The sequence below is a fragment of the Schistocerca nitens genome, chromosome 6 (assembly GCF_023898315.1).
Source record: "Schistocerca nitens isolate TAMUIC-IGC-003100 chromosome 6, iqSchNite1.1, whole genome shotgun sequence".
NCBI lineage: Eukaryota > Metazoa > Arthropoda > Insecta > Orthoptera > Acrididae > Schistocerca > Schistocerca nitens.
Window position 1 is genome coordinate 355,665,929 of NC_064619.1, and position 144,179 is coordinate 355,810,107.

At 41.0% G+C, this 144,179-nt stretch overlaps 2 long non-coding RNA genes across 2 annotated transcripts in view; both read right to left on the reverse strand.

The window, feature by feature from the left end:
* Nucleotides 1–12,270, reverse strand: part of LOC126262969 (uncharacterized) — a 24,563-nt gene extending 12,293 nt beyond the window's left edge. Inside the window, exon 1 of the long non-coding RNA XR_007546793.1 lies at nt 12,173–12,270. This is a non-coding gene — a long non-coding RNA (uncharacterized LOC126262969). The remainder of the gene's footprint in view (nt 1–12,172) is intronic.
* Nucleotides 12,271–30,629: 18,359 nt separating this feature from the next.
* Nucleotides 30,630–90,620, reverse strand: LOC126262509 (uncharacterized). Its single transcript, XR_007546735.1, has 3 exons — nt 90,519–90,620; nt 90,150–90,283; nt 30,630–30,756 (listed from the first exon to the last, which is right to left on the reverse strand). It is a non-coding gene; the product is annotated as an uncharacterized LOC126262509 (long non-coding RNA).
* Between the last annotated feature and the right edge of the window lie 53,559 nt (nt 90,621–144,179).

Genomic DNA, 144,179 nt, shown 5'->3' on the forward strand with positions numbered 1-144,179 from the left:
GGTAATTTACATAGAGTACGTGACTTGGATTCCGGGCAGACACAGACAAACGGATTATCATACAATCCTGAACCAGTTCAGACATTCAGAGAAGACAATTTTGATTATGAGCACTTTCTAACCGTGAGAAAATTTAAGGTACTTAAAATGACAGAACACAGAGTCACGCTTTGGACTGGATACGATAATTTACTTTTGAATTTTCACCGCCATTGCCTGTAACGCAGAAACTAAAATTTATTTGCAGCACGTAATTGACCTCAGGGGATTCATTACGCTTTAATGAATATGTGCCGTAGCGTGCACAGGGCCCCGAGCAGTAGTAGTGCTATTTCATCTCTAGTTTTCTGCACTGCTGCCTTCTCTTCTACCATCCTTTATATCTATCTGAATAGCTCTCTATCGCTCTATCTAGGATTAAGAATGAGTAAAGAAAACCCGATAAGACAAGTTTTACCGAAAGTGACAATTTTTCCATTAGACACTCCAGAAATGACAACCACGAGAACTTTAATAACAGACAAAACAAATTTTAATCATCAGCATGTGCAAAATTATCAGCAACAGGTAAAACATTTTGGTAACAATAGAGGTTTTTCACCGCAACAGCAACAAAGCCAGCCGGTTAGCATACCTAACCAACAATGTAAGGCACAAGGTCAACCAAGCTTTAATGTTTCGCCGCATGCACGCATAGCATCAGCTCTAAGAAATAGTAACGCAGAGCAACAAGGGAATCAGTACGTACAGAAAACACACTATTTCAATTCCTATCGCAATGCACCATATAGAAATGACTATCATGACAGACGTAAAAGTAATGAGCACAATATTCAGCGTACGTTTAATAACAGTCGGTGTTATCAGCAGCAAAATCATCCGTAACAACTTATTATCATGAATGAACCAGACAGTAGATATCATCCCGAACGTAATAGGTCAGGAAGAAATAACAGAACAGTACAAATAGTGGAAATGCTACAGCATCCTCCAGAAAATAATAGCATATCAGACAGAATTTGACTAGATACAGTTCAGGTTGCATCTTCCACCAACGTAAGCAATACTTCAAATACACAGAATCTTGGTCACGAACATGTTATTACTTTTGACGACATCCTAGACACTCTTTTGCAGGAAAAACCAGTTATTCAAAAAACCATTTCACACCCTGTCATCGAAGTTAAAATTGGAATCACCGAAATTTTCAGCAGTAATCGATTCTGGATCACCTATGTCAGTTATAAATGAAGAAACTTTCAACGAGTATAACAAAGAGAATACCTATCCTACGTTACCATTAGGCAAAACGAAAGTAAAAGGAGCAGTATCTAGTAAAGGAGTAGATGTAAAATTACAGACACATTTATCATTTTGTATTGCAGGTCATAGATTTCACTAAAATTTTTGGATTGTTCCCTTATTGACAACAGACGTTATTTTAGGTACGAATTTTCTGGTACAACACGACGCAATTATTGACTTTCAGAACTCATATTTAATGTTAAAGGATGAAAATGTACAACTGGCTTTAGGATTTCAGCACTCTTTATCTGCAGAAGAACAAACAATTAATCGTAACGAGTTCATTTTCGCATCACGTAACACAGACTGTAATTCCACATTGTTCACAGATACGTACGTACACAACTATAATACTCCAGACGAAGCCGACTATGACGTTATACAGATGATTCCTGATAAAGTTAAACAGAGCAGTGCAAATACAGACGACGAACGCACGCAACTACGCAAAATTCTTTTACAGCAAGCTCCAGTTTTTGACAACGTTCCTGGTGCTATGTCCGGTTTTATGTATGAATTTCAAGTTAAACAGCACGACACATTTAAAGCCAAACATTATCCCATTCCGTATATTCACAGAGAACAAGTTAAGAAAGAATTGCAAGCTATGCTTGACCAAGGAATTATTGAACCGGCAGTTAGTCCGTACATAAACCCGTTCCATATTGTTAAGAAAAAAGATGGTTCACTTCGCCTCGTACTTGATTCGCGTCACATCAATGACATTATTATTAATGAAACAGATCGCCCACAGACACTAGAAGAACTTCTACAGAAATTTCATGGTACTGCTATCTATTCCACATTAGATTTGAAATCGGGATTTTGGCAAATTCAACTCCATCCGAACTGCAGAAAGTACACGGCTTTTCTCTGTTTTGGTGACTGTTATCAATTTTGTAAATTACCATTCGGTTTAACTATTTCTTCAGCAGCTTTTATTCGCGGTTTGAAAACAATACTTCCGACAGAACTTAAAGACAGAATCACAACGTACGTAGACGACATTCTTATTGCAGAAGCTAACTGGTCTGAACACAATCTGATTCTTGAACGACTGTTGCAAACTTTTCGTGCATGAGGACTCACATTTAATATCAGTAAATCGCACTTTGGTAAAACTTCTATAAAATTTCTTGGACATGTAATTTCCGCAGAGGGCATTACGCCTGACCCGGAAAAACTTCAAGCTTTACGTGGCATTACTGTTCCTACGACGAAGAAACAACTACGCAGTTTTTTGGGTTTAATTAACTTTTTTCGTAAATTTATTCATTACTCTGCTTTAGACACCCCTAGATTATGTCAATTGACAGGCAAAAACACTATTTGGTCCTGGGATAGGCAAGCACATTCTGAATTTGTGAACCTGAAAGAAGCCTTGTTGCATGCACCACTTTTATCGCACCCAGATCTTACCAGAAATTTTTCCATTGCCACCGACAGTTCCAACACCGCTTTAGGCGTACACGTTTTTCAGGAAATTGAAGAAGATGGTTGTACAGTAATTAAAAGCATCGCTTTTGCAAGTCGCATTCTGTCACCTGTAGAACGAAATTATTCTGTTACAGAACTTGAAACATTATGTGTTGTATGGGTTTTTACCAGATTTAGGCATTTTCGTTATGAAAGACACACTACCGTTTACACAGATCATAGAGCGATACAGTTTTTACTTTCGGCTAAATTTACATAGGACAGATTAAGTACATGGAAACTTTATTTGCAGGAATTTAATTTTACAATTGTTCACATTCCCGGCACACGAAATAATGTAGCAGACGCACTATCCCGTTCTCTTAACAACAATCAGCAAGACATCGCAACCAACTTCTGCAAAGCAAATTTCAGCGTCATGTACATTCAACAAGTTGCATTTGAGAATTTCATTTCGTCGTCATTACAAGACATAGCACAAGAGCAGAGTAAAGACAACGTGTGGAAAGAAATTAAACACCTTCGGCAAGATAGGAATAATGTTACCATTAGAAACCATTACACTGTACGCAATGACATTCTGTTTCGCCGCTCTCATCCTGACAGCAACAATTGGTTAATATGCATTCCTGACGAACTTGTTAACAAATTAATCTGGTATACTCATTTAAGTTAAGCACATTACGGAGCCAGAAAATGTTTCCTTATACTGAGACAGAACTGTTATTTTAACATGGATAAAGGTATTCGACGAATTTTAGCGTCATGTAAAATCAGCCAGAAAGCTAAATCAGACACGACTTCACATGTTCCTCCATTACATCCCATTGTACCTGTTAAATTGAGACATATGGTCGCTGTAGACATTTTTGGTCCGATTACCAGAACTAATAGAGGTTTTTGCTACATCTTCGTCGCTGTTGAACTCACTTCAAAATTTGTTACCGTCACTCCGTTCTGCAAAGCTACTGCTAAAACTGTTTCGAACGCATTTGTAAAACAATTTCTGTTTCATGTAGGGCATGTGTTGAAAGTAATTTCTGACAATGGATCACAGTTTCGATCTGCTATATGGACATGTATGTTACGAGCTAGAAACATTTCTCCGATCTATATATCCAGGTACCATGCTCCTTCGAACCCTTGTGAACGATTAATGAAAGAAATTGGTAAACTGTGTAGAATATACTGCCATAAAAGGCATATTGATTGGGACACATACATACTCTCATTCCAGGATGTAATTAATTCCATACCAAATGAATCTACTATGCTATCTCCGTCTGTTATACTGCAAAATGTTGAACCACCTAACAAAATTAAAGAATTAGTAACCTTTCCTACATCTCGTCGACTACGACACCATGAAATAATTGACATTGCGCTGAACAACATCAAACGTGCTGCAGAGCGCCGGAGAAGACAGCTAAAACAGGTTTGTACACGCCGTGACTTTCACATTGGACAGAAGATATTAGTACGTACACACTATTTATCCAACAGAGGAAAGAGTAGATGCAGTAAATTTGAGCTTCTATACGCAGGTCAATATCGAATTCGCACCATTCCTCACCCCAATGTAGTACACGTCGAAACTTTGAGAACCAGAAAAACCAAAGGGAACCACCACGTCTCCAACATCAAACCTTTTATTGAATGAACATTCTTCATGATTTATCACACTGTAATGCCATTTCCAAATTTTTTTTATTACCACTTATGCAATTACATTCACATGAACACTTACTGATGATTATCGTATTTTTTCTTGGCAAGTGCCCGGCAAGGTAAGGTTAGCAGGTCTCTCTTCTTGTCGTTACACATCAGACCGTGCCTATTTTTCCAGGTGAACTTACACATTTTTTATGACCACTTATGCAATTTTATTTAAATGAATACTTACTGATGATTGTCGTATTTTTTCTTGGCAAGTGCAAGGCAAGGTAAGGTAAGGTTAGCAGGTAGCTTTTCTTGTCCTTACACATCAGACCGTGCACATTTTTCAAGATAAACTTACGTATCTTATGAATAATGATGCAATTTTATCTAGTGACATATTAATTTTATTAAATTCTCTCTCCATTAAAGTCTTCAATTCTCGCCTCTATTAACTACACAACATACAAGCTGAACACAAAGGAGGTCACATTTCTTGTCATCATATATCAGACCATGCATATTTTCCATTTTTCATGTATGTATAATTGTTTTCCTGTTTTGTTTGTATGCACTATGAAATATTTAAGATATAACAAACACCAGTTGACTGACATTTTACCCTTATGATATCTCAACATCGTGACTATTTTACATTTTTTTTTCTGCTATATTGTGATACTCTGTGTACATTTTTGCACCTGCACACTGTCTTTTTTTGACATATTACGTTTTCTGTCATGCTATGATGTATGCTCAATGATGTTACTATAAACCAGTTTTTATTTAGTGGATATATGATTTAAATGCAAGACATTAATCTTTGTTCATCATTTTCAGAAAGCAATAACGTGTAAAAGAAATAAATTGAACAGAAATGGGAATTTCACCTTCGGAATGAACGAAAGAAGATGCAATACCTCGTGACGAAGAGTAAATGGATCAGAATTAACAAGCATTAACAAGAATATACTATACACATCGTAGAATAGCAGTCTTAACTACACATCTTAGTTTTAGTGATGAAATATGCTAGAAATAAGGAATAGTTGTATTATGAGTAATGAAGTGACTTTTTTGCAGATGATAATGAATGGTGATGAATAATATGCTACTATGGATAATGAAGTTTTTCTTTACAGGTGATGATAATAATGGAGTTATGGTGATATGGATAATGAAGTTTTTTCTTTGCAGATGAGGATAATGTAGAAGTTTATGTATTTATGCTATGTAGTTATTTAAGTATTTGTTGCAGTTCGTTTTGACAGTATGTCTTATGTTGCATGGTATGATGACTGAAGGTTTTGGAAAGGACAGCTGGAGAACATATACATTTTATACACATTTCACTACCTGTTAATTCGAAGTTCACTACTTGTCAGCATAATATGCGTTTCTTCTTTCAGTTTAATAATCCATTTTTGTAAATTTTGCAGGAGAAATTATTCATGAAATTAATGTGCTATAAGCAGTTGTTCATTAAACCTATGTCATTTATGAATGTGATCACATATACTCTACTTGTTTCATAACCTTGCTACTGCTGACTGATGACGAATGATGTTACACACCTTCATTTGCAGCAATAACTCAAAAGCAAATATTGTTATGCCGCAGTAATTAATTATCGATCTCAACGCAATGCATGGCTAGCACAAAAAAGGGAGGAGTTCTGAGTAATTCTGAGTAATGTTTCTAGTCACAGACGTTGAATAAGAGTTACTGTATGTTACATTTTCAATATGTCCTATGTCACAGGAATGATCAGTTCTGAGTAGTATGTCGTTTGAATGATGAATTCTGAGTAATTCTGAATAATGTTTTCTAGTCACAGACTTTGAATAATAGTTATAGTATGTTACATTTTCAATATGTCCTATGTCACTGGAGTGATCAGTTCTGAGTAATACTGAATGATGCTTTGTAATAATGCATAAATACTATGCGCATAATTTCTGTAAATAATATTTTTTATACTCTATAAATGCTATGCCAATAATTGACTCTCATTTTGAATGATAACTTCTGAATAATACTGAATAAGGTTTTATAAAAATATAAGAATACTTTGTAACTGGCCAATGAGTGCCAATGATTACTATAACTAAGTGAATTATGTTAATACTATGCCATTCATTAGCTCCTGTTTTGAATGATGACTTCTGATGGTTTGTAACTGGTCAATGAACGCCAATAGTTATTTTAAATATGTCGTATGTCACTTCAATGATGAAAAATGTTTTGTACTATTCAATACTTGCTACGTGTTTCGTAACTGGACAATGAGTGCCAATGATTATACTATGCCATTCATTAGCTCCTGTTTAGAATGATGACTTCTGATGGTTTGTAACTGGCCAATGAGTGCCAATGTTCTCTGTAAACAGATAATTTATGAACATTATTCTGTAATACTACATACATGGTACAGAAATGTTCAGTAACTGGGCGATGAGTGCCACCAATTACTCAAATCGGTTGTTAGACTAGTGTAATATCCGTTTGTCCTGTCTATCCTCATGATCATGGAGCACTGTATTTGGTTTTTGCACTAATTCTACGTTGGTGCACTTTACAAGAACGTGGTGTTGACACGACGTGCTGTCCACCACCTTGAGCGATGGAGATGTTATTATGGTCCCACTGTTTGGTGTACCTAGTGTACTACCAATAGGATAGCATGGAATATTATTACGACATTTCAGTGTCTTGGCTACACTGATTAATACTTCAAGGAAAAGAACTTCAGATTGTCTCACTTGGTGTTGTGCTTCTATAGAAAGATATGGACTTTCGGTGCAGCTGCGTGCAACCTAAAGTGCTACAACCATGACGCAATCCTTCCCATTCCTTTCCTAGTTCTTGCAAAATGGTAAACACTTATACAATGCGTTTAAATTCTTGTAAAATGATAAAGACATATACGGTGCATGTGTACTTCATTTCATTTGTTAACAAGATCAGTTGTCCTAAAAATGCTAAAGACTTATACAGTGCGTGTGCACTTCATTTCACTCCATGATATGTAAAAGTGCTAAAGACTTCTACAGTGCGTGTGCACTTTATTTCACTCCATGGTATGTTAGGTAAGAATGCTAAAGATTTCTACAGTGCTTGTGCACTTTATTTCACTCCATGATATATTATGTAAAAATGCTAAAGACTTCTACAGTGCGTGTGCACTTTATTTCACTCCTTGATATGTTTATTTGTTGTAAAAATGCTAAAGAGTTTTACAGTGCATGTGCACTTTATGCCATTTGTTAATATGATTTGTACTCATTACGTATACATTTTGTCATTTCCTGATATGTTCACTACTACAGTGCGTGTGCACTTTTGCCATTTGTTAATATGTTTTGTACTCATTGTGTATACATTTTGTCATTGCCTGATATGTTCTGTACTCAGTGCATGTGCACTATATTTTATTTCATGTTATGCACTTATATATATATATATATATATGTATATATTTGTGGATGTAAAGTTAGTTAATTAAGAATAATTTGTTGCTCATGGCAAGTCCAATTGACTCACCATCGCTGGCAAATTTTGCCCCCCCAGTGGAGGGTTATGTAAGACTTATGCGTTGCCGGCGATGGGCGAGGCATGACAGAGTCTCTGACCAGAGAGTAGTAAGTCGTTAGTTGTTGCTTGTCGCTAGTCTGCGCTAGTCTGCGCGAGTCGACAGTAGTCTGCGCTTGTATGCGTGAGTCGGCGGGAGTCGGCATGTGTCGGCTGTGTGCTCTGCTTGGTACTCTGGTCAGGACTCTGGAGGATGAGTATTGTTGTAGAAGGTAAAGAAGCAGCCTTGAACATATCTAATAATGTATGTTAATTGTCATTTAATTTGTTCCAAAAAATGCCACAATAATAATTTTTATAATATAAAGTAACTCTTTTAAAGAAAAGCATTCATTTCAATTTAAAGAATATTTCCAATGCATGATCATTCCTTCCAAGAACAAAAAAAAATATACGCCAGCATTGCACGAAGCTGTGTCGGAAAATTTCTACTTAAGAGCAGATATATTTGCAGTTTTTATTGAGGTAAGAAATTTTGCTTTTTTTATTCAGAATACAGGGCCGAAGGGCAGCGCTGCTGTCCTCATAAAATTTATCAGGTTCCTAGACTTTTTTATTATTTTGGTGTTTAGGAATTTTTCTGTTTCGAACTTAACATTAAATGAGAAATGAACTTTGTGGGAACATTAAATGTGAATGCATTTCTGCACACAGACTATAAATGGGAGCCAATTTAGTTCAGAGGTTACAATATTAGAAAAATTCATTTAAATATTAATTTTGTGCGGAGTTTACGCTTGGTTCACGGTCCATTTTCATATATATATATATATATATATATATATATATATATATATATATATATATATATATATATTTGGGTGGGGAGGTTACAAACTATACATTCATTTTTGAAACAACATGTAGCTCAAGTGAAGCTGTCATATCCTTTCTTCCATTAGTGCCAGTGCAGCAAAGTATGTAAGAGTTTCGAGATAAAAGTCTTTTACTTTCAACATGTGCAGCGTTAACACTTTTGTATAACGTACTGAAAAATCTCCAATAAATTGGTGTCCCTAAAGAAGAGTTTGTAACAAGGAGTATGAGAAGACTAATACATAGTGATTAATAGCCGTTATTGGTAATGTTTTGTGTTCTTTGAGATGGAGGTCACAGAGTTCCTAAGATAATTTAAACGGGCATTCTTGAGAAAATCTCATTTATTTGTATATACTGGGTGTATGGTTCGGGGGCATAATTGAAGAAAATTACATCAAACCGATTACATTTTGCATAAATGTGCTTTATATGAGGGTTAACGTGAGTTTTGCTATTTGATTCGGTTTCCTTCTGTCGAATGTCTAGAATTTTCTGAGTCTGGCCGTTGATTACTCAGGAATAAACAAGCTTTCGAAAAAAGTATTATTACTATAAAAATAAGATTATTAAGAGGTTATTGCACTAACTTCAAATACGTACCTCAGAGAGCACTGTGAAAATAGTTCAGAAGGTGCTCGTGACTTTCTTGGGTCTCATAGTCGTTTAAGATGCCTGTTGGTGATTAAGTGCATATAGAATAAGAGATTAGTCAACTTGGAAAATCCATTTTGAGCCTGTAGCTGGTACGGTGTTCTGTGGAATGATAAAAATGATTACAGCGCTTGCAACCAGAGCTAAAGTTGTGAACGGTACAGGTTTCTACGTCCCCAGCACGTGGTTCACGCTGTGGCCGAAACGGATCACGTGCTGGGTCATCGAGGTGAGTGCAGTCCGCCACACCGCAGACAGCCGGGCATTTCAATATGGCAGCGCTAAGTCTGTCGGCCCACTGCGCAGTGTCCCATGCTCATGGATTCACTGCTTCCACCCGATGCCTGTACCGTAGCGCAGATTACATCCGACTGCTCATCCTAAAAGTAAAGGGGGAAAAAGTATGGCAAGGCACCAGCCACATAGTCCGCCCCTGGTAGCTGAGTGGTCAGCGCGACTGAATGTCATACCTAACGGAGCAGGTTCGATTCCCGGCTGGGTCCGAGATTTCCTCCGCTCAGGGACTGGGTGTTGTGTGGCACTTATCATCATCATTTCATCCCCATCGACACGTAAGTCGCTGCAGTGGCGTCAACTCGAAAGACTTGCACCAGGCGAACGGACTACGCTACGGGAGGCCCTAGCCACACGGAATTTCCAGTTTACCAGCCACATAGGTCCATTACACTACTTTTAATTCCATGTACATTTTAATGTAGAGGCTTGTAGGCTTAACCCAACTCTGTTGGGAATGTTGTCATAGGAAAGCATGGATTTTACGTGTCCATTTACTTCTGAAGAATACAATTTCACAGTCGTTGTAACCAGAGTCAAGGGTTGTTGACGAATCTTTTTATCTGCAACTCATTGGCTGATTTTCTCAAATCGTTCATTCTCATTCACCACAACTGAACCACAGCTGTGTTAAAATTTTTGTAACTGACTTTGTCAAACAAGGATATATTACTACTTCCGAATTCACTTTGAAGACCATATTAATTCTTGGGCTCCAGATAAAGTTTGTAAAAGTTGTGTGGAGAGCCAAAGACAGAAGACAGATGAGAAACCGAAAATCTTCAATATTGTCGTCTCCATTATGTGGAGGGATCGAAAACAATCATAATGATGACTGTTTATTTTGTGTCGTAATATGAAAATAGTAACTGACGTAAAACTGTAATTTGAATACCCAGTCAGCAAGGCGAAATGTGCCTGTGCCTCTGTCAGTAATTAACATACTTTCTCAAACGCCATTGCATGGTGGTGGATAGTTGGGCTATGTCGCTATCAGCGGATCTGAATCTAAAGAAAATACTTTAGTGTCTCAGCAGTTCCCCTAGGGACAATTTAGTGATCTCATACCAGAGATTAATGTGTGATAAAAAGCTCCTGAACTCTTGTCACAATAGAACTGACTGAAGCCAGAACGGCAGCTTACCAGCTTACCAGAGTAGGGATAAAGATACTTATTCCATACTTCGGTCAAGATACTGATCAAATGTATCTTGACAGTGTCCCTGAACTACTCACCAGAATGCGTTACGGCACTATGAACCAAAGAACTGTAGGCTTTTGATATACAGGTCCTCCAGAAGTTTGTCTTGTATGCCAATACGGTAGCCTGAGTAATTTGCACACATCAATTTCAATTGATTTAACAATACTGCAATAAGTATATTTAAACTGCACAGATAGTCTTTCAGAAACTTTATTATGAAGAGCGCATGTCGCCTGGATATGTTAGTCTCAACATGAACTTGTGGTCCGTGCAGCACAGTGGCGATATATAATATACTCCAATTTCATATACAAATGTGACAGTAGAGCGCAACAGGATTACTGGAAAAAGGTAACATGCCTATGAGGAAAAACATCACGGCGCAGAAAATATCATAAATGGAAATTGTCTTGACTGGGAAAGAAATAATTCTGCCAACACTGTGTATAAAACTGGGCAAGAGTTAGGGATGGTCACGGATAGGAATGCAAATAATTTCAAGTATACTTCCCGATACATTCTTATCCTTGAATGAAATATTAAATGGGAACGTCGATGGTCCTCAAATTAACAAGGACATCAATGATTAGAATCTCACTACACTATGGCAGACATTGAGAAATGTGCTTTCTGCACCCATAAAGTACACGTGTATTAAGAATTTATCCCCATAATGCTTGTGTAGCATGGGAGCCAGGATGGACTTAAAGGTACACTATCAGTGCCGTCACCTACGAAGACTTCTTGAAAGACTTTGTGATTTCACTGTTGAACAAGTATAGGGAATCCCTCAGCTGGTCGGAGAAGTAGTGGAAACCTGACGGGATACATAGCACAATCACATAATGTCAAACTACTAATGGAGACGGTAGCGTCATTCTCGTCCTAGTTGCAAAGAATAAAAACAATTTTAAAATTCTATAGTTGTGAACTTTATGTTATTTAGAGAATCCAGTTTCACAGTTATGTTCACTTATTTATTTTGTAGAACTTGTTATTAGGTTTAGCAGTGAAAATTGGTCTTGTAATATATGGCGATTTCGTCTGTGTTCCTCTATAAATGTACATTATTTCTGAAACTAGAACCTACCAGGACAAACCAGAGATATTTGGATTCTGAAACGTATGCTATAAAACCACTATTTATTCACAAGTACCCTCTGGTTTCAGAACACGACTGCACGAAAACAACACAAACAGGAACGCTACACATACCATTTGTAGTCTACGGTGAATGTGGTAGACATTCATATGTTCCGCTGGGCAACGTGTTCCAGCGCTGTGATGACGAGGCGTCAGCGAGTGTAACTCGGAGACCGTTCGAGTCCAGCAGGTGGTAGCTGACCTGGAAGGCATAGTCACAACCTGCAATTGATTATTAGAAACACTTGTTAATAAAATGAGATGATGAATATCTACTCACTACTGTATCTGATACCAAGCTGTGAAAGTTAAAATTTCTCCTTCAGCTATGTGTGTAATGATGATTCCTGTTATTCAAAAAACAATATGAAGAAATATTGAGATAGCTCAGAACCTAATGGTAATTTAAAATCGTACTATACAATATTTTGGGTCTTATATTAAAAGGACGATTTATTATTCAACGCCAGCCGATGTGGCCGATCGGTTCTAGACGCTTCAGTGTGTAACCGCGCGACCGCTACGGTCGCAGGTTTGAATCCTGCTTCGGGCATGGTTGAGTGCGATGTCCTTAGGTTAGTTAGGTTTAAGTAGTTCTAAGTTCTATGGGACTGATGATCTCAGATGTTAAGTCCCATAGTGCTCAGAGCCATTTGAACCATATTATTCAACCTTAACGGATTTTCTCAAAGTTTAGATGAAGTCTCTGAAAGTTTGACACTAATGACAATGACCTTATAGGTTTTTACCATTTTATGTTAGCTGAAGTGATAGCAATGACTCTGTTAGTGAACACTAAATGAACTTGGATAATGAAATGGTACGTCAGTGTTAAAACGCTTATTGGACTTTCAGTGAAATTTTCTATATTTAGGGCAACAATGAGAGCTGTTAGAAAAGGTTTTGAATTCAATCTATGTGAGTTTTGGGCGAGCGGCATTTAACTTGTATAAAGCTTTGTAGAACCAACTGTGATTGCTTCAGGTTTACTGCAATCGGTTTAATCTCTGAGTGATAAACACAGAAATGAAACTTGTGTACGCACACTTATAATTCTTGGTAAAAGTGATATCTCTGACAGTGTTTCATACTTGGTTTGAACACTGATTATTAAAAAGGGCTCATGAAGTTCGTATGCAAATGTTAACAGAGACAGTTATTTAAGCGGTTCTGTGATCAGGAAAGGCTTACGGGAAGCAATTATCATTTTCATGTACGTGAAAGAAGAAATCGCAACCACAGATTAACGGTTTTGTTGAAACTTCATTAATTCACAACATTGCGAGCTCTTTACCCACAAATTGAATTAGGCTATTTGCGTCCAAAAAATTCCTTTTTCTACTTCTTGATAGCGTAAAGGGTCTGCTTTTGCATGAATATCTGCTGCTTGCATGAAGATTAATACGAGTGCGATTTGTTCCTGGTTAGAGTACCACTGCGCACCTGCGGTGTGGTGGCACATGCTCACGACACCAACCATATACGAAGTGAAATGTCCTTAACTATTAAAAAATCCATCGCTAAGCCTGTAGTTGACATCAGGAGTGAGTCGGAACAGTGCCATGTGTCGAGCAGGGTGCCAGCGCCACAAAGAAAGCAGACCATTTGGTAGCCGTGGGAAGACCGAAATCACAAGATTTTAGTGGATTACGAGAAGCAGCTCGCATCCGCACACATTAGCTTTGTATGGGTGCAGACTGGTAGCAGCTGCAGCCAGGTTTCCAGTATCCGGGTGTAGACTGCGAGCGTTTTGGGGAGCACTCGAGACCAGCACACTCTCACAATCAAACGCCAGTATACTTGCTCGGGTTAGCTATGCGGTCGATTGAGTACAGCCGCTACAAGTGCGGGCGTCGCGACGATTCCGGTCTACAGCTATAATAACATAAGTACATCAACAGTGTGTTGTTTTCATAGCGGCTTTTCTGAGTGATCATGTGCGACAGTACGCTTGGCAGCGGAATGTGTGGGATATATAGGAGAGGTGTTCTGTGTAATACATAATTCATTGTCGTAAATTAGGATATTAACACATTCAGTAATGAATGGAGGGCGAGACGCTACAAATGTCATGGACCTTGCCGTTGGTGGGGAGGCTTGCGTGCCTCAGCGATACAGATAGCCGTACCGTAGGTACAACCACAACGGAGGGGTATCTGTTGAGAGGCCAGACAAACGTGTGGTTCCTGAAGAGGGGCAGCAGCCTTTTCAGTAGTTGCAAGGGCAACAGTCTGGATGATTGACTGATCTGGCCTTGTAACATTAACCAAAACGGCCTTGCTGTGCTGGTACTGCGAACGGCTGAAAGCAAGGGGAAACTACGGCCGTAATTTTTCCCGAGGGCATGCAGCTTTACTATATGATTAAATGATGATGGCGTCCTCTTGGGTAAAATATTCCGGAGGTAAAATAGTCCCCCATTCGGATCTCCGGGCGGGGACTACTCAAGAGGATGTCGTTATCAGGAGAAAGAAAACTACGGATCGGAGCGTGGAATGTCAGGTCCCTTAATCGGGCAGGTACGTTAGAAAATTTGAAAAGGGAAATGGATAGGTTAAAGTTAGATATAGTGGGAATTAGTGAAGTTCGGTGGCAGGAGGAACAAGACTTCTGGTCAGGTGACTACAGGGTTATAAACACAAAGTCAAATAGGGGTAATGCAGGAGTAGGTTTAATAATGAATATGAAAATAGGAACGCGGGTAAGCTACTACAAACAGCTTACTGAACGCATTATTGTGGCCAAGATAGATACGAAGCCCACACCTACTACAGTAGTACAAGTTTATATGCCAACTAGCTCTGCAGATGACGAAGAAATTGAAGAAATGTAGGATGAAATAAAAGAAATTATTCAGATAGTGAAGGGAGACGAAAATTTAATAGTCATGGGTGACTGGAATTCGGTAGTAGGAAAAGGGAGAGAAGGAAACGTAGTAGGTGAATTTGAATTGGGGCTAAGAAATGAAAGAGGAAGCCGCCTGGTAGAATTTTGCACAGAGCACAACTTAATCATATGTAACACTTGGTTTAAGAATCATGATAGAAGGTTGTATACATGGAAGAACCCTGGAGATACTAAAAGGTATCAGATAGATTATATAATAGTAAGACAGAGATTTAGGAACCAGGTTTTAAATTGTAAGACATTTCCAGGGGCAGATGTGGACTCTGACCACAATCTATTGGTTATGACCTGTAGATTAAAACTGAAGAAACTGCAAAAAGGTGGGAATTTAAGGAGATGGGACCTGGATAAACTGAAAGAACCAGAGGTTGTACAGAGTTTCAGGGAGAGCATAAGGGAACAATTGACAGGAATGGGGGAAAGAAATACAGTAGAAGAAGAATGGGTAGCTTTGAGGGATGAAGTAGTGAAGGCAGCAGAGGATCAAGTAGGTAAAAAGACGAGGGCTAGTAGAAATCCTTGGGTAACAGAAGAAATATTGAATTTAATTGATGAAAGGAGAAAATATAAAAATGCAGTAAATGAAGCAGCCAAAAAGGAATACAAACGTCTCAAAAATGAGATCGACAGGAAGTGCAAAATGGCTAAGCAGGGATGGCTAGAGGACAAATGTAAGGATGTAGAGGCTTATCTCACTAGGGGTAAGATAGATACTGCCTACAGGAAAATTAAAGAGACCTTTGGAGATAAGAGAACCACTTGTATGAACATCAAGAGCTCAGATGGAAACCCAGTTCTAAGCAAAGAAGGGAAAGCAGAAAGGTGGAAGGAGTATATAGAGGGTCTATACAAGGGCGATGTACTTGAGGACAATATTATGGAAATGGAAGAGGATGTAGATGAAGATGAAATGGGAGATACGATACTGCGTGAAGAGTTTGACAGAGCACTGAAAGACCTGAGTCGAAACAAGGCCCCCGGAGTAGACAACATTCCATTGGAACTACTGACGGCCTTGGGAGAGCCAGTCCTGACAAAACTCTACCATCTGGTGAGCAAGATGTATAAAACAGGCGAAATACCCTCAGACTTCAAGAAGAATATAATAATTCCAATCCCAAAGAAAGCAGGTGTTGACAGATGTGAGAATTACCGAACAATCAGTTTAATAAGCCACAGCTGCAAAATACTAACAGGAATTCTTTACAGACGAATGGAAAATCTAGTAGAAGCCGACCTCGGGGAAGATCAGTTTGGATTCCGTAGAAATATTGGAACACGAGAGGCAATACTGACCTTACGACTTATCTTAGAAGAAAGATTAAGGAAAGGCAAACCTATGTTTCTAGCATTTGTAGACTTAGAGAAAGCTTTTGACAATGTTGACTGGAATACTCTCTTTCAAATTCTAAAGGTGGCTGGGGTAAAATACAGGGAGCGATATGCTATGTACAATTTGTACAGAAACCAGATGGCAGTTATGAGAGTCGAGGGACATGAAAGGGAAGCAGTGGTTGGGAAGGGAGTAAGACAGGGTTGTAGCCTCTCCCCGATGTTATTCAATCTGTATATTGAGCAAGCAGTAAAGGAAACAAAAGAAAAATTCGGAGTAGGTATTAAAATCAATGGAGAAGAAATAAAAACTTTGAGGTTCGCCGATGACATTGTAATTCTGTCAGAGACAGCAAAGGACTTGGAAGAGCAGTTGAACGGAATGGATGGTGTCTTGAAGGGAGGATATAAGATGAACATCAACAAAAGCAAAACGAGGATAATGGAATGTAGTCGAATTAAGTCGGGTGATGTTCGGGGTATTAGATTGGGAAATGAGACTCTTAAAGTAGTAAAGCAGTTTTGCTATTTGGGGAGCAAAATAACTGATGATGGTCGAAGTAGAGAGGATATAAAATGTAGACTGGCAATGGCAAGGAAAGCGTTTCTGAAGAAGAGATATTTGTTAACATCGAGTATAGATTTAAGTGTCAGGAAGTCTTTTCTGAAAGTATTTGTATGGAGTGTAGCCATGTATGGAAGTGAAACATGGACGATAAATAGTTTGGACAAGAAGAGAATAGAAGCTATCGAAATGTGGTGCTACAGAAGAATGCTGAAGACTAGATGGGTAGATCACATAACTAATGAGGAGGTACTGAATAGGATTGGGGAGAAGAGGAGTTTGTGGCACAACTTGACCAGAAGAAGGGATCGGTTGGTAGGACATGTTCTGAGGCATCAAGGGATCACCAATTTAGTATTGGAGGGCAGCGTGGAGGGTAAAAATCGTAGGGGGAGACCAAGAGATGCATACACTAAGCAGATTCAGAAGGATGTAGGTTGCAGTAGGTACTGGGAGATGAAGAAGCTTGCACAGGATAGAGTAGCATGGAGAGCTGCTTCAAACCAGTCTCAGGACTGAAGACCACAACAACAACACAGCGAAAAAACAATTGTACAAGACTAGGAGGGAATCGAGGAAAGATAATAGGGGACTTAAAAATGATAGACTATTATTAAAGCAAGGTGAAACTGAAATAAAAAATGATAGCAAGGAACTTAAAACATGATAACTGGATAATTAAAATAGAGAATAAATTGTTTAGGTACCCGATAACAGCGCAGAAGACTGAGATTGGCAAACAATTCGAAACTCACAGTCGTAAATCTTGGGAGAAAACGGCCAGTTACATCAGGAATTTAAACAATTGGCTGCAGGTCTACTTCATTTGCAGTTTACGTTGTTTGGTGATTTAGAAAATTAAGGTAAAGAAATCCGAAAGGATATGTACGATAAAATAGATTTAACCAAAAACGAATTTATTGAATCGGTTAAATTGATAAAGTTACACCTTCGGTCGAAACAGGAAGAAAAATTTTAAATGTAAAAAAGGAAGTCATTGAAGAACAAGGGGAAACTGAAGCCTTCAAGAAGCTAGTGGAATCGGATGTGAGGAGGACTGATGAGCTGCAACAAAATGAAGTTACTGAAGACTGCGGGTACAGTTGAAAGATGTGTAGCGAAACAAGCAGATAAAACGTGGAGGCAATTAGTTGAGGTCGGAGGTTTTCTAGCTAATGTAAATGTGCACGCTGTACCACCTATACATAATCGGCAACCTCACCGTGACACAGAATTGGGTAATCCTGGGAGAAATGGGCCACTGGGTAAGATGGACCAGCCCAATAGCTTATGAATAAACCGCTTGAACGCGGCACCGGCTACGTTACAGTGACGTGGCCGTTGAGATAAGAGGACTTTGCGTCTTCAAATAGATTTTTTGTAAATTTTGCATCTATAAATGGCGTAAATGTGAATTCAAGTACTTGAAAGTTTGCTCCACAGAACCAACAAACTTTTCCAAGCTAGCATCATACTACATAGACTCATTAGTGTCCAGTATTCGTTCAATCAAGTGCCTTACGATTCTAGAGATTCTAGAGATTAGAAGCGTCTCCTAGCAACAGGGCCACCATGAGAGCCTGGTCTGTCTCTCCTGGAAACTCGGTAGAGATGGACCACTTGATTGGTCTAGCTATTCAGAGATATAATGCAAAATCGTGGTTTTGTGAACCACCTTTCACTACTATAATTAAGAAAATAAAACTACAATAACAGGTCTAAAATTAGTCTTTTATGTTCTTTGTGTTTTTGACAGTTTCTATTTAACATTAGTTCTTTATTTAAATTTTTGCCTTTGCTTGAATTATATTAAATAAACCTCTATTTTTCAAATAAGGCTATTAATATAATTGTTAACTGCAGTTAGTTTGGCACGTATTAGTATTATAGCATACCTTCATCCACATGATCTTCTCATTGTAATTGCCGAAATTTAAATGCACTATCTTACTAATTTTTTGATGTTATCATTGATGCAGTCAAATTCTTTCTCGTTATGAAACAAATGCAGATTCTTAAGGGGATGTTGGAGCCAAAAATCTCTGCAGAAGACCAATAATGATGTAAAGAACCGTGAAACGGCTGCCAATGCAGTTGCCAGATATTACCAGGTACCATCAACCACATTAAAAAGAATATTAAAATTCGGCAACGGCTCGAAAGTTCCTTTTGGGCCACAACCTGTTCTTGGAGAAAATGCTGAGAAAAAGTTTGGTGCAGCACATAATAAAAATTACAGCCTAGTGTATTTGTCCTAATAGAGGGACAGTTCGAGTGATCGCTTTCAAATCAGCTGAAAGCCTCAATATTCTACATAACTTTAATAACTAACGCCATAATGCAGACTAGGACTGACTGGGAAGTTTCTTGACACGGAAATCCCAGTTACCAGTTATAAAATCTGATGGAGTGTCGATAAACAGAGCTGCAAGCATGAATAAGGAAACGGTAGAAAACTATTTCACCATGCTGGAGGAAGTCCTCCGGGACAATGATTTAGATGAGAAACCAGGTCACATAGTTAATATACACTCCTGGAAATGGAAAAAAGAACACATTGACACCGGTGTGTCAGACCCATCATACTTTCTCCGGACACTGCGAGAGGGCTGTACAAGCAATGATCACACGCACGGCACAGCGGACACACTAGGAACCGCGGTGTTGGCCGTCGAATGGCGCTAGATGCGCAGCATTTGTGCACCGCCGCCGTCAGTGTCAGCCAGTTTGCCGTGGCATACGGAGCTCCATCGCAGTCTTTAACACTGGTAGCATGCCGCGACAGCGTGGACGTGAATCGTATGTGCAGTTGACGGACCTTGAGCGAGGGCGTATAGTGGGCATGCGGGAGGCCGGGTGGACGTACCGCCGAATTGCTCAACACGTGGGGCGTGAGGTCTCCACAGTACATCGATGTTGTCACCAGTGGTCGGCGGAAGGTGCACGTGCCCGTCGACCTGGGACCGGACCGCAGCGACGCACGGATGCACGCCAAGACCGTAGGATCCTACGCAGTGCCGTAGGGAACCGCACCGCCACTTCCCAGCAAATTAGGAACACTGTTGCTCCTGGGGTATCGGCGAGGACCATTCGCAACCGTCTCCATAAAGCTGGGCTACGGTCCCGCACACCGTTAGGCCGTCTTCCGCTCACGCCCCAACATCGTGCAGCCCGCCTCCAGTGGTGTCGCGACAGGCGTGAATGGAGGGACGAATGGAGACGTGTCGTCTTCAGCGATGAGAGTCGCTTCTGCCTTGGTGCCAATGATGGTCGTATGCGTGTTTGGCGCCGTGCAGGTGAGCGCCACAATCAGGACTGCATACGACCGAGGCACACAGGGCCAACACCCGGCATCATGGTGTGGGGAGCGATCTCCTACACTGGCCGTACACCACTGGTGATCGTCGAGGGGACACTGAATAGTGCACGGTACATCCAAACCGTCATCGAACCCATCGTTCTACCATTCCTAGACCGGCAAGGGAACTTGCTGTTCCAACAGGACAATGCACGTCCGCATGTATCCCGTGCCACCCAACGTGCTCTAGAAGGTGTAAGTCAACTACCCTGGCCAGCAAGATCTCCGGATATGTCCCCCATTGAGCATGTTTGGGACTGGATGAAGCGTCGTCTCACGCGGTCTGCACGTCCAGCACGAACGCTGGTCCGACTGAGGCGCCAGGTGGAAATGGCATGGCAAGCCGTTCCACAGGACTACATCCAGCATCTCTACGATCGTCTCCATGGGAGAATAGCAGCCTGCATTGCTGCGAAAGGTGGATATACACTGTACTAGTGCCGACATTGTGCATGCTCTGTTGCCTGTGTCTATGTGCCTGTGGTTCTGTCAGTGTGATCATGTGATGTATCTGACCCCAGGAATGTGTCAATAAAGTTTCCCCTTCCTGGGACAATGAATTCACGGTGTTCTTATTTCAATTTCCAGGAGTGTAGATGACAGTGGGTTAAATCTAAGTAATAAAGCAGGGAAAATAATAGCGAAGAGTGGCTAAAGAACTGTGAGCACTACTCCTACTTATGGAAGAGGCCAAACAATTTCAGTTGTTGCTGGTTTCAGTGCTGAAGGGGCGTACATTCCTCCCTACAGCTTTTTTCCTGATGGAAGAATACGTAACAAGAGATTACTGACAGAATGCCTCCTGGACCACAAGCTGTGATGAATGGGAAGTCACCCCGTGAGACTTGTAACGTATATTATGCTTAGCTTAGACAGCATTTCATTCCTTGGAAAAGTTCTTATTTTGTAAGGACATGCCTCCCATAGCTCAATGTAGAACATATTAGAGCATAATATATTGTTAAGTCTGCCAAATCATACGATTCATGGTTGTAGCCTCTTCAAGCCATTGAAGAGGTTTTAATTCTCTGCTTGTAACAGTTTCAAGTACAATAACCCTGAGAGATAAATAACATGGCAGCAATTCAGCGAGTTGGTGGGATCTGCTTGGCCGAAAGCAGCAACAGCAGCGAACGTTGTGTCTGATTTAGGGCAACTGGGATCGTACCACTCGATACGGCAGCTATTCCTGAGAATACCTATCTCTCCACCAAAGAATCAGCACAACCAACATTGGAAGCAGCACCTCCTACCATCAGTGGAGAACCTAGCAGTGGTCCTTCAAACAGTATTCAAGGTATCCCAGAGGTGCAAGCTGATCCAGACGTAGTTCAGTTACCAACGAGAGAACTAAATTAAATCTCTCCAACCATGGAGGTGAAAAAGATATCACGCCATAAGGTGCTGCAGCGAGAGTTGCTAGAATCTTAAATTTTAGGGGAAACATTGAACTAAAAGCTACCAAAGCCAATAATCCTAAGAGAAAAATCGAGGAGGCAAAAACTGAAGAAGCCAAAAGCTCCTCCAGCGAAGAAGAAGGTAGGAGCGACACTTCTATCTCAAGATCCCTGATCGTAACCTGTATGGCAGTCAAGACAAGAAAGTTTGTGTGGGCTGTGAGGAGGCCTATTATTGTACAGCCAGCAAACATGATCGGCTGAAATGTGTTATCTGCAGCCGATGGTTACATGAAAACTGCAAAAAATTCAATAACTTTTGTGAGGTATGTAATAGATTTGACAACCGAAGAAAGAGATGAGAAACAAATTTCCAGTTGTGCTGAGTTTCATGCATCTTAAATGTTAGCAGTCTGAAAGGTAAAGGGAATTTCAAACCTTTTGTTGGTGATTAAACGTTTATTTCTTTACTTTAAATGTATTCTATGATTTATTTCACGTTGTAATCACCAAAAAATTTCATAAAGTCACAGATCATTTTGAATTTGCTACCTAGCAATCGCCGGTAATCTCAACCTAATGGTCTTTCAAATGTCTCTGAGCACTGTGGGACTTAACATCTGAGGTCATCAGTCCCCTGGATCTTAGAACTATTTTAACCTAACTACCCTAAGGACATCACACACATCCATGCCCGAGGCAGGCCAAATGGCTTTTTACCTGGCCGCGTAATTGATAATTTTGACGACGTTTTCCTATTAGCATCACAAATATATTTGGTATTGGTTAACGGTATGTGTTTTTACTTATTATAAAATGGCTGGGATGTCTTGGAATCACATTACAAGAAAGGTGGTCGATCTCTCCCGGAACTACCCTACAGCTAGCCCATAAGGTAAATGGTTTAGAAAGGACAGCTGGTAATTGTTCAAATGTGGGAGAGAGTAGAATAAGGAACTTCCATCTGTACCATCGGCCACAGTTTTGTGGGAAGAGTTTTGAATGGAAAGTGTCACGTAGCAAATCGATTCCCAATTTGTAGACCTGAGGGCGATATATTTCGTATTATTTTTCTGAGAGTAATTAAGAGTACATTACCAATCTCATCGGATTATAGGAGGGCACTTGAATTGTTAGTGGAGCATTTGGAAAAAGATGCCTTCGAATGGTGAATTTTCAATACAAGTTAGTTTACTTGTTCGGAAAATCTCTTCAGACAGTTCAAAGGAGAGTGTCGGTCGGAGGATAAGAAGTAAATGTTGTCTTCGGAATTACTTGATCGACGTCCTTGTAACCGAAGATGGGCAGATTCAGGAAATATTTGTAATGGTATGTAAATCGTGAAATTTCTATATGTACCGATAACTGATAGACATAGTAGTTAAACCGTTAGTTACCAGCATATCCGTTAACATGAGGTAAAAAATAACAAATGGAGAATGGAGTCACTTTAACGTTATGCTGAACTTCCTGAGACTGTTACATGTTCTTAATAAGACCAAGGAGGAATATGTTCGTGACTTAATCGGGAAGATTACGGAATAGTCCTAGGGTATAATGGAGGAGAAGGGGTAGTACCAAGTGGACAGTAATGTCAAGTAAAAAGACCAATTTGTGGATGTTATCAATAGGAACGAAGAACGAATTGGAACGTACTGTACATACATTACAAGGTAACCAAAGAACAGAAGACAGTGTGTCTACTATAGGGACTGTGGTTTTCGAGAATGACCGAAACCGAGGAGGTCTCCCAGGAAGTGCGTCACCGATGGACCATTACAATTAAAGAGAGGGTTCAAATTACTGAGCATAATTAATTAGAAGAAGAGTATTCGTCGAGAGAATGACAACGGGAAACGAGTCATTTCCCAGGAACAAATTATAATAATGCCTATAATCCACGGCGTTTTTTATGTGGAAATGGTTAATATTACCTTAGACTCGGGGAATGACATTTCGGTGATTGAAGAGGTTCATCTGTGAAATTTACCAGGGAGAAGACTGTATCCAGTGTTACACTAGATTGCAGTGGCTGTGATGTTCTAATGTACATTGTACCGTTTCTTCCGATATGCTTGCATATCTGAAGGACAATGTAATGTACCTTGGAACAACACAGGTACTGCAGTTTAGTATTTCATGCCTAATAACTGGGCTTCGACTTCAATCACATGTCTCTTCCTGTACGGGACTCAAAGGATATAGACGAAAGTGGTGACACGTAAAGGTATGGGTCGGTGCGGAGTGCGTGCTTCGGTGGCCAAAACAGTCAAGGCAACTATACCGTCAAACGGAAGATCAAGGTTTGAGTTCCGGGCCAGCTCAGATTTTCAGAGTGCGAATATGACTGTCGTATCCAGTGTTACCAATAACAGAACGGCAAATTGTGGATACTGCAGGCTGTAAAGGAAAGGTTACTAATGAAGTAGTACTCTTTAACCATTACCTTGGATAACGTACTTGTAAAGAGTAGTTTCGTGGTAGTGATTCACATGAATATAACACTATCATTAGGGTTTGGCTGGCGCACTAAACATAAGGTTGTAATCAATTTTCAAACTCATAGCTGTCTTGTCTGAAACAACATTGCATGATTCTTAACAAAACAGGGACTTTAATATCATATTCGATTAAAATGTCCTCCCCTCCATAGTAATTACATAATTTGTGTACGAGTACAGGTTGTGACGCAGCAACGACGACATGCGGAAGTTTGTATGAGTATATGAAGCTGGTATCTGTACACGTACCATTTGTGATCTTGCAACTATCGAAGAATGAAATTCTACTTAAATCCAGATCTTTAGCTGGTTAGAGGGGTTGATAAATATCTAAATTTAATTATAATTTCATACGGAAGTTTGTGTCTGGCTGTGAGCCATTCACGGCTAACGAAATCAGTTAAGGTGACTGCTCACGCAAAGCGGGAAATCCGGGTACGTATCTCGTTCCGGGACAGTTTCTTTTTCATCATTCCCTCACACAGCTGATAGTTGATTGCAACTGGGTGTACATTCAAAGTACCGAAGTGTGGATTTTGCCCATATAACGTCAAATAAACATGATCAAATTTATTCAATGACAGAAAACGAAGTATTGACAGTTGTGTGGAGTTTTAAAAGTTTCGATATTTATTAGCTGTAAATAAAACCATACTATATATAGGTCACCAAGAACTAAAGTAAACTCTTGCATCACCGCGTACAAGGCGATACTTATTTTAACAAGAATATACTTTTGAAAAAGAACTTCAGTTTGGTGCATGAATTAGTAGCGTTCTTCCATAAATTCAATACACACAACAGATAATGGCGATTGTGCGAATCAAAAATGTATTCTCCTTCACTGTTTACAAAGTTGTGGAAACGCTGGTGTAACTTTTCGATTCCGCGTGGTTTTGAGGCGAACAACTGGTCGAGCCAGTTCGGAGAGCGTATCCATCTTGAAAGCAACTTCCCTGAAGATTGCTCGATAGGCAGCGGAAAGATGTAAGATCAGATCAAAAAGGTGGGTGCGGAATGACTTCCCAACCCAGTTCCTTTATGGTGTACTTTTTGTCAGCCTGTCAGATTGTGGACGGGCGTTATTGCGGTGTAGCATCACTTCACGTAGTCTTTGTGGTACTTGTTTTCGCATTGCGTCTGGAACACTCCTAAGTTGTTGAGAGTAAATGTCAGTAGTGGTTGTTATACATCAGGGAAGTATTTCGTAGCACGCCACACTGCGCTCTTCTGCCAGATGAATAACATTATCTTTTGTGGATGCAGGCCGGTCTTTGTACAGGCAGTTGCTGCTTTGTTTGGGCTTGATCACTTCTTTCTATACCTTATGTGAGTATATAGACACCGTTTTTCGTCACCAGTAACGATACAGGACAGAAATTGTCGTTGTTCACAAGCCAATTGATGACGGGAAAACATAGATACATATACGGGCTGGTTTTGTGATTTGGAGTGTGTGTTGCCCATACCCCCGATTTTTGAACCTTCAGCATTTCATGAAAATTTTGAACAATGGTAACTTGATCACTAACATGAAAACGACCCTCTTTAAAACGAGAAAATCGTGTTCTTGTCGTGCGCTCTCTAATAGCCTTATCCCCATACGCTGAGCAAATGTTTCTGGCTGTCTCCGCTGCTGTCAGCCTGTACTGAACTCAAACAGAACTGACTTCTCCACTTGGCACTCCATCTTCTAGCATCCACAGCTTCATCTCCAGATGAAAAAATGACAATACGTAGGCTCAAATGGCTACAATGAACTAAAAATAAGACACTCGATAAATAAACTCATGGCAACAGGAATGCCAACATTCAAAACAAAAACGCTATCAACTTATACATAGAACGACTTAAAAATATACCACTGGATGCTCTGTCCTAATTACCAATAGGCTATGATCATGAATACACTTCTCTAGTAACAAGAACTAAATTTATGTTATACTTCACGTGGACTGAAATACATAATGAAGGTGTTCAGAAATTAGCACAGACGATCCTGAAGGAGCTTATGCTCGATCCTGTTTCAGATAAGACTAGTACATATCATCAAATATCAGAGAGTCTGAAGCATGAGAAAGGTAACTGGTTGTTGCACAGCAAATTTTTTAAACTGGAGATATATTGCGTATAGTACAGATTGGAGAATATGTGTACCTAATCATGCTATGGTTGAACTAATAGAATATATTCAACAATGTAATGGGCATTATGGCATTCAGAAATTTCTCCAAGATAGTGAAATATTTTCTTTCAAGGACTCGAGTAAATTAGTACAAAAAGTACTAGGCGATGACGAGGCTTCCATCTAGTAAATTAAACGGTGTTTCCAATATGGTATGAAATATATCCTGTCAAAGACAAGGGTCCGTGGGACTTGGATTTCTATGGACCGTTGCTAAATGACAAAATAAGGTTATTGTACATATCTGCAATGAAACTGATCAAAATATATATAACTATGTAGATTAAAATAGACACCAAAAAAAGTGTTGTAGGGTGTATAGAAAATGTTTACTTTGTGTATGTAGAAGTTCTCAAGATATTGGTAGCCAATTAATTAGTAACTACCCAAGGGAATTGTTGGAGGTATGTGATATCAGTCACCTCACATTTTATAAATATTACCTCAAATGTAGCCTGTCTACCCATATTATATGAGAGCTGGGAAAGGTTTGTGGTCTTCGTCCCTGAATTTGAGATTTCACTGAATGATATGACTCGCATCCATACAAGTTTAATGCCTATGGACTTTATATGGAAACAATAGCTAGAAGAGCAATTGTTTTGTGGGAATGCCATGGCGGGACAAAAAGCCAAAAGCCAATGTAACTGTTGTGATACTAGAAAATTGAGGTCTAGTGCTGTTTGGAGATTAGGGAAACGTAATAAAATGGCTACAATGCCCAGTTTCAGAGTAGGGGCTAAAGTAATGACACATGGAAAAAATTCCAAGTAGATGCAATCAGTAAAATAATTAAAGGCCTGTATAATGCATCATAGATCAAAAGTATCGCTATGAGCAACAATTAATATTGGCTTAAAACAGACATGTAATCTAAGACAACTGCCTTTGAAATTATAGTAGTAGTGTTCTAAGGAACACAGAAAAAGAAAAACCTGTGGGGTGAAGTCGGTTGAGTTTATAGATAACTCGCTGAGTTGAAGAGTTATGGATTTACTGATATACAAATATTGTAAAAATCCCGATTAAACTATATTTAAGTAGCCAAAAAGAAACAGAAAATGTAAACAGAAAGTAAAAAAAAAACATATGGGACTGGGAATATGGAGGAAAGTAATTACTGGACATCATCACTAATGGGAGAATGTAATGTTGGAAGTACCCACAGTAGTGTTGATGAAGGAATTAAAATTGGTAATATTAAATTAGTTGTGGTCTACGGTAGCTTCTGTATACCTGTGCAATTAAGAGGTACAGGAGAGAGTGACTGTAAAAAGGTATTCTACTTATCCAGTAGGTGGCATAGTATTACTAACCTACCAGAGCTGTAGCCTCTAAGTGACAGGTACCTAGTACGCAGGGTTGCATGCTAAGCAGATCCTGAACTGACGCCTGTGCATAGGTAGTGTCAATTGAGTTTATAGCACACACTTAGAGGTGTAAAACCTAACATTAGACATGCTTAACGTAGGATGAAAACGGAGCTTTACTAATATTGGGAAAAATAGAAAATAAACCATTTTCAACTACATTATATAGCGAGAATCAATAATATCTGTATGCACTCAGGAAAAGTCAAAGTTTGACTAAAGCAGCTAGGGGATAGCAGTCACGTATGCGTGAGGTATTCCTGCTTGTGTAAACGTGTGTGATAGTTCTGTTCTTTTCTGGAGAAGGCTTTGGCCAAAAGCTTAGTGTGGAGCAGTCTTATATTGTGCCTGTCTGCACCACAATATGTTATCATTACGGTGAGTGACAATCTGTGATTTTCATAATTTTTGCTCTCAGGAAAAGGTAGATGAGGTAACAGTAGTGTTACTGAAGGAAAAATTAATATGACTGGTTGTGAAAGGTTATGAAAGTTCAAGTGATAGCATACAGTGGTCCTCAACGGTAAACAGCGAGTACACCCTTGATATATAAGAAAAGAGGAAAGTTAAGCTTTAGTCCCTCAGATAAATGAGGTTTAACTAAACTCTCATCAAACCTGTTATAAGTTGTTTAATCCATGCACTCTAAAACAGCATCAGAGGTTGCCAATGTAATTAACAGTATGAGCAAATGTGTTAGTTAAGTTATTCAGGGAAAAATACTAGAGATTCAACCATTTAGAAAAAAAGGAAGATTTTTCACTGGATAAAATTACACAGCCACTTAATGTACACACATTTGTAAGGTAGATAGTTTTAAAGGAATGTCATTTGGCAGAGAGACCGACAAAATTTGGAAACTCCTATGTACCTGTGATTAATACATTACAAGTTACTGTTTTATTGAAGAATGTAGGAATTAAGAATGTAAACTTATTATCGTCATTTGCTAACGTTTACCACTGATCAGCCAGAACATTATGACCATCTACTTAAGAACCGGTATGTCCACCATTGGGACGGATAAAAGCGGCGACGGGTCAAGAAACAAAAGAAATGAGGCTTCAGTAGGTCGCTGGATGGAGTTGTCACCAAATCTGCACACGTACGTCACCTGATTTCTATAAATTGGCAGGTGGGAGGGGGCATAGGTGGGTGGGGGGAGGTGACAGTTAGGTCTGATGTCACATTCAATCACATCCAAATGTGTTCTATAGGATTCAGTTCTGGCGAGATGGGGAAGGGGGGTGGGGGTTAGCACATCAATGGGAACTCGCCACTGTGTTCCTCGAGCTACTTCACCCAACACTCCTAGAATTGTGACAGAGTCCATTATCTTCCTGAAAAATGCTGCTACCCTCACAAACATGATCGTCATGAAGTGGTGTGTATAGTCTGCAACCAGCGTATGATACTTCTGGCCGTCGTGATGCGTTGCATGAGCTGCATTGGACCCACGTGCGTAAATGAATGTAGCCCAGGTCATAATGGAGCACCCGCCAGTTTTTCTCTGTCCCGATGCCAAGGAGCTATTCCTCTGGCAGACGACGGTTCACGCCCTCCCATCGGCAAGATGAAGGAGGTATCATGATTCATCAGACGATGCAATACTCAGCCACAGCGCCAACGTCCAGGGCCGATAGTCACGTCCCCATTTAATTCGTAGTTGCTGATGTCGTACTGTTAACACTGGCACATACATGGATTGTTGGCCGTCGAGGCCTATCGTCCAGAGTGTTCGGTGAACTGCATGTTCAGACACATTTGCGCTCTGCCCAGTATTAATGTCTGGTGATAGTTCCGCGACAATTCGCCAACTGTCCTGTTTTACTAGGCTGCCTAGCCTATTACGTCCGACATCTGCAATGAGGAGTGGCCACCCACCCCACGACATCTGGACGTGGTTTTACCTTGATTTCACCACGTGTTGATGACACTCAACACAGCATTCCTCGGTCTCTCGACAAGTCGTGCAGTTTCCAAAATGCTCGTGCCAAGAATCTGTGCCATCAAAATTTGCCCTCGGTCAAACTCAGATAAATCGCGCGTCATTCTCGTTCTACGCACGGACAGCACGCTCACTGATATTACCTGCACCGTGTGTGTGTCTGATTAGCAGTCCTTCCTCTCCAGGTTACGCTACTGTTGCCTGGACGGGTTTATATCGACAGTTGGTTGGTGGTCATCATGTTATGGCTGATCAATGTACGTAACTAGAATGTTTCTATCGCAAAAGGAATCAAAGCAAGTGCTAATACAGCTCTAAGTCGTAAACTGCCTTCGTAATAATAAGAGAGCTCATGTAAATAAAAGGAACGTCGTCAGACGAACTAGAAAAACAAAGGTTTACCGGTAAACTCTATAACAGTATCAATATAAAACGACAATGAAGCAAATACGTAATGACAAAATCTTTATTGGAGTTTTAGTACGTAAGAAAGTGTTTCAGTTAACATAACAATGAAGTGACTGACATATTGAAACAAATGTCACAGAAACGAATGGTGTAGCTTACATAAACAGAATAGTTAAATGACAGTCATTACTTGAAGTGAAATGATTAAGAAATGTTAAAGCAAATGGACGTAATACGCAGTACCATGTGACCTTTGGTGCTTATAAGACTTGAGGTATTATGTTATGGTCGTAGTAAGAAAGGCTACGTCGTCAAGTAATTTATCTACTGCCAAGTCCAATCGTAAAATGAAACAAAGTTGCTTGGGCATCGGACACTACTTTTTAATTGTTATTAAATTATTCCTTGAGTCTCTCACCCAGCTTCGAGGGTGTATAGTGTTTACCATAATCGTACTTCATACTGGTATGTTCTGCTGAGCGACTCCAGTCAAGTATTAACATATGCCATAGTTTCGTATGATAAACTGTAAATGAATAATTGTATTAAAATTACCATGTTTGTTTTTTCTTTCATGTCCTACAATCGAGTGCAGACAAGACGTTCCAGTGCTACGCTGTCTACACGGCAGCATGCGTATCGGCGCTATTCCAATCCCACCGATGGCCAGCGGTCGGCAGCCGAACTGGAAAACAATGTCGACATCTGTATACTGATTATTAAAATATTTTTAATAAAATGAGATGATGAATTTCCGCTCACTATTGTAACTGCTAGCAGGCTGTGAACATTAAAATTTGTGTTGTCAGATATTCGTGCAATGGTGTTTCTGGTTATTCAAGAAACAATGTGAGGAGGTATCGCGGTGGCTCAGAAGCAACTAATAATACGAAGTTGTATACTGTTTTGGGATATATTCAAAAGACGGTTTATTATCCAACTTCAGTGGAATTTCTTGCTGATCACATGAAGATTACCAAATTTTTAAATTAATAAAAAGAACGTCAAACGTTTTGTGCATCGCGTGTGATCTGAAGTGATAGAAATTACAGTTAGTCACCTATTGGATACTCAGTGAAGTATTAATAACAGTACAGCTCAATAGTCAATTATTAATTTAGGGGCAACAACGAGAATCATTACAAAAGAGTTTTCTCTCAGTATACGTTTATTTTGGGCCGAGCAATCTGAACTATTAATGGCATTTAACTTGGATACTATTTTTCAGTGAGCTTATAAAAGTCAAATTTGTGTCTGTACACTTATGAATCTTGGTGGGCGTGATAACTCTTACTGCGTTTCGTACTTGGTTTGAACATTGATCATTAACCTACATTAACAGAGTTCTCAGAGTGAAAGACATTTAAACCCTTCTGTTCCCTGGAAACGCTTATCAGAGGAAATTATCACTTTATTGTGCATGAAAGGAGAAATTGCAGTCACAGGTTAATGAAATATTTGAATACGTGTTTATTTAGACCGGCTTGACAAAATTGCGCAACTTTTTGCCCAAGAATGAATTCCCGCATACTACATGCAAATTATTCCTGCATCTGCACTTGTTACCGGAAAGGGTGTGCTACTGAAGAATTGGATTTAACGGAAGGATAATGTAATTTGGTTTCGCAGGACAGAGCGGATCCGGTTGTGGAAAGGGGCCAATGTCAATTACCGTTAGTTATACAAGAACACACACGCCTCTATTCCTCAAACCAATGCACAGTTTTCTCTTTAAAACAACAAAGATCAATTCACAGCTGAGGGCCCAAGTAACTTCTCCACAATAAGTTCAGATGATTGCTTTTAATACACCAGGTTTTAGAGTAACGGCTAAAGGCCCTACTTAAGTAAAATTACAATTTATTCTATGCTAAAGGCCGAAATAATATTTCAGGTCAGCTAAGGATGTTCTTTAAAAGCTAAGCAATACAAATTCCGGCTAAAGGCTTATTAAGGAAAATTTAAGTTAATTCTTCGGCTAAAAGCCCAATTTAAAAATATCTTATTCACATAATAAAACAAAGAATTTAAAGATAAGCCTATAGACAGCAGAACAGAAAACACCTTAAGAAAATTTCAAGTATGTCGTCTGGTAAAGGTCCAAACAATTACTCAAAAATAATTAAAGACAAACTTAAGATAAACATTTACAGAACACGGCTGAAGGTCGCTTCAATAATTCAAGATAATTAAAGAGAAACCATACAGACAAGGATTTACATATTAAAGCCACAGATTCCGAAATAAACGCGGATGAAGGCCTAAATGCAGAGCAACAAGAATTTTAAATGAAACATGGCTGAAGGTTCAAATGGTTCAAATGGCTCTGAGCACTATGGGACTTAACATCTGTGGTCATCAGTCCCCTAGAACTTAGAACTACTTAAACCTAACTAACCTAAGGACATCACACACATCACGCAGGATTCGAACCTGCGACCGTTGTGGTCGCGCGGTTCCGGACAAGGGCCTAGAACCGCCTAATCAATTCCCTTCCACTCGACCAACATCACGATAACGAAAAGTACCTGTGAAGACGAGGATCGCAGCAGGATTATGTCTTATTAATTGGCGTATAAACACAGTCAAGGCACAATAAAATCTCAAAGAGAAAAGGAGAACAACACCAAGCTGTCGAACAACATGCCGTGCCGGACAGCAGCAACACGGTGAGGAAAACACACTGCCGCAAAACTACGCTAACAACCAGGGCAGGTAACCGGAACGTTAACGGCCACAAGGCAGAAGATACTGCAGGTGAACTTTACTAATAAATTATAATCATTTCGAAAGTTAAACACCATACAGAGAGCCCAGCTGCAAAATTTTGCCGCCTCCAACACACCATGACGTTGCTGCTTGCGGGGACAGCCCAGGATGCAACAACCAGCAATCAACGAAGAGATGTCACAACGGTTGAGCTTAAATGACAGGTTCACTGATTACTCAACTCTAGTACGCAGGTACAATGGGCGACGAACTTAGAAGCTCTCGCAGCTCGTGCCACACAACACCGACCACGCGTGGATGCCGCCAGCGACCCCGGCCTGATCGTACACTTCCTTGCTGCTCCGCCGCAACCGTCCAACTGCCCACACCCGGAAACGGTCAAAAGATGAACTACACGTCGGCCGATGAGACGACCGACCGAACGAGTAACCAACGGTCGTCTCCGCTCCAGTCTTCTTCAGTCTGACAGTCCATGTGTGTCGCCAGCGGTTGGGAAGTACTGGCTGTCCGCACCTCACTGGCAATCCGTGCATGATGCTCCTTCGTTCCCGACTGCTGCTATGTGCCCGACTGACTTCCAGGCACACGACGAGCCGGAAATAGTATAGGTAGCTCCAGAGATAGTACGACAGAGCACTTATCGACAAACGCTGCTGCTGCCACTCACGGGCAGGTAAGGCAGGAAGTTAGTGACGCCAGTAAATGGAATAAGAAAACGAGGCGGCAGTACGGTAGGAGAAGATGACAAACAAAACGGAAGAACACTAGTCGCGCACGGTCACACAAATATCAGCATGAAGATTATTGCAGATTCGTTTTATACCAAGTAAGACCACAACGGTCACCTGCGACGTGCTGACACACGGTATACGAAATAAAAGGCCCTTATCCATTAAACAGTTTGTCGTAGGAAGCCTGTAACTGACATTAGGAGCGAGTCAAAATTGCACACAATGGATGGGGGAAAACTTTGAATTTCGATTGCGAATGTTCATGGTGGTTTAACAGCTGATTGTAACTTTAGGAGGCAGGCGTGTCGGAACATGTAAAACACAGCTTTCGGAACTGGGTATCCCGATACCTTAGTGTGTCGAAAATAGCATTAAGGGTGTCCTGAGACTAGTCAATCCAGAAAACATAAAACAAATGAAACACTTGTGATAAAATAGTACAAAACATCCCGTTCTTCGTTCATTCTAACCATAGATCACGGAATGAATGACTAATAGGTATGCTGAATTTTACTTCCAATAATTGCTCTAGACATTACTCTTCTGCTGCTGTACATCGACGCTCTGTATCGGTCCCTGTAATAACTAACTCCTCGAGTAGTGAGAGTCGAAGACTGTACACAATTGTTTTATTCGGTTTCTTTGTTTGTTTCGTGATAGTTATCATTATTTTATATCTTACAAAGTGATATAAGTTACAGTAGTAATCATAAATTGATAATTCATTGCCAGAAACAGACCTATGGCAGTTTATGAAACATCAGAGACAGAGCAACCGTGACACACCATGTCTGATTCTGTAGATACTCAAGATGAATCATTTATCACGTCTGAAACCTCTGTTCGTTCCATGCAGTCACACAGCAACACGAACACAAAGTGAGGCTGTCTAATGAAGAATACTTAAAATGCTGTTCCGGAGTGTGTGATACCTAGACGAAAACATTCCAATGGAAGAGTGGTACCGAATAAGTTTCGGCACAATATGTCAAGAAAACATAAGTAGTTAAACGGAAAAAGATTTTCTTATTTCAAAGAAATTCCATAACAGAAGAGTTATCAGGGTTCTTTATTTATTAAAAATTCTGGCGTCTGATAAAACTCTACAAGTCATTTAGTTTGTAGCTGCGAATATTGCCAAAAATTCGTGATGTCGTTTAGTTACAGAGAAAGCCATCTATCCAGCCTGCTGTGCTATGTTAAAAACATTGTTTGCTCCTGAGTGTGAACGCGTTGCACAAAGCAATTGCCATGTCTGATAATACAGTGCAACATGGAACATTTTGTGAAAACTAGAATTGGTCAAACAAATTTAATGTCTGCAATTGAACTGGATGAACCTGTAATTGTTCTAAATCATTTAGCTGATTTTATTCGTTCCACTGATGAACAAAACATAGTTGAACAGTATGTCTGCTGTCAGTTTATTCAGTAACTTCTTCACAGGAAGATATTTTCGAATTAATTAAGGGATAAATAGAGATAATGTATTTTTCGTGAAAGCACTGTGTCGGCATATGCGCCAATGGCTCCTGACAATGGTAGGTTCCATAAAAGGATTCCTTAGACAACCAAAATAACGAAAAGGAAACTTGGTTACCACGCACTGCTTTTTACATAGCGGAGCACTCACAGTAAAAATCATGGAAAAGAGTTGGAAATCAGACTGCGACAAAACTTCGAACTTCTACCAGGAGGGTTAAATTGACGAAAGATCTATTAAGTGATATTTTCTGATATATAAAATAACTAGTTTGGCTTCTTACTTTCGGGGCAGTGATATATTGGAATATTTCAAATGCTCCAATTACATTTCCACAGTGCTGTCCGGGTTTCTAATTAAATGAGATGCCGGTTCTAAGCAAGTGCTACTGTTCCTAGATATCTCGGCGATATGGCCACAATAGCAGCTAGAAAGCTATCACCGAAGCCGCTCATTTACGTTCATCAGCACGACTCACCCACATCTCCACTTGGGAGACTATCAATAACGTGTTAGAAGGTTAGTAGTAATGAATAATAAGACATGAGTTGTACTTGAACGAAAACATGTAAATGTTCTCACTAATATAAACATACAATGATACATACATCCTAACAGGCTAAGGCCAGGAGGAGGAAGCGTTACGAAAGAAGTAACAAAAGAAGAGTGTCAAACTTATGATACAAATTACCTCAAAAAGCTATCGTATTTTCACTTATTCTCCTAAATTTGAAATACTGTGGTTTCATGTTTTACATGTAAGACCCTTCTCTTTATTATAAATGGCTCAGTGCACAGTTAGTTCATTATGTTTATGAAAAGTTAGTTTGCTAACATAGCAAAAACAAGAAAAAATACGTGTACACTATGTGATCAAAAGAATCCGGAAACCTGGCTGAAAATTGCTTAAAGGTTCGTGGCGCCCTCCATCGATAATGCTGGAATTCAGTTTGATGTTGACCCACCATTAGCCATGATGACAGCTTCCAACCCCGCAGGCATACGTTCAATTAGTTGCTGGAAGGTTTCTTGGGAGATGACAGCCCATTCTTCACGGAGTGCTGCCCTGTGGAGAGGTATCGATGTCGGTCGGTGAGGCCTCGTACGAAGTCAGCATTCCAAAACATCCCAAGGATGTTCTATACGATTCAGGTCAGGACTCTGTGCAGGGCAGTTCATTACAGGGATGTTATTGTAGTGTAACCACTCCGCCACATGTCGTGCATTATCAACAGGTGCTCGAACATGTTGAAAAATGCAATCGCCATTCCCGACTTGCTCTGCAATAGTGAGAAGCAAGAAGGTGCTTACAACATCATTGTAGGCCTGTTCTGTGACAGTGCCATGCAAAACAACAAGGGGTGGTAGTCCCCTCCATGAAAAACACAACCACACCATAAAACACCGCCTCCGGCTTTTACTGTCGGCACTTCAAAGGCTGGCAGATATTCACCGGGCATTCGCCATACCCACACCCTGCCATCCATCGGATCACCACATTGTGTACCGTGATTCGTCACTCTGCACAACGTATTTCCACTGCTCAATCGTCCAATGTTTACGCTCCTTACACTAAGCGAGCGTTTTTTGGCATTTACCGACGTGATGTGTGGCTTATGAGCTGGACCAGGAAATCCTAGTTTTCTCACCTCCCACCTAACTGTCACAGTACTTACAGTGGATCCTGATGCAGTTTGGAATTCTTGTGTGATGGTCTGGATAGATGTGTGCCTATTACACATTACGATCCCCTTCAACTTTCGGCGGTCTCCGTCAGTCAACAGACGAGGTCGGCCTGTACGTTTTTGTGCTGTACGTGTCCCTTCACGTTTCCTCTTCACTATCACATCGGAAACAGTGGACCTAGAGCTGTTTGGGAGTGTGGAAGTCTAGCGTACAGACGTATGACACAAGTGACACCGAGTCACCTAACCACATTCGAAGTCCGTGAGCTCCACTAAGCGCCACATTCTGCTCTCTCACGATGTCTAATGACTACTGAGGTCGCTGATACGGAGTTCCTGGCAGTAGGTGACAGCACAATGCACCTAATATGAAAAACGTATGTTTTAGGGGGTATCCCGATACTTTTGATCACATAGTGTATGTTGTGAATGACTGTTACAATGATTACGTTACGAGCAGGTCACTCAACAATTTTCGTTCAAATAAGTGACGAGTTGGGAACACACATTGTAACCTCCTCCTTCACACAGAAATCCGTTTAGGGAGAACACTTAGTCGTGCGTATGAACGTAAGGATGCAGTTCTTCAGTTATGTGAGCAAGAAACCAAAATCAACTTTTTGGATGCCTTACCCAAACGAGCTCTTGAGCACAAAACGAACTCTGCCTTCACATTCATTTGAAATAATCAGGAAGACAACTTCTAGAATGAGATTTTCACTCTGCAGCGGAATGTGCGCTGAAATGAAACTTCCTGGCAGATTAAAACTGTGTTCCCGACCGAGACTTGAACTCGGGACCTTTGGTTTTCGCGGGCAAGTGCTCTACCATCTGAGCTACTGTAAAGTTTGGAAGGTAGGAGACGAGACACTGGCAGAAGTAAGGCTGTGAGGACCGGTCGTGAGTTGTGCTTCAGTAGCTCAGATGGTAGAGCACTTGCCCGCGAAAGGCAAAGGTCCCGAGTTCGAGTCTCGGTCGGGCACACAGATTTAATCTCCCAGAAGGTTTCAAGACAACTTCTAGTTTACAACATTAGGGTGCAGATTTCTTTACTCCCAGAGACAACATTACCACCTTAAGAGATAACGTCGTGGGATGGCTGAGAAAAACACTACAAAGAAATTCAGATACGTTTCCATTAAATTTGAAATTTTAGTTTTGAACTTCAAGTTGTTGAAGGCCATAAAATGACACAATTGAAGAATAACAGTACTTGAAAACTTGAAACAAGACTCAGACTGCAGCAAATTCTGAATATACCAAACTGGGTGTGACAGAAAGGGTAGATACTGGCTGAAATGAAACAGCACTGATCTTTCAATGTGCCCTAGGAATGTACATTTTATTGTGTTGTCTGGAAAAAGTTAATCTCGATAACATCGTTAACTACAAAGGTATTAAATATGATACACATTCCTCGTAACACCAAATGTTTTGGAAATGATTTGAAATCATGAAACTATACAAACGACCAAAAGTTATGTTAATAGGAACGAAGTGTTCAGCAGTGCAAAGATATATATCAAAACTTAACATCATTCCATACATCATACACTTATTATCACAATAACACTTTAGTTTTAGCGGTTCAGCAGGAGTGGAATATGACATTTGTCCCACGTTCGGCCCCAAAATGTAGCGGCTCAGGGGTGCAATGACCATTATGGTCTGGGCGGCAATGGCTCTCCCATCTAGGCATCGTGGGTTCAGTGCGTCAGCAAGGTTTACAGGGGTCCGTCTGACAGAACTTGACTGCAGCTAGATAGACGGCGTACATGGAAACTCTTTAGTACTCCAACAAGCTAGGGTGGTTATGAGTGCTCGCTAATGTCTACTGAGGTGGCCCAGCGTCCACATCAATCAGGCTTCGATCTCGCAAACCACAGCGGTGGGAACTGGTGTCAAAGTAATGGTGGCATCTGCTGCGGCGTAGTGATCAGGTCATACCTCGACAGTGCTGCGTCATATGCGGTGACCTTACTCTCCTGTTGCACTGCTGGCGCGGCGCCAGTGTTCCGCCCACATGAGGTGAGCGGCGGCCGCTGGCTGGTGCCGGTAGCTTGGTAACTGAGGAGGCATCGGTCCGACCTTCGGTCGTAGAAGCAAGAACGTAGGTGACTCTGCATCACCAATTTCCAGCCCAGCTGTGGCGGTGGGTCCAGCCTGGTCGCACGGCCTGTTTGTATACACGCCTAGGCAGATGTTATAGTTGATGTTACATACGCGGACTGCCAAACACGAAAGTCTCCAAACGCCGATTTTTGCCCGAGCGTTCGAGTAGGGCCGGTCCATGATGTAGATTCTGAGCTTGCGGCGTTGGGGGAGTTCCGATTGCAGCATCGCGTCCTGGCTCGTGCCCACACCACTTCAAAGTAGACTAACCCATGAGTATTAAATGATTTTACGAAAAATTTAAATTAACGTGGAGAAATAGGTGCTTCAGTGTCCCGAAGACTTCTGTCAGTGCATCTACATCCAACGAATCATGAGGTGGACGAAATTGAGAATACACATAACTGTTCATAACTGGTATGGGAACTTCCAATGCAACTACTTAGCCTGCATCCGGTAACATCGTTCTTCCGGTAGTGGTGGTAGCCCCTTAATGAAAGTGTGTCAAGGACTTTAAAAAGAGTTTCATGTAAGCAGATGCAGAACGGTTTCCCATGGGCCAGGAACTGTAATTCCTCCATATGCCATTGGTATCAATTTAAGCTCCACTAAAACACAAAAGATACAGTGGGAGCCATTGACTTGCGATAGTTGTCCTCGCACTTTTCCCTCGATGGCGGTGATTTACCCGAGAAGTCAGAGGTAACTTTAGGCAGTGCCTAGTCCCTCATTTCCTCCATGAATATTCCAGACAGTTAAATCACTATTGGAACAGGAGGATGCTTACCAGTCCAAAGGTTAAGCTGCCACTTTCTTTCTTCTTCTTCAAACGACCTTTTGTGTGACATTTTTACGTATTTATGAGAGGAGTTGCCGTCTTAGTTGGAGAAGACGGCTCAGTAGGCTTTCGGTGGTGTACAGCAGTACGTGGCTGAGGTTTGAAGTCCATCATCGACAGCTTTCGAATGATGTCAGTTTCATGCGTAGTTCCCCCCCCCCCCCCCCCACACAAGTTCACTGTCAAGTGCATATACTCGAACTTGAATCAGTAGTCTGGGATCATGCAGAGACATCACTCTTGGCCAGTAGCTTCTTGAGGGTTAATGTGAATGAAGTAGGGAACTCTGGAGGTTAGATAGCTTTGAAAGCTTTTTATCTTCAACATATGGTGTGCAACTTATAACTTTCGACTCATGGATTTTCACTTCCTTGCTATAAACCCCACACATCCTACTTCATACTGTCTGATCCTAGAAGCAGTTTAAACACTCCAGAGGAGGTGTGAAAGAATCACCTCTTTATGAACTCAGCCTGCATCATTTCCACATGTAGAACTCCCATTACATGCCATAGTGCTATGAACAAATCTCTGACATTTGGAATGTTTCGTTGTGCTGAAAAATATGGTGAAACCTTAAGACAGATGTAGCCTGCAAGAATATGTTGTAGTTCTTTCAACTTTGCCACTGAGTCTCTGTGATAACCATATTTTACATTCTTTGCCAAACACTATATGGTCCATCTCCATTACAGTAGAGCAGGTAACTGTTCTTTTAAAGAACCTAGGCATGTTGTACAATTCAGCCACAAGAGGATAGTCACTTCAGGTCTTGAATCCCATAGATACTTGGTTCGATGTGGCTGTTTCGACGAGAAGTGTCCCGTCACGAAGTCATCTGACATTTAGGAAGGACTCAGCCATAACGTCCAGTGCCTTGTGACTATACAATGTGAAGACCTTCTCAAATTGTCCCTCTGCACTCTTCACCATAACGTTACTGTTGTGGGAGACAAAAGCCCTGTTACTAAATTTCTGAGACAACTTCTGATGCAGATTGAACAACTGAGCTCTCTTTTTCGTTTGATGTAGGTATTACCTAAGGTACACCCATCCTCTCAGGAGTAGACCTGAATTTAGATTACTTCACAGGGATCCCACAAGTCGACCCACAAAGAGCACTGTTTGCCTGGGATTCTTATAAAGGAATTCACCTTACTCACAGTTCAGGCAGTGAAGTCAAGGACTCTTTTCTCTGAAACACAGAATGTCGAAACACCATACCTAATGATGGTCCCTGAAACATGCCCAGACTTTATGGCAGAAGAGGAATGGTGGCATAGGTCAGTCTCCAGCTGAGGAAACTCAGGCCGCCAATCCTGCTGATAGGGCACCCTCAGAGAACACAGCGCTACCTTCCTTAAGGTTTGGGACACTCATAGCGATGCCCTCTTGCAGACGCCAGTGCGGATGGGGTTACCTGCCACTAGCTGTGCTATCACTAGCATAGCCTTCAGCGTCTTTGACATATACAAACCGTCCTGCCTGATACTAAAGCTGCCTGAGATAATATGATGTACCCATCAAGGGCATAATTGGAATAGACATAAGTGTTAATTTCCTTCTATTTATGTTCCAACTAACACTTTTTCTAACACATACCATTATCATAGATAAGATGGCAGCCACAGTGTAACACGTCTTAAGTTCGGCTCGCGAAATTTAGCTGAATTCGAAGGTGTTCTCGCAGGTGGTGTTGTCTAGTACCAGTGGAAATTGTGTAAACAACAGTGTTCTGTGCAATAGTGCTATTTTTTTCTGTGCTCCGCCAATATCTTCGAGAAAATGGTAAACAGAAGAGTCAACAGCAGCGCGTCCAGCAGCGGGGAAGCAGTAGGTGCGGCGGGCCTGCTCTTGGGGGAAGGTGTAGTCGCGGCTCCCGGTATAGCGGAGCTGGTCCGCTCTGAGGTAAATGCTGCGCTTCGCGATAGAGACAATCTCGATCCGATAGCAGGAGCCACATCAGATACAGTAACGGCAGCAGTATTGGCCAAAATGCGTGAAACTGTTGAGGCCAATAGTGCCGATATTACAGCACTAAAAAAGTCTGTGTCTGAATACAAGAAAAGGGCACGAGAGTTAGAAGTGAAACTGTCAACAGACGAGCTAGAACAGCAACAAAGGCGAAATTGTCGACGACTGTTTGGAGTAGCAGAAAATAAGGAAGGAGACACAGACAACCAGCTCATACAAGTTGCACGTGAAAAATTAGGCGCTGAAGTGACTAAGGCAGACATTGACAGGAGCCATCGGGTGAGACGAAAACTACCAGGTGCTACCAAACCTCGTCCATTAATAATTAAATTTGTCTCATACCGAAAAAGGGCAGAGATCATTACCCAGCAAGGACAGGGTTTACAATAAGGGAAGATCTGACACACGAACGGCTAAAGGTTTTAAACAGTGCCATATCCCATTTCGGTCTTCAGAATGTGTGGACTCAGAATGGCAGAGTAATCATTAAGATAGAAGCTGGAAAGAAGACAGTCACAAACATGACAGAATTGAATAGTATTAAGTGAAGCTGCTCGAGCCAAAAGTGCAAACTTAACACCATTTGGAAATTGTAACAACCCTGTACTCAGATATACTGTCTGTTAATTGTATAAACTTTTTAATTATACCCATATTTGTACATTGAACTAATTGTTTTTGTAACTGTATTAACTTTTTACTATTTTTGGTACCTGTAGCTCTAACGTTTACTTAATTTTAGTTACTGCTAATACTTTTTTCATTTTCTCAGTTTATTCTCTTCCATTCTGTAATAGTACCATTGCAATTATTAGTCTCTCCTTTAGTTCATTAATCACCCATCTCTTCGGATTAAATTGTTCATAACAAAAATCACTATCAGTATCACTTTAGCAAATTTCAATCTAATTGTGGCTTCCCACGATAATCACTACCAGTTCACTTTAGTAAATTTCAATTTAATTCTAGCTTCCTACGATAATCTGTTAGTTATTGGGCTTACTTCTCTCTGCTGGCAGCATCGGCCTCTTAAATCACTCCACTTCCCTTATTTCTACCATAAACTGTTTCAAATACGCTAATTAAATTTCTCTTCTTACGACACAGGATACACAGCGACACACAGCCGTCACTATTTTGGTCATATTCTCCTTGCACCGAATACCACCAATCCATGTTCTATACTCCTGCAACCTCAGGAAATCTCTGGCAGTCGCCTTTCTTTCGGCACTCGCGGAGTCACAAACAGGGCGCGCAAAATCTCTGACACCCCTGTGTTATGTCACTTGGCGGAAGCACCGGCCAGTGCCCCTCGCGGCTGGTAGTGCCTAACAAAGGGACAAACAAGTCTGCCACCCTACTCCAGGCTGCTCAGCGGAACGCGTCACTGCAACATCCAGCCTTTACCTGCACACTACGAAGAACTTAGCCTCCTCTTCAACCAACTAAACAACCACGTAATCCTCTTATCCGAAACGTGGTTAAAACCACGCATATCCTCTTCATCTATTGACCTCCCAGGTTAGACATTTCTTTGGTCAGACAGATCAAAAAAGCGAGGTGGCGGGGTCGGCGCATATATACGAACAGATCTCAAAGCGAAAGTCTCATGTACGTCAAACCCTACTGAAGAAAAAGAGGCTGAATTCATGTTCATTGAAATAAATGTACGAAGTCGGAAGCTCTTGACTGGCGTCGTGTCCAAGCCGCCAAAAATAAGCTCAGTGAGTTCCTTTCAGTCGGAATTACATTCACTTCAGTGTCAATACGAACATGTCATTGTAATGGGAGACTTGAACATTGACCTGCTAAGAGACACTCCCTCCGCAATAAACCTAAAAAGATTGGTTATTTGCAATAGCATGAACATTCCTCCATTACAACCTACACACCATACGGCGCACAGTCATACTCTTATAGACGTAATCGCAACGAAAGAGACTGACAAAGTAAGAGATGTTGGTCAGAAATCGGCCCCTATCCTCTCAGCACATGATGTAATATTCCTGGCCTACTCTGTGCAGCCCCCAAGGATCAAATCACATTACATAACTTGTAGGAACATGAAACGTATTGACCTGGACGCTGTAACAGCCGATTGCTCAGAAATATCATTGCATCAAATAATCAGAGAACCTACAACCGACGGCAAAATAAATGAACTTGATTATAAACTCACTGCCCTCTATAACAAACATGCACCTGTACGCACAATCCGTGTAAGAAAATCTCCTGTTCCATGGCTGACAGCTGAATTACGTCAAATGATCAATAATAGTGATGCTGCCCACAGGCGTTTCAAGGCAGATCCGAAACCCGAGCGTTTCGAAGAATATAGAAAGCTACGGAAGAGAGTGAAACAATGCATTCGCAATGCTAAAATCAGGCACGCTCGCTCCCTTGCATGCAGCGATCTGACGTAGCTTGGGGGTCGGAAAGGCAAAATCGGAAACGACTTTTCATGTGTCAGCTAACAAATTAAATGAATTCTTCTCTGCACCTCTGAACACCCACACGGCTGATAATTACCGTCCACAAGAATCCCCAAACAGGATAACTAACAACGATACCTTCCATCTAAAACATGTAACAATAAATACGGCAAGAAAAGCAATAATGAGAATCTCTTATGATGCAATAGGCAATGACAGTATCAGATGGTGTTGTTGTTGTCTTCAGTCCTGAGACTGGTTTGATGCAACTCTCTATGCTACTCTATCCTGTGCAAGGTTCTTCATCTCCCAGTACCTACTGCAACCTACATTCTTCAGAATATCCTTAGTGTATTAATCTCTTGGTCTCCCTCTACGATTTTTACCATCCACACTGCCCTCCAGTACTAAATTGGTGGCCCCTTGATGCCTCAGAACATGTCCTACCAACATACCTTCTTCTAGTCAAGTTGTGCCACAAACTCCTCTTCTCCCCAACCCTATTCAATACTTCCTCATTAGTTATGTGATCTACCCATCAAATCTTCAGCATTCTTCTGTAGCACCACATTTCGAAAGCTTCTATTCTCTTCTTATCCAAACTGGTTATTGTCTATGTTTCACTTCCATACAAATACTTTCAGAAACGACTTCCTCACACATAAATCTATACTAGATGTTAACAAATTTCTCTTCTTCAGAAATGCTTTCCTTGCCATTGCCAGTCTACATTTTATATCCTCTTTACTTCGACCATCATCAGTTATTTTGCTCCCCAAATAGCAAGATTCCTTTACTACTTTAAGTGCTCATTTCCTAATCTAATTCCCTCAGAATAACCCGACTTAATTCGACTACATTCCATTATCCTCATTTGCTTTTGTTGATGTTCATCTTATATCCTCCTTTCAAGACACTATCCATTCCGTTCAACTGATCTTCCAAGTCCTTTGCTGTCTCTGACAGAATTACAATGTCATCGGTGAATCTCAAAGTTTCTATTTCTTCTCCATGGATTTGAATACCTACTCCTAATTTTTCTTTTGTTTCCTTCACTGGTTGCTCAATATACAGATTGAATAACGTTGGGGAGAGGCTACAACCCTGTCTCACTCCGTTCCCAACCACTGCTTCCCTTTGATGTACTTCGACTCTAATAACTGCCATCTGACTTCTGTACAAATTGTAAATAGCCTTTCGCTCCCTGTATTTTACCCCTGCCACCTTCAGATTCTGAAAGATAGTATTCCAGTCAACCTTTTCAAAAGCTTTCTCTAAGTCTACAAATGCTCAAAAGTAGGTTTGCCTTTCCTTAATCTAGCTTCTAAGATAAGTCGTAGGGTCAGTATTGCCTCACGTGTTCCAATACTTCTACAGAGCTGATCTTCCCCGAGGTCGGCTTCTAGTAGTTTTCCATTCGTCTGTAAAGAATTCGTGTTAGTATGTTGCAGCCGTGACTTATTAAACTGATAGTCCGGTAATTTTCACATCTGTTAACGCCTGCTTTCTGTGGGATTGGAATTATTATATTCTTCTTGAGGTCTGAGGGTATTTCACTTGTCTCATACATCTTGCTCACCAGATGGTAGAGTTTTGTCAGGACTGGCACTCCCAAGGCCGTCAGTAGTTCTAATGGAATGTTGTCTACTCTTGGGGCCTTGTTTCGACTCTGGTCTTTCAGTGCTATGCGAAACTCTTCACGCAGTATCATATCTCCCATTTCATCCTCATCTACATCCTCTTCCATTTCCATAATATTGTCCTCAAGTACATCGCCCTTGTATAGACCCTCTGTATACTCCTTCCAACTTTCTGCTTTCCCTTCTTTGCTTAGAACTGGGTTTCCATCTGAGCTCTTGATATTCATACAAAGGTCTCTTTAATTTTCCTGTAGGCAGTTTCTATCTTACCCCCACTGAGATAAGCCTCTACATCCTTACATTTGTCCTCTAGCCATCCCTGCTTAGCCATTTTGCACTTCCTGTCGATCTCATTTTTGTGACGTTTGTATTCCTTTTTGCCTACTTCATTTACTGCGTTTTTATATTTTCTCCTTTCATCAATTAAATTCAATATTTCTTCTGTTACACAAGGGTTTCTACTAGCCCTCTTCCTTTTACCTACTTGATCCTCTGATGCCCTCACTACTTCATCCCTCAAAGCTACCCATTCTTGTCAATTGTTCCCGTATGTTCTCCCTAAAACTCTGTACAACATCTGGTTCTTTCAGTTTATCCAGGTCCCATCTCCTTTAATTACCAACTTTTTGTAGTTTCTTCAGTTTAAATCTACAGTTCATGACCAATAGATTGTGGTCAGAGTCCACATCTGTCCCTGGAAATGTCCTACAATTTAAAACCTGGTTCCTAAATCTCTGTCTTAGCATTATCTAATCCACCTGAAACCTGTCAGTATCTCCAGGCTTCTTCCACGTATACAACCTTCTCTTATGATTCTTGAACCAAGTGTTAGCTATGATTAAGTCGTGCCCTGTGCAAAATTCTACCAGGCGCCTTCCTCTTTCATTTCTTACCACCAATCCGTATTCACCTACTACGTTTCCTTCTCACCCTTTTCCTACTGACGAATTCCAGTCTCCCATGACTATTAAGTTTTCGTCTCCCTTCACCACCTGAATGATTTCTTTTATCTCATCATACATTTCATCAATTTCTTCATCCTCTGCAGAACTAGTTGGCATATAAACTTGTACCACTGTAGTAGGTGTGGGCTCCGTGACTATCTTGGCCACAATAATGCGTTCACTATGCTGTTTGTAGTAGCTTACCCGCACTTCTGTTTTCGTATTCATTATTAAAGCTACTCCAGAATTAGCCCTATTTGATTTTGTATCTATAACCGTGTATTCACCTGACGAAAAGTCTTGTTGCTACTGCCACCGAACTTCACTAATTCCCATTATATCTAACTTGAACCTACCCATTTCCCTTTTTAAATTTTCTAACCTACCTGCCCGATTAAGGGATCTGACATTCCACGCTCCGACCCGTAGAACGCCAGTTTTCTTTCTCCTGATAACGACATCCTCCTGAGTAGTCTCTGCCCAGAGATCCGAGTGGGGGACTATTTTACCTCCAGAATATTTTACTCTAGAGGACACCATCATCATTTAATCATACAGTAAAGCTGCATGCCCTTGGGAAATGTTAGGGCTGTAGTTTCCCCTTGCTTTCAGCTGTTCACAGTACCAGAACAGCAAGACCGTTTTGGTTAGTGTTACAAGGCCAGATCAGTCAATCATCCAGACAGTATCAGTATAACCATGATTAAGAATGTTGCCGATTTCTTAGTACCTGTCTTAACTGACATATTTAATTTTTCCCTCGTGAACAGAATATACCCCACTGCATGGAAAAGAAGCATAATTCGACCCAACCCTAAGATCGAAAACCCGCAACTGCCTAGTGATTACCGACCAATTAGCTTACTGCCTGCTGTTTCCATAGCACTTTAATATATTGTTCATGATCAAATCACTAAACACCTGCATGGATTCAGCCTATATGACAAATTTAAATCCCGTTTCCGCAAACATCATAGCACAAACACTGCTCTAATTAAAGTAACTGATGACCTGAAATATGCCATTGACAACCGAAAGGCAACAATATTGACGCTACTGGACTTCAGCAAAGCTTCTGAGACTGTTAACACTGACACATTGCTCAGAAAAATGCAACAGCTTATTTTCTCTGATAGTGCAAGGAGGTGGTTTGAAAGCTACTTAAAGACAGACAGCAATGTGATGTCTGCGTAAATGAAAAATCTTCCTGGAAACATGTTTCCTCGGGAGTGCCACAAGGATCAGTCTTAGGACCACTTTTGTTTTCTTTACATGTCAACGATATTTCGTCGGTTCTGTCCTCCTGTAAATATCATTTCTATGCCGACGACCTCCAGCTCTACCTAAGAGTCAGACTTGAAGATATAAACACTGCAATCGCTCAGAAGAATGATGATCTGTCTTCAGTAGTGACATGGGCGAAAATCCTGGGGCTTAAACTAAATGCTTAAAGACACAAGTAATCTTAATAGTCCATCAGACATTAATAAGTCCAGATTTCCGCGAATGGTTGCCTCCTATTCTGCTCGACGGTACTCCAATACCATATCAGAAAAAAGTTAAGAACTGGGGTGTAACTTTGGATGAGCATCTCAACTGGGCGGAGAATACAGTCGCAGTGTGCTGGAAGACGTCTGCTTGTCTCTATGCTCTCAAAATGTTTCGGAACATATTTCCACAGGACTTGAAAAGCCAGCTCGTGCAAGCACTCGTTCTACCGAACCTTCACTATTGTGATGTAATTCATCAAGGCATGAGTAGTGAAAACAAAAGATGGCTAGAACTAACCATGAATGCCTGTGTGCGTTACACCTGCAACATTCGCTGATGTGATCATGTTAGTGCTTCATACTCCCAGCTAGGGTGGCTGCGGCTGGACAAATTGCGTGATTACTACACTCTATGTCTACTTCACCGACTCCTCGTCGTGCAAGCACCCCAGTACCTTGCTTCAGAGATTAAACACCTGCCGTGCCATCATAATCGAAACACGAGGTCACTCTTATTTGGTAGCCTAACTGTGCCCACTGACAAAACAAAAAGTTTTGCAAACTCCTTCTCAGTTGCCGCTGTCCGCCTTTGGAACAAACTGCCCCTTACCTTGTGCAAAATTCAATCCACTGCTGCTCTTAAGAAGAAGTTGAAACATTTCCTACTATCATCCTCATTACGTTCTCCACAAAATTAATGTACAAGACCAATCCTCTCCTCTGTCAAATAGCAAAGCTAGCGTCTCCTATCTTCTCCTGAGATGCCTTCCCCTTCATCTATGTCTATTAGCTACGCAGTCTTCTTTTCCTTTATATTTCCTTAATTATGTTTGATCATGTCTCTACTCTACTCCTCCCTTCACCATCAGTCTCCCTCATACTCCCTACTGGTAGCACTCCTATCCAAAATCTGTCTCTTCAGTAATGTCTAATTATAACAGTATCTATGATCTATGTATATAAACTCTATATGTATGAATTTTTCCAGGTGTGCCTTTGTAATTGTTTATTTCACTTGTTGTACTAGATGTAGTTTTAACATGCCTACTAAAACATATGAATGTAAGATAAGTAGAATGCCTGGTTAGATGTAAGAGAGGGCCTGATGGCCCTAATCTTGCCAGGTTAAATAAATAAATAAATATCATACATAACTTATTCCTAGGAATAACCAAGAAAAACAAATGCCTTCAGTTAATAAAGTAATTGTAAGAGTTAGTGTCCATTGCAACAATAATATAATGTAGAGCATATACATTCACCCCACAATCATACACAGAGTGTATTTACACCAGAATATTTATGAAGGAAATACAGACTTTAAAAACCCTCCTAATTTATTTTTACCTCCTCCTTCATTAATAGAATCATAGTTATCTAAAATTTAATAATAAAATAAGATACAACTACATTGAGTACAACAGATCTTTAACACTGTTTCCCCACCCTTGGTCAGATGTATAAGTGATATACTGACAATTTGAATATCATTTATTATGTGAGTAAACATTTATTTGTGTACCTAATATGAGTACTTAAAATTAGCTTTCGAAAAAAGCCACACACAAAATCTTGAAATACATGTAAGATCATGAATGCAGGGGCAGTTGAATTTATTGAAACTAAACTTCTAATTGATGATGTTCGTAGGTTCCATAACTCTGACTTTGGAGCATATCACGTTATAGTAAGTACCAGGAATTAGTTATATGTGGTTACTTCAGTATTAATTATGTGTATGACTGTGCAAGGAAAAGGGAGTTAATATATCTCCTAAGCTCATATTATCTGATGCAGATCATGTTTTTCCCAACTAGGTTGCACGGGAACAGTAGCACAGCTATAGGCAATTGTTTTTATTCGTTCTTCATTACTAGATGGACATTCTATTTGTAAAAGGATAAATGGTCTTTCAGACCATGATGCACAAATTTTAACACTAAAAGGATGTTGTACTCAAACAAATGTCCTGTATAATTACAAACTATGTAAAAAAAATAGCCCAATCCCAATAGAGAATGTTTAAAACTCGTCAAGGAACAAGAGTGGCAGGACGTTTGTAGTACTGGTAATGTAGATGACAAATGTAATGGTTTCCTTAACACATTTCTCATCCTTTCCACTAGAACTTTCTAAACGGGGTACCACCAGTAAAAGACAGCCTGGGTGGCTGACTAGACGGATAAGAAAATCATGTAGAACAAAGTGAGAATTATATCAAAATGTTAGAAGTAGTCACAATCGAGTTACAGTAGACCTTTACAAACAGAATGGAGAGGTGGTTAAAAATTAATTGGGAAGGCAAAGAGTACAAGGTACGCAAATAGAATAGATAATTCACAGGATAATGTTAAAGACATATGGTCAGTTGTGAAGGAAGTGTCTGGTCAGCAGCACACGGTCGACGATATAAAGTCAATTCGTAGTGAAAATATTTCTGTTATTGATTAATTAGATATATGTACAGTATTTAAAATCATTTTCGGAGTATTACTGGCGAATTAAACAATTTAATTTCTATTGGGAATCATATAACTCTCTCAGCAAATGTCTGAAAACTCCTCTGCGATACTGACAAAGGGAGATTGAGTCAATAATTAGATCACTGGAAACTAAGGGCTCTCGTGGATATGATGGAGTGCCTAGCAGAATATTGCAGTACTTTGTTGCACATGTCGGCCCCGTATTTATCCATATTCGTAATTTTTCCTTCAGGCATGGCCAGCTTCCTGAACGATTAACGGACTCATTAAAAAAACTTCTTTATAAAGAAGGGAGAAAGGATTAATGTAGAAAATATTAAACCGATTTCTACGCCTTCAGTGTTTGCTGAAGTTATTGAAAAGGTTCTGTATGTGAGGATAATAGATCATTTTATATCACATAATTTGGTATCAAATATACAGTTCGCTTTAGAAGTCATTTAACAACTGAAAGTGCTATATTCTCTTTTCTATGTGAGGTACTGGATGGGCTAAACAATAGGTTTCGTAAGCCAGGCATAGCTTTTTGTTTAAATAAGGCGTTAGATTGTGGTGATCACAAAATATTGCTCCAGAAGTTGGACCATCACAGAATAAGGGGAGTTGGCCACAATTGGTTCATCCTCTTACTTTAACAACAGACAGCAACGGTCATTATTCACAGTGTTGAGAATGGCTGTGATGTGGGGTGTGAGTGAGGTATGGTCAATTGGGGGTGGGGGGATGGGGCAGGTATCATTGTTTGGGCCACTCCCGTTCCTTATTTATATAAATGATATGCCCTCTAGCATTACAGGTAAGTCTAAAAGTATTTCTGTTTGCTTGGTAGTAAAGGATGTTGTGTGCAACGTTGACTCGGTTTAAAGTAGTGCAGTTCATGGCATAAGTTCATTGCTTGTAGAAAGGGAACTAACGCTAAATCACAGTAAGCCTCAGTTTTTACAGTTTCTAACAGACAAATCAACAAAACCCGATCTTTTACTTTCTCAGAATGAACTGAGCAGTTCAAATTTCCAGGTGTTCAAATGGATAGTAAACTCCAGTGGAAAGCCCCCTGTAAGATCTTCTTCAAAGACTTAATGATGCCATTTTTACGAATCGAACGGTATCTCAAGTGTGTGACCGTTCGACACGAAAATTAGTCTGCCTATTTTCATTCGCTTATGTCGTATATTATATTTTGGGGAAAATCTTCCTATTCTAAAAAAAAAGTGTCTCAGAAATGGGCGGTTTGGGCAATGAGTGTTGTAACTTCACGAGCCTCTTGTCAACCCCTGTTCACTAGCTTGGGTATTTTGACATTGGCCTCTTCTTTACTGTCATTTCTCGTTAACAAATTCAGCCTATTCGCAAGAACAACCAGCTTTCATTCTGTTAATACTCGGCAGAAATTCAACCTGCATTAGGATCGAACTTCCTTAACTCTTGTGCAGAAAGGTGCTCAGAATACCGCTGCATACATTTTCAATAAGCTACCACAAGAATTCAAAACTTTTAGCAGTAATTACACCCTTTCAATTCGAAATGAAGAGTTTCCTCATGGATCACTCCTATTTTGTAGAGGAGCTGCTTGAAGAATTAAGCTGTTTCTTATGTTATATTGTTGGCTGCGTTTACTTAAATTCATGGTGTGACATTTTTTAGTTCATAGATATTTTATTTTTATCTGTTATTACTCCTATAGTGTAATATCATGTACTGTCACGTTCCATGACCTTTGAGATTTGCTCCTGAATTTGACGTGCAATTAAGTAATTAAAAAGTAAATAAGTGAAAACTTGTTCCCTTGTTCCAGACCAGGACTCAAAGCTGGTTTTCCCATTTGTGAGAGCAGTCACCTTAACTACTAAGGCTATATGAGCCCACTTTCCGTTGACCCAAAGTCACAACTTGTCACACACTATGCAGCGCTCAATGTCCACTATTTTTATTACTAGCTGTTTCACTGCCTTTCCTGGACACATGAAGGGGATCAACACAGTGCTGTGGGCAGCGAGCATGGTTGACAGGGGGTGCTACCTACTGCTTCACGTCTCCCAATTTCAAATGTCAATACACTTGTCCTTTTATCGCTTTACTCAATTTCCCTAGTGCACTTCCCTTCCTCTATATGTGTCTCTCCAATAACACTACTTTACTTTATGTCTCCATAATTTGTCTGATAATGTTGTGATTTCACTTCCAGTGCCCAGCAAAATCCTTTGCTTTAACCCGTAAATGTCAATTATAAGAATGGGTTGCCCACTGTCAAAAATTCGACTTTGATTTCTGTCTTAACACGTCGTGTTCTATTACCCCTTACTGTCCAATTAGATTTCATCGAACTATTAATTTTAATATTGATAATTGCACTCCCCTGTATAACATATTTTGTTCCTCTACATCTACATGAGTACTCTGCAAATCAAATTCAAGTGCCTGGCAGAGGGTTCATCAAACCACCTTCACAATTATCCTTTATTCCAATCTCATATAGCGCGGGGAAAGAACGAAAACCTATATCTTCCCGTACATGCTCTGATTTCCCATATTTTATAATGGTGATCGTTTCTCCCTATGTAGATTGGTGTCAACAACATTTTCGCGTTAGGAGGAGGAAGTTGGTGATTGGAATTTCGTGAGAAGATTTCGTCGCAATGAAAAAGGCCTTTGTTTTAATGATGTCCAACCCAAATCCAGTATCATTTCAAGGACACTCTCTCCCATATTTGGCGATAATGCAAATGGCTCTGAGCAAAAAATGGTTCTAATGGCTCTGAGCACTACGAGACTTAACTTCTGAGGTCATCAGTCGCCTAGAACTTAGAACTAATTAAACCTAACTAACCTAAGGACATCACACACATCCATGCCAGAGGTAGGATTCGAACCTGCGACCGTAGCGGTCGCGCGGTTCCAGACTGTAGGGCCTAGAACCACTCGCCCACTCCGGCCGGCTGGGCACGATGAGCTTCCACTATTGCTATAAGTGTTGTGGAGGCCTGTGTAACCTGCCTTCATCCACAAGTATTTCCAACAAGTTTCCACAGATAATGCCGATCGCAAACGGCTTAACTGGCATGCCCTGCACACAGCGCAGCCTTTTACTAGTCACTGATTATGATGTCGAGGAAATATTCTAATATAATTATTAGAAGTTAACTACAGCAGTGAAAACAATGAAACCTACAAAAATATTATTAGATGCTAAAATTATAGTGGTGGCTATGTGATGTAGTTAGAGCAACAGTACGACATGTGTAGCAAAATATTATTTGTAAATGTTGTAAAAATGTATTAATGAATTATACGTATTTGTTTCATTGGTCCTATACTATGGGTCGAGAACATGGGCAAGGACAGCAAAACTGGACGGCTACATTGCTGAAAATTAGTACCGAGTAAAATATATCTTACTTATTCCCTCTCAATCTGCTTGTACGAAAGGTGGACAAATTCTTCACAATACAGCTTAGATTTGGCACTCTTCAATTTTTTTAATCTAAAAGCAGTTATGAACAACTAACAACCAAGAATTCTGCGAATGACTTGTTCTGGTAGAAGCACCGTTATAATAATTCTTATTCAGTTGTACAGAGATAGCCTAACGAAGGCAATATTGAGCCCATATCAGCGTGTGTGAATGTTGTTGTTGCTGCGGAAATTAATATTATTTTGTCCTAAGCTTACCTAAGCTTCACTAAGGTAAAGACCCTTTATCAGATTAAAATGGAAACTCCTGGACAAGTTCACGTACAGCTGATCATTGAGGATATACATCCAGCCGTTCATGACCAAACTTTTGCGGATCCGCTTTCGGAATTACTCCACAGAATCAACAAATTAGGAGGCTTCCTAACTGCATTCTTTGCTCAGATCGATCTATTGTAGGGAAAACAGGAGGAAGAATTGGCAAATAAATCCGATTTAGCCGATGCTCAAATTGCTATAGGCAAAGAGATTTCTGAGTCCCATGTGAAATTGACATTCGAAGATTCAGAGCCTCAAACTGTATTGGACGAGGAAATCTCTGAGCTCTTCCACATTAGTTAATAAGATATCAGAGTTTTACACAGTACCAAGTAAATTTTGCAATTTAGGTAAATGTTTCATATTTGGAAATTCTGATAAACACTTTTTTTTTGTTTTTTATTATTACCTGCACCAGGTTTTACAGATACGTACTTTGTTTCATCTAAACTTAATCCATTAAGTCTATTGGCGGTCGTCATGAAGTCTACCTCCTTCGTGGTACATATGACTTTGCAATGAATGTATTACTCCCTAAATTACAACATTTAGGCACGGTAGATACGTTGTGCGTTGAATTCCTCAGAGTGGCTAGCAATGATGATCTCAAAAATTATTCACTACTCTTTGCCTTCTGATCTATGTTGTTCCTTTTTGTTGAGTGTCATTTTGTCCATTATTAGAGACAACTGTAACTGAAAATGTACTATTGCACTCTTACCGACAGAGAAATGTTCGACATTTTAGAAGAATACAGAATCTGAAATTGAATTTGATGGAACTGAAGAACTGGTGAGTGAAACTGGAGAGGCATGTGTTGTGCGCGAGGATGTGGCAGTGATGGTGAACAAACATACTCTGAAGACGAACTCTGCACACCTGTAGCGTACGATGACGCAGCCGGTGAGGTCAATGAGAAGTATTCTACAGCCAGAGGAAAAGAAGACGAGGAAAGGAAGACGATAATCTGTCACCTATTCCGATTTATGGTCCAACGCTTCAGGAAGGTTTGTTTACACTGTTACTATGTGAAGAACTAAATTCCACCAGCTTACTAAAATAATTAGATTTTACAGAGAGATATTAAATAACCACACAGATCGTGACACGTTTGAGGTAACACAAGAAGTATGTGATTAAATGAATGAATTACTGCCAAGGTATTATTGTGTTAAGAATGCTCACAGACTCTAAAACCACATACGTTCTCAGTGTGGTGCTGAATTGAGGGAAGGAAAATAATGGTCCACAACAATCAAATTCACCTACAGCTGTAGTGAAACGCCTAGTTGTTCATATACATAAATCAATGCCCAGTGTCACCGCAGACAGATATTACACTTATTCCTCAGTCGATTTGGCCGAAGATTTGCGGAGGAATCACAAGCTAACTCTCATTACAAGCCAATAGGAAGGATAAAGCTCAAGAGCTGAAGACATGAAATAAGAACTATATTCCAGTAAATTTACTTTGAGTGATTCTAGTAGTGGGAATATCCCCATCTCAACTGTCTGGTATCCCCAACGAAAAACCCATAAAAAACTTCTATTGCAGTCGACTCAACATTATAACGCAGGAAATGTGTCACCTACTGACAAGGAGAAAACAGTTATAAATTTTTACTGTAATACAACCAACGGCGGTGATGATGCAGTCGATCAAATGATGTGGAAATTTTCTTCTAAGTGGGCTACAAGAATGTGGCCGCTATCTGTTTTCTACACTCTTGTGGACATAGCAGCGTTAAATGGCTACACATTGTTTCTGCTCCATTTCCCGGAGTGCAATAAGACAAAATCTAATAAGCGACGGCTTTTCCGTCAAGAATTGTGACTACAACTCATGAAACCTTACATTGAACAAAAGGGTTACGAATATTAGAGGACTCCTAAAGTGTGTGGTTTCAGCATCGGACGTATTTGTGGAACGATTACTAAGGAGAAGTAGACAGAAAAAGAAAGTGAAAGAGTAAGGGGAAGATGTCATTTGTGTTGTCGTAAAAGCCAGTTAAAAGCCGTAAAGTACAATAAAGTGAACAAAACAACAGTGATCTTTAGCAACTGTCATTCAGCATTAAAACTGTTGCATGCACCAAGTGTGAAGATGTTTCCGAAAAATGTGATGATAAGTAATATCCGAAACTGTGTAATGGAAACTACGGTATCAGTAATATTTTTTAATTGCAAATGAAGTGTTCTTCAATAGCTCTGTAAGGACATTTGCTACCAATGAAAAGAGATACTGCTCAAGACTGCTGATGTCACTAGCTTGGTAGTAAAGGATGTTGTGTGAAACGTTGGCTCTGTTTCAAATAGTGCAGTTCATGACAGAGGTTTATGGCTTTTAGAAAATAAGCCGTAGCTAAATCACAATAAGACTCAGTTTTTATTGTTTCTGACACAAAATTCAACAAAACATGGCGTTTTAATTTCTCAGAAGGGGGTTATGATTAGTGAAACTGAACAATTCAAATTTCTAAGTGTTTAGATAGATGGTGAGATGTCGTGGAAAGCCCACGTTCAGGATCTTGCTGAAAGCCTCAATGCTGTCATTTTTACTATTCAAACGGTATCTGAAGTGAGTGATCGTTCGACAGAAAAATTAGTCTACTTTGGTTACTTTCATTCGCTTATGTCGTACGGAATTATATTTTTGGGTAACTCTTCACATTCTAAAAGGATATTTTTGGCTTTTTCCCAAGACTAAGCTGAAATCAAACCTACATTTGGATCGGACTTCCTTAACTCTTGTGCCGAAAGGTGTGTAGTATACCGCTGCATCCATTTTCAGTAAGCTACCATTAGAAATCAGAAGTATTAGCAGTAATCCACGTGCTTTCAAATCTGGACTGAAGAGTTTCCTCAAGGGTCACTCCTTCTATTCTGTGGTGGACATCTTTGAAAATTTAAGCATGGAGCTTTAGGAGAGGAAAGAAGCATTCCAAAATAACCGGACAATGGTTTATACATGTGAAGAGATATAACCAAGGGCTGTGATATCTGACCACATCACCTGTCAGAACTTGAACTGAGCCCATCATCTCATATTCAACGTATGTTACGGAGTGATGGGGGACTGTGCTGTTGTAACGTAAGCAGAAGAAATTATTACACATAAACAATTTCAAGTTTTCAGCTGAAATAGAATGTACCACTCATTAACATTTTATTTTTATCTGATGTTAATTTTATGTTGTAATTTCATGTACTGACACGTTCTATTACCTTGCAGATTTGCTCCTCAATTTTGTCCTATGGAACTTGAAACGTAAATAAAATTAAAAAAAAAAACAACTATACATACCTGAATGATGAAAAAAGTGAAAAGTAACAAATACGTTTTTGTAGAGATGCTAAAGGGAATTTACAGTATCTGGACTTCTATTACAAATCAACACTCTTTACGTAATATTTTGTTGGTAAAGGTCAATAAAAATTGAAGAAATTTGAATTATAAATTTATTCGGTAATGGTTACAAAGTGCCCTCACCTTGGTACTGCACATAATGAAAAATACGTAGGAACCGTAAGGATTAAGAAGACACATCTGTCCTTACTAGGAGGAATTTCATGTTTAACCATGGATATGACTGATATCGCTAGAACCAGGAATCTTTTCTGGCAGAGTCCAGGAATTTTCGCACTGTGTTACAAATATCTCTGGAATATTACAAAATGATGAATGACTACTTTTAGTTACATAATAATCAATTCTTTACCATATTCCAGTTTTCAACATATGCTAACGACACCGACATCGGGAATAAGATACAAATAGGAGCGCAAGGTGCAGTAGAGACACCCCTATCAAACAAAGGCAGCATTACTGGAGACATGGCGAAACCTAGTTAGGGGATAGTTTTGTTCAGTGGCGACCTACAGTTAATGACCAAGATGTATCTGTAAGCATGGAGCTTTATGAGAGGAAAGAAGCATTCCAAAATAACCAGACAATTGTTTATACATGTGAAGAGATACAACCAAGGGCTGTGATATCCGACCACATTACCCGTCAGAACTTGAACTGAGCCCATCATCTCATATTCAACGTATGTTACGGAGTGATGGGGGATTGTGCTGTTGTAACGTAAGCAGAAGAAATTATTACACATAAAAGATTTCAAGTTTTCAGTTGAGATAAAATTAGAACCCGTACATATTCTTACTACCTCATTTGTGAAGCACTGAAGATAGGCCACCTACGTGGACAGGGTTCTCTGTGCACAGCTGAGCCCGCTGTGTCTTTTACCACACACCGTGTAAAGAATCTGAAACGCATTTTTGGAAAAATACTGGCCCAGCTGGGTCCAAGAGAAATAATGAAACGAGGTCTTTAATATTGAAATCATCGACTTGACACGAGGTAATCTGTAAATATTAAGGAAAATACATTGACGAGACAAGGTACTGGGACAAGCGTAACTCACGCTGAGGTATCTTACGAATTTTAAATGACAAGTTGCCAAATGAAATCGAGGATAAGTTGTTCATGCACTTATTTCATGTCAATACTAGATAGTATAAGAGCTATATCAAACAGTCTGATGTATTGGGTGGATCAAGTAATCTAGGATTCAATGAATTTGGAAACTGCAGAGGAAAATGAAATGTTAGCTAATCAGAACATCGCATCAACAGTATGCAAGCAATGATGGTAGTAACAACCAAGATGGGAACAATTGTGACAATAGTAATTGATGCGGAAACCAGAGATATAAGCCATAGTACAATCCAGGCTATGAAATTCCGAGTGCTTACAACCAGTGACACAATAGCCAACAATCTCCATCAAATAACCATGACTGGAGAAAACAAACCCCATAAATTACAGAAGTGAAAGACGATATTTATCATGGTTCACCTCTATCTTCGGTAAATCAGGTGCGACCACCTATTACTCCAGAGGGTTAGTAATGGAGAGAACTATTGGCAGTGGCATTTACATAAAAATGCTAAGTTACAATAATGGTACAGATATCAAAGAAGAGGTAGCACAAGATCTTAATCGAAGCAAGTTATTAATTGGTTTGGGCCTCATTCTCCTGTAGACAATTAAATTGAAGGAAAAGTTATGATGATTATGGAAAAAGATACATATCTTAATTCTGTTTCAATGTAAAACTTCTAAAGAATTTCAGACAGAGCATGGGGGCAACGTTTTCTATAAGAAAGTGTATTAGCAGAAAGATAGGAGAAGGATCACGCAATTTAAGATGGTAGACTTGGGTCCATGTCAAGCAAAGTAATGTAGCATCTGGAAGCACCATCTTGTGGTTCCAAATTTCGTCAACAAGTATTCAAAAATGGCTCTGAGCACTATGGAACTTAACATCTATGGTCATCAGTCCCCTAGAACTTAGAACTACTTAAACCTAACTAACCTAAGGACAGCACACAACACCCAGCCATCACGAGGCAGAGAAAATCCCTGACCCCGCCGGGAATCGAACCCGGGAACCCGGGCGCGGGAAGCGAGAACGCTACCGCACGACCACGAGATGCGGGCTCAACAAGTATTCCATAGTCGACTTTTCTTCAGGCAAAGTGCACCTTACAAATTTATTGAGCATGCAGAAAGCTAATTGCAAATTCTGTCAGAGAATTACAATTAAGTGGATAGAGAAAGGTACCAAAGTATTCTGAAGACTACCTGTAACAGTAAACATACTTGTCTATATGGTCAAATTGAATCTATGGACTTAGACTCAAATACATTGTTACAGGCATAGTGGGCTGGGCTACTGAACACACGATTGTAATATGCTCAGGTTTTGTAATGAAACCAGAACTGATATAAGGATAATTATGGCAGTTGGATGTTGAGCCCCATCATACATAGTGTCTTCTACTTTATGCTCTTCTGCTGTCAACCAAGAAATTAAATGAATCCTCCAATGGGATTCCCATGAACCATCCAATAGACCATACTGCAGTTCTACGTCAGCTGTACCTGTGTCACTGGGATGCATGAGACTGTTACTCAACATGAAAGAGGTAAATGAGATAATTACTTCCACCTAAACTAGACCGTATACATTAATGAGCTACCTTTACTTATGTCAAATATCTAACTCCTCATACTCGCAAGTGTCCTTGAACCAATAACACAGCAAATATGTCTCCTTCATTTATGCAGGGAGAAGCTATCATTTCAATGTGTTACCCTTTGGCGCTAAGGTAACCTTAGGTATCTATGCCTCAGCTTTAATCCTTGAACCTACATTAAGATATCAAAAGAAACTGTAGGTGATCTACTTATCGCATCAAAAAGGTCACATGATAACCTGGAGCTGTTACAAAGTATTAGGCAAGGTTAAAAAGCAATAGTGACAGCTATCTAAAGAAATCGTAGTTCGAATTACAATAGATCAACTCCCATGGTAATTTAACAACCTTGACTGGAATCCTAACTGTCAACGAGAAAATTAACATGATGAGTAACTCGCCAGCACTGAGAACTAAACATCAGTTAAAGGAATTTCCTGGGTTAGCTCTATTCTATATGTGTTCTGTTCCAGTCGTAGTAACAGACGGAAAGTCATCGAGAAAATCAAAAGTGATTTCTGGGGTTCCCCGAGGTAGTGATGTAGACCCTCTGCTGCTCCTTATCTATATAAACAATTTGGGAGACAATATGAGCAGCCATCCTAGGTTGTTTGCAGATGATGCTGTCGTTTATCGACTAATAAAGTCATCAGAAGATCAAAACAAATGGCAAAACGATTTAGAAAAGGTATCTGGATGGTGCGAAAACTGGCAGTTGACCCTAAATAACGAAAAGTGTGAGGTCATCCACGAATTCGTTAATCGTCGGCTACACGATAAATTAGTCAAATCTAACGGCCATAAGTTCAACTTAATATCTAGGAATTAAAAAACGAACAGCTTAAATTGAAAGGAACACATACAAAATGTTGAGGGGGGAGGCTAACCAAAAACTTCATTTTATTAGCAGAACATTTTGAAAATGTAACAGATCTACTAAGAAGACTGCCTACACTACGCTTGTCCGTCCTCTTTTAGAACACTGCTGCGTGGTGTGGAATCCTTACCAGGTAGGACTGACGGAGTACATCGAAAAAGGTCAAAGAAGGGCAACAGGGCAGCACGTTTTGTATATTCGCGAGATATGGGAGAGAGTGTCACTGAAATTATACAGGATCTGTGCTGTACATCATTAAATGAAGGACTTTTTTCGTTGCGACAGAATCTTCTCGTGAAATTCCAACCACCAACTTTCTCCTTCCAATGCGAAAATATTTTGTTGACACCAAACTACATAGAGAGAAACGATAACCGCTATAAAATAAGGGGAATCAGAACTCGCACGGAACGATATAGGTGTTCGTTCTTTCTGCGCGCTATACGAGATTGGAATAATAGAGAACTGTGACGGTGGTTCAATGAACCCTCTGCCAGGCACTTAAATGTGATTTGCGGAGTATCCATGTAGACGTAGATGTAGAAATCGGCTTGAAATGATGAAGCTTTTTTCAGTCTTAAAAATACAGACCAATATCATCGACATCAGTTTGCTGCAGAAGTCATGAACACATTCTAAGTTCAAATATATTAAATTGCTTTGTGACCAATAAGCTTCTGTTTACGATCAGCATGGATCTAGAAAGCATTACTCAAGCTAAATTCAGTTGCCTGCATAACTCAGCCTGCCCTTTTCTCACGTGATATCCTACCCATAATGACCCATGCTGTTTCTGTAGCCATCCGTAACTACGAAAGTGTTGCTGGTGAAGGGTTTTGGGCATGAACTGACCTCTTGATTACGACGCATTAAAGTTCAAAGGGATTCATGTCGGGAAATCTGGGTGGCCAAATCTGAAACGGTAGAAGCGAGAGTGGAGTGGTAATGTGCCAAACCACTTGAAGAACATATCTTAAGAACGGATTTATTGTTAGTCTCTTGGTAAAAAATAAACAAACTATTAAAACCAGGCATGAATAATATGATTAACTTCAAAATTCTGATTCGTAACGGTAAAATAACATTGACAATAAACAACAGGTACAAAGAATTCCAAGAATCTTCAAGTATGACCTTTCCTCAATAAAACAATTAATTATAACTCATAATTTCAGAAGCAGCTGACTCGAGAAATCTCTCGAGACAATCAATTAAGCAAGAGATACAACACTTGCAAATCCATTTGACAACCAAGGGACAAACGACGATACTGGTGGGGGAGGGTTTATGCACCACAATATTAGTATTAAATTTACAAATGGGAGGTACTTCAGCTCACTTGCTTGCTTTCTCTTTATAATATTGCACGTCTGGTCCCTTCTGGTAAGAATAAGTTGTGATATCTGTGACGCAAACCTGTTAACACCAGGCATAGACAGGATGTGACAGCGCATAGTTAAAATGTTTAATGAGGGGAAGAGACATACGTAGCCCCACGTAGTAGCCCCACGCACGCGTGGGCACACACACACACAAACACACACACACACACACACACACACACACACGAAATTTTGAATGAAAAGCAGTTAAAGGTACTAGACCTAACCCTTGGCAGTAAAAGCCACAAACCAATTCAATTTTGAACTTATAATTTATCCATCTGTGAATTAAACCAATGGATGATTGCTCCCTCTCATACCAAATTAAACAATCAATAATATTAGTGAATTCGAGATAGTTCAGGTAAGGTCTAGCTACCTGACCAATCAAAACAAGAGCACTAGATTTTATGAATCAATTTCAGATCAACAGTTGTGCAAACACTTTAAGTCACTTACTGATATTCCACACACACTCAGTAAGTCAGCAGCTAGTTCACAAACACCTCCTCACTTTTCGAGATGCAACAGGGTCAGCGCACTTATTCGTACTAGAATCATAAAGAATTCAGTGATCATCCATCCAGGTAATCTTTACATATAAGTTGAATAAAAGGAACTCTCTTTAAGGCACAAAATATCGAAAGTACGATGAGACAACAAAAACAGCACATAATTGTTCTTTAAATATGCACACCATACTTAATTAGAGCCACCTGAACGAAAGACAATTCTTAACGAACGGAGGAACCTTGAACAGTACAACGTGGGCAAATTACCAACTTCAAATCACTTACACCAACCAGCTTTTTCATGACATATACTCTCAGCGGTGTAATTCAATGACAGAATAGTATGTAATGGTGTAAATGAAACCTTACTTCTACTGTAACCAGGCTGTGGGACACACTAATACTTTAGACAGTCTTTACCTACCAAACCAACCCCACCACCAAATGCCACCTCTTTTTGTGAACATCAGTGCAGACTGGTACCTCAGCTGGATTACAGCACTCTAGTTGGAATCTACTCAGCGACCATGCCGCTACGCACAGTCACAGCAGACTACACGTCCCACACTGCATCGCCCGCTGGCTCTCTCACTCTGCCAGCAGCCTCGTGACCCGCCACCTCATGGAGTAGCCTCGCACTACGGCGGAACCAAACTTGAAGGACAAGAGAGATACCTACACGCCGCTAGCGCTTAAATGGTCTTCCAGCCAAAGGCCCTCATATCAGCGTCTATAATCGGAAGACTAATCACCGGACGACAATCGATAATTAGCGCGGCTCAAAATCTCTCTTTAGAATTGTTCAGAATGTTCTTAAAACCAATCACTAACAGTTGTGGAATGATGCATCGTTCTTTGGAAACGTGAAATCTATGAATTGGCGCAAGTGGTCTCCAAGTAGCCAAACATAACCATTTCTAGTCAATGATCGGTTCAGTTGGACCAGGGGACCCTGTCCATTCTATGTAATCACAGACCACACCAATATGGAGCCACCACCAGCTTACGTAGTGATTTGCTGACATCTTGCATTCATGGGTTTGTGAGGTCTATGCCACATTCGAAGCTCACCATCAATCTTACCACTGATATTTGGACTCCCCATTTTCCAGACGTGTAGGGTCCAACCGATGCGGTCATGACTCCAGGACAGGCGCTGCAGACTATATCGTGGTGTTAGCAAGAGCACACGCGTCACTCGTCTGCTGTCATTGCCCAGTAATGCCAAAATTCTCCGCATTGTTCTAACGGATCCGTTCGTCGTATGTCCCACATTGATTCCTGTACTTCATGCAGTGTTGTTTGTCTGTCAAAGCTGATAAATCCGTTGTTACGTGAAGCCCATTGTCCACTGCGTTTTCTGTGGTGAGAGGTGATGCCTGAACTTAGGTGTTCTCCACACGCTGTTGACACTGTGGATCTCGGAATACTGAATTCCCAAACGATTTTGGAAGTGGAGTGTCCGATGTGTCTAGCTGTAACCACCATTCCACATTCAAAATCCTTTAAATCCAATCATGGGGCCAAAATAACAACTAAAGCTTTTTCATGACAATCACCTGAGTACAAATGACAGCTCTCCCCATTGTACTGCTCTTTTTTATGTAGTAGTTACGGTACTACCACTGTCTGTATTTGTGCATATCACTATCTAATGACATGTCACCTCAATGCATAGGAAGTAGCAGGACTCAAGGTGAGCATTTGTAGCACTTGGTACAATTGCCATGTTAATAAACACATTAACTCTAGCTATGTTACGTGATTCCTTGTATTTGATGTAATAGGCCAGGCAGTTGTGGAATCTTTTTTTCTGACAGTAGACAGGGGTTCACAGCATTGTTTTCTTGATACATAGCATTTGATGAAGTTTTAACGTCATATGTGTTTAGATTTCTTCTTGCATGAATGGCTATGTAGTACCTCATGTTTCAGTTCGCAAACCTGAGTTGTTAGAGTTGGCGCAGTAGCGATCTCTTGTTTTGCGTGAAACTGTTCATGTAGCTGTCACCTTTGAGTAGTGTTGCTTACCATACATAGAGAGATTGCTTACAGAATCTGTAAAAGAACCGACATAGCATACCAATGTGAGAACGATTCAGTGTTGAGTATGGGAGTGTTAATTAATTGTGGATCATTATGATTTAAGAATAACAAATGTCTCAGTTGGCATAAATGGTGGGACTTAAATTCACACTGACTTACTTGTTCTGATTAATAACGGGGTTTAATTTGGATTTTTATTCTTCTTGTAAGTGTTCGCATATCATATTACTGCTTGCGGGGAGGTTACATAAAAAATTACGCTGATCATAAACTGCACAACTGTCGCCCTTGCACAAAATGCATTCTATAACCAGCCATCGACTCTGACGTTAGTAGTAGGGCAACAAAAGAATCAGAACAGATTGGGGGTTGCCTACATCAGGGGCAAGTATACAGTCAGGGGTAAACATATTGTAGTCTTTTGATTGACATGTCTTCTTCAACCTATTGTTCAGTTAAGTAGCTTTCCAACATACCTCCAACCCTCCTAATCCCCCTCTTTCTCCACCTCCCCCTTCTCCCCCCCCCACCATCCTGGGAACTCCCCTCACCCGTACATGCATACTTTTCATATCAATTCGAGGTACTAATTAGTTAAATCGATAAATTAACCCCTCCCCCTCTGGCCATCCCTAGTACTTCCCTAGCCTCCCCCACCCGGAAATTGCCTGGGAAGAGACTCAGCTAATAGACAATTTGGCAAGATATCGTTTATTGTGTGTGGAATATTGTTTAAACAATTTAGACAATTTGTAGAACATTAATCATTTAAGCAGTTCATGGAATACAAGGAAGTGTTTGGCATATAGTTTCTATATATTTAATTAAAGAATTTATTTTGACATTGGCTGCTGTGTATGGAATACTGTTTGTTTATGCAATTCACAAGATACTAGGTGATGTATGGAATATAGTTTATTCAAAGTATTTGTCAGGAAATCGATTGGAGTATGGAATATTTTAGCAAGTAAGCGCTTCTTTATTATGATCTTGCATGGAAAGGATGAGTGTGTTTACTTTATATTTTCTACCGGAGACAGGGATGTTTTTTTTTTCTTTCTTCACTTTTGGAAGCACACTGCTGTCTCAGCACAGATGGAAAAACTAGAAAAATTGCATATCTAGAAATTCATAACATATTCTGAAACCCATCGCCAATTTCTGCAGACGGGCAAATTACTAGTACGTCAGTGGCAAACTGTTTTGTACAGATCGAGAAACATATAGCAGTCATATTGCGCTGACAGTTTAACTCTGTAAATGGGGTCTACACATCATGAATGGAATATAGTGCGGTATAGGCGCCACCATTTGGGGTCTTCCATTAATGTGACTATCGTTAGGGCGCCCCCACGAAGATCAGAATCGCCCAATGTCTTACTTGCAAATCACGTTACTAAATACTACCGATCACGGACCGGACATCGGGCTCCTTTGACCTCACGGCCCCCAAACAAAGCATCAGTTGGTGGCATTCTGTTGAATGGGAAATTCCAGACTCACTTCCTGTCTCTGTCTTTCTCAAGTGACCACTCCCCCGTGGTCAGAGGCACCTTGCGACATTTCGTGCATTTCCCTCGTCGGAGGTTCGAGTCCTCCCTTGGGCATTGGTGTTTTTGTGTTGTCCTTAGCGTAAGTTAATTTAAGTTAGATTAAGTAATGTGTAAGCCTAGGAACCGACGACCTCAGCAGTTTGGTCCCACTGGAATTTCCTGTTGGTTAATGCTGGAGACAAAGGCAGAACTGACGCAATTTCCATGTAAAGAATAAAGTGAAATAAGCCATTAGGAGTACCCTATCTCTTGAAATGTTTAATCATTTACAGCACTCAAATACATCGCTTACAACAGTCACCTCCACTTACGATGATCCTGCTTCATAGTAAAAACAAATTTTCCATGTTTGAGGATCGCACACGTGCATTATGCAAATCAAGTAATGAAATTTGCGCCGCAAGTAGATCGAAGCGCTAAATATAACTGAGGTCTTGTACTCACTAACGTGCAGAAACACCCCCCTCCACCACAACGTTCCACTAAACATATCTGGTGATAATATCCTACCGATTGCTCAAACTAGCCCGCCCATACGTCTACTACACGGTGGCACCGGTTCGCTCCAGTAAGAAGAGAGAATCACACCCGCACAAGCCATGGCTGCTCACACAGAATGCATGTATGCTCGCAGTACAACTATCGGAAACAATAAATTGATCAGTCGGGAATTTGACCTTGAGATTGGGTTTTTAAAAGAACTATAGAATTCGTAAAATGTTTCTCATCTCTACATTCAGAAGGAGTAGGGATCTACTGCGTGATAGGATAGAGAAAAACATCTTACGCCACTGCAAGACAGAGTGAAATGTGTTGTACTGAAAAGCACTACATACGACACATTTCAACCGTGACCAAGCCCTTAGCAGTAGATGCCATGCCATTATGTCAGAGATCGCTGAAACAGTAGCAGATCCCGACCATTCATGTACAGAGGTCCACACACAGGGCAACGTTAGACAGGTCGGCGCATTCTTTGTACCTGTCACAGGCTGAGCTAATCCGTTATTTCTGGTTGCCAACTCCTCGTGACCGCCGCTTCATCCAGCTGCAGTATACTGCAAAACAAGGTTTTTTAAATGGGAATAACTGGAGGAAAGACAATGTTCTTTCCGGGGAACACAACTAAGAACCGACATTTGAAGCAGACCACAGAAGTATTCCTCTACCGGCAATATCCATTTCGTGAAGGACGGCGCTATTAAAAGCACTATCACAACAAGTCACGTGCGTAAGAAAACGGTTTTGGTTCTACAGGCACGCATACAAGGCGCTGATACTGTTATGCTTTGTGATAGAAATTCTGTCTGCAATTTGGAATCAAGTGCCGGCCGCGGTGGTCTCGTGGTTCTAGGCGCGCAGTCCGGAGCCGTGCGACTGCTGCGGTCGCAGGTTCGAATCCTGCCTCGGGCATGGATGTGTGTGATGTCCTTAGGTTAGTTAGGTTTAAGTAGTTCAAAGTTCTAGGGGACTGATGACCACAGCTGTTAAGTCCCATAGTGCTCATAGTCATTTGAACCATTTGAAACATTTGGAATCAAGTCCCTTCATTCAAGTACATACCTCCTATGGAGATGTCTTTTAATGATTACAGCCACTACTGAATCGTATTCATGTCACTCTCACATCTCGAAACAAGTCAGCTTTCTCAAACCTGATTCATTAGCTCCATACTTAACAATCATTTACAACCGTTCGCTCGACGAAAGATCCGTACCCAAAGATTGGAAAGTTGCACAGGTCACACTAATATTCAAGAACGGTAGTACGAGTAATCCACTAAATTACAGGCCCATATCGCTAATGTCGATATGCAGCAGAATTTTAGAACATATACTGTATTCGAACATTATGTATTACCTCGAAGGACACGGTCTATTGACACACAGTCAACATGGGTTTAGAAAACATCGTTTATATGAAACACAACTATATCTTTGTTCACATGAAGTGCTGAGTGCTATTGACAAGAGATTTCAGATCTATTCCGTACTCCTGGATGTCCGGAACGCTTCTGACACTGTACCACACAAGTGACTCGTAGTGAAATTGCGTACTTATGGTTTATCGTCTCAATTATGTCACTGAATTTGCGATTTTCTATCAGAGAGGTCACAGTTCGTAGTAACTGATGGAAAGTCATTGAGTAAAACAGAAGTGATTTGAGGCGTTCCCCAAGGTAGTGTTATAGGACCTTTTCTGTTCCTTATATATATATAAACGATTTGGGATACAATCTGAACAGCCGTCTTCGGTAGTTTGCAGATGACGCTGTCGTTTATCGACTAATAAAGTCATCAGAAGATCAAAACGAACTGCAAAACGATTTAGAAAAAAATATCTGAATGGTGCGAAAAGTGGCAGTTGACCCTAAATAACAGAAAGTGTGAGGTCATCCACAAGAGTGCTAAAAGGAACTCGTTAAACTTCGGTTACACGATAAATAAGTCTAAACTAAAAGCAGTAAATTCAACTAAATACCTAGGTATTACAATTACGAACAACGTAAGTTGGAAAGAACACATAGAAAATGTTGTGGGGAAGGCTAACCAAAGACTGGCAGGACACTTAGATAATGTAACACAACTACTAAGGAGACTGCCTACACTACGATTGTCCGTGTTCTTTTCGAATACTGCTGCATGGTGTGGGATCCTTACCAGATGGGATTGAAGGAGTACATCGAAAAAGCTGAAAGAAAGTCAGCACGTTTTGTATTATCGCGAAATATGGGAGAGAGCGTCACAGAAATGATACAGGATTTGGGCTGGAAATCTTTAAAAGAAAGGCGTTTTTCGTTGCGACAGAATCTTTTCACGAAATTCCAATGACCAGCTTTCTCCTTAGAATGCGCAAATATTTTATTGACACCGACGTACATAGGGAGGAACCATCACCATAATAAAATAAGGGAAATAAGAGCTCGTACGGAAAGATATAGGTGCTCACTCTTTCCGCGCGCTATACGAGATTGGTTGATAGAGAATTGTGAAGGTGGTTCGATGAACCCCCTGCCAGGCATTTAAATGTGATTTGCAGAGTATCCATGAAGATGGAGATGTACCTGCTACAGTAAAATTCCGACGTGGTTTTAGCCAGCTCCGAAGCATATCTTGTAACTGTTCCTCGGTGTCTGCAGCTTTGTCCAGATGATCTTTCCAATCTGAGACCTTCTGCAACATTTGGAGAAACAGGTTGAGCTGAATTAATACTACTGGATCATCTCGTTTGACAGCTCTGTGGAAATAGGAACATGTTGTCGTAGGTCTGTCAAATGTGCACGATGTGTAAGGCCAGCACCAAACGCATCCTTCTCCTGCAACAAGAGATAGTAGAAAAAAGCAATACAAGCAGATACAGGAACTGGGGTAAGGATGAGGATTTTGCTACTGCATTTCAGCGTGTCTCGACGTACATACAGGTACTGCAGTCTGAAGGATATCTGCATCTCCCAGGTTGCATTCATGTCTCGACGTACATAGGGAGGAACGATCACCATAATAAAATAAGGGAAATAAGAGCTCGTACGGAAAGATATAGGTGCTAGAAATGGACGTGAAAATAGCTTATAGAGTTCATACTGTTCTATTCTGAATGTTGTTAGTCGAGCACCCTATCTTGTGACTGATGGTCTGTGTGTTGTGGTCCTGCTACACTGCAAGTGATGTAACAGTTGACACTGATTTGTGCAGGCAACTTGGATCATGAGCTACCTGCTACAATGAACTGTTACCTGTGTATTTAATAGGGTCACCATAAATGGTCAATGCCAGCACATAGACAGTATGTGTTTTCTGTATACATATTAAATATACAAATAATGGTTCATAGGATATATATCACACTGTCTATATGCTGGCATTGACCATTTATGGCGATCCTATTAAAGATACAGGCACTAGTTCATTGGAGAAGGTGGCTCATGGTCCAAGTTGCCTGCACAAATCAGTGTAAAGTTTCATCACTTGTAGTGTAGGAGTACCACAACCCACAGACCGTCAGTCACAAGACAGGGTGCTGTTATTTGATGGGTTGTTTTTCTCTTCTGTGACATATCCAAGTAATGTACGTCTATGGCTACATACTCCACCTTCATTCTGTTTCTTCAACAACAACATCCACTTCTGATTCAGGTGCTATATCACCATTAACCTGTTTCAATCCATTCGCTTCCACAGAAAACTGGACATTGCATGGTGTAAATATTGCTGCTGCTGCTGCTTCAACAGACACAGGATGACTGAAATAAAAGAGAGAGGCAGTGTTTCTTATCGACAGAAAAGTATCGAATACGTTGTGACACATGGAAACTCCAAGAGTTTTGTGGCATTGTGAGGCGTTTCCAAACAGGTGTCCAAGGGTGACTGATTACCTCTGCATTTCAAGCGATTTTTCACAGTGACGTCGTAGCAGATGTCTAGGTGTTCTGTTTCGATTGATCCCCCATATTGCAGTCATGTACATGATCACTGTTTCGGTGCAGGCTATCCCCGGATGGTGTTGTTCCCACTAGCACTCCCTCTCCTTCTGAAACAAGCGACAACAGTCAATGATTGTGCGGTAATCAAGAGCATGCTAGTGGACGGAGGAAAGGACAACACGCCGCCGACATATTGTAAAAACCACCACAGTTAAAAGTGTAATTAATTTTAAAAATTTTACCATTTTTCCCGTAATTTCAACAACGACCAATAACGTGGCAGCAGGCTTCCCAATTTCTGTATCACTTCTAAACAACCCCTCCACTACTTTGCGAGTACCATATAGTAGATTACGAATGTAGATAGATAACTGTGCTGTATATCCATTTATTGTTGATTCTGGAGCCTATATGTACCAAATTATACCTGACAGCTTCCTATACTGACCTACATATTTCAAGCACATATGATCATAGAGCGTAATTTACAATTAGGAATCCCCGTTAATCCTCACGTGGATGGGAGTTACTGAGCATTCTCACATTCTTAGGATAAAGTTGGAGATTGAAAGATCCCCGTGCATTGTCTCTTGACAACCTTCCCTGTGCCACTGTCAGCGATTTAATTTGCAGCTGCTATACACGCTACATTCCACGACTTGTGAAGTAACAGAGCGAGCCGAGTCCGTTACTGCAGTCCGAGGAAAACCGTTCTGCACCAGTCTTACTCATGGCCCCCATCCAAGCGCACAACAGGTTTCCAGATGCACGCATGTCGACGCTGTTAGCACCTCTTATCGGTGTATAGTAGATATCAGAGTGCTGTGATGATATAAAGACGGTTAGGTAGAAGAAACGTGTGTTTGGCGAATTATAGAGTGGACGTATGTTACGTAAACAAACTGCTCCAACAATTCAGAAGTATTGTTCTAGTGTCTGAGATCGGTAGCGGAAAGGTGTGGAGAGAGAAAAATGATGATGGAACGTAAACTGATGTTTTCCTAAGCCCTCATGATTCTGCCCTTAAAACACACTATGATGCTAGAGCGGTGTGGCCTCCAATCTATTAGCCATGTGGAATGGAACGCTGTTAATATTCCAATGTAAGAAATATATTCCCAGCGCATGACATTCCCCTCCAAGTTTCTCCACGATGACCTTAATGTTCCAATGGAAGAAATATATTCCCAGTGCATGACAATATCCCTCCCAATTTCTCTACGATAACCAAGTCCTCCCGCTGGGGATCCAACTTAACGTCTGGGATAGGGTGCTGAGGTGGACAGGGTTCTGAGGTGGATTCAACACACATTAAGTCCACAGATGTGTTCTGTGTCGGAAGTTGGATCCCCAGCAGGAGGACTTGGTGATCGTAGAGAAACTTGGAGGCAGAATGTCATGCGATGGGAATATATTTCTGACATTGAAATATTAACAGGATTGCATTCTTCATATCTAATAGATTGAAAGCCACACCGCTCTAGCATAAAAGCGTGTTTTAAGTGCAGAAATGTGTAGCTTTAGGAAAGTATGTGTTTACGTTTCATGACCATTTCTCTCTTACCATACCTTTCTGCTACTGACCTCAGATACTAGAACAATACCTCAGTAATAAAGGCGCAGTTGATTTACGTAAAATGCTACAAGTACGTCTGTCTCGAGCTGCATCATGCATAAACCACATGTTTCTGCTTCATAACCATCTATTATATAGTCACAACACTCTCAAAAATACTTTACATTGTTGAAGTGTAATAATAGCGACGACATCGCGCATGCAAAAATCATGTGCACTTGGATCGTAGCTGCGTGTGAGATGGATGCGGAACAGTCTTCTCCGAACAGCAGTTATGGACTCAGCTCGCTCTGTTCCTTTATGAGACGTGGAATGGAGAATGTATAGTAGCCTCCTACATCTGGTCGGCAGCAAATTAAATCGGTGGTGGTGGTGCAGGGACGGTTGGTTAAAGACACTGTGGTGGTCTCCTTCACTCTCTAGCTTTATCCTAAGAATGCAAGATAGGTCTGTGACTCCCATCTGCATAGGGAAAGATGGGCAATCGTTATAGTAAATTTCGCATTATGATCGAAGTTCTTGAATTATGAAAGACACAGCCTGATAGACATTATATATATATATATATATATATATATATATATATATATATATATATATATATATATATATATGTATGTATATGTGTGTGTGTGTGTGTGTGTGTGTGTGTGTGTGTGTGTGTTGGAGGATTAATAATGAAGGGATGTACTGCTCAGTCATCTGTCTACATTGGCAACCTAGTACATGGTACTCGCAAAGTAGTGGAGGGATCGTTTAGCGGTGACGCAGAAACTGGGAAGCCTGCTGCCACACTTTTGATCGGTGTTGAATTATGGAAAACCAGGTAGAATTTTTTAAATTGATAGCACTATCAACTGTGCTGATTTTTACAGTACATCGATGCTGTGTTTTCCATTCAATCCATCGATGCTGTGTTTTCTATTCAATCCAGCCACTAATTTGCTCTTGATTACCAAATAATGACTGCCTGATGTCACTTGTCTAAGATGGAGAGTCTTAGTGGGAGCAACACCCTCCAGTTATAGCCTGCTGCAAAACAGTGATCGTGTACGTGGCTACAATCGATTCAGAAAACCTAGACATCTGCTACCACGTCACTGTGAAAGATAAGGTTACATGCAGACATCATCAGTTACCCTTGGACAGCCATTAGGAGTTCGCTCCCAGTAGCTGAGTGGCCACCGCGACAGAATGTCAATCCTAAGGACCCGGGTTTGCTTCCCGGCTGGGGTGGAGATTTTCTCCGCTCAGGGACTGGGTGCTGTGTTGTCTTAATCATCATCATTTCATCCCAATTGACGCGCAAGTCCCCGAAGTGGCGTCAAATCGATAGACTTGCACACGGCGGACGGCTTACCCGACGGGAGGCCTTCGTCACACGACACTTTTTTAGCTGTTTGGAAACGCCACAATGCCACAAAGCTGTTCCAGTTTCCTTATTTCAATAATCCTGCCTTTCGAAAGTCTACAAATGTAGCATTAACTTGGGGGCCGGTATCTACAGCCTGTTGTATATCATGAACAAAGAGGGTCCACTGTGTCTCGCATGACCACTGTTTCCAAACACCGTGCTGGTTTCTGCAGATGAGCTTCTCAGAGTCTAGAAAGGTCATTGTGTCTGACACACTAAATATGTTCCATGATTCTACAACAAATCGATGTCAATGAAATCGACCGCTAACTGTGTGCATCCGATTTTCTACCCTTTTTATAGATTGCTATGACCTGTGCTTTCTTCCAGTCCCGTGGAACTCTCCGCTGTTCCAATGATCTCTGACAGATGATGGATAAGAATGGTGCTATATTTGTAGCATAGTCAACATAAAATCTTACGAGGATACCATCTGGGCCAGATGCCTTCCTGGCGTCTAAGGATCTTAACTGTTAACGATCCCAGATACACTAAACACTATATCTGCCGTCCTTTCGTTTGTTCGGTAATTGAAAGGGGGAATGGTGCTGCAGTCCTCTACCGTAAACGAGTTTTTGAAAGCAACGTTTAGAATTTCGGCCTTCTGTTTATCATCATCAGTTATATTACCCGTACTATCAGCAAGAGAAGGTATTGAGTTATTTGTAGCATTCATAGATTTTACGTACGACCAATATATTTTGGGGTTATTTTTAGAATCTGCATATAAAATATTACTTTCAAATTCGTTAAAGGAATCTCTCATTGTGCTTCTGACAGCTGCTTTCATTTCGCATAATTTCTGTTTGTCAGCGACGCACTGACTGCTTTAAAACGACTGTGCAAAATTCTCTGCTTTCTCAGCAACTTCCTAATATGTTTGTTGTAGCAAGATGGATCCTTTCCCTCCCTATACTTTTGATAGGCACATACTTCTCTATCACATGGTGGACAATACCTTTAAATTCCGTCCAAAGATGCTGAATACCTTAGTGTCTCGCGGTGAATGCTAGGAGCTGACTATGAAGATATTCATTAATGCCACTTTTATTTGCTTTCCCATTCTAGGTTAACTTCCTCAAAAAGGTCAGGTCTGTTTGTCGCCGAGATATCTAATATGTTCCCATCTCGAGTTGGTTTTCTAACCAATTGCTCAAGGTTGTACGTTGAGAGCGCTCCTAGAATAACTTCACACGAATCTTTGCTTCTGCCCCCTGCGATAAAAGTGTGATTTTCCCAGTAAATGGATGATAGATTAAAGTCTTCACCTATAACTAATGGATAATTTGAATATTTACTTCCTATGTACTCAAGAATTTCCATGAGACTTTCTGCGACGTTTGTTGCCGATGCTGGTGGTCTAGAAAAACATCATAATACAATGGTCAATCCTTGTCTGACAAGGACAGCTTTATCCAGACTATTTCACAGTCCGACCCAGTATCGATCTCAACTCCGTTTAAACAGCTTTTAACTTTAATGAACACACCACCTCCCATAGCATCAGTCCTATCCTTCTAAACATTGTCCAATCCGAGTTCAAAATTTCACTGCTTTTTTATGTCTGGTTTCAACCAGCTTTCGGTACCTAATACAATATTGGCATTGCTACTGTTTATTTCCGAGATTAACTCGGGGATCTTGGTACAGACACTTCGACAATTTAGTAACATGAAATTAAGCACATTTAAATCCTTTGGAATGACCTGTTTAGGCGAACTAACAATTTTTATATGTGGCACACCCACATTAGAGGCATGAACTGGTAATTTTTTAGGCCACCGGTTTGTTTCACGTGCGGAGGAACTTAATCTAAAAAACCTCCATGTGCACGACACAAGTACTACCCATGTAGTTGCTTCCTGTGTGTGGTGCACCCCTGACCTATCGATGGGCGTTCTACAACCTTCCACCTCATAGCAAAAGTCGAGGAATCTACAACCATTTTCGTTACGGAGTCGACGTAGCCTCTGGTTTAGATTCTCCACTCGACTCCAAACCAGAGGACCCCAGTCCATCCTGGGTACGATGCTGCAGATCGTCAGCTTGGCTTCCACTCCTCGAGAGATGGAGGCCGCCTTCACCAATCTAGCCAGCCGTCGAAAGAACCCAAGGAGTTCCTCGGAACCCCGACGACAGGCATCGTTGGTGCCGATATGTGCAACAATCTGCAGCTGGCTGCACCCCGCACGCTCGATAGCCGCTGTGACCTAACCTAACCTAACCTAACCTAACCTAACCTAACAGAACCTCTTCCACACCCCGAGTGAACGTTGGACTTCTTCCCACCCCAGCCGCTATGTTCCTGAGGGGCTCCATGACCCGCCTAACATTGGAGCCCCCAATAACTAAGAAACCCCTACCCACACGTGCCTGTCCGGACCTTGCTGAAGGAGCGGCCACTGTCCTGGCAGAAGGTGCATTCTGATCCGGCTAAGTCTCCGCCCCCCCCCCCCCACCAAGCATCAGATAGCAAACATTAGCAAAGTGCATTGTATTTGAGCCTGCGTCCCCCATGCAACCTTCGCCTTGATGCTCGATATCTCGACACAGTCTGCCACCCACACTGTTGTGAGAGTGGACCGGCCGGCTCAGTGCTAGGGGCTATTTAGTGAATACTAAAGAATAAGAGAATGACCTACAGTAAACTGCTAGGGGCTATCTAGTGAATATTATAAACGAATTAAACAGTGACCTACGGTAAGCTGCTCAGTAACAGAGTTGTGACACCCCCCACTGCACATCTAGTACAGCAGAGGCTGCCCCAGACACCCCATCCCCACCGCATCTCATGGTGGAACTCTGGAGCTTGTTGACAGTGGCCAACAAAGCTTCTAGCTGCGGTTGGACTGTAGCCAACTCCTCCTGCATCCGCACACAACAAACACAGTCCCTATCCATCTAGCTAATAACTGATTTACTATAAAAAAACTTCACTAAACCTACTGACACACGAGGGTAACAGCTACACTCTAGTTGGCAGAAAGGACACTCAACAATGAAAAGAAAAATTTATGGTAGAAGCGAGATCTGGTGCTTATTTTCGTGCTAGGGGCTATTTAGTGAATACTAAAGAATAAGAGAATGACCTACAGTAAACTGCTAGGGGCTATCTAGTGAATATTATAAACGAAATAAACAGTGACCTACGGTAAGCTGCACCGACTGATTATCCCTTGTATCTGTAATTTAAACAAGCGTTTACGTACACGCGAAAGTGACCTAATAAAACTATAAAAACTGTTACCTTAAATGCACCGAGTCTAGATGACACTAATAAACTTAACACTGGGTATTGTACACAGACAGATGCAGCTACAAAACAAAACCTTTAGCTAACAGCAAGAGTTCACAATGTAAAGCACAAACACGTATTCTACTTCGTAGGAACCGATGGGCTTACGGTACACGATCACTAAAGCCCACAACAAACTAAGGAATTTAAGAAGACGGCAGATCCTGTATCTGTTATAGAAGCAGCAACACCATAAATTACATTGTCCAATGTATAGTTTTCTGTGAGAGCCAATGGATCGAGCCATGTCATTGTCGGTTTAGCGTGCGTGTATGTAGCTGTAGTCATATATTGCTTGTATGAGTGACAACAACGAGAAACAACGTAGCAAAAACCACAAAGATATCCTCTCTTGAGGCAATACCTGTTAATTTCATAGGATCGCAACGTATGGTCATTGCAGGAATGCACACATTATTCATAAGCGGTAATATCTCATCACGTTCTCTATCGGCAAACGTTAGCGAAGTTCTTATGGTTTGCAGATTTTCTCTTTTGGATGGTACAAAATCATGAGAAGGAAGAGAATGGTTGAGTGACAAGCATCAGTGTACCCTTGGAGATGCAGATATCCTTCAGACTGCAGTACCTGTATATAACTTTGAGAAACAGTGTAAATCAGTAGCAAACTCCTCGTTCTTCTCCCAGTTCCTGTAACTGCCTGTACTGTCTTTTTCTACTACTTCGTTTTGCAGGAAAAAGCTTCATATGTTGATAGCCTTACAAATCATACCCAGTTAGCAGAGGTATGACAACATGTTCATATTTCCAACGAGTGTTCAAAAAAGACGCTCCTGTCGAATTAACTTGGATCACCCTGTTCCTCCACAGGTTGCAGAAAGACTTAGACTGGAAATATCACATGGACAAAGCTGCAGCCACGAAGAAAGAGTTAAAAGATGAGAGTAGGAGCGATCTAAAACCTCTATGGAGTCTTACTATAGCAGAGAGGTTCGAAAAAGGTGACTCATTCCGAGATGTGAGTGAGCCATGAATATGATTCACTAGTGGCTGCAATCATTAAAAGATGTCTCCAAAGGACCAATCACAGGTACGTGGTTGAGTAGAGAGTCTTGATTCCAAATCGCACTTCTACCTGAAAGCGTAACAGGTGACAGTAACACAGACGTTGTGATCATGTGTTTAACAGTGCGGTCCTTGAAGAAATGGATGTTGCCAGTGGTGGAATACTTCTGCGGTCAGTTTCAAATGTCGGTCCCCAGTAATTGTGTTCCTAGGAAAGAATATCGTCTTCCCAAAAGGGATTCCCGTATGAACAACGTGGTGAGTGTAACCCAACTGCTGGAAAAAATTACTCGCCATGCAAAGTGACTCTCACGAGAGATATAGTTAATTATCCTATCAATTTGACACCAACAACGCTCTGCCTGGCGGGTGGACGCAATGGCTTGGTTGCAAGTGATATAATTCTCGATTTGGAGTCATAAACAGGCGTCTTTTTTCATTGTGGCACTATCTTTTAACACAGTTTCAATTTCCCGCCCACATGGGGTGAGGCTACCATCGTAATAAAATCAGATGAACTACCAAATTTATAAACTGATACCTAGTACAAACCTGATAGTTACTACTTCTCTGGGCTGTTAACTTTAGAGACTCTATATGTGGTGAGGCATTTGGTTTCCTTAAGAGAGATTTCGAAAGTGAAGAGGCGTCCTGTGACAGTTCTAGCACTCCATCATGAGAACAAAAAATTCTTTTATATTCTAGTCCTGTGATGCTTAGCATAACACATAAGAAAAGATTTTTTTCTTACACGATGAGAAAATGCATAGAGGAATTGTAGGCTAAGACATATTGTCACATGACTTTTAAAACAAGTAACTATACTTCAGCGATGTGAAAAGCACATATGTCTCGATTTCATCTCTCTGCGCAAAATACCATGTATAAAAGACAGAAAAATCGAGATGTATGGTCAACAACATCGCTGTCTCGTGTTGTGTAGAGTGGGTCTTTTAAGCTGGGTCTAAGATGCGGTGGAATTTTCGAAGCTGCAGTTGCCTGTTTAGCAAGACACTGCGGCTGGCTGCATCGGCAGTCACAAGGAGTCGGCAACTGGAAGTAACGGATTAGGTCAGCCTGTGACATGGACAAAGAAGGTGCTGACTTGTCTGATCTTGCTCATGGCAGCAACAGCTGCCAAAGGGAGGAGTGTGTTGCGTGAGCGTGACAGAAGCGGGTGTGTGTCTTGCACGAGAGAAGATTCAAAATGACGGGTCCTTGCACTGGAAGTAATAATAACTCCTGATTCATACCAGTCCAATCATTCCTGGACGCCCTCCATGACCGAGGGTGGTGTACTCTGACATAAATGTGCGTCCATAAATGCAGCTATCATCAACGCGGTAGTTTTCAATGACCTCTGACGTTGGCGTCACAGGCATGTGAGGGTTTGGCAGGTTGTGTGTGGACCTCAGGACACGAGCTCACTGGCGATCGCTGACCTCTAGCCATGGCATCTACTGCTACGGAATCGATCATGGTTTTAAGTGTGTCGTGTTTAGTGATTCTCAATAGACCACAGTGGACCCTGTCCATGAAGACGAATGCCTCGCCAATATGCTGCCGTTATGTTTGCACTATCGGTCGGAGGATTGCATTCACGTAATGTACAGCCGTTACGGCGCCTTTCTTGACCACCAGCAGCGTACGTCGGCCCCACATAATGCAACCCCTAAACAGCAGGGTACTTCCACCTGGCTGCACTCGCTGGACAGTGTGCCTAAGACGTTCAGCCTGACCGCTTTGCCTCCAAACACGTCTCCGACGATTGTCAGGTTCAAGGCATATGCAACAGTCATCGGTGAAGAGAACGTGATGCCAATCTTGGGCGGTCCATTCGGCATGTTATTGGCCCCCATCTGCACCGCACTGAATGGTGTCGTGGTTGCAAAAATGGAACCCGCCATGGACGTTTGGAGTAAAGATGCGCATCATGCAGCCTATTACGCACAGTTTGAGTCGTAACATGACGTTCTGTGGTTGCACGAAAAGCATTATTCAACATGGTGGCGTTGCTGTCAGGTTCCTCCGGGCCATAATCCGTAGGTAGCGGTCACCCACTGCAGTAGTAGCCCTTGGTCGGCGTCTCTGTACCTCCTCCATTTCCGAACAACATCGCTTTGGTTCACTCCGAGACGCCTGGATATTTCCCTTGTTGCGGGCCCTTCCTAGCACAAAGTAACAATGCGGACGCGATCGAACCGCAGTACTGACCCTATCGGCATGGTTGAACTGCAGGCAACACGAGACATGTACCTCCTTGCTAGTGGAATAACTGGATGTGATCGCCTGTCGGACCCCATCTGTCTAATAAGCGCTGCTCATCTATGGTTGCTTACATTTTTGGATGAGTTTAGTGACATGTCTGAACTGTCAAAGGGACTGTGAGATACAATGTCCACAGTGAACGTCTATCTTCAGGAGTTCTGGGAACCGGGATGATGCAATACTTTTTTTGATGTTTCCTAACAGATCTATCTGCCCTGGAAGCTTTGAAGTAATGATTTTTAGATTTACACTCCTTTGAAGCCTCAATTCTGAAAGCTGAAGATTGATGGAAGCCTCCATTGATTAACTGCTTCAGTTAACGTCTGCTTTAACGTCAGAAACCTATTTGTTCCCCTTTTCGTTAACTTGCATCCTAAATCCTGAATATTTTCATAAGAATTCTGCTCCAATAACGCAATATGGTTTTCTCAAGTTTATTTACTGACTAAGAAAGCAGTGTCCGACCATCGATTTTTTAATGCTTGAATTGTTTATCTTCAGATTTTATTTGGTCATCTCCTTGATCATCTAATTACTCTTCACTTTCGTTTTCAATTTTCATATTACTATTTAGCTAACACCCCATGGAAAACGGCCATCGTTTTTACGTATTTAATAATGTACCTACCCCCATGAACCATGGACCTTGCCGTTGGTGGGTAGGCTTGCGTGCCTCAACAATACAGATGGCCGTACCGTAGGTGCAACCACAACGGAGGGGTATCTGTTGAGAGGCCAGAAAAACGTGTGGTTTCTATAGAGGGGCAACAGCCTTCTCAGTAGTTGGAGGGGCAACAGTCTGGATGATTGACTGATATGGCCTTGTAACACTAACCAAAACGGCCTTGCTGTGCTGGTACTGCGAACGGCTGAAAGCAAGGGGAAAATACAGCAGTAATTTTTCCCGAGGGCATGCAGCTTTACTCTATGGTTAAATAATGATGACGTCCTCTTGGATAAAATATTCCGGAGGTAAAATAGTCCCCCATTCGGAACTCGGGGCGGGGACTGCTCAAGAGGACGTCGTTATCAGGAGTAAGAAAACTGGCGTTCTACGGATCGGAGCGTGGAATATCAGATCCCTTATTCGGGCAGGTAGGTTAGAATATTTAAAAAGGGAAATGGATCGGTTAAAGTTAGATATAGTGGGAATTAGTGAATTTCGGTGGCAGGAGGAACAAGACTTTTGGTCAGGTGAATGCACTCCGTAGTCAGGCCACAAGTGGCCCATCGGGACCATCTGACCGCTGTGTCATCCTCAGAGCAGGATGCGGTTAGGAAAGACGTGTGGTCAGCACACCGCTCTTCCGGTTGTTATGATGGTTTTCTCTGACAGGAGCCGCTACTGTTCAGTCGAGTAGCTCCTCAGATAGCATCACGAGGCTGAGTGCACCCCAAAAAATGGCAAAAGTGCATGGCGGCCTGGATGGTCACCCACCCAAGGGCTAGCCACCCCCGACAGTGCTTAACTTCGGTAACCTGACGTGAACCGGTGCATCCACTGCGGCAAGGCCGTTACCGGTCGGGTGAATACAAGGTTACAAATACAAAATCAAATAGGGGTAATGCAGGAGTAGGTTTAATATATGAATAAAGAAATAGGAGTGCGGGTAAGCTACTGCGAACAGCATAGTGAATGCATTATTGTGGTCAAGATAGACACGAAGCCCATGCCTACTGCGGTAGTTCAAGTTTATATGCCAACTGGCTCTGCAGATGATGAAGAAATTGATGAAATGTATGATGAGATAAAAGAAATTATTCAGGTAGTGAAGGGAGACGAAAATTTAATAGTCATGGGTGACTGGAATTCGAGAGTAGGAAAAGGGAGAGAAGGAAACATAGTGGGTGAATATAGATTGGGGGAGCGAAATGAAAGAGGAAAGCGTCCGGTAGAATTTTGTACAGAGCATAACTTAATCATAGCTAACACTTGGTTCAAGAATCATAAAAGAAGGATGTATACATGGAAGAATCCTGGAGATACTAGAAGGTATCAGATAGATTATATAATGGTAAGACAGTTATTTAGGATCCAGGTTTTAAATTGTAAGAAAGTTCCAGGGGCAGATGTGGACTCTGATCACAATATGTTGGTTATGAACTGTAGATTAAAACTGAAGAAACTGCAAAACCATGGGAACTTAAGGAGATGGGGCCTGAATAAACTGAAAGAACCAGAGGTTGTGCAGAGTTCCAGTGAACAATTGACAGGACTGGGGGAAAAACTACAGTAGAAGAAGAATAGGTAACTCTGAGAGATGAAGTAGTGAAGGCAGCAGAAGATCAAGTAGGAAAAAAGACAAGGACTAGTAGAAATCCTTGGGATCAGAAGAAATATTTAATTAAATTGATGAAAGGGGAAAATATAAAAACGCAGAAAATAAAGCAGGCAAAAAGGAATACAAACGTCTCAAAAATGAGATCGATAGGAAGTAAAAAATGGGTAACGGGGATGGCTAGAAGACAAATGTAAGGATGTAGAGGCTTATCTCACTAGGGGTAGGATAGATACTACCTACAGGAAAATTAAAGAGATCTTTGGAGAAAAGAGAACCACTTGCATGAAATCAAGAGCTCAGATGGAAACCCAGTTCTAAGCAAAGAAGGGAAAGCAGAGAGGTGGAAGGAGTATATAGAGGGTCTATACAAGGGCGATGTACTTGAGGACAATATTATGGAAATGGAAGAGGATGTAGATGAGGATGAAATGGGAGATATGATACTGCGTGAAGAGTTTGACAGAGCACTAAAAGAGCTGAGTAGAAACAAGGCCCTGGGTGTAGACAACATTCCATTAGAACTACTGACGGCCTTGGGAGAGCCAGTCCTGACAAAACTCTACCATCTGGTGAGAAAGATGTATGAGACAGGCGAAATACCCTCAGAATTCAAGAAGAATATAATAATTCCAATCCCAAAGAAAGCAAGTGTTGACAGACTGAAAATTACCGAACTATCAGTTTAATAAGTCACAGCTGCAAAATACTAACGCGAATTCTTTACAGACGAATAGAAAGACTGGTAGAAGAGACCACGGGGAAGATCAGTTCGGATTCCACAGAAATGATGGAACACGTGAGGCAATACTGACCCCACGACTTATCTTAGAAAATAGATTAAGGAAAGGCAAGCCTACGTTTCTAGCATTTGTAGAGATAGAGAAAGCTTTTGACAATGTTGACTGGATTACTCTCTTTCAAATTCTAAAGATGGCTGGGGTAAAATACAGTGAGTGAAAGGCTATTTACAATTTGTACGGAAACCAGATGGCAGTTATAAGAGTCGAGGGGCATGAAAGGGGAGCAGCGTTTGGGAAGGGAGTGATACAGGGTTGTAGCCTCTCCCCGATGTTATTCAATCTGAATATTGAGCAAGCAGTAAAGGAAACAAAAGAAAAGTTCGGAGTAGATATTAAAATCCATGGAGAGGAAATAAAAACCTTGAGCTTCGCCGATGACGTTGTAATACTGTCAGAGACAGCAAAGGACTTGGAAGAGCAGTTGAACGGAATTGACAGTGTCTTGAAAGGAGGATATAAGATGAACATCAACAAAAGCAAAACGAGGATAATGGAATGTAGTCGAATTAAGTCGGGTGATGCTGAGTGAATTAGATTAGGAAATGAGACACTTATAGTAGTAAAGGAGTTTTGCTATTTGGGGAGCAAAATAACTGATGATGGTCGAAGTAGAGAGGATATAAAATGTAGACTGGCAATGTCACGGAAAGCATTTCTGAAGGAGAGAAATTTGTTAACATCGAATATAGATTTATGTGTCAGGAAGTCGTTTCAGAAAGTATTTGTATGGAGTGTAGCCATGTATGGAAGTGAAACATGGACGATAAATAATTTGGACAAGAAGAGAATAGAAGCTTTTGAAATGTGGTGCTACAGAAGAATGCTGAAGATTAGATGGGTAGATCACATAACTAATGAGGCGGTTTTGAATAGAATTGGGGAGAAGAGGAGTTTGTGGCACAACTTGACAAAAAGAAGGGACCGGTTGGTAGGACATGTTCTGAAGCATGAAGGGATCACAAATTTAGGATTGGAGGGTAAAAATCGTAGAGGGATACCAAGAGATGAATACACTAAGCAGATTCAGAAGGATGTAGGTTGCAGTAAGTACCGGGAGATAAAGAAGATCACAGGATAGAGTAGCGTGGAGAGCTGCATCAGGCCAGTCTCAGGTCTGAAGACAACAACAAAAACACTAAATCACTCTTCGATGACTGAAGCTGAAATCTCAGTGCGTCTACTTTACCTTTTATTTCACATCTCAATACTAACATATTGGCATTAGTTAACTGATGTCTTTGTCTTGACTCCCTTCAGTTTCTATCCTTGTATTAATTTCACGCTTTCGATCCATTACTGGAAACTTTACTTCCTCTTCTTCAAAATATTTACTCTCCGTTTTTTTTTTCTTTTACGCATGTAACCGCTCCCACTTTGTAACTAATGTCCTTAAAATTTTCTATCTAGCCGTATGCCGCTAGTTATTAATTTTGTTGTCTTCACCTATAAGTCCAGTTACCACTATGCCATTCCGCCACGGCGATCGCATTGTCACGCGCTAGGCACTTTTGTCGCGGTCGGCTCACATTTTCTGGCTCTCGCCAAGAGATTAAATTTAACGATGTCTGAATGAAAGCCTGAGAGCGAAGATAACTATTTTCCTGTCCCCTACGGTCGCGACGTGTAACGGGGTATTCTGAATTTATGAACGTATTTAATTATCCTGATTAATTAAGAGATGCGAGCGTGAGTGCGTTGGACAATCCAACGCATGGTACAACGATAATGCTGCAAGCACATGCGGTTACTGAGTCTCATTTTTGCGTTTTGGCAGCATTTTGAAACACTGATTGCTAGGTACATTATAAATGGAAGGATGACGCAGGCAATATCTCCAATACACTTTCAGCCACAAATCATAACGGTGTGACAAAATACATTCAGAAGGAAAGGAATAATAATAATAATAGTAATAATATTGATAATGATAATAATAATAACGCTCATGCCACTATGTCTTCAGTCTATATTACAAATTATGCATAGATATCCATAGGTAATGCTGTTTCTGGAGTAAAACATATTGTGGAGCTAATGGAATATGTTGTTACTGCAGTGGCGGAGAGATTACAATAAAAAGACTTTATACGACTTTAAGTACAAATTTACCTCTGCTTTATAGTGACGGGCAGTAAAGTAAAAGAAAGCAAATTCATTTCACGTCTTCTATTTATGTCGAAGTAAATACGGAAATATTCATCGATGAGCTGCACTTGTGCAAAAGTGTTCTAACTTTGCTTACTTGCTGTGGATATTTTGCATATTTTAGTGACATCTCTGTGGCATATTTACAGCTCGTCACATAGTACGATACTTTTCTTACTCAACGCTTAAAATATCGCCACTGCAACTGTGACAAGCTTCCTTATTCTTCCTGATATCACATTTTTATACTACTGCATATCGCCACTTTGTCAGTTAACGACATATAGACTACTCCATCCTTTTACTATAAATCAAATCTAAGCCTTACTGTTGCGGTTCGCTTACAATCTGGATAAAACTGTCCACTTACTTTTGTGCCTTGGTATACACATTTCTGTTTCTGTATTGTTGAAGTTTTGAGAGAACGTAACACGAAAATAATAATATTTGCAGTTTAAACAAAAATTAAAACGTTTACACAATACTGTTTCCACCAACACTAACAGACTGTTTATCAGTGCCGTGTTTTCGTGTCTACAGAAAACTGTCCTCTCACCTTTCCGTGGTCTGCTGCTGGACATAGGCCTACTCTGCTAAAAATCGTATAATGTCTCTTCAGTTGGAGAAACTATAGCAGAACTTGAAGCACTAAACGTATCTAAATTGTGCATCAATTGCTTTTCTAGTTTCAGATATCACAACCTACTAAATGAGAAAGAGTATTCGAATGAAAAGTCCAACATAATCAGTGTTAGGATACAAATTGAGTGCCAAATTGCGTCTGATAGATTTATGACATTCAGACGTAAGATCAGTCACTCTCAAGAGTCAGTTCATGTTATGTACCCTGCCAATGGAAAATTTACATCTGGATTGCCAGTGAAATAGAACGCTCCCTCAATATTCCACAAATCGTTCGCTCCCAACGATCAGGTCCCGGTCACGACTGGTATAATACGCCAGGGGCGGATTTTAGTTATTCAAAAAGGTCACGGTCCACACAAAAGAACGGAGTTTGCCAATTTGTGTTTAGCGATCGCCCTTTAACACTTCGAGGCACTCTATGATCTTTCTGAAATCACAATTCCATAAAATTGAACCTTCATTTCATAACCCAGTGCAAACGGATCCAGTCGTCTTGATGGTTGTGGGTCGAATTCGACCTAGACTCCACAGAGCAATTCTTTTGCCCACTAGATGTGCGTGAATGCTCTCCGTTCTGTTGCGCGGAGATTCACCATAGCCATTCAACCTGAATGATTAAATCTTGTTGTCCTGCATCTTCTGATTTGCACCAATCATAACATTAATATGCTTTCTGAGCTATTTGTGAACAACTTCGTTCACAAATAGGTAACCAGCTCTTCGGGTAACTGAGGTACTGAAGGATGTTTCTCGTTTCAGTACCATAACCGGCGAAATACCGATAATAAATATGCCATGATGTGATCCACTCACACTATCCAGACCCTGATTTCCATAGTATCTTATATTCAGTTAATAAACATAGTGGTACTACATGACACGTCGGAAAAGCGTAAAGGGAAAGACAATCTTAAGAATTTTGCATAGAGCACAATTCAGTCTTTTAAACATTTGGTTAAGGAATCATGCATCCGTGGAAAAGACCGTAAGGTACGGAAACCTTTGAGATAGATTATTTAACATTAAGAAAGGTTTAGAAATCAGTTTTAAAGCAGTAATAACTTTTCACGAGAAGAAGTGGACTCTGACCATAATTGTTGCTTTAAGGACTATACTTTAAAGCTGAATCAATTTAAGAAAAATACGAAATTCAAAAAATTCTATATCTATAAACTGGAGAAGGTTGAAATTTTCAAAGAATGCATTATGCAGTTATTGACATGGTAAACGTATAGAACACCAGAGGAATCGCTAGCCTTAAGAAATGAAATACTTAGGCACGAGAGGATCAAACAGGAAATGTAACAATATGCAGAAAAAAACCTTGGAAGAACACGATTACTGATATTAATTGATTGATTAATTGATTAATTAATTAAGCAAGAAAGGCAATAAGGGAGAGAATGAAACAACTAGTTGTATATATTGGTGACTGAAATATTAATTTGACATCCAGTGTAAAACAGGCGACGTGGGGATTGATAGGGGAAATACGCTAAGCTGTAGTAGCATTCATTACTATGGGAAAGATAGATACCACTTACAGGAAAATTAACGAAAACTGTGGGGAAAAGGTTACAGTTGTGTGCATACGAAGAGTTCAGAGAGCAAGCTAGTACTAAATAAGACACTGAAGGCTTAATCTGGAAGGCTACACAAAGGAAACCTACACGAAGACAATATTAACGGGACTGGCGGAGAAAGAAGTTGAAGATGAGATAGGAGATGTGATATTGCAACAACAATATGACAACACACTGACATACCTAAGCTGAAACGAGGCAAAGAATTTTTGCGGACTTGGGGAAAACAAGCACGACTGATATGCTCCTACTTGTAAGTAGGATACACGAGACAGACGACATAACCGCGTTAGTCAAGTAATGGTAATAAGCCCACCGCCTAAAAAGACACTTGCTCAGTGGAGAATAACATCGCCGTACTACCAGTTCATTTCGTACTGGCTGAACAATGTCAAGCTCGACAGACGCCGACCTTGGGAGAGTCAGATCTGATTCTGGAAAAAATGTAGGAACGGGTGACGCAATGCTTAGACTACGACTTATAACATAAACCAAAAGAAGGTAAACCGATAATTATCCGTGGATTGGGAGGAGTCTTTAGACAAAATTGACAACAATACACACTTTGAAATTCAAAAGGTAGCGAGAATAAAATATGGGGGCAATAAACTATCTATAGCTTGTACAGGAACCCAACAGCAGTTTAAATAGTCCGAAACACGAAAGCGAAGCAGTAGTTAAAAAAGGAATCAACAACGGTATTTTTTCTTGTTTATATTAAATGACATCATGGCCGCAGTTTACTGTAAAATTATTAATTTAAAATATTTACTGCTTCAGTTTCGATCTTGTGGCCACAACCGAGAGGAATTCTAAAAGACGCAAAAACAGACCACACGATTAGAATGGTACTCACAGCATGCTATGCATATAACACTTACATAATGAAATAAAAGACGAGAAAGAATGTGCTGCTCACACTCTGATTCAGCCCACGTCAACACCTAAGTAATACCTAACACGTACACATGAAGTCTCCAAAGTAAAGAAATTTGGCCAGGAAGCATGATCTTTCAACACCCGTAAAATGCAAAGTAATCATCATTTGAGATGGAAAAGTATGTCAGATGAGAGTAAATCATGAAAGGGATAGTTCTCTGTAGTGAGACAGCACGTAAAAAGGGATCATTGCTACGTAATTGAGAAACGCTCTTGTTTTTGCCATATTTGCCTTCAGCTAATCTGCTTCACCTGTAATACCTGAAGTATTTCCTCACAATACAATCCTAGCTAACTGAAAGACCAAATTTTGACAGAAAACTACGTAAGTGCTATCGCAGAAAGCAGAATAGTAGAATACTGAAAATGAACAAAAACATACTGGAGCATGCCGAAGTCACTGAGTAGCTTCTCATCTTTGGGGTTCTCAGTTATAGGGAATTTTGTGTTGGACATCATATTGGCCGTTGACCGCAGAAAATATTTATTTCACTATTGCCATTTCGCTCTTCTGGTCATTTTCAATTGGTACTGCAAAAGATTTCGATCAGCACAGTCAGACTTAAAAATCATCTGACATGTATACATGTCATCGTAAAAAATAAGTCTTTTCACTGTAGAAATACAGTAAAGTCAGACTGTTGCGTAGCTCTGTGCTTCGTGAAAAGGGTGAAATGCCTCAATTTCACGCCGTACAGAGCTTCACACTCAGCTAAGGTTGTGGTAATTCTACAGCAAAAGGAGTGGTTTTGAGGATGACATGTATACATGTCGGAGGAATTTAAAGTCTAACACATGCTGAAGCGAAATCTTTTGGTGCACCGCTTGAAAATGGCCCGAAGGTCGAAACTGCAACAGTGAAATAAATATTGTCTACAGTCAACGGTAAATATGATGTCGATTAGAAAAGTTAATTAGGTTAGACCAATCTGAAGCTGTGAAGATATGGACGGATTTCAAATATAGCACAATTTTCTCGAATTGAGAAAAAATTCTTACCTTTAGATACGGCTAGTGTTGAGATATACCTCGAATTTCGATGGGAATCAATGGACAAGTAGCTGGAAGATTTTCTGCTAAATCCATCTAATCATTCCTGTATACTGAACATTAACAGAATAGCTCAACGGCATCTGAAATTAAATGAAAACGATATTAGGAGCACTGCGTTCTGTCATGTACAAGTCTAACCGCGACGGATAATTTTGACAATTCCGATTAACTGTAAACACACACAGGATCAGAACTAGTGATACTCTTAAGGCTACCGAATTCCGTATTATTCTAGTGCACATTCGAATCCAAATAAGATCAAAGGCTCGCTCTCTTACTGCTTACAGAATTACAATGACTGAACGAACGACTTACCATGCAAACCTAAAGGGGAGACCGGGTTCACTCATGAAATGTTCTCGTCTCAAAAATTATATTACTCACAGAAAATAGTTTTCAACAAACACTGAACTGCTGAGCAAAGCGACTGACAGTGGTATGAGCTCAGTACGCGAGTGCTGTGCAGCCGGAACTGAGGTGGAGCGCCGAGTGCACCCGCAGCGCCCTGCCGTCTTACCCCCCACCAGTTCCTTCCGCAGGCTGTTTGCGAACGGAGACGTCGTGAGCTAGGGCATGCCATCAAGAAAATCATCTGCACCAGCAATGAGGTGCTTAAATAACCAGCATTGAGGTGTTTAAATAAGATAGTTACACCATATGTAGGTATATACTGAAACAAGATTCTACTTACAAGATTTTAGAAAAAATTTTATCTTTGTGGTGCGTAAAGTTCTGAATTGAAACACAAATTTTCCAAAGCAGTTCGATACAACTCTCAAAAATTCGCGAGGAAATCGATTCAAAAATACCGGAGTGCCTTTAATATCCTAAAGTAATGTCTCTAATTCGACATTCAGCGTAGCACTAGTGTGGAATTCTCAGTTGCTACATGCAGGGGGTCGGGTTAGAATCACGGTCGATTTAATTTTCAAAGATGTATGTTTCACGTGACTTTTCCATGAAGGGGAAAATACATAAAGACAGAAAAAATGAACGGTAGTGCACGGGTGCTGTAATCGCCGGGAGGTGTCACCTCTCTATAAATATTTTTTTCGTTTTTTAAGCTTTCAGATACAATACCTACGTCATTGAAATATAAAACTCATCATATATACGGTAATAAAAACGTGTGAGTCATTATGTATAATGCATGTCGTATTTCTGATTGCATATGGCATTAAAATCTAGATATCATTTATAATTCTTAATTACCGATCGTCTATGAAATATTATAAGCACAGATTACTGAAATGAAGAAAACTATGAAGTAAACTTGACTTTCAGCATTATGTGTGTCACGTCTCGCGGAAATGCTCGTGGAGCAAGCACTTTTATTTGAAGTTGTACCACAGCCGTAAGAGTACGAGGGGATGGAGATCTCTTCTGAACAGTACGCTGCAAGGCATCCCAGATATACTCAATAATGTTCATGTCTTGGGACACTGGTGGCCAGCGGAAGTGTCTAAACTCAGAAGAGTTTTGCTGGAGCCACTCTGTAGCAATTCTAGAATTGTGGTACGTCGCATTGTTCTACTGGAATTGGCCAAGTCTGTCAGAATGCACAATGGACATAAATGGATGCAGGTGATCAGACAGGATGATTACTTGTCACCTGTCAGAGACGTATCTAGACTATCAGGGGCCCCATATCACTCTAACTGCACAAGCCCCACCTCATTACACAACCTCCACCAGCTTGAACAGTCCACTGTGGACAAGTACGGTGCATGGATTCATGAGTTTGTCTCCATACCATCCGCTCGATACAACTTGAGACGAGACTCGTCCTACTAGGGAACGTGCTTACAGTCATCAACAGTCCCATGTCCATGATGACGGACCCAGGCGAGGCATAATGCTTTCTGGTGTGCAGTCATCAAGGGTACAGGAGTGGGCCCTCGGCTTCGAAAGTCTATACGGATGATGTTTCGTTTAATAGTTGCACGCCGACACCTGTTGATGGCCCAGCATTGAAATCTCGGCATTTCTCGGAAGTGTTGCGCTTCTGTCACGTTGAGCGATTATCTTCACTCGTCACTGGTCCGGTTTTTGCAGGATCTTTTTCCGCCAGCAGCGTTGTCGGAGATTTGAAGTTTTACCGGATTCCTGATGTTCACGGTACACTCGCCGTATTCTGCCTGTCTACATATCTCTGTATTAATATACGCAACCCTATACCAGTTTACTTGCGCTTCAGTGTATAAACTTAAGTACGTTATATCCTTACCTCTAAGTTAATTGACAATAATTATGCTAATATTAGGTGAAAATGAGTTATTATTGAAATTGCTCCATCAGCTTACTACCACACGCATATTTGCGTCCTTCCAATTAGAACCAACAGTCTAATCAGTTTATGTACGAAGTCCGATGATTCTAGTAGTGTGCAAAAAGAATAATGGCACTTCGTGCATAAAGTAATTTAGATTGCAGCTTCTAATATAAAGGATGCGGTCATGCAAGTGGTATCACTCTGATAGCGTGTAATTGACGCATCACCTAACTTTCCCTTCCCAGCGTAATTATGCTGCTGCGACATAAAAAAACTATTACAGATAATTAATGATGGGTAAGGTACATTTTCAATAACTCATTTTAACCCAGTATTATCATTACTACTCACTATTAACTTAGAGGTACAGAAATGGCGTTCTTAAGAAATTGCCATCTGTCTTTGGTAGAGATAGATGAAGAAGTGGGTACAGAGGAGGATTTCAAGAGAGACCCGCTTAGTTTTATAGAAAAGAACAACGTAATATTGACTCTAACATAATGTGTTTAAGGATACGAACACCATGTGATGTAATGTATCCGGACAGCTCCCAAAACATACGTTTTTCATATTAGGTACATTGTGCTGCCACCTACTGCCAGGTACTCCCTTTGAGCGACCGCAATAGTCATTAGATGTCGTGAGAGAGCAGAATGGGGCGCTCCGCGGAACTCACAACCTTCAAATATAGTCAAGTGATTGGGTGTCGTTTGTGTCATACGTCTGTATGCGAGATTTCAACACTCCTAAACATCCCTAGGCCCACTGTTTCCGAAGTGATAGTGAAGTGGAAACTTGAAGGGACACGTACAGCACCAAAACCTACAGGCCAACCTCGTCTGTTGACTGACAGAGACCGCCGACAGTTGAAGAGGGTCTTAATGTATAATAAGCACACATCTACCTATACCAGCTCACAGGAATTCCAAACTGCTTCCTGATCCAGTGCCAGTACTATGACATTTAGGAAGGAGGTGAGAAAACGTAGATTTCATAGTCGAGCGGCTACTCATAAGCCACACATGACGCCGGTAAATGCAAAACGACGCCTCGCTTGGTGTAAGCAGCGTAAACATTGGACGATTGAACAGCGGAAAAATGTTATGTGTGGAGACCAATCACTGTGCACAATGTGGCGATCCTATGGGAGGCTGTGGGTATGGCGAATACCCGGTGATCGTCATCTGTCAGCCTGTGTAGTGCCAGCAGTAAAATTCGGAGGCGCTGGTGTTATGGTGTGGTCGCGTTTTTCGTGGCGGGGGCTTGCAACCTTTGTCGTTTTGCGTGGCACTATCACAGTGCAGGCCTACAATGATGTTTTAAGCACTTTTTTACTTCTCACTACTGAAGAGCAATTCGGGGATGGCGACTGCATCTTTCAACACGATCGAGCACCTGTATATAATGCACGGCCTGGGGCGGAGTGGTTACACGACAATAACAACCCTGTAGTGGACTGTCCTGATCAGAGTCCTGACCTGGATCCTGTAGAACATCTTTGGGATGTTTTGAACGCCGACTTCATGCAAGGCCTGACCGACCGACATCGATACCTCTCCTCAGGGCTGCCATTCCCTTAGAAACCTTCCAGCACTTGACTGAACGTATGCCTGCGGGAGTGGAAGCTGTCATAAAGGCTAAGGGTGGACGAACACCATACTGAATTCCAGCATTACCGATGGAGGGCGCCACGAACTTTTAAATCATTTTCGGCGAGGTGTTCGGATACTTTTGATCACATAGTGTATTTATCACCTTGCTGCTTAATTACACACTGAAGTTTAATTTGTGTATTGCTACTCGAATGGCTTGGACAGTGGTGGGAACAACTTGGAACAACCATTGAAGTAACTCTCAGCGGTTGATTAGTACAACGTACAACGGTAATTTATTGGTTACAGTATCATAGTTCCAGTTGGTTTCAATGTAGTTGCTCATTTCAAGAAGTATCTATTAATAGGTTGTATCAAGTTTCCACCTTTATATTACTGTTTTAAAAAACTGCTGTGCATAAGGTTGTTTTCAACGATAGTTGGTAAAACAGATAAGGCTGTCATTACACTATGGTTTAAAAACCTTTCAAATCTGGCTTTTGCAAAAAAGGAGAGTGACTATTTATTTTGAAGTATGAAAAAAATTTAAGCACTGATCGATCAGTGAGGGCATTTTATGATCGATGTCATCATACAATTCTTCCCATGAGTATTTTGTTTACTATAAATATAATGTTTCATTATTTCTTTTGGTGTTTTCTGTTTTGACAAAATTGTGAATAACATTAAGTCTTAGTGACACGACAAAAAGTGATCACAATTCGTAGTTGACTAATATTCGTTTGCGACACTGACAATACGTGTTCCAGTTCTTAGGGTACAAGATTTCAGGAGTTTATAGACGTTGCGGCATATGATGATCAGGAGTGTTGGAACCTAGGGAATTACACATCAGACTACATAATTCGGCTGTGTTAAGACCCATAAAGCTACTCTATCAAGAGGCTTGAACGACAGGCAGGAAGCATCCGTTCAGTCAGCATGGAATCTCTAAATTACCCCAGTCAGTTTAAAGTTTGCCATTTGTCTGAAAAAACTTTGCAACATAACTGTCAATACATAGTGTATAACTAATGCAAGACATACTAAAACTGAATCTTTCTTAGTGCACAAATAACATTTTACATACAAAGAAAAATTGTTTATACATATATAATGGATTAAATGAATTGGTGTTTAGCGTGGGAACTATTCGAATGTTTAAGAGCATGGCTTTTTGGTCATTAGTCGTCGTTTTGTATGATTGCACGTCGTTATAATACCAGTTATTTCACTTGCGTTTTCGTTTTTATTGGTGTCTTAGTATGCTCAAAGAGAGTGACTCTCCTAAATACGTTAATCGAGTTTTTAAATTGATTCAAGTAAATAATGACGGTGCATCATATAGATGCAGTACCAGTGACCTTCTCAAGCACACAAAGTGGCTCAAACAGGCTAGTGTGTCGTTCGCTATTACATGTTGGCGAGGCGTAATTTCTTGGTGAGTGCTTGAGACGTGTTTTAACTCAGACGGATACAAATTTACATTTTTACACATGACACCAGAGGCAGTTAACGATTTGCTTAATTGGTCTTATTACTACTTCCACTGGGCTGTATTTACTAACACAGTAACTTCATGAAGTTTTATTCATTTTAACACCGTTCATTATCACGCTATTTATAGCACATGCTCTCATGATTCTCTCACTAATCCGAAGATATTTCAGTGAATGTAAGTAGGTAACTTAATCACAGAATTATTATATAGATATTCCTCCTTGCAGGAAGACTTGCCTATTGGCTAACACACATATATATTTACAGTTTTTTTTCAATTACCTATTTGCTTTTGTGACCTGACTTCATCCACTATTGGTTTGTGAAGATAATAAGATAATCCAACATAGGACAACAATGTCTTTTACTGGGAAAAGTTCAACTTTTGTATGGAATGTCGACCAAATCAGAGCCGAAAGTAGAACAAACAAGAAATGGAATAAAGCAGACGCTCATAGCTGACTAGACTGTATATTCGTTTTTGTAACGTGCGAAAAGCTTGGGGTAGAACACTCATTCAAAACCATCTTACTCTCTTATCTTAAAATCTACATAGCTTTGATATGAGTGATACTAACGATATTTTGGTATACCATACTAAAATTGAGATAGATAAAGGAAGTCCCTTTTCTTTAATGAGCCCTAAATTAATTGTCTCAAACGTTGTAAAAAAATATTATCATAAGTGTGTGCTATCCAGCTAATTACTCAGCATTCCATGATTGGCTACAATGCGCTTGCACTGCAAAAGGTCACGTCATACATACATGGTAGTGTATGTTATCAGCTTTGTTCATAGATATAAGAAAATTCCATGAGGTACGGTCCCCCCTTCTAATCAAACCTAAAAATTTTAAACAGTGGATATTCTCATTGGCTTTTAACTCAGTGATTTATCCTTCAGAGCATCACACCATGTGCGTTTACTTCTTGATGGTGCATTTTTCCATGCAGTACTCGGGCCAGTGATATAGTGTCTCTTAATTGGAAATATTTATAACTATTATCTACATACATATACTGAGAAGTATCCAAATGATTAATTAGGCTGTGAGCCTAGCAAATTAATCTCTCTAGATATTCAGAAAGTGAGAACAATCTCCTGGACAGCGTTTACCATTACATGTATGGATTTGCGTGCAAAAAAAAAACGATTTTTCAGAAATATTATTTTCTTAATCTACACACTTTAATCTATGTTCTGTTTAAATTTTATCGTGACAGCGGCATTAGGCTTTCAAATATTTTTGTTGTTGTGGTCTTCGGTCCTGAGACTGGTTTGATGCAGCTCTCCATGCTACTCTATCCTGTGCAAGCTTCTTCATCTCCCAGTACCTACTGCAACCTACATCCTTCTGAATCTGCTTAGTGTATTCATCTCTTGGTCTCCCTCTACGATTTTTACCCTCCACGCTGCCCTCCAATGCTAAATTTGTGATCCCTTTTGCCTCAAAACATGTCCTACCAACCTATCCCTTCTTCTAGTCAAGTTGTGCAACAAACTTCTCTTATCCCCAATCCTATTCAATACCTCCTCATTAGTTACGTTATCTACCCACCTTATCCTCAGCATTCTTCTGTAGCACCACATTTCGAAAGCTTCTATTCTCTTCTTGTCCAAACTGGTTATCGTCCATGTTTCACTTCCTTACATGGCTACACTCCATACAAATACTTTCAGAAACGACTTCCTGACACTTAAATCTATACTAGATGTTAACAAATTTCTCTTCTTCAGAAACGATTTCCTTGCCATTGCCAGTCTACATTTTATATCCTCTCTACTTCGATCATCATCAGTTATTTTGCTCCCTAAATAGCAAAACTCCTTTACTACTTTAAGTGTCTCATTTGCTAATCTAATCCCCTCAGCATCACCCGATTTAATTTGACTACATTCCATTATCCTCGTTTTGCTTTTGTTGATGTTCATCTTATATCCTCCTTTCAAGACACTGTCCATTCCGTTCAACTGCTCTTCCTAGTCCTTTGCTGTCTCTGACAGAATTACAAAGTCATCGGCGAACCTCAAAGTTTTTACTTCATCTCCATGAATTTTAATACCTACTCCGAATTTTTCTTTTGTTTCCTTTACTGCTTGCTCAATATACATATTGAATAACATCGGGGAGAGGCTACAACCCTGTCTCACTCCTTTCCAAACCACTGCTTCCCTTTCATGCCCCTCGACTCTTATAACTGCCATCTGGTTTCTGTACAAATTGTAATTAGCCTTTCGCTCCTTGTATTTTACCCCTGCCACCTTCAGAATTTGAAAGAGAGTATTCCAGTTAACGTTGTCAAAACTTTCTCTAAGTCTACAAATGCTAGAAACGTAGGTTTGCCTTTTCTTAATCTTTCTTCTAAGATAAGTCGTAAGGTTAGTATACCCTCACGTGTTCCAACATTTCTACGTAATCCAAACTGATCGTCCCCGAGGTCCGCTTCTACCAGTTTTTCCATTCGTCTGTAAAGAATTCGCGTTAGTATTTCGCAGCTGTGACTTATTAAACAGATAGTTCGGTAATTTTCACATCTGTCAACACCTGCTTTCTTTGGGATCGGAATTATTATATTCTTCTTGAAGTCTGTGGGTATTTCGCCTGTCTCATACATCTTGCTCACCAGATGGTAGAGTTTTGTCATGACTGGCTCTCCCAAGGCCATCAGTAGTTCTAATGGAATGTTGTCTACTCCCGGGGCCTTGTTTCGACTCAGGTCTTTCAGTGCTCTGTCAAACTCTTCACGCAGTATCTTATTTCATCTTCATCTACATCCTCTTCCATTTCCATAATATTGTCCTCAAGTACATCGCCCTTGTATAAACCCTCTATATACTCCTTCCACCTTCCTGCCTTCCCTTCTTTGCTTAGAACTGGGTTGCCATCTAAGCTCTTGATATTCATTCAAGTGGTTCTCTTCTCCCCTAGTGAGACAAGCCTCTACATCCTTACATTTGTCCTCTAGCCATCCCTGCTTAGCCATTTTGCACTTCCTGTAGATCTCATTTTTGAGACGTTTGTATTCCTTTTTGCCTGCTTCATTTACTGCATTTTTATATTTTCTGCTTTCATCAATTAAATTCAATATTTCTTCTGTTACCCAAGGATTTCTATTAGCCCTCGTCTTTTTACCTACTTGATCCTCTGCTGCCTTCACTACTTCATCCCTCAGAGCTACCCATTCTTCTTCTACTGTATTTCTTTCCCCCATTCCTGTCAATTGTTCCCTTATGCTCTCCCTGAAACTCTCTACAACCTCTGGTACTTTCAGTTTATCCAGGTCCCATCTCCTTAAATTCCCACCTTTTTGCAGTTTCTTCAGTTTCAATCTGCAGTTCATAACCAATAGATGGGGGTCAGAATCCACATCTGCCCCTGGAAATGTCTTACAATTTAAAACCTGGTTCCTAAATCTCTGTCTTACCATTATTTAATCTATCTGATACCTGTTAGTATCTCCAGGATTCTTCCAGGTATACAACCTTCTTTTATGATTCTTGTACCAAGTGTTAGCTATGATTAAGTTATGCTCTGTGCAAAATTCTACAAGGCGGCTTCCTCTTTCATTTCTTCCCCCCAATCCATATTCACCTACTATGTTTCCTTCTCTTCCTTTTTCCTACTGACGAATTCCAGTCACCCATGACTATTAAATTTTCGTCTCTCTTCACTACCTGAATAATTTCTTTTATCTCGTCATACATTTCATCAATTTCTTCATCATCTGCAGAGCTAGTTGGCATATAAACTTGTACTACTGTATTAGGCATGGGCTTTGTGTCTATCTTGGCCACAATAATGCGTTCACTACGCTGTTTGTAGTAGCTAACCCGCACTCCTATTTTTTTTATTCATTATTAAACCTACTCCTGCATTACCCCTATTTGATTTTGTATTTATAACCCTGTAATCACCTGACCAAAAGTCTTGTTCCTCCTGCCACCGAACTTCACTAATTCCCACTATATCTAACTTTAACCTATCCATTTCCGTTTTTAAATTTTCTAACCTACCTGCCCGATTAAGGGATCTGACATTCCACGCTCCGATCCGTAGAATGCCAGTTTTCTTTCTCGTGATAACGACTTCCTCTTGAGTAGTCCCCGCCCGGAGATCCGAATGGGGGGCTATTTTACCTCCGGAATATTTTACCGAAGAGGACGCCATCATCATTTAATCATACAGTAAAGCTGCATGTCCTCGGGAAAAATTACGTCTGTAGTTTCCCCTTGCTTTCAGCCGTTCGCAGTACCAACACAGCAAGGCCGTTTTGGTTAATGTTACAAGGCCAGATCAGTCAATAATCCAGACTGTTGCCCCTGCAACTACTGAAAAGGCTGTTGCCCCTCTTCCGGAACCACATGTTTGTCTGGCCTCTTAACAGATACCCCTCCGTTGTGGTTGCACCTACGATACGGCCATCTGTATCGCTGAGGCACGCAAGCCTCCCCACCACCGGCAACGTCCATGGTTCATGGGGGAAGCTTTCAAATATTAAACCGTTAAATTCTGCACTTGTAGCCACTCCCACTTTTTCTGACACTTTAGAAACTGCGTGCTTCAGCTGAATTTTTGTGAGTCTAAGTGCTATTTTCTTTCGATATCCCTGCCTGACTTCCAATTTACAGAGGAAGTGTTCCTGGGAAGATACAGAGTTCAAAGGAAAGTCTCAATTATGTAATTCGGATTAGATGTTCAAAAAGGACATTATGTGAACTTTACGTACTCAGAATAGGTTTTTATGATGCAATTTTATGTTTTCATGACGAAAATAGTCGCAGAATTGAATTGCTGAAGAGAGCTATTATAATTCCGGGTATGTTTAGAACAAAAGCATTTTACACCATCGAGAGCAGGGTAATGAAAGCTGATAGGCAGATTAGAATGGGACAGACGAGAAGCCTGGAGGACGTGAAAATCGGTATGAAGGATTTTAAAACTGATGTAAGCTTATTACATGTAGATGAATGAGAAGAAAATCCTTAAACACCACTTCTCGGCTTTACATTTTTTTTTGCATTATTAGAAGGCTTTTCTCAAAGTTTGTAGTTCAATGTTCTTATAACTTCTTAGGGCACTACAATAACATTTTCATATGCTTTACATGATTGTAATCTGAGTTGTGTTTTTATAAGAAAAGACAATAAAGGACATCAAAATTAAAGTATCTGGCAAAACAGTAACCCTGCGTCTTTTACAGTATTTCCCTGTTAAAATACAGCTCTTTTTCTCTACACTCGCAAAGTTTTAGATCTCTACGTTAATAACCACAGCTGCAATAATTATCTTAACTAAATTTTCACATTTCCGGTTACATCACCCGTTAATAGTATTTCTCCTTAACTCTGTTGGGACATCTCATTTTCTTGTTAGAATTTTACCGTCTGTAGACATTATTGATTAGCCAGCTATAAACCATATGCAATAAGTAAACTTAAACATAAATATTACATATATGAAAAAACATCAATTACTTGCCAAAATACTTCTTCAGAATCTGATGGGAATATAATACCTCTGTCTTATCGCTCTTACGTTAAGCTATAAAAACATCCTTCATGGAATGTCCTGACATTGTTTTAAAGACCAGTTTATGAATGTTGCCACTTATAATTACTCTTACACAGAACTAATGATTTCACTGTTATTTTTGTACTTGTCGTAGCTTCCTACCATAATGCAGTTTATGGAAGTGTGCCTTTTGTGTAAGTGGAACTAATACTTTTCTTATCTTCTCCTCCCAGGAATACTCTCCTCAGCATAATTGTAGAAGTGGAATTAAGTATACATTCTTCCTTTTGGACTTACATATGAGATCAGGTGGAGTGAACTATATGTTCTACAGCGGAAGGTTATTTAACACATGTTAAATGAATTCAAAATACTCTAACAGTTTCGTTTCATGACTGATACATTAGTCTCCAGAGATATATGCGAATCGATTTCCTTCTGGATGAAAGAATGAGATTAATATCTGTTTACTGTTATATTCATACACTAATATTTTGAAAGTTCGACATGTCAAGTTAGATGGATTGTTGGATGGTAGCACAGTAGGTTGACCAACTCATGGGTTGTAATTGTTTACTGTTCTCTCATTAATCTCAAAAGCTGCTTTAGAATTTGTAGCGCATGCCTTACCATTTTTTTTGGGTCATCAGTTTCCTGACTGGTTTGATGAACCCCTCCCATGAACTCCTCTCCTGTGGCAACCTTTTCATCTCAGAGTAGTAATTGCAATTTATACCATAAATTGTCTGCTGGATGTATTCTAATCTCTGTCTTCCTCTATATTGTTTACCCTCTACAGCTCCCTGTAGTACCATAGAAATTATTCCTTGATGACTTAACAGATGTCGTTTCACCTCGTCCCTTTTTCTTTTCAGTGTTTTCCATACTTCGTCTCCTCACCAGTCTGTGGTGAACCTCCTCGTTTCTTACTTTATCAGTATACCTAATTTTCAACATTCTTGTGTAACACTACAGCTCAAAGTCTTAGAGTCTCTTCTTTTTCGGTTGTCCGACAGCCAATGTCTCACTGCCATACAATACTGTGCTCTAAACGCACCTTCTGAGAAATTTTTTCCGCATATTAAGACCTTTGATATTAGTGGACTACTCTTGGGCAGGAATGCTCTTCTTTCCAATGCTAGTCCGCTTTTTATGTGCTCCATGCTCTGTCCATAATAAGTTACGTTGTTACTCAGATAGCGTTATGCCATAACTTTGTGTACTTTACGATCCTCACTTCTGATGTAAAGTTCCTGGCTGTTTTCACTTCTGCTGTCTATCATTACTTCCGTCTTTCCTTGATTTACTTTCATTCCATATTCTGCACTCAGTAGACTGTTCATTCCATCCAGCACCTCCAGTAATTCGTCTTCGCTTTCATTAATGATAGCAATGCTATCAGCGAATCTTATCTTTGATTTCATTTCATCCTGATTCTTAATTCCTCTCTTCAAGCTACTGTGTATGTCCTTCATCGCTTCTTCGGTGTACAGACAGAAAAATTAGGAGCGAAATACTACATCATTGCGTCACACACTTTTTAATCCTAGCACTTCGTCCTTTGTTTCCCACCTTTATCGTTCCCTCTTGCCCTTGGTTCTTGGTTCTTGACGTATCTTACGTTACCCGTCTTGCACTATACATTTTCCTGAGGATTTCAATCACCTTGCACCATTTGGCATTTCGAACGCATTTTCCAGGTCCACAAATCCTTGATTTTTCTACAGTCTTGCTTCGTTTATCAATCGCAACGATAGAACTGCCTCTCTGGTGGCTTTACCTTTACTAAAGCCACACTGATCGTCATCTAACACATCGGCAATTTTCTTTTCTATTCTTCTGTATATTATTCTTGTCAGCAGCTTGGATGCATGACCTGCAAAGCTGATGGTGTGATAATTCTCGCACTTGTCGACTCTTGCCATCTACGCAGTGTTGTGGACAATGTTCTTTCCGAAAATCTTATGGTATATCATCAGACTCACACATTCTACACACCAACATGAGTAGTCGGTTTTTGCCATTTCTCCCAATTATTTTAGAAATTAAAATGAAATGTAGTCCCTCCTTTACATCTTATTTGATTTTAAGTTGTTCAAAACTCCTTTAAATTCAGCTTCTAGTACTCAATCCTCTGCCTCTTCCCTGTCGGTCTTCGTTTCTACTTCTGTCACGCCACCAGACAAGTCTCCCCTATCTACTCAAGCCTTTGCATTTAATAATGTAATTACGATTTCACTCTTAATGTTACCATATTTACTTTTAATTTTATTTTAACTTTTCTGTATGTGGAGTCCGTCCTTCCGACAATCACTTTTTGTCGATTTCTTCACATTTTTCATTCAGCCATTTAGATTTAGCTTTTCTGTTATTTCGTTCCAAAAGGGCTTGAGTGACTGGTATTCCTGCACCGCTGAATTCCTCTGGACTCTTTTGTAATTTCTTCTTTCGTGGACCAGCTGAAGTATTCCTTCTGCTATCCATGGCTTCTTCGCAGTACCTTTCTTGTACCTACGGTTTTATTTAAAACGTTTGTGACTGCCCATTTTAGAGACGTCTATTCCTCCTCATCTGAACTGCCAATCAGCTGTTCAGTATCGCTCATTCTATAGCGTCAAGGCACATCAAGCCTATCTCTTCATTCCTTCGTACTTCCGCATCCCACTGCCTCTCTCATTGATTCTTCCTAACTAATTCAATATCTGAATTCAAGCTCTCTACCTGGCCATGTTGTAATCTAACTGCAATCTTATGCCATATCTTCCGACCTTCTTTTCGAAGTGTACTACATCCTATTTGGATTCTTGAAGAGAGTATTGGCTGTTACTTGTTGAAATTTATTGCAAACCGTAACTAGTCGTTCTCCTCTCTCATTCGTAGTACCAAACCCATATTGTCCCGTAACCCTTACTTCTGGTCCTTCCCATTCAACTGCCTTTAAATCCCTCATTACTATTAGATTTTCATCCCTCTTTATGTACTTAATTACCCGTTCTATATCCTCACATGCTTTTCTATCTCTTCATCTTCGGATTGCGACCTCGGCATGTATACCTGAACAATTATTGTCTTTGTTGGTTTTCTGTCGATTCTGATGAAAAAACACTGTCACTGAACTGCTCACAGTAACTCACTTTCTGCCCTACTTTCTAATTCACAACGAATCTACTCTCTTTATACAATTTTCTGCTGTTGTTGATATAACTCTATATTCCTCTGACCAGAAATCCCTGTCGTCCTTCCATTTCACTTGACTGACTTCCACCACATCTATGTCGAGCCTCTGCATTTCCCGTTTCAGATATTCTAGCTTCCCTATGACGTTGAAACTTCTGTCATTCCACACCCCAACATCTAGAACTATATACTCTCGTTTGTTATTGACTGTTTCTCTCATGGTCACCTCCCCTTGGCAGATCCTTCCTAGATCCGAATCGGGGACTAGTCCGGAATCTTTTTCCAATGGAGAGAACATGGTGACAATATTTCAGTTACAGGCCACATGAACTGTGGATACGTATTATGTGTCTGTAATGCAATAGATTCCGTTTCCCTCTGCATCCTAATGCCGTTCATCATTACTGATTCTTCCGTCGTTTTGGGAGCAGTTTGTCACGCCAGATGTAAGAGAGTGGCCTGATCGTCTTCCGTTCCGCCTCCTTCTTTAACTAGGCCGAAGGAAGCGGTTGACTTTTTATTCTGGAAGTCTGTGACCCTCCATTGTTGCTAAATTTTATTCAAAATTTATGATAATTAAGAGCGCTTCCCCTAGACCATAGCAACTTAACATCGTTGGTGAATACGTCCTATGAGGTTTTGACGTATTTAGCTCCACCTCCCACAGTAGGGAGCAATCTGTGTGAAGTAGTTGCATCCCAATGACGGAATGCAAGTCTTTGTCACAGGATTTACAGATGGGTTTATATTTTTCACAAATAGGGAACTTTTTTAACAGCTGTGATCGATTTATCATGTTTCGAAAGTAACTTTATAAATGAACTGTCTGTATTCACTTAGATGCACCATAATGCCCCTACAGCATTACGTGTGCACCAAGAATAATGCATATTCATTTGTACTACGAATGCTGACTTAACCAGCGCAGGAATAAGGCTACCGTCAATAGAATAGCATATTATTCTGTATCATGTACTGCTGTTTCAGTATACGTAACGTATTTTATGAAAACAATGCTTCCACTTTCTGGCAACGATTGTCTCCATTCGGTAAATCAGACATGTCCTGCACGTTTCTAAGTAATACTGTCGATAATTACAATTGTGCATTAACAGTACTCAATAACCTGATGTCTGTTCAATTAGTTTCATGTAAAGTGAGAAGTCTTGTACTGTTGACAGTTCAGGCACGTTTTCAATAAAATAATATCTCATCTTAACCCAGTAATAACATTCTAATTCACAATTAACTTAGACGTACTGAAATGGCGATCTTACGGTTATAATAAAGAAGAAGTGTGTAGCAAGAAGGACTCCAGGAGAACAGGAGAACCTCCCTTGCTTTACACAAAAGAAAAACGTAATAATTCCATCAACATGTACATATTTCTCAGAAGGCTACATAATTATATGACAAAATTTAATCCGTTATACCAAGTAGGCTAAAGTTTAGACACAATGAGTGCGTAAAGAAGTGGGATACGCAAGTACTAAAGAATGGAAAGATACACTAGATGCAGTAAGAGGCTGTAGATACTGCCATAAGGACTAACTCAGCAGACAGTTCAGCTGAAGAGACATGGTTATCTCTGATAGGTGCAGTCACAGAAGTTGAAAAGAAAAACGTAAGAACAAAGAAGGTAACTGCGAAGAAACAATGGGTAACACAGGAAATACTTCAGTTAATCGATGAAAGAAGGAAGTACGAAAATGTTGGAGGAAATTCAGGAATATGGATATACAAGTCAGCTAGAAATGAAATAAATAGGACGCATAGAAAAGCTAGGGCAAAGTGGCATAGTTTAAAAAATGTGAGAAAACTGAAAAAGGTATGATAGTCGGAAGGACTGACTCAGCTTACAGATGAGTAAAAACGATACTTCGGTGAAACTAAAAGCAAGGTCGGTATCATTAAAAGTGCAATGAAAATTGCACTGTTCAATGCAGAGGAGAGGGCGGATGGGTGGAAAGAGTACATTGAAGACTTCCATAAGATCGAGGACTGTCTCGTGAAGTGACACAAGAGGAAACAGGAGTCGAAATAGAAAAAAAATAGAGTATTCAATATTATAGTTAGAATTTAAAAGACTTTTCGAAGTAATAAAGTAAAATAAGGCAAAAGGGATGGGTAACATTCCATCAGAATATCTAAAATCTTTGGGGAAAGTGAAAACAAAATGACAATTCGCGTTAGTGTTTAGAATGTAGGAGTCTGGCACCATACCATTAGACTTTCTGAAAAACATTATCCACAAAATTCCAAAGACATCAAGAGCCGGCAAGTCCGATGATTGTCGCAGAATCCGCTTAACAGCTATTGCATCCAAGTTGCTAACAAAAATAATATAGAGAAGAATTGAGAAGTAAATTGAGGCTGTCTTAGAGGACGTTCAGTTTGGCTTTAGGAAAAATAGAGGCATCAGCAGACTGTTCTGACGTTACGGTTGATAATGGAAGCAAGATTGAAGAATAATCAAGACACGTTCACAGAATGTGTCCACCTGCCAAAAGCGTTCGACAATGTCAAATGGTGCAGATGTCCGAACGTTTGAGGGAAATAGGGGTAAGGTATAGTGGCAGATGAGTAATATGAAATTTCTGCAGGAATCAAAAGGGAACAATAAGAGTTGTTGCGGGGTGCCGGCTGCTGTGGCCGAGCGGTTGTAGGCGCTTCAGTCTGGAACCGCGCTGCTGCTACAGTCGCTCGTTCGAATCCGGTCTCGGGCATGGATGTGTGTGATGTCCTTAGATTAGTTAGGTATGAGTAGTTTTAAGTCTAGGGGACTGATGACCTCAGATGTAAAGTCCCGTAGTGCTTAGAGCCAATTGAACCATTTGTTGCGGGGTCGGGGGTAAAACCCAGGACTCCAGATGGCCGAGCTTCTTTCGTCAGGCGGCCGAGCAAGTTCAAGAGCGTGGAGGAGCAGTGCAGATTGAAACAGCGGTATTCGGTAACATTGCCTTATTCAGCTAATTTACAGTACTCGATGGGTGAAGTGTAGTGTAGGCGTACCACCCGCGCTATGTGCCGTGAGTCCAGCCGGCTCAGCAGACTCCTGCTATGCCGACGCCACTGCTCCGTCATCAAGGCCGCTCTGCCTGGAGTCCGCCGTGCTCTCCCCGGTCATACCCTTCGGAGCGTTGCGACTTTCGCCGCGCTGCTGCCCGCGATTCCGGAGACTGCTACAGTCCCTGGTCTTCGCCGCCCTCCGCCCGTCCATTGATATTTAACCCCTTCCTTTAAAAGCTTTGTTAACGGCTAAGCTATTTTAGCAAAGACTTTTATACAGGTTTACGATAATATGAACATACCCCAATATGTGATTGTAATTGCTTCGTTATACGTGGTGTCGGAAAATTTTGAACTGCCTCTATTAATCGAGGATCGGATTGAACCCCTTGTTCACTGATTACATGACCCAAATATTTGACCTGCGTCTGCGCAAAATTACATTTTCTAAACTTAATGTTAACCGTGCCGACCGCAGTCTTCTAAAGACTTCTCTGAAAGGCGATACATGTTCTGGTATATCCTTCGAAAATTATATAATGTCATGCATGTCATTGGTTTCAATCCCCGTAAAATCCCATCTAATAATCGCTGAAAAGTGACCGGTGCATTCTTCAACCAGAACGGCATACGTTTATACTGATAGTGCCCCCCAGAAACAGGGAAAGCTGTCTTTGCCCTATCCTCTCGTACTACTTACAAATGATGGTATCCACTCCATAAATCCATCGTCGTAAGATACTTACATTGTCCCAAATTGCCCAATATGTCCGTGATATTCGGAATCGCATATGCGTCCGAAATGGTTTTCGCTTCCAGAAACCTATAATCACAACAAAACCACCGACTTCTTAAGTACGAGAACTACATTGCTTGAATATGGACTATCACTATGTTATATGATTCCATTCTGTAGTTGTTGTTCCATAAACTCCTCTAGTAGCGGTTGCATTTGACGTGGCATCCTATACGTTTTCCTAAACACTGGAGTATTATCCTTTGTTGATACGCTTCGTAATCGGTGTTGCCGGTAACCTACCCTCCGTTCCGAATAGATCGCAAAATGCCAATAACAATTCCTTCAACGCGTCATCTCCCTGCAAATGCTGTAATTTTCCCCGTAATTGCGCTGCATCGACGTTTTCCTTATGGCTCGCCTCTAAATCCTCCCTATTGAGGTCATCTTCATCAGAAAACCGCAATGCGGCCGATAACAACCGTTTCGCTTAGCACAGTTATCTATACTTAACAGGAACTCTTATAATCTCCTTCCACAAAACATACGTGAGATAAACTCCTCCGCACAAAACAGTGTGCATTATCCAACTCCTCATTACTCGAATGTGGCCCCACCATGTACAATGTCTCCTTCGGTAAGTAAGTTGAGACGCCCTGCTTAACCCGCAGGACAGGACAGATACAATAAATTGTGCAAAGGGGCCAAAATAAGGGGCTGTCAGTTTACAACTTTATTATTTGATCAAACATTACAAGAGCCCAAAAACATTTTAAACACACAGCTTCAATCTTTGGGACTTAATTACCGGCTGAAAGTCACTTTAATTTAAAAACGGCTGAAGGTCAACAACTTAAAACGGAAGCGTAATGAGAAATTTAAAACGCAAGCGTTATCTTAAAACAGTTCTTTAGTTAGGCTGAAGTAAACAAGTTAAATTCAAATTGGCTTAAGGCCCAACGCTTAAAATTCCAAAACATTAATTTTACTTTAAATACCAAAGTTCTTACGTGAAACTGTTCTTTAATTTAGGCTGAAGGCCTTAAGAACAAACAACTGAAACGCAAACTGGCTGAAGGCCGAAGACTTAAAAATTCAGGAGGTTCAAGTAAACACGTTAAATTCAAATTGGCTGAAGGCCGACGACTTAAAACCTCAAAAAAAATGTTTAAAATGCCAAAGGGCTTACATGAAACAGTACTTTAACTAGGCTGAAGTCTTAAGAATAAAACAAGTCTAATTAAAAATACAAAACCGGCTAGAAGCCCTAGAAGTACCAATAACAAGACCAAATTTAAAACATAAGGCAGTGCACACAGGGGCTCCCAAATGTTTGAGGGTTGGCCTGTAATTCAAACACTAACGCTCGCTTAGGTGAGACAGGCAGTCGGGCCAACCATTCACGATCTGACGACAACCCAACCAACCAAAAGTCAGCGGACCCACAGAAAAGATAACTTCCACTTCACCCGACCAGGGCACAACAGGGAGTTCAACAGAAAAACGTAGAAGATATTGGCGCCCACAACCATTCATACACAGAGCTGTGATTCTTCAGTTTCTCCTGGCGTATTTGTTGCTCGAACAGTCCACGGGTATACTGCCGGTTCTTAGTGTCCAACGGGCACAATATTTCGGCGATGAGACATGTCGCCATCGTCAGATGCGATGACGAACTGAGGTCCTGAGCGCGGGTGGCCGATTTAAATCCCCTCCCCCGCGGGCCGCTCTCTTCGCCGTGCGCGCCGGCGCGCCGGCGGTCGCGAAGACGTGGGCGTCGGAATCTGTCGTAGCGTTGATGTGCTTGCTACGTCCGCCCTGGTCGCCAGTTCGTACTTCTTGCTGAGAGTTTTCTAAATTACATTCAGTTCCGGGTCCCAAGCCTTGCTGAGATTGTAGCCGCAGTCTCGGTTGATAAGATCTTCCATGGTGCGAATTTGACAGCCTCCCTTATAACGCTGTCCCAACATTTAGAGATCTGAGCCAGGATCTTGGTACGCTCATAATCCATCTCGTGTTTCTCGGACAAACAGTGCTCTGCTACCGCCGACGTATTTGGATATTTCAGTCGAGTGTGCCTTTGATGTTCTCGGTAACGATCTTCGATGGTGCGTACTGTTTGTCCGATACAAGGCTTCCCACACTCCCAGGGAATTTGGTATATAACGGCCTTCCTCAAACCGAGGTCATCTTTCAGACTTCCCAGTAATGCCCGTGTTTTATTGGGCGGCCAAAAGACGGTTTTAACTCGGTGTTTCTTTAATATATGGCCGATTTTCCCCGATAGTGCGCCATTGTACGGAATAAAGGCAGTCGCTACCTCTTCTTCCGTGACTTCATCCGTCTCCACAGGTTGTGCTGTGGTGGTGGGACGAAGAGCGCGTCTAATCTGCCATCCCGAGTACCCGTTTTTTCGTAACACGCTTTTGAGGTGTTCCAATTTCTCGGGCAGATTCTCTGAGTCTGAGATGCTGCTCGCCCTGTGTACTATTTTTTTAGTACTCCATTCCTCTGATAAGGTTGATGGCAGCTGTCTGCATGCAGGTACAGGTCAGTGTGCGTTTTCGTCCTGTGCACACCGTTGCTCAGGGTAGCATCAGCTCTTCGCTTGACCATGACGTCCAGGAATGGTTATCTTCCTTCTGCTTCGGTCTCCAAAGTGAATTTGATGTTTGGATGTATGGCGTTTAGGTGTATAAGGAAATCAAAGAGCTTGTCCCCACCATGGGGCCAGACGACGAACGAGTCATCGACATAACGGAAGAAACAAGTAGGTTTCCAATTGGATGACGCCAAGGCTTTCTCCTCGAAGTACTTCATGTACAAATTCGCGACCACCGGCGAGAGCGGGCTGCCCATTGCGACTCCATCCGATTGCTCATAGTATTCCCCATTGCCTAAAGAGTTCGGTGGTCTTCTCGTCAAATTTTTGCCAATAAGCTCGACTGACTCTCACAGATGAACCCTGGTGAATAGTGAAACCACGTAGAAGCTCACTAGGATATCAGTGTCTTTCAGTCTGAAGTTGTCGAGACGTTTCACGAAATCCACGGAATTACGGATATGGTGAGGGCATTTACCTACATAGGGGCTAAGTAATTCCGCCAGATATTTTTCGAGCAAGTACGTAGGTGCCGTAATGTTGCTGACAATCGGGCTCATAGGTACCCCCTCTTTGTGGACCTTAGGGAGTCCATAGAGTCTTGGTGGTACAGGTCCTTGAGGTGACAATTTCTTGGCGTCACCCTCTGGTAGAGCCGCGTCCTTGAGTTGCGCCCTGGTCTTGTTCTCCACCTTCTTCGTGGGGTCAGCGTTGATCTTCCTATAGGAGTCATCATCTAGCAGGCGCTGCATCTTCTTAATGTAGTGCTTACGGGAAAGAATAACAGTGGCTTTGCCTCTATCAGCAGGTAAGATAACAATCTCAGAGCGCTCTCTTAGGTCCCGAATGGCCGCCATCTCTCTACTGGTAACGTTAGTCTTCGTAGGTGTGGTTCTGGTGAGAGCCCGACAGGTTTCCCGACGCACTTCTTCTGCTGCTTCAGTTGGTATTCGCACTGCAACCTGTTCCACTGCACTGACGATGTCCGTAACCGGCGTGAACCTAGGGGTGGGAGCAAAGTTGAGTCCCTTCTCCAGAACCGAAACCGCCTCATGAGGCAGCTCCGTGTCAGTGAGATTGATGATCGTCTTGCATGGTGCCTCCAGCGATGGCTTATCCGAGAGACGTGAGAATTTAGAAATCTGACTTCCAATGGCATGTCCAGTGGCCTTAAACTGGCCGATTAGTTTAATTCGTAGACCTGGGACTGGGTGGATGGTGTTACCTGGACGACAGCCGATTCTGAACATAAAAAGGCCGCTGCCGCAGCCTCCGCTGTTTGCCGTGTTTCCACCGTTCTTGCTTGTAGCTCCACTGTTGGCATTAATTTCACTTAGCTACTCCTTAAACTTAGTTCTTAGGCGAATCATCGCCCATCTACATGCTGAACAATTGCGCGTCAAATGACCAAATCTCTTACAAATAAAACAATTCTTTGGCACCCACTTTGTTCACGGTAATCCGTGGACTGACAGGTTACAAAAATTACATCGCTTATGTGCTGTGTTACCATGTCCCTGATTTCCCCCGAATCCAGATAAGTCAACAGGCTCCTCCAGCATCACAAAAGACACCTTTAAACAGGGCAACCTAATTAACAAAAGAATGACACATAAACCATAAATCAATCATAACTCACCCCTCCACATCGTGCTCATGTGCAGGTGAACAGTCCTGCTTTCCTCCCTATACTGGTATGGAGGAATACCTCCTGAACGACAAGATGCAACAAGAAGTGCACCACCACACCTCAGCTACCCCTCTAAAGAAGCACACCCCTTAACGCTACTTGCTCGACATAAGATGTGGGAGTGGAAATCCGGTACCAACGATGTAACCGGCACCACTCCTGACACCACTGTTGCGGGGTTAGGGGTCAAAACCGGGACTCCAGATGGTCAAGATGAAGCCAGGACCCACCGCGCCGTATTTCGTCAGGAGGCCGAGCAACTCCAAGAGCGTTGAGGGGCAGTGCAGAGTGACACATCTGTATTCGGTAACATTTCTTTATTAAGCTAATTCACAGTACTCGATAGGTGAAGCGTAGTGTCGGCGTACTGCGCGCGTGCAGTGCCGCGAGTCCAGCCGGCTCAGCAGATTCCGGGTATGCCGATGCATCTGATCCGTCATCAAGGCCACTTTGCTGGAAGTCGGCCGCGCTCTCCCCAGTCGCCGCCGCCGGGGCGTTGCGACCTGCGCCGAGCTGCTGCCCGCGATTTCGGAGACGGCTACAGTCCCTGGTCCTCGCCGCCCTCCAGCCCGTTTGGCCTTCTCTGTCCGACCATGAGACAAAGGTGGATGTACTGCTCCCAGTACAGGACCGGACTGGAACCCGCTCCGTCCTGGACGCTGTGCCGCAACTTTCCGCTAGTGGTGATTGCCGGATGGCAACACTCGTCGCCATCTCTGGCGCTGTTGCAGAGCTGCTGCGCTTTCCGCAGCATATGCCTCCCTCGGTCCCCGGTACGCCAGGTGGGAAGCGAACGTGGCTCATAGACTGGAGTGGGACCGAGCCCCTCATGGTCCCGCTGCAGACTGCTGTCACTGCCCTCTTTTAGGCAGACCTTGCGATCTCCAAGTTCCAGGCTACCGTTCCATACTGCCTCGGTGTTTTGTCCACAGAGGCGGAATATAGCCTGAACAAGTACACAGAAGTAAAATTCAAGTTTATGCCGGATATTTATAACAGTGCTGCCAGACTGCCCTCTATAAGCGTAGACCAGCACAGGTCCGTCCCGACGCTCGACTGATCTGGCACACTCCCTGTCAAGCTAAAATTGCCCATCTTTCCACATAGGTTTCTCCCACGCCTCTGACGTAGTGTCAGAGAGAGACAGAAACTACGGCGGGGATAAATTCCCACACGTCAGCCATTTATAAATCGCCGCTCCTGGCTCTGGCCTCGTGCCCCTCCTCATACATCGCAATAACTTAAAGCAACGCTGCAGTTTCCTGCCTAGTTGTTGCTCGGCTCAAAACAAATCGTGCGTGCAATATCGCCGTCGCAGCTCCGCGCCCACGAGTGCCCTGTTTACCTTGTCTGGCCTGATGGCTGTCGTCTGTTACCACTCTATGCCAGCGGCCATCCCCCAACCGCGCCTTCATGGAATTTTGATAAAATTTCCCTTTTCCTCGACCAGGACTGACGCTAGAGCAGCAGAGTTAAATACCAAGAACGAAGTTATCCGATTAAAATGTGTGTAATATAGGAGTGTAGTCTTTCCCCCTACGGTTATATCTATACATTGAAAAAGAAATAACAGAAATAAAAGAAAAGTTAAAGAGTGGAATTAAGATTCAAGAGGATATGACTGATAAGATTCGCTGATGGCATTGCTATAATCTGCGAAAGCGATGAATAACTTCAGGGTGTCTTGAATGGAATGAACAGTACAATGAGTGCCAAATATGGATTGAGAGTAAATCGAAGAAAGACAAAAGTAATGAGAAGTAGCAGAAATCAGAACAGCGAGATATTTTACATCAGAAATGAGAATCATGAAGTAGACAATGTAAAGGAATTCCGCTAGCTACGCAGTAAAGCATCTTATTATGGACAGAGCAAGGAGGACATAAAAAGCAGACTACCACTGGCCAAAAGGGCATCCTGGCCCAGAGTAGTCCTCTACTATCAAACACACGAATTAATTTGAGGAAGAAATTTCTGAGGATGTGCGTTTAGAGCACAGCATTGTATGGTAGCCAGTCATAGACTGTGGAGGAAACGAAAAAGGAATCGAAGCCTTTGGGATGTGGTGCTACACAAGAATGTAGAAAATTAGGTGGGCTGATAATATAAGAAATGTGAAGGTTCTCCGCAGGATCGGCGAGGAATGAATTTATGGAAAACTGTGACAAGAAGAAGGGACGGGACGGTAGTACGTCTACTATAACGTCAGCGAATAAGTTCCGTGGTTCTACAGAGAGATGTAGAGAGTAAAAGCTCTAAAGGAAGACAGAGATGGGAATGCATATTGCAAATAATTGAGGACGTAGGTTGCAAGTGGTACTTCGAGATGAAGATGTTGGCACATGAGAGGAATTCGCGTTGGGTCACATCAAACCAATAAGAAGAGTGTAAAAGAAAAGAATATCTCGTTCGACCATCGAAAAACTATAGATGGCCTATGTATGCTCATTAGTATACTAGTGATATACTTATTTATTTACTTAAGCAGTTATTTGATCTTTAATGTAAGTCTCCATAGTTTAGATATCTAAAATATCGGTCCCGGTACCAAATATTCACAAATTTCGCAATATCGCAGAAAATTTCAGATGAACGAAGTATCGAATAGTCCTAGGGAAACTAAAAGCCTTCCACCACTAGCAAAGTGAGACTTCAGTAAAGTACTAACCACGAGGAAGCGTCTAATGATATTACACACAAGTACGTAGTTCACTGAATGAGTGTGTGGCTAGACTAATAAAATGACAAAGAATGGTTTTTTTGGCATGACAGGGCATTTCCTTTAATGTATTATCATAATGTCCTCTGACATGAAACAGCTGATGTGAGTCACAGTGTCGATTTGTAGCAAAGAACATGGATGAGCGTTGTGAATTATTGGGACACCAAGCAATGTAATACCGTTGATATTGTTCAGTTAGTGGGGTAAAACTGTTGCAGTTGATACTAACTCACAAGAAAATCATCCCGTGAATTCCTTCGTGCGCTCTTTAAACTTGGCTACAAGTGCTGAGGTGCCTCAAGCCTTAGTTGTGATAATTATACAATAATTCAGCAAAGTTCCAAGTACGCTGAACTAGTGTCAGAATGTCGTAGAAAGCAGATAAAGGTGAAGCTGAGAATCATATTCACGAACGGAATGTGAGGAAAGAAATTACGAGAATCTTTAACTCCGAAGAGTTCTAATATCTACGCTATAAAGAACACTTTGAAGTTGTTCTAGAAATCGAAGCAGCGGAAGATCAATAAGAGGCAGTTGTACAATGCATGAGAAGACAAAAAATAATATAAGACTTGTAGTTCACATTTTTATCTATTGACAGAGAAGGTAATTACCTAACCACAACACTTTCAGTCAGCTTTGTTATTGAGATACCTTCCTAGGTCAACTATAGCTCATAAGCCTAAATGTTAATTTTGATGTGAATGACGATATACTGCTAGTACCTAAATGTTGAAATCTGATGAAAATTAGACTATGGAAGACAAACCTCCGATCTAGAACCCAAAACACGCTGGGGTAAATGAGAAATACGGAAAATGTTAACATATTCGAAAAACTTCATCACCCAGTTTTCACTCTGTATATCTCGTCCGATTTCCTGTTTGTGGGGCTTGTTCGCCATTTCAGCGTTAGACAACTGGAATTTCTTGCAGAGCCTGCTGTATGGATCGATGGATGTGTCTAGTGGTGTAGTTAGCGTTGTCGAACTCACTGTCCCAGCCCAAAATCTGAGATTATCTCTCTGAAAAGTGGTTTAACTGCCTTGATTTTATCGCTGTTGATTCTACTTGACCTAAACTAAAGTTCAGTAACAAGTGACTGGAATATTTGAGATCGTAGTGAAAGACAGCAAGACGCCAAGTGTACTCGAAAATATACATTAACTTTTACATTTTACTTGACAGTATACTTCAACAAAATGTGTAATAGAAACAAATGACACAAAAACGACCATCTGCCATATGGAGGATCCAGGTTCATTTCCAAGTAACGCTTGGAATTTTTCTTTTGTGGGGATTTTGGGAACGAGGTCGACTCAGCCAACTGGGGATCTTCTTACATGAGAAATTCCACTTGAAAGGTATATAAAGCCCACAAAGGTCAAAAGAGCGATACGATGACCCCATGGCACGTACCACATCTGAATGAAGCTAAATGGGAGACGCTGACATGACAGTTGCTCAAGTAAATGGTTTAATAACAACACTAAAATGGATGTTCCGAATAGAAAGTATCTGTTTGGAACGAATAGTATAACACTTTTGAAAACGATCACTACAGGACATTACAAGACAATACTGAGGATCAATGCAAACAGTCCGTATAACCTATTACTGTCATGAACATAGGTGCTAACAAACCATAATGAATACTTCAGTTTCCATAGGGTCTTCACTGCTTGAAACTTCCTTGGAGTTTTAAATTGTATGTTACACCAGGATATGAACATCAGTTCTTACCATTCAAGGGTAATGTTCTGGCTATTCAGCCACCCAGTGCTTTACTGTCGCCCACACCAATTATGCAGGAAGGCCACTTGTACTTCCAGAATAACGTTTATGAAATGCTTTAGGATTGGTAGTAGAAACCTTCACTTCCAAACAGTATTTACTGGGGCCACTTGCCCACGTGAACCTGGTATGGGGTTGTGAACTCCAGTGCATTGTGTGCAGAAGTACGTCAAATGGCTGATGGTATGGCTAGATCAGTATAGTGGCGAGGAGACCTTGTTTAATATGGACACCCAGGAAGCCGGTGGCGCTTGCTCAGCTGCGGGGTGAGATGGTATAGCCAGGCTAAGACGTAGGTGAGGCTGGTTGACGGATGGACCAGTGTGAGGCGATAGAGGCCTCTGGGTACAGAACCCGAACCTGCATCTCGCCAGTGGCGTTCCGTACTGGCAGCTCATTTGCTCGGTATGTGAGAGAGCCGTACTTCCATCTTTCGACAGTCATTGTTGTGGTTGGACTCTTTGGCAGGCTCCTGTCGAGACGATGGTTGAATGGTGGCATCTTGGTGGTGCAATCGAAACTATAATAGAGGCAGATTCGATGTTTCTATATACTAGTACACGTTTGCTTTTGTGTGGCCACCGAAAATGTCACGTTCACCACAAGTTGAAGATTCAGTGGTTTCGGCAGCTCACAAGTCACCGCAACGAATGGTGGACTGTGGCTACCGTATAATGGGGCGTCGGCGTATTATAGAACCACTACATAATGATGGTAGACGTTTGTAACACCAAAAATACGGATAGAGTACCTGTTGCACCATAAAAAATTCTCGACGCTTAATGTCCGCTGATTTCTTGTACTGTACTGCTAATTCTGAATTTGTAAGCGTTATTACACAAACTATATTTAATACATAATGGATGTAACACTGTATTTATTTGTGAATGTATGTAATTGATTGCAATTATATTATAAATATTGTAAATTGATAGGTAATATCCAAAGGAGCTTAATTTGAATCTCTGGATAGATACGACAAAATGGCAGTAGCGATGCCGTTGTTTATCTTTGCGTATGGAGAGTCTGCATCGAGCTGCGAGCGGAGAGGAATCAGCGCAGCTTCAGTCATGAAAGAGTGGGAAAGTGGTTGTTGAGTGCTTCCGCAGACGCGGTGTGTAGCCCTGATCGCGCCAGTGTAGCCGCTCTTACTTCGTTAACCGCCAGTATTGACAGCAGAGCAGGAGTGAACAGGCGGAGGATGCTGCAGTTTCAATTATTGCCTGCCCGATAACTATTCGTGGTTGTGGAGGCGACTTGCGGTACTCAACCAGCAGTAGCAACAGTACTAGCTCAGCACTGTCGTCGGCTGCATTATTAGTCGCCCGCATAGCTATATCGTGAGACTGTTAAGTGACAATATATAACTAATATTGTAGAGGCATTTCCCATTGACATTTCTTTCACGAAATTTAATAATTTTCGTCAACAATAACCTGCAATAATTAAAACTTGTAGGGAACCTGTGTTGTCATTGTCCTTGGACATTATTGCCAAGCAGGGTCCCGTCCGTTTCCATGCAATCACCGAGTGTCATAAAAGTATGAAAATTTATTAACTACTTACTGTTAACAGACGAAGCTAATAACGTAACATACAGCACAGATTAAGAGTGCGCAGTTTCACCTATTCTATATTTAGCGAACGACTTCTGGTGGCTTGGTACGTAACTTACTGTTATGTTAAAACTAGCTAATTTGCTTAACCCTGGAATGCTACCCAACAATTTTTGACCATCGCTGCTACCCATTCGTCGATTCGCCGAACACCACCACTTTTCATATGTATAATCAATAATAACAGCAGTTTATGTAGATTTGGACCTCGGAATGTATGTAATACTCGTTTACAATCAATAACATACCAAAATTTCAAATTAAGTAGGGTTCAAACGACGACTAGTATGGGGATATAGTTAAAGAACTATTTCAGAAGTAGGTTTGGTTCGATGTTTATTAATGTAAGAGCAAACAATTAAATTCCTTCTTTCTTTTGGGCAACAATCACTTGAGAATCTGTAAGAAAAGAACAATATAACTATGTAACAATAAGTATTACAATAGATTCCACTGTAACAATCAGAGTAATACTGTAAGATTAAAAGTAACACATTTCTATATAGAGACTCAGAAACACCTATTCTTCAGGGGCTCCTCATCATGCATGTTCGTGGATTGAAGACTAGTAAATAAATGCTTTTGAACGTGTACTTTACATACTACTACAGTCAATCAGTCTCGGTAAATTACGAGTACATCAGAGCTCACAAAGAAGCCAAACAATCTCCACAAAGCATGTGTTTATGATCCCCAGAAATATTTTTATTGCACTTTTCGCATACTGATTTTGTCATTCTTAGTTTTTTGTAAGGACAGATTGCACATATTTTTCTATCGTCATGAAGACGACTAAGTTGTTTGATAGGTTGTTGGTGTCTACTATCTGCTGTTTGCATCACATTCAGGCATGTGAATATCATACAGTTGAGCAATCGAGGGATTGGTTGTGGCTGGCCGCTGGTGGCCGAGCGGTTCTGTCGCTACAGACTGGAACCGCGCGACCGCTACGGTCGCAGGTTCGAATCCTGCCTCGGGCATGGATGTGTGTGGTGTCCTTAGGTTAGTTAGGTTTAAGTAGTTATAAGTTCTAGGGGACTTATGACCTCAGCAGTTGAGTCCCATAGTGCTCAGAGCCATTTGAACGATTTTTTTTTTTTTTTTTTTTGATTGGTTGTGTGAGTCGAATGTGCATCCTAGGCCACATCAATTCGTCAGGCAATGTCATGGCGAATGCTAATTTTGTAGGTGCTCTTTGGTTATTCGAAATATTGGCAACATAGGTGACTTAGGAGTTGCGAATAAGTATGTTCACCGTGTTATAGAAGAGGGAGAGGGGCCAACGTCTAGTTTTTCTACCACAATTCATATTACTGTACACTTGGTCCAAGGTATCCACTGTTCGTTTTGTAGAATTATAATGCATTACAATTTGTGGTTCACCAGATTCTTTATTTATGCTGTTGTCGTAATGCACCGCAGAAATAAGAATAACCATTTTATTTTTCCTGTTTGGTTTGAACGAAACTGTGGTGCTGTCCTCGGAAAACAAGAAGAAGCTTGAGCCATGGCCCCTACTCATAAAGTTGGGATCTGTAAAATCCTTCGGTAGTTCTTTATTGTCCCAAGCATAGTTATTCCATGGCTGGTGGGTAAGGTCTTTGCAAGAGGTATGTTACTGAACCAGTTGTCACACGTCAACATACGGTTAGAATTGCTCAAAGGCTCCACAAGTTCAGTAGTGATGAATTCGCTAAAGGACATTTTTATTTGGAGCGTTGTTTTGCCGGTGTATATTTCATCATTGAATGTGTAGCTTGTTAAATGATCGCATATCATGAAAATTTTAACTCCGTGCTTATTGGGTTTCGATGGAAGGTACATCTTGAAAGGACAACGGCCTCGAAATCCCACCAGCTGCTCGTCAATAGTAATATAAGGGCTTGGTCTGTAATTGCTTGTTCAATTTATGACGAAGGAGTCCCATATAGCAGACAAGAGGTCCAGTCTGTCTATCTTTCGCCTTTCTGCTCTAGTTTCTTTGTCATCGAATCGCAAGCAATTTATGAGAAACTTGAATCTTGATGATGACAATGTGGCTCGATATCTTTCTCCGGACCACGTTCTATCAAACAGAACGTGAACTGACATCTGATTGTCCTTTTTAGCAGCACTCATAACAAGCAATCCAAACGGGGATTCGAATTCAGCATTTGTTTCTTCTTTTGTGAAGCTAGGCGAATCTTTGTATTGAGAACGTTGTGTTTTTATTTCATCGTAGGTGTAAGTAATCATTGCGTCCAACATATTTGAAGTAAACAATAAATGAAAGCACTGACGTGGACTTTGTGCATTTTTCACATGACCTGCAGGGCTTGGAGTGAAGTGAATCACATTCCTCTTCGGCATTTTTCCCGGTTGCTTGATAGTGTTGTCTTCGAGCTGTAGCTACCACCTTTCCAGGTTCAAAATGGTTCAAATGGCTCTGAGCACTATGGGACTCAACTACTGAGGTCATTAGTCCCCTAGAACTTAGAACTAGTTAAACCTAACTAACCTGAGGACATCACAAACATCCATGCCCAAGGCAGGATTCGAACCTGCGACCGTAGCGGTCTTGCGGTTCCAGACTGCAGCGCCTTTAACCGCACGGCCACTTCGGCCGGCCCACCTTTCCAGGTACTAATAATTTCACTCTTCTTAGGTGACAGAAGAGCTGATGTAATGGCTGAGCTGTTAGTTTCAGATACTCTTTTTTATGACGCCCTGTTCGTTTGTTTTTCTACATGGATTCAGAAGTTGAGGTTGAGGCTTGAATGATATGGTTTGCAACTTCTTGTTCCACGTCGTCGATGGGTCGACGATTGGTCTCATCTCCATCTGACTCTGAACTCGAGAAAGGATCATAATTAGGGTCAGCCTCTTCTGATATGTTCAAGAACTCATCTTCAGAGTCCTCTTCCTCCGACGTCAGCGCGTCGCCCAAATCTTCTTCTAAAAGTGCTCTAATTTCGTCATCATCCAAGCGTCTTCTACTCGAAGCCATGTTCTACAGACTAAATGAAGAGTGTTGTTGTTACTACCAAAATGTGTGACGAATTTAGTAATGTAACTACACTACATCTAGTAAATGTGCACTGTTACTGCTACCCCTTCGTCATATGAACGAAGGAATTTTATTATGTAACACTACCCATTATTCACTCTGACGAATATAGTTTCTTCATTTACTGCTACTCATTCGTCGTATCGACGAACCGACATCTAAACTATTGAAGGAAACTCACCAGGGGCTGCGTGCCACCGACTGCTGGTGCCATGGCCACGTAGACTACTAATCACTCGAAGCATAGCTGAGCACACACGACGCTAGGCAGCGTACTGTGGCTCAGTTCAGTAAACATCCTTGCACGTTCGTCGCATCGACAAACGGTACCATTCCAGCGTTAAAGTAAATTCTGTTCAATCTTTCAGTAATTAAAATTCAATAATTAAAAATAAAGTACTTGCCTTTCCCAAATTTTGCATTACGTTCAGCTGAAGTCACTAAAAGTATTTTTTTACGAAACGTAGTTACAGTTACAGTTACAGTCGGACATTTATTTAACCAGGAACTTCATTTAACTTTACATTCAAAACTTAGTATTTCAGGTTAGATAAATGCAAAGTCAGTGCTTCCTGATTAATTTATGTTCTCGTTAACTGTTGTGTTGTGAAAATGCGTGACAACCTCCAGTTTCCACGCCAGTGATTATTTGCTTAATTTTCTTTACCATTATATTTCTTAGGACTGGTAGGGTTGATTGAAGAGATAGAGAAGATCCAACGGAGTGCAGCGCGCTTCGTTACAGGATCATTTAGTAATCGCGAAAGTGTTACGGAGATGATAGTTTGTTGAAGTTTCGAGAACATACTTCCAGCGAGGAGTCAAGCATTATATTGCTCCCTCCTACGTATATCTCGCAAAGAGACCATGTGGAGAAAATCAGAGAGATTAGAGCCCACACAGAGGCATACCGACCATCTTTCTTTCCACGAACAATACGAGACTGGAATGGAAGTGAGAACTGATAGTGGTACTCAAGGTACCCTCCGCCACACACCGTCTGGGGGCTTGCGGAGTATGACTGTAGATGTATACGTAGATTTTGGGTATACATTGCCCTAGTAGGATGGCAACCGTTTCATTATCTTGTTTTGGGTAATCAGTATTTTTTTGTTATTAGTATTATTTGTATTATCAGTGTTTTTTGTATTAAAAATATTACGTGGTACCCTTTTCCCCCCTGAGTGGTTCGTGGGCGATTGCACTAAATTCCACCCATTTCTAAATTATTTCCAGTATTTGGATCACATTCTTCCTTTAGAAGGGTCTGTTGTACGTTTTCCTCCAACTAACCGCCATTATTTGCCTTCGATAACGATTGCCTTATTCACTGTAAAATTTCATTAAGCATATGCGATCATGGTCATTTATATTGCAGTCCAGTAGGCCGATTCGGAAGGAGGAGGTTACACGTGGCGACGCTAGTGACAGGATGGTATCAAGTTTGGTATTGTTCTTGGCACGAATTTTTAGATTATGCAGATTCTTTGCGATAGTAAGTGGCAATAGTAAGTGGTGGAAATAAGCCACAAAATTTCTGAACTTGCAGTAATCGGTATAACAAGCAAGAGTTAGAACAGATGCAACTGATCATTTGATTGTACCTAATGGGGAATAATCGGTACAACAAAAGGGTACGCCGACAGCGAAACCCATTGTTGAGGAACCAGCGGATAGCATCAATGACGCTACATTTGAAACACTAGAACGGAAACAAAGGGAATTCCTGGTATTTGCCGGTGCTACGGAATTCGGAAGAAAAACGAAAACCGAATCCACTGACAGTGGGCACGAGGAAGCCATTAAGAAAGAACCGGAGACGGAGTGAAAACAGTAATATTTGCAAATATAAACGATTTGTTAAGCTTGTTAAAAAGTCCAAATAATTCTTAGTCTGAATCAATTAATGTTAAAGTTAACACTCTGTCCAAATCTGTTAAAACTAAACTTAACGCTCAGTCTGAATCAATTAATACTAAAATTAATGCTCAGATCGAAACAATTAATTGTCAATCCAAATCAATTAACAGAAAAATTGATACACAGTTAAGTGAAATGGATGATCAGGACAAAGCAGTCAAGACCATGAACAGTAATGTGGAAGTTGTCAGCACGAATGTAGATGGAATCAAGAAAGAAATAATTGTAATGAATACCGAAATTAGTAATCTTCAGCAGAACATGACAGAGGTGCAGTAAAAAGTAGAAAGCATAAACAGTCGTTTTCAGATGGTAGTAGAGACGATCGTACAGGAACTGAAACAGGCTGTTGATCTCGTTATTGAAAGTAAAGTAATTGAAAACGCAGAATTAGCACGAAAGGCGATAGGGAACAGGTTACCATTTTGGAAACTTTACTATCGGATCTCGATACGAGAGTTAAGAAACAATCGACTATGTGTGAAGAGGGAATGGAGACGTTAGCGACGACCCCTTGCCAAGTAGTTACAAAAGTAACCGTACTAGAAAACAGATTAGACGAAAAGCTGCTCTATGTGTCATGCCTCGATCATATTATTGAAATCTTAGCGACAGACGAGCTTTCCAATCCTCATTAAAAGCAGGATGGTTTGTACGCTGCCGACTCCATTAAAAACTGCGGAAGGGTACTGCCAGAATCGTGGACGGATAACGGAAAAATTAGCGCTGTAATAGGCGTGCTGGCAGGCGAGGCTAGGCGATGGGGCTTAAAACTCGATATTGTGAACTTGAGCTTTCAGGAATTTCAGAATGTGTTCTTGAACGAGTATTGGTCAGAGAAGAAGCAGGAGAGTATATGGCGCGATTTCTTAATGTCAAAATACAACGGCGCAAACTCGCCCAGCTCGATGAAAGAAGTCTGCGAAAATGGGATACACAAATCAGAATATTTGGTTGATCGACGGTCGGAATCGGAGAATGTCTGGGATCTGTGGAAGAAGCTTCCAGATGATTCCAACAGGTACGTAGGCAGTAGTTACAGAACAATTACTGCATTCTTAGAAAAGGTCAAAGATTAAGATAATTGGCGGAATAGCCGGCCAGAGTGCCCGAGCGGTTCTAGGCGCTACAGTCTGGAACCGCGTGACCGCTACGGTAGCACGTTCGAATCCTGCCTCGGGCATGGATGTGTGTGATGTCCTTAGGTTAGTTAGGATTAAGTAGTTTTAAGTTCTAGAGGACTGATGACCACAGCAGTTAAGTCCCATACTACTTGGAGCCATTTGAACCAATTGGCGGAATAACTTTAAAAGTCGTGGTAATAGCTACCATTACAACAGCAACAGCCATAATAACAATAACCATGGCAGGAATAGTAACCACCACCAAAGTAATAATAACTCACACCTCTATAACAGTAACAGTCATAGTGGGACCAACAATAGCAGAAATGACAGAGACCAATTGATGAGTGGTGCTTACTGGAAATAATATAACTGTCTTTTCCCACAACCTGTTTATTTACCAATATTTAAACCGTGTTTTACAGATAATCGAAGCATTTAACCATAACATTTTCTTTAACAAAAAGAACAAATTAGCAAAATTCCTTTGACCTGAAACCTTAATCTGATTAAGGCTTTAATCTTTGCAAGAGAAATCTGAAGTGCTGTACAGCAAACAATATGACAACGATTACCTGACGGCCGGACCCGGAGCCCGCCCGTTATTGGGTGGAACAGCGGTGTTTACTCCCGCGCTGGACACAGTCTACCTTATCAAATGACCCTCTGCAACACACGAAACTACGAGTATATATGCATCACTGATGACAAGAGTGATTCAATTACTCAAAACAGATGACAACTTTTAATTTGATAGCTGTATGTAGAAAGGTTCGGGGTTAAGATGCGCACCTGTGCATAAACATTATACAGTTCAGCAAACAGTATGACAATGAAGCGGCTTACTTCAAAGCAACCAACCTCTTAATTTCAATCAGCAACCAAGGTGGGACTGGATCCCAACCCCTCCCTTCTCACCATTTGATTTTGACTAGAGTCCTGGTGACAGTTGGTGGTTAATATTTTCTAAGTTAACCTTGTTGTCAGTTATTAAGACCACTCTGGAGGAACGTCTTAAAACATTACTTGTGAACACTTAATACCAGATAACTCACTCGGCGGATCCACAAGATCCAACTAAAATACATCAATAATGACCTTGTCGCTCGAACTCTGAACCGAACAGCTTAGTACCATAGGTTGTTCAGATTATAACTAATGATTGAGAAATGCAATTACAATCAAAGAATTGAACCGCCAGCTAAACCTAGCTACAAGGTCCATATATTTTTAATGACAACCTGTGCCTTAGTACAATTATTCCGGCTGTATTTAGGACTAAGAGCTGATTAATTAAAACACTAATGATCAGGTACAAACGATAAAGGAAAGGCAATATAATAGTGGGACAAATTTTCAAACGACAACTAGTGTCTTAGTACAATCCTACTGCCTATGTTTAAGACCAATGAGCTGACCGAGTAAAATTCTGAGGCCTGGGTGCAAACCAGAAAATTATAAGGAGGGCAGGTAGACAATGAAACAATTCACCACTTGGATTACAGAATGTTACACCCCTTTATCAGCAAGCAGTTCCATGGATCCACGGTGCGTCGCAGCTATCACTGTGAGGTGCCAATGGAAGACAGGTAGAAGAGCGCAGCCAGGACACGTGCGCTCGTCTGACAGGAATGTAGCCAACCAACCGACCGTATGTCAGCGTGCTACTAGTAGTCGACGCTGACCCCGGTGAAGTACTCAAATATCTTTGCTGTACGTAGGCCCTCCTCACACATCTCCTGGCTTCTGCTACTTGGACCTCGTGACCATCTCTTGTTGCGACCCTACCGCCAATCCCCAAACCTCTTGCTTACCTCTCAGCGAACCCCGTATATACACTACTGGCAATTAAAATTGCTACACGACCAAGATGACGTGCAACAGACACGAAATTTAACCGACAAGAAGAAGATGCTGTGAAATGCAAATGATTAGCTTTTCAGAGCATTCACACAAGGTTGGCGCCGGTGGCGACACCTACAACGTGCTCACATGAGGAAAGTTTCCAGGTGATTTCTCATACTCAAACAGCAGTTGACCGGCGTTGCCTGGTGAAACATTGTTGTGATGCCACGTCTAAGGAGGAGAAATGAGTACCATCACGTTTCCGACTTTGATAAAGGTCGGATTGTAGCCTATCGCGATTGCGGTTTATCGTATCGCGACATTACTGCTCGCGTTCGTCGAAATCCAATGACTGTTAGCAGAATATGCATTTGGTGGGTTCAGGAGGGTAGTACGGAGCGCCGTGCTGGATCTCAACGGCCTCGTATCACTAGCAATCGAGACGACAGGCATCTTATCCTCAAGGCTGTAACGGATCGCGCAGCCACGTCTCGATCCATGAGTCAACAGATGGGGACGTTTGCAACACAACAACCATCTGCACGAGCAGTTCGACGACGTTTACAGCAGCATGGACTCTCAGCTCGGGGACCACGGCTGCGGTTACCCTAGACGCTGCATCACAGACAGGAGCGCCTGCGATGATGTACCCAACGACGAACCTGGGTGCACGAATGGCAAAACGTCATTTTTTCGGATGAATCCAGGTTCTGTTTTCAGCATCATGATAGTTGCATCCGTGTTTGGCGACATCGAGGGGAACGCACATTGGAAGCGTGTATTCGTCAACGACATACTGGCGTCTCGGTCACCTCTTGTTCGCAATGGCGGCACTTTGAACAGTGGACGTTACATTTCAGATGTGTTACGACCGGTGGCTCTAACCTTTATTAGATGCCTGCAAAACCCTACATTTCATCAGGATAATGCACGACCGAATGTTGCAGGTCCTGTGTGGGCAATTCTGGATACAGAAAATGTTCGACTGCTACCCTGGCCAGCAGATTCTCCAGATCTCTCACCAATTGGAAACGTCTGGTCAGTGGTGGCCATGCAACTGGCTCGTCACAATACGCCAGACACGGCTCTTGAAGAACTATGGCATCGTGTTGAAGCTGCATGGCCAGCTGTACCTGTACACTCCATCCAAGCTCTGTTTGACTCAATGCCCAGGCGTATCAAGGCCGTTATTACGGCCGGAGGTGGTTGTTCGGGGCACTGATTGCTCAGGATCCATGCACCCAAATTGCGTGAAAATGTAATCGCACGTCAGTTGTAGTATAATTTATTTGTCCAATGAATGCCCGTTTATCATCTACATTTCTTCTTGGTGTAGCAATTTTAATGGCCAGTAGTGTATATCGGCAAGCAAAGACCGTCTCAGGACACAACCCACAGATATCAACTCTTTGTTATAGATATTGTCAATGGGGCCAGAAGAGGGCTAGTCGATACTATACCTGAGCCAGTTGCGCCAGACGGGACAGTGTACTAAGTCAATGGCACCACGGCTCACCAATATCAAATGAATATGGTATATGGTTCTCAGCAAAATCATAGTAGGGACAAGAAAAATCAGCAGGTGCGACAGACGAATAGAAAAGGGCCTGTCGTACTTATTCAGGGAGGTCAGTAGCTGCGCCCGTTTGAGGCCCACCGTTCGTGGGAAGACCTTGGTGGCCAAGAACAAAGTTTTAGGTAACGTTGTTATGACAGAGCCGACTTGATAAATTGGAGATGGGAGCGTGTGCAAGAAGGCAGAGCGAGTAACCCATCCGCGGGAACAATATTTGAATTTGAAAAGGCCGTCGACTAAGCGATCACTGTCCGTAATAACAATGAAAACAGTGTACCAGTCATTAAGGAAGAGGCGGCCACTGTTACAGCAACAACGGTACCGCAATCTCCAACACAGCGTGATTTGTCGGCGGAATGAAAGAAGACGATATTGGATAAAACTTCCGTAAACGCGCAGGGAAACGCGGAATGCGAGATGTTGCTAGATCAGTTCGATCGAACATACGAGGAACTGAAGAATTACGGAGGGCTGTATGGAAGGTGTTCTAATGGGGAAAGCGGACAATATTTGACACTTCTCAACCCACCTGAAATTAGCGTTTATGAATAAATGGAAAACTGTACCGAAGAAGCAGGCTTTTCCAAATGCCTCAGTAAATGAATTAGCCAACCCCAACGACGCTGTTCCTAAAGGAAACCGAGGCGAAATTTCTGAAGAGGGGCAAGACGAGTTTGCCGATGATGACTGAGTACGACTAATTGAACAACCACGAGGTTAAGGCTGACGTCATACAGTCAGGTGAGAGTGGTATGTGTTGCGTGAGCTCGGGAGGAGGATTAGAAATTGGTTCAAATGGCTCTGAGCACTATAGGACTTAACATCTGAGGTCATCAGTCCCCTAGAACTTAGAACTACTTAAACCTAACTAACGTAAGGACATCACACACATCCATGCCCGAGGCAGGATTGGAACCTGCGGCCGTAGCGGTTCGCGGTTCCAGACTGTAGCGCCTAGAACCGCTCGGCTACCGCGGCCGGCGAGGAGGATTAGAAGCAGAAGCAGTTTCTCCAAGCAATTCGGAAGATGACAGCCATTATTCCAAAGAAATTTACCTGATTTGACATTTAGCTAATTGTTGGTAGTACAAGGTTCGTTAATAGAAAAAAAAAAAAAAAAACGATGAAAGGGCTACAGTGTTGGGGTCAAAAGGGATTCATCAACCACAGAAGGTGTACATAGAAATTGTGAATGTGCAAGAACAGAAAATGAAAAAACCGCCAGATAAACTGCTATCAGTGTCAGAGCAGTACGGATATTTCAGGATTAACTGATGTGGATGTGAACTTGTTATGGGAAAACTAAGAACTAGACACAGATAACTGTGGACGAATAGTAGTGCCTATCGAAATGCACGGCATGCAAATGCATGTGCTATGTCTGGAAAAATTTTCGATTTATTAAAAGAAATAACAGGAGTAGCAGTAATGCCTCTATTCGGAGATACCAGAGAGAGTGGTAAATCTGTATCCCGTAAAATATTTGTCTGTTTCGTAATTCGAGGGGAACAATTAAGACAAGAATTTATCTGCGTGCCAGATCTGAACACTGAGATAGAAATTATCTTAAATTGGTTACTGAAATACCACGCAGTAATAGACTGCAACAGCAAAAACAGTTATGTGCAATTTAAAAGATAAGTCTGAAATTATTGTAAGTTGTAATGAGCAGTGAGTACCAACCTATTCACATTTTTACTAGGCATGGTGAGATTGGTTTAGGCAGAAATATGGAATACTAGAGTAAGGGGAATCTAAATGTTGGCAATAGCTTGGAAGAAGAGTTAGATAGTATTCTGGACAGTGTACCAAATGCTACACCTGAAGAGAAACAAGATTTGTATAATGGAATTATGAGAAATTGAGAGAGGACCGGTTACTCTCTCACCTATTTTTCGTATACGAAAAATTATTAAAGATTTTATTAAATCCTGACGCACCTTGAGCGAGACTAGAAAATTAATGGCTTGTGCAGACTTTGTTGGGGCCTGATAGAGTGCTAAAAGCATAAGGTATTTTTACGGTTCCTAGCTCGTAGATATGGCATGTTGGGAGTTGGAAGCAATTGGCGGCGAGCCCATCCCTCAGTAAATCTTGCCGGACAGGCCCACAGCCGTACACTGCAGACAGAGCGGCCTCTTGTCGAGACAGGTCTCCAGCAGAACAATGCCGCTATGTCTGCATTGGTGCCAGCCAAAAGCTGGGTTGGGGGCGACGGACTGAAGGGACAGATCTACACAGTGGAGTCATAAACCGGGCACTGTGTGGAGCGTGACACATAGTAAAAATTAACGAGTTTTGTGTTTGCTGATACTGCAAGTAGGCCTGTGACCTACTTCTATCGGTCACCTTAATTGTATAACAAACGCAAGCATCTGAGAAACGTTTAGAGATAGAATAAGATTGCATCTGTTTGCTTGTTGCCGCAGGAAGTGACACGACTTAGGAGGAAACCATCTTCCCCCTATGAAGAAACATAAAAAATCCAGTAATCGCTGGTTTCCTTTTTTTCAGAGACGAAGGTTTCTTAACACTTGCCCTTGTTCGACATGAGATTGTACTGTCGTGTGGGAGGGGAGATTTAGCTCTTATAGAGCGCTGTGATGGCTCAAAACGCCGTGAAGGCTGTGTCATTCGTGCACTTTGCGGGAAATGAATTTTTTTGTGAAGCGGTGTGAAACTCTCGGGTGCTGGACTTTGGTCTGGTAATTACTACAGCAGGAATCGCCAAATATCTACAGAAGGTGGGGGCAATAAACAATAGTCCACCTCCGAAGACTAGAAACCAATTCGAAAGTTTTCTATCATTAATCGGATTTTATCGCAAGTTCGTGCAGGGGCGAGCGTTCAATGATAGAAACTTAAACAAATTGTTGCCCAAGAATACCCAGTTTGAGTGGCCTCACGAGTGTAAAGCCGCATTTGAGAGACTGACAAGGTAGCTGTTTCAGAGTAACGAACTGTACCATCCTTACCTTGTTTTACCATTTCACATGAGGACTGATTCCTCAAATTACGATTTCTGAGAAAGAATGTTTCGCAGTCTTGTGGGGCTTTAGAAAATTTAAAGGTTACTTGTGGAACAGAAAAGTGATAATTCACACGGACCATGAATGTCTCACATATCTCAAAGATTGTCATTAACTAAAAATGTTCAAATGTGTGTAAAATCTTATGGGACTTAACGGCTAAGGTCATCAGTGCCCAAGCTTACACACAACTTAACCTAATTATCCCAAGGACAATCACACACACCCATGCCCGGGAGAGGACTTGAACCTCCGTCGGGACCAGCCGCACAGTCCATGACTGCAGCGCCTGAGACCGCTTGACTAATCCCGCGCAGCTGTCATTAACTGCAGGGAAGACTGACAAAACGGTCTTTCCATTTACAGCAGTTTATTTATGATATATGTTACATAAAAGGCACAGACAACTATAGAGAGGATTCGCTGTTGCGTTTACCTGAAACTGATCAGCGAATAGTGGCAGACGAATCCGAGGGAGTACCATGTCACTTTTCATGAAATATTTTAGAAAATCGGGCTCCACGTACAAGTGGGGCCCTCACAACTGCATTTACGTTCTCTGACTGTAACAGTCTCTAAGGGTATGGAAAAGTTTCCCTGGGTCGTTTAGTGTGAACGGCCTACAGAGAAGCAAGATGTACAAATAAAAGAAAATAAGCTTTCTTGGAATTTCTCGATTTTACTATACAGAAAAATAAACGTAACATACAAAAATTATAAGAATGAAAAGGGAGAAGTAAGACAATAAATTACTCTGATTTGAAAGAGCCTGCCGTAGAGAAGCCGACCTTTTTCCCTGCGCTTCATCTCTTTTGCTTCATCTCTTTTGTCGAAGATCCATTAAAAAATAACAGACAAATATCGATAAATGCGTTTAACATTTGGAATGAAATAATATCACAGAAAAATTTGCTTATGGTATTGCTATCCTCTGCGAAAGTGATGAAAATTTACAGTAACCTGAAATGTGCCATCTCGATAGGAAATGTTCTACAATGGAACAGTGCTCCAGCTGAACGACATTAAAAAATGAGAATGATTCAAGAATGACTTGCGCTAATATTCCTGTCATGTCAAGAATACATATTACAATTTCGATAGCTTTATACAATCCTGGAAATTGAAAAAAGAACACATTGACACCGGTGTGTCAGACCCACCATACTTGCTCCGGACACTGCGAGAGGGCTGTACAAGCAATGATCACACGCACGGCACAGCGGACACACCAGGAACCGCGGTGTTGGCCGTCGAATGGCGCTAGCTGCGCAGCATTTGTGCACCGCCGCCGTCAGTGTCAGCCAGTTTGCCGTGGCATACGGAGCTCCATCGCAGTCTTTAACACTGGTAGCATGCCGCGACGGCGTGGACGTGAACCGCATGTGCAGTTGACGGACTTTGAGCGAGGGCGTATAGTGGGCATGCGGGAGGCCGGGTGGACGTACCGCCGAATTGCTCAACACGTGGGGCGTGAGGTCTCCACAGTACATCGATGTTGTCGCCAGTGGTCGGCGGAAGGTGCACGTGCCCGTCGACCTGGGACCAGACCGCAGCGGCGCACGGATGCACGCCAAGACCGTAGGATCCTACGCAGTGCCGTAGGGGACCGCACCGCCACTACCCAGCAAATTAGGGACACTGTTGCTCCTGGGGTTTCAGCGAGGACCATTCGCAACCGTCTCCATGAAGCTGGGCTACGGTCACGCACCCCGTTAGGCCGTCTTCCGCTCACGCCCCAACATCGTGCAGCCCGCCTCCAGTGGTGTCGCGACAGGCGTGAATGGAGGGACGAATGGAGACGTGTCGTCTTCAGCGATGAGAGTCGCTTCTGCCTTGGTGCCAATGATGGTCGTATGCGTGTTTGGCGCCGTGCAGGTGAGCGCCACAATCAGGACTGCATACGACCGAGGCACACAGGGCCAACACCCGGCATCATGGTGTGGGGAGCGATCTCCTACACTGGCCGTACACCACTGGTAATCGTCGAGGGGACACTGAATAGTGCACGGTACATCCAAACCGTCATCGAACCCATCGTTCTACCATTCCTAGACCGGCAAGGGAACTTGCTGTTCCAACAGGACAATGCACGTCCGCATGTATCCCGTGCCACCCAACGTGCTCTAGAAGGTGTAAGTCAACTACCCTGGCCAGCAAGATCTCCGGATCTGTGCCCCATTGTGCATGTTTGGGACTGGATGAAGCGTCGCATCACGCGGTCTGCACGTCCAGCACGAACGCTGGTCCAACTGAGGCGCCAGGTGGAAATGGCATGGCAAGCCGTTCCACAGGACTACATCCAGCATCTCTCCGATCGTCTCCATGGGAGAATAGCAGCCTGCATTGCTGCGAAAGGTGGATATACACTGTACTAGTGCCGATATTGTGCATGTTCTGTTGCCTGTGTCTATGTGCCTGTGGTTCTGTCAGTGTGATCATGTGATGTATCTGACCCCAGGAATGTGTCAATAAAGTTTCCCCTTCCTGGGACATTGAATTCACGGTGTTCTTATTTCAATTTCCAGGAGTGTATTTTATATCTATTATCGGCATTAATATCTTCTGAAAGCAACACTTCGTGACCCAAAGAAAATAAGATACATCATTAAGAAATTATGATTACGTCTCAACCCAACGTGCCTGGGTTGTCTGCAGCTAGTATTATTCAGTGACACTCGATCGTGAACGTTTAATATAATTCTTGCTATAATAATATCTTAATTGGCATGAATGCGACAGTTAAGTAGGTAGACTCTTTTTTACTGCATTAACAGCATGATCGACGAAATACCAAAAACTAATCGAAACGTTTGAACGGTAAAAAATCAGTCTCCAACCTTTCCAAGGTGGCCTATAAAAACCATGAATAATACATGTAGTCTAGAAAACATTGTATCAAATAAGGTATACGTATTATCTGATCTTAGGAAATGAAGCACTCTTAAATTATTAATATTTAACTTACCGTACTGTAAGCACGCAGTACAAAGGAATTACACGTCGCTTCGGCTACGATCAGACAGAGAGAGATAATTGAGTAGTGAAAAGAAAACTGAAGCTTAAAACATCAGCTTTTGTAAAAAAATTAAAAAAAAACGAAACGAAAACGAATTATAACATAGCAGATTGGAAGCCTCACAAGCTAGTCTTATTAATATACACTAGAACTCGGAGATCGTTGGACTGGATATTTTTTTGCGGTTTTGATTTTCAAAATCGTGTCTGCAGAAAAAGAACATTTTGTCACATAGTGTCGTGTTCTCATTAAAAAAAAATTTACGTTAGTAACTGTTCCATGGAATGAACAATACTATAAAGAAAATAAGGATTGGGCATGTACCAGACAAAGACTGATCAGTAAAGAGCAACACGTACCATTAGAGATTCATTTACTAAGCGTGAAAGTATAATTGAATAAGGATTGGGAATGTACCAGACAAAGACTGATCAGTAAAGAGCAACACGTACCATTACAGATTCATTTACTAAGCGTGAAAGTTTAATTGAGATGCTTCGCCAATTCCAGTGACAGACGCTGAAAGACAGGTGTTTTAAATCATGGTGTCGTTCACTGTTAAGGGTCAGAAGGCTTAGGATCTTCGAAGAGAGAACCAATATATTGCTTCCTTCTAAGTACATCTCGCGAGAATAACACGAATACAAAATCAGATAGGTCTACCATCAGTCGTTCTTCCGGCGAACCGTTCGTGACCGGAACAGGAAAAGGAGGAAGTGACTCGGGTGCACTAAGTATTTCCCTCCACGCACTACACGATTGGTTTGCGGGCTATAGACGATATGTAAAATGTTCTCTGGAAAAGTAAACTGCGCATGACGGACAAAGCAAGAATGGAGCAAGAGGCAAAGTAGCACTGGCAAAGGAGAAACTGAATACTAGTGTGAAACATGAACTTTCATTTGAGTAAGTAATATATGAAAATGTACGTCTGGAGAACACTACCGTATGATAAATCGCAGACTGTTAGAAAACCAGAGGAAAACAGAGTAAAAGTTTTATCTACAGATTCAGCGAGGTTATATGCGAGTATATGTGGAAAACAACAAGAAGAGACTGCATGATACAATTTGCGTAAGACAAGAAATAGAACCTTTTGTGGTTATAGAAGCCGTAGAAAGCGAATATTGTTGGGCAGTTTGTAAATGGACTGTAAGCTGCAAATGATAGAGGACTTTCGGTGCAATGCTACTCCTTGACGAATAGACGAGACAGTGTAGTAGGACCGGGAAAAAAAAAAACATATGGCTCTGTAGTTTTGTTCAAGTGAACAAAAGCGCAAAATTTTTAGTTCTTCAGTTTTCAAAATATTTGTCTGGATCCATGTAGTTACTTTCACTTGCATTCTGTAAACTACAAGCGGGTTACTCATTCCTCTTTGCAATTTGCTGGGAGACTGAAGTACTGTCTGGCAAACTTGCCTTCATTTAATACCACATCAGCACACTGGTAGGGTTGCAGAAGTCAGTCAGTGTAGCTTCGTAACATGTTCCTCAATGTGTGAAACGCGAACTTACGTTCAGTATATCCAGATACGGAATTTCTCTATAGAACATTAACATAATTATAAATGTTGGTCAGTCCAAGATTAAAAAAAAAAATGTAACGTGATGATCCCACGGCTCTCCACATATTAACGTATGTTAATTTTTAATCCAGAAACTAAATTTCATTCTACAGGAATGGTGAAACCTAATTCCATTCTGTAGGAATTTTAAATTTCGCTGACATACCGGTGTCACTCTTCAAACTTCGGCGGCAATTTAGTTATAGACTATGTTGTAGGTGTAGCTACTGGAATTCACTTTGTACATATTTTCCTGCTGGAATTTTATACTTTATAGGTCGTGTATTAATGACCTCTTATATAACAACCACTTGTTTGACGGGTAATGGCAGAACCTGTTTTGTGGCGTCTGTGTAACGCGCTTACCTCGAATGAAGGCCGTTTTATATTAAGGGAATCTACAACAATAACACGATAGTATGATCACAGTCCTGTACGTACTTAAAAAGCAGTCACATAATATTATCATAAAAATACTTGATAGACCAGCAGACAACACAGCGATACGCGTCACACGTACACACAACGTCGGGAAACGGAAGATGTCACAGTTCCAAGGAACTTTGACGGTAAGACTGGTCTTGTAAGTAGGCTGTTTAGGTTTTTTTATTGGTAACGCCACCTCTGTATAAAAATCACTGGCTGTGCTGTGTGCAGTATGTAGCTGCTTTGCATTGTTGTAATACTCGCCATTGTAGTGTTAGGCAGCTGGCTGTGAACAGCGCGTAGCATTGCGCAGTTGGAGGTGAGGCGCCAGCAGTGGTGGAATGTGGGGAGAGAGATGGCGGAGTTTTGAATTTTTTGTCATGAACTGCTATATATATATTGACTATTAAGGTAAATACATTGTTTGTTCTCTATTAAAATCTTTCATTTGCTAACTAAGCCTATCAGTAGTTAGTACCTTCAGTAGTTTGAATCTTTTATTTAGTTGGCAGTAGTGTCGCTCGTTTTATTGCAGTAGCTCGAGTAACCAAGATTTTTGTGAGGTAAGTGATTTGTGAAACGTATAGGTTAATGTTAGTCAGGGCCATTCTTTTGTATGGATTTTTGAAAGTCAGATTGCGTTGCGCTAAAAATATTGTGTTTCAGCTTAGCACAGTCATGTATAAATTTTTCTAAGGGGACGTTTCATATGTCGACCCTTAGCCTAGGATACCTCACTGGAATCTTCTGATTTTTCCTTGTAGTTTGTGTGATTAGTGTAGATTTTGTTTATTGCTAGCTCGTAATTGTAGAGAGAATCTCCTTTGTAGTTGCAATCTTTCATTGTTGTACAGTAAAACAGGTGTGGCACGCATGTAAATTTGCACCAAGTATTTCGCAGCTGCAATTAACTAGATATTATTTACAGTGCTATGTTAATGTGTTCCCCTATTTTTGCTCTTCAAATTGTGTTTTTCTGTGTTGTCGTGTGAAATATTGTGACAATAATGGCGTGTGAAAAACGTAACACTAGGCTCCAAAGTAAATTGAGAAATGACAGCGAAGACGAAAGCAGTGTGTTAGCGCCACCGTGTAATGAATTAACTAATATTCAAAGTAGTAATTTGGTAACTGTGCATAGGGAAATGGGGCGGGTGGCAAACAATGGCGTGGACAGTGAAACAATTAGTGAAGAGGGAAGCATTATCGATCGATCGGTCGGCAACAGCTCGCCTCAGGAATCGGGAATGACAGGACACAATTTTGCAAATATTGTAGACTCAGGTTTTGGGTCCTCACCGTTTTCTCAAATGAGTCAAGACACATTTTCTGCTTGTCAAAATGTGAATGTTGCCGGTGAAAATGCACTGCAAAAAAGCATAGAGAAACAGATTCCAGACACTAATACATTACTATTGCAATTAATGCAACAAATGGGACAAAATCTTCAAAAATTAGACACAATGGAACAAAATCAGAGACAAACACAGCAAAAGCTTCAGAAAATAAGACACAATTGAACAAAATCAGAGACAAACACAGCAACAGTTAGACACAATGGAACAAAATCAGAGAGAAACACAGCAAAAGCTTCAAAAGTTAGACACAGTGGAACAAAATCTTAAAAAGCTAGACTCATTGGAACAAACTCTTGAACAAACACGTGAAGATTTAACTACTGAGTTACATAACATTGAATCGAAATGTCAAAAGGTCTGTAATGACGTAAAACACAAATTTGTTAGCATTTTCAACCTATGTTTTCGCGGCATGAAAATGCATTACAGAATCATGAAGCAGCCATAAAAGAACTGCAAACCATTGTTCATGAAAATCATGAGACCTTGTGGGCTAAAATTGGCTCAGTTGCATCTACCGATTCGGTTACGCAACTTGCAAAAACTCAGGAAAACTTGAAGGACACAGTAGATTCGATTTCAACACAAATGGACACTCTGAAACTTGGTTCAGAAAAACACACTGAGGAAATGTGTTCACTGTCGGAGAAAGTAGCCGAACTTTGGGATCAGGTCACTAACTTATCTACAAAGGTAGATGATGATCTGAATGACACAAGACCTGTAGCCTTCAGTGACACAGAAGAGTATGAACAAATTAGAAAATTCAAACAAAATCAAAAACAAATCAATACGCAGTACAAAAGAGAAATCCGGTAAGTACAAGATCAGTTGACGCAGGTAATACAAGAATTACATATTTCAGAGGACACTCGCGCTCCAGTACGAGAAGAGGGACATAGAAATACGGAACAACCACAAAATAATAACACAGGACATTTCGGAAATTATGAAAGAAATTGGCAAGGCGCATTGGATTTTGAGATGGAACCGCCGACATGACGTAACAATGACCGTTATGCTACTCGCCGACACGATGATTTTGACTATAAGCTGTTCATTACTACACGTAAATTCAAAACGTTTAAGAATTCTGCCAACGACATTCATCCACAAGCGTGGCTCCATCAATTCTCTCATTGTTTTCCTCCCAACTGGTCATTGGAGCACAGGTTAGAATTTATGTGTGGCTACTTGGAGAATGAACCAGCTGTAAGAATGCGATCGGTCATTCACGATTGTCTCAGTGAAGGAGAATTTTATCATGCCTTCCTCTCAGCGTATTGGTCTCAAGCTACACAAGACCGAGTAAAACATAGCATCATAATGATGAAACGTTTCGAACAATCTGAATTTTCCAGTCTTATGAAATATTTTGAAGACATGTTGCATAAGAATCAGTATCTTTCAAATCCATACAGCCCCTCAGGACTCATCCGCATTTGCTTAATCAAATTACCTGAACATTTACGGCATATTATTTTAGCAGGACGTTGCAAAGACGACATTGAAGCTTTTCAGCGACTGTTACAAGAACTGGAAACTGACACTGACAATCGCGGAACGCGAGAACAGGAGCATAACAATTACAGGTCACATCTGTCACAATTCCGCGATGACAGAAATAATACACGACAAGGCTATTCTTATAACGTAAATCGTGACCAAAACAGACACCACCTGTATGACAACCGTTGGCAGAGTTGTAATAATTACAGGGATAGATCACCTCTCCGCGGTAATGACTATTACAGAGACAATCAGAGATACAGACAATATGGGAACCAAAATAATTATTATTACGGGAGACAGAATAACTTTAGACGCAATGGTCCAGCGCGCAGTTACGATTCAGGGAGAAATTCTCCACCACTTAACCGACAAGAAAGAAACTACAGGAACTACCAACATGACGACAGACGATGTGATCGTAACGACAGACCCGAATTGCATCAGAACTGGCGGGATTTAAACAGGGCAGGGCCCTCTCGTCACGGTGAATTTGTAGAAGTTAGGTCTCCTAATCCCAATAACGACGCGCGCCAACAAAGGGACAGACAATGACTCGCACAGCAGGCTGCCATGTGCGCCGGCTGGCTCAGAGAAAAATAACATAGACGCTAACCTTGAGAAAAATTCCAATATTCTTTACCGACGTACACCGCATGACAATTGCATTCAAGTTCAAACTCTGAGTACTATGAAGAGTAAAGGATTTCACCACACTTCATATATAAAACCGTTTATTGAAAGATAATCTGCTTTTTAACGTAGTCTTTGCTATAAAACTTTTCACTTTACATTACTAGTATGCTTGTCAGACTTAGAATCTGTTAACATGCAACAATGTTTGAAGTTAAATATCCAGTCAAGAACCGAGAGAACTTATTGAAACAGAAATTACGAATGCATTGTTATTGTGAACAGAAGACATAGTGTTATTGTGTGTGTACATTCTTGCTTGTTAGTTGCACGATTACGTAACGACTATAAGGATTACATACTTAGAACATATACTGGTACTGCTAATGAGATTTTAATGCAACATTTTGGTTTACTTGAAAATACATTCTGGATTTAAAGTACTTTCTGTGAGATACCAGATGACACAGTGGTTAGTTTATTCGACAGCTACACGACTATATCACGACGCTACTAATGTGTGTGACAATTTACAATGTTGCTTTTGCGGTGTTTCTGTTTTATATCTGCACAGTTTTCCTGTTTTATTCTGGAAAGTAAAACATGTTTTAGTAGTAACTTTTGTGGTATAGCTACAATGAGACAGCCTTTTCCGTAGCACAACTATATGTTACAGCACAGTACTTTCCTCATCACAGCAATAAGCGTAATAACTAAGATATCTATACGCAAAGCATTTCACTTTTGTGTATCATGAGGTAAGTACATTGACTTCTGCAGAACTTAGCTTTCGGAGGACGATAACTATGACACTTCCACAGAGATTATGTTGCAACAAGACGCACAGTTTAGCGCTACAGTACACGTATTTGAGTGATTAATTTTGTACTTAAAACATTTATTTTTAAAGATATTTGATGTGCAATGATACTAAGTTTTTCCGTGATACATTTCATTCCATTGCAATAATCTGTAACACCTGAGGGTATAATTACATTAATCCTCAGGGGGGGTACACGCCTACTTTGTGTACCATGTGTTTGGCAAGCTCAAGGAGCCCTAGCTAATATGGTATTTGCTTATACAACTTTACACATCGGTACCATATTTCTCTAACACACAAATTACACAGCTATCTGATCATGTAACTGAGAGATTAACCTTTTTTTTTACTGCATCAGTGACAGATGTTTACGTAATTACACAGTTGGATAACTTCACACTTATGAAATTGTATTTCGTCTGTACTTTGTGAAATGTTCATATTTTTTCGGAACCATTGTGATACTATGAGAGCTTTGAATGATGTATTTGGTAAGGGAGCATGATTTTAAAGTACGTTTGAGGTAGATGACACTATTGAAATGAGCAGAGAATTTTTTTTAGGTTTTGACATTATTGCAGAAAGCTACGACCTTTTTTGAGATTTGACTGAGGTGTTATGATGTTATTTTTACGATGACGATGTGTATTATGCTGCTGAGGTATGTTTATGATCAATAAGCTGATGCTATATGAGTTTTTTGATTATGCTACGTCTCTTATGATGAAATATTGAAGAAGTGTTGACGAATAAGGTAAGGAATAATGAGTAGTGGTTAAGGGACTCTGGTTTGTGAAAAAGGTTGTTGGAAACCAAGAATCGTACTTTAAGAGTTATGAAATGTGTGTATATGCGTGAATGTATCACAATGCTGGCGAAAATTTTTTGGACGCTGTTATATTCACAGGATTTTGTTTCTACACATTTGTAACGCAAATTCTTGACCTGTGAAATTTTTTGTATGAGACTGTCACTGTAGCGGAAACTGGTGTCGTAAATATTTCGGTAAGAAAGTTAAGTGACCACCTGCACGTAATGCGTCGTGGGCACCCAGCTGGGCGACAGCCGCCCGGAGAAAAAGCCATTAGGTGGAGAAAAAAAGAGGCCATTAACCTCGCTTCTGACATTCCTTTGTAGAAAGCATCGCAAAAACGACACGGTCGAACTTGAAAACATATGATTACACTGTGGAGCTCTTCATTTATGATATTTACTGAAATGCCGAATGAAATGATGAGAAATATTTTTACATCTGCACACCTGATTATGACAAGCGTCTTTCTACGAGAGTTGAGAGAATTTCTACTAACTTATGAAATGTCACATGACTATTGAATGATATTTTTATGCTTTGCTTTTTATAGTTGCTTATTTCATTTGATATCTAGTTTCCAGCTGTGTTGCAGCATTGCTTTTATAAAATAAAATGCATTTGCTAATATGAACACTTTCTGTCAACAGATCTATTAAATAATAATTTTGTAATCCACATTCATAAAAAAAGGAGCACTTGGAAAGGAAAGAACAATAAGAAGGGACTAGTAACAGTAACTGCACACACAATTTTCTTTTCAAGTACATGGTAATATTTTTTTACAATAAGTTGTTGTGGTGCACCACTTTAATTACATAGACATTAAGATATGAATAGACATTTCCCTTGTCTGCGTTGTTGTCTTTAGTGTAATATTTTTTCTGCTTGATCTTTGCCATGCTTAGGTATTAATTAAAGCATTTGCTGCTGCTGTTTGCCATGCATAGTACTACTAAATTTCACTTTGTATTATTCTTTTAAGCCAGTTTTACTACTGATTTATTTTTCTTGTTTGCTGCTCATTGCCTTATATTAGTTGTAATTTATGCTGCTTGCTTTGCCTTTCGTATTTTTTGTCATTGCTGTTTGTGTTAATTGTTTTGTGCTGCTGCATTGCCTCGTTCCTTAGTTTAGCATCTGAGCTCAGTAGATTTAAGTTAGCTTAAGACGGGGTAGACTATATAAGAGACTGCGTTGCGATGCATTGGAAGAAATGCATTGAGAAGTTATACAAAAAACGTACAGAAAGCAGGTATAGATAGTACTTTTGGGAATAATGATGAACAAAGGGAGATCTCCATGCAAAATACTGCAGTAAAACAAACCCTGTCCTTTCCTTTTGTGTCATCCCTCTATATGTTTGTGTACCCTTGTGTATTTGTGTTTTTCCTGTCTTTATGTGTTTAGCTGATGAGAGCTATGTTGTAGAATTTTCCTAATACTATGTTATTTACTTTTTAAAGATGTTGAGACATTATTTATTCTGTTTTGTTGCTCATATGTGAAGGTGATGATTCAAAAGTTATTCTGATCTTTATGTATGTACTTATGTCATTATTTTTGTAACACATGTATATGTCTATTTCTATTCTTTTGTAAAGCCCATATTACTACAAATGTTATCTGTATTGTTATGTTCTTTAATGATGTATTTTGTACCTTTGTAATTGTATTCATATGTTATAAAATTGTTCATCAAATTAAGTAACTTGTAAGTTACATTTCACTGCACACGTCTCTGTTGGTCATAGTATATGGACAATATGTGAGAAGTAGGGACTGTTAGTGTTTGCACGTGTGTTAATAATTCAGCAAGGGACTGGATAACAGCATTGCTGGTTCTAAGGACAATTCCAAAAACTTTGTGAGTGCACAAGTGGTGGTTATGGACTTGCTATATTATACGCAACACTCTTCAATGGTGATTGTGCACCTGCACAGTCACAACAGATGGCTGCTGGCCATCTCTACAAGGACTACAGTGGGTCTGCATCTTTGATGACCCACCAGTACCATTATCTCTACAAGGACTACAGTGGGTCTACATCTTTGATGACCCATCAATACCATTATTTCTACAAGGACTGCAGTGGGTCTGCACCTCTGGTGGCCCACCAATACCGTAATCTCTACCAGGACTACAGTGGGTCTGCTCTGTGATGACCTACCCACCAATACTCTTCAAAATCTTCGACTGACTCCGCTGTGGGTTTGCTCTGTTGTGGCCCATTACCTGTCTGCATGTCAAGAGTCAGCACTGTCTTTCCGTTGGAAGGACAACACTACTTCTTCAAGACTGCATGGAAATCCACTACTTCTGTGTGCAACTTCTTTTACTAATGAGACTTTGTGAAAAAAAACTGTAATTACTATTATGATGAATGATCAGGACTATCTTTATGGACTGTGAGACAATTTTAGCTTTTGACCAACATTGTATCAAAAAGTGTGTGCATTTGATTTCTTTGTTATTGTAATTACGATTATGAAAAATTTTAACAAATATGTATTGCCCAGTGCCCAAAACAATTTGTAAAATTTTTTGTGGGCAGCATGGTGGCTATGTAAGTAGTCTGTTTAGGTTTTTTTATTGCTAACGCCACCTCTGTATAAAAATCACTGGCTGTGCTGTGTGCAGTCTGTGGCTGTTTTGCATTGTTGTAATACTCGCCATTGTAGTGTTAGGCAGCTGGCTGTGAACAGCGCGTAGCGTTGCACAGTTGGAGGTGAGCCGCCAGCAGTGGTGGAATGTGGGGAGAGAGATGGCGGAGTTTTGAAATTTGTCATGAACTGCTATATACACTCCTGGAAATGGAAAAAAGAACACATTGACACCGGTGTGTCAGACCCACCATACTTGCTCCGGACACTGCGAGAGGGCTGTACAAGCAATGATCACACGCATGGCACAGCGGACACACCAGGAATCGCGGTGTTGGCCGTCGAATGGCGCTAGCTGCGCAGCATTTGTGCACCGCCGCCGTCAGTGTCAGCCAGTTTGCCGTGGCATACGGAGCTCCATCGCAGTCTTTAACACTGGTAGCATGCCGCAACGGCGTGGACGTGAA